The 144,179-nt window shown below is 44.4% G+C and overlaps 4 protein-coding genes across 7 annotated transcripts; 2 read left to right on the plus strand and 2 right to left on the minus strand.

Annotated features, from left to right (window-relative positions):
* Nucleotides 1-5,847: 5,847 nt before the first annotated feature.
* On the minus strand, nucleotides 5,848-23,082 carry radil2b (Ras association and DIL domains 2b). Its single transcript, XM_071907883.2, has 18 exons — nucleotides 22,955-23,082; nucleotides 20,903-21,114; nucleotides 20,575-20,749; nucleotides 19,359-19,591; nucleotides 18,005-18,474; nucleotides 16,849-17,145; nucleotides 16,336-16,749; nucleotides 15,661-15,698; nucleotides 15,333-15,559; nucleotides 14,885-14,997; nucleotides 10,680-10,944; nucleotides 10,328-10,506; nucleotides 9,500-9,644; nucleotides 9,135-9,319; nucleotides 8,295-8,688; nucleotides 7,987-8,201; nucleotides 6,309-6,448; nucleotides 5,848-6,111 (listed from the first exon to the last, which is right to left on the minus strand). Exons 1-18 carry the CDS (start codon nucleotides 23,080-23,082, stop codon nucleotides 6,018-6,020), a joined length of 3,924 nt encoding a protein of 1,307 aa, XP_071763984.2. The 3' UTR covers nucleotides 5,848-6,017.
* A 3,646-nt stretch (nucleotides 23,083-26,728) lies between these two features.
* Nucleotides 26,729-67,860, plus strand: abcc3 (ATP-binding cassette, sub-family C (CFTR/MRP), member 3). 4 transcript variants are annotated; one of them, XM_071907793.2, is made up of 31 exons: nucleotides 26,729-27,015; nucleotides 39,085-39,261; nucleotides 39,540-39,665; nucleotides 40,541-40,678; nucleotides 41,557-41,682; nucleotides 41,949-42,010; nucleotides 43,231-43,362; nucleotides 45,830-46,078; nucleotides 47,365-47,542; nucleotides 47,703-47,864; nucleotides 48,462-48,554; nucleotides 49,004-49,207; nucleotides 50,488-50,634; nucleotides 50,776-50,863; nucleotides 51,417-51,513; nucleotides 51,738-51,864; nucleotides 52,770-52,946; nucleotides 53,370-53,537; nucleotides 54,630-54,813; nucleotides 54,909-55,020; nucleotides 55,208-55,367; nucleotides 56,414-56,621; nucleotides 57,447-57,757; nucleotides 62,676-62,875; nucleotides 64,272-64,398; nucleotides 64,685-64,786; nucleotides 65,405-65,551; nucleotides 65,644-65,802; nucleotides 66,190-66,356; nucleotides 66,471-66,665; nucleotides 67,155-67,860. In XM_071907793.2, exons 1-31 carry the CDS (start codon nucleotides 26,980-26,982, stop codon nucleotides 67,264-67,266), a joined length of 4,671 nt encoding a protein of 1,556 aa, XP_071763894.1. In that variant the 5' UTR covers nucleotides 26,729-26,979; the 3' UTR covers nucleotides 67,267-67,860. The 4 variants fall into 4 exon arrangements, with proteins under 4 accessions (XP_071763894.1, XP_071763893.1, XP_071763896.1 ...); XM_071907792.2 differs by lacking the exon at nucleotides 57,447-57,757 and adding an exon at nucleotides 59,397-59,710; XM_071907795.2 differs by having other exon boundaries at nucleotides 51,447-51,513.
* Nucleotides 67,861-73,270: 5,410 nt separating this feature from the next.
* wfikkn2b (WAP, follistatin/kazal, immunoglobulin, kunitz and netrin domain containing 2b) lies at nucleotides 73,271-75,278 on the plus strand. The gene is made up of 2 exons (XM_071907916.2): nucleotides 73,271-73,456; nucleotides 73,734-75,278. Exons 1-2 carry the CDS (start codon nucleotides 73,271-73,273, stop codon nucleotides 75,276-75,278), a joined length of 1,731 nt encoding a protein of 576 aa, XP_071764017.1.
* A 39,564-nt stretch (nucleotides 75,279-114,842) lies between these two features.
* On the minus strand, nucleotides 114,843-118,302 carry tob1b (transducer of ERBB2, 1b). The gene is made up of 2 exons (XM_071907772.2): nucleotides 118,085-118,302; nucleotides 114,843-116,971 (listed from the first exon to the last, which is right to left on the minus strand). The coding sequence occupies exon 2, from the start codon at nucleotides 116,804-116,806 to the stop codon at nucleotides 115,799-115,801; it is 1,008 nt and encodes a 335-aa protein (XP_071763873.1). The 5' UTR covers nucleotides 116,807-116,971; nucleotides 118,085-118,302; the 3' UTR covers nucleotides 114,843-115,798.
* Between the last annotated feature and the right edge of the window lie 25,877 nt (nucleotides 118,303-144,179).

Raw genomic sequence — 144,179 nt, forward strand, 5'->3', positions numbered from 1 at the left:
CCTCCACATCATCTAGTCACTTGTGCACATCATAAAAGCAATTTCTCATTCTTTTGAACAAATTGCAAATGCTTTGGCACATTCATGCAAATGATTATGTACAATTGTCTGCTGTTTCCTACATTATCAATTGCTTATGTCATGTTGATCAAAATGTATTATACTGGTTCTCTGTTGAATAGTCTTACCCCCCAAAACATCTAGGCATTAGTTCATTGCATAAGTCATTACATGCAAAATGGTTGAACCAGTTATCATAATCTGTCAAGCATATTTTCTATACATTTCTATTAGACTTTTTTTGTAAATGTGTCCTGAATTGATGAATTGCTCTCAGGTGAATCTTGACTTTCACTAATGAAGGGGAATGTGTGAAGCGTTAGAGCAACCAATGATCAACCAGTTCTCTAAAATAGCAGACAGGCAGGAACGTCAGGAGGTGTAGAAAGACTGCACTAATTCCCCATACAGCGCTGCATGTACAGTTCTGCCTAAGGGGTGTTTCCTATGTTTACATTTCTAATTTTGTATTTTTTTCCTTTGTGCTATGCAGTGCTGTGAAACAGTCTTGTCTTTTTCTTTTCTGTATCGCAATGACATGGTCTGTCAACAAATTACAGTACAAACAGTAAAAGCGTAAATGTGAATCCTGTCCAATCTCTTGCAATCATTCTCCCACATACAGTAATGTGTAACTTTGTACTGTTGAAATTGATATATGCCATACAGAAAAAGTGCAGCCTTGTGCATTTTCAATCATTGTCATCAAAACCTTAGCCATAGTTTACATCAGAAAATACTTACAGAGTACACTGTTATATTGACAACATGGCTAAGCATTTTGACTATCTTGTTTGTAAACAATGACACAAGGACTTGTCATTCTGATGGCACTGACATGTTCATTGACATAAATATTTACTTTTGAGAGAGACTAAGGATTTTGAGCAAGTTACGGGCTTTTGCAGGTAATCCATTGTGTGGTGCTGTTTGTACGAATTGTTTCGAGAAATGCACTTACTGTTTTGCAAATGTTAAGGATGATTCAAGAAATGTACCAAAGTGACTGAGAAAAACTGTAATTGTCCTTGACCTCCCTCTTTGTTTTACTGTTTGTGTCTTGCTGTGCCTACGTTGCTTTTTGCTTTCAGTGTTGTTATCTTTTTGTGTTATTAGTAATGCCTTAAGTAAAGGCATGGCTCTGTCTACTAGGTGGAAGGATTTTCTTTCACTTGTGACAAGTCATGTCCCAGACCAGGATATGGCCATATATTTATGAAATGCCACTGCCTCGATGAATTGCTGATCTTGAATCAGTTTTTCTCTTTAAAGCCAATGGGCCTCATTCACGAAACTTTTCTTAAATTGTTCTTACTTTTGTTCTTAAGAAACATGCCTACGCAAAACCAACGTGGGATTCATGAAGCATGCGCAGAGTCTCTATTTTTGCGTATTCCAGGTGTATCTGATGATGAATGCCACTTGTTCTTTAATTGGATGCGCGTGCCTGTTGATGCTGATTAGCATAGGTAGACGCCCTGGCAACTCCATAAAAGGCCTGCTGTCTGAAGGGTCGTGCGCAAATGGAAAGCATTACTGGAGTGGTGGAGAATGGCAAACAGACCCAAGAAGAAAAATTCAAACTCTGAAATACAAGTGTTGTTGTCGGGAGTGAACTTTTTAAAAGTGTAAGCGGTGGACTGACAGCAACTGAGAAAAAAAAAACATGGCAAGAAATTACTGATGCTGTCAATGCTGCAACATCAGAAACACACACCTTGAATTAAATGAAAAAGAAACGAAAGGTTGAAAAAGAAAGGTTTGACTTAAGTCAGGTTCGGGTTAGTCTAATTCCAAATAGATTATTAGCTCCAGGCGGAGGGCAGGGCGCTGGGCTCTGTCAAAAGGATTGGGGGAATAATATGGAGACTGTGCTGTCAGGTGTCCAGTCATCAGTGGAGTTGGACACTGGTTTAATTCAAGCAGCATCTCCATCTGATGGTAAGCTCAGACTTTAGACTATATAATAATACTGTTGGTTTTGACTGTAGCTCTTGACAGGAGCTTTCTTCCTGCGGTGTCCAAGCACATCCAACAGCCTTCCAGGGCCCTGTTCCATAAAGCGAGTTTACCAAATAAGCCAGGCTTCTTTCGGTTAGTCTGACTCATTTGCAGTTGATTCGGTTCCATAAAGCAAGTTCAATATAGTTCAAGCTCAGTTACTATGGCAACTTATGCTGGGAAACTAACCTGGTCCGGGGCAGGCTAACTGTCAGGCTAAGCCTGAGTTGTTGCTTAACCAGAGTTCCTGTAACACTGACCCGACGGGAAAGCCATGATTTTACCACTGACTTTCGGGCATATTATTTTACTGTATTAACCACTACCAGTCGAAAAATTAAAGTTCATAGAAAATCAACTTAAATAATAAATTAAATAAATTATACAATGATAAGATATAGACCTATGTGTTTAATTATATGGTGATATCAAACGTTTAGGCTTATGTTACATAAAATATGTCTCAATCTAAATTACCCCAATAGAATGACAATAGCTACATAAATAGTTAACAGTACAATTGCAAAAAATTATCTTGACCAGAAATGTAGTATCTTAATCCATATGCCTCTATCCTCTATTTGCCCGATAGGAAACCATGTTTAAAAATGTATTGGTTAATGTATTGGTTAATACATTTAAAACAATGTCAAAAAGTAAACTTAGATGTGTTTAGTGGGTGTATGGTTTTTCAATCAATACAGTAAAGGTCTATAAATAAGGACCTCAACCCATGTGTCATTCTTTATCAGTCATGGCGTGTCCTTTCATTGATGAGTACTAGGTGGCATGGATTCAGACGCTGTTCCCCCCTCTATTCCCTCAATGACTGGCCTCCCCCTGTTCAGCTCCAAGGCCAGCTCCTCTGCAGGAGTTAAGTGTGCTGGTGGTGCCCCTCCCCCTCCCCCTCCCCCGGTGCCAGCAACATCACTCTTCTTTTTTGCAGCTGCAATTAATAAACATCATGAGATTGGACAGTTCTAGCATCAAGCTGATTATGCTTAAGTGCTTATATAGACTATAGGCATACTTACCATTCTGAACAATATCTGGGGGGGGGGGGGGGGGGGGTAGAATTGGTGTGGGGGTCAGAAAAAAATAGTAATTTAAAACAAATTTCCTGCATCACCTAACCTCTTGGATTAAGTCATACAGCAACCCTGTATAATGTTAACTAAAACCAAAAATGTAAAATTATGTTATATTACTAGATTTCAGCATTGAGGTGCTTACATTCATGATTTTGCATAGGCATACTAACCTAAAAACCTATTATTGGGAATCGCGAGAAAGTTTCAGAGCGACAGACACAGAGCGTCCCCGTAACCATAGTAACTCACTCTCACTCCTGCCTGCGTGCGCACGGCGCGAGAGGAGAGGGAGAGACGCAGAAGAGCCGCGGACTGAGATTACTCTGAGCACCATGCATGGGAATAAATTACAATATAATAGATTTGTGTATATTTCTCGCTATTCAGATGGTCTGAATAACTCTCTGCTGCACGGTGCTGCTCTGTCTCTCTTGTCTCGTGCGCTGTCAGTGTCAGTGTAATCGAAGGTGCCAGAACGCCGTTCCGGATCGTTCCGACCCACTTTAACCCCTGCGTATATATTAAACGAGTGAACATGTATACATTTGCAGCCTTGAGGTTTAATATCTATATATTCTTGTATAAGATATTTTAATAACCTACAGGCTTTCTGTTCTTACTAACTGTTTGAATGCATTGTGCCCAAGATTTAATTTGGTTGTATCAAAATATTTTATTACATTTTAACTTAGTTGCTACTTACGCATTCAATTGATCAGCAATTTCTTGCCAGGCTTTCTCTCTTGTTTTGTTTATGGCAGCTGTATTACCTTTTTTGGTTATTATATGTTTAATTTCTTCATATTTCTACTAATAAGCGCCGCTCGGTGGCCGTGAACATTGCCTCTCTCTCTTTACCGTTGCTTTTTGCCATGGTGTATCGATTTGATCCATGATCGACCTCTCGGACTGCTAAAGAATGGCGTGCACACGCAATTATCTTGACTACTTGAACCTGTCTTGAATTAGTCTGATTGTGTGAACTTGAATTGAGCTTTATGGAACCGCTTTAGTTCCGACTGATTTGTTAGGTTCATTCAAGTCAGGTTTTGGATTTTAATCCCCACTTTTCTTAGCGCGCTTTATGGAACGGGGCCCCGCTCAGTATGCTGCGCTCGCTCTGTGGCGGAGCGAGTGCACGTATGATAATTATATGATCGCTGCTGAGGGGTCTGAAGGTTTATCAGTTGTGGCTTTAGCAATGTGGTCAAGGCAGAACCTCTATCACCTAGAGAAAAACTAGTCTTGAGAGTCTGGTTAATTTAACTTCCATTCAGTCCAATATGCGCCGTGCGTCTCCAGCAGCACCTGCTCAAGACGCACGGCACCCTGCTGTTCTGCAGCACCAACGAGTCGTGGCTCCCTCATGGACAGCTGGAAACCACATGTAGTAGGTTTAGGTTGGCGTCACAAATTAATTGAATGTTTATGGTGTGTTATTGTTTGCGATTTAAATAGGGAAAGCGTTTGGAGACGGTGCTTTGATGTGCACAGTCTATTGCTCCTGTGGTAAGATAAGATAGAACTTTATTGATCAATACATAATATAATATGATAATATATATACGATACTAATTAATCACTCATGTTTCCAATTGAATAGAATTGCCTATGAATTTGTTCATATCGGCCTAGCTTTGTTAATATGGTTATTATCACCAGGCTTACAAATGGCCTGAAACACATTTTGTTGTTGATATGAGGTCTGGGACTGCTTTAATAGATTTCCCTTAAAGAATAAGGCATTTTAAGCAGAAACCACTTCATGCGTAATGCCCCACGCATGTTTCCAAACACACATAGATTTTGATCGTACCAAAGAACAAATTCAGGTAAGAAAAAAAATGATGAATGCCGAAATGTTCGTGGAAACGTTCGTAAGTACACTTTAAGATAAAATCTGATGTACGCACGTTTCGTGAATGAGGCCCAATGTGAATGAGGTGGACAAGACGATTTCCTCACTGGCAACAGATCAGCACTCCTACACTGAACATTTTGATGTGAGTCCTGGTCCGGTGTCTGTGACACAGCACAAGGAATCTAGAACCAGCATATGGCAGAGAAATACAGACATGACATATGACATGCAAATCCTTCCTATAGGAAAATGGCATTTTCTGCCCATTTTTCTTAATATCAAGCAATGTGAGTGCAAGAGCAAGGTGTGTATCTCTCTCCAAGATGTAGCACCTAGAATAAATGGTTGTCCAGAAGGTGCCTGAGACCTATTTGATTTACCACCAGTCAGCACTATTTGAATTGACAAATAGAAACACAAACACACAGGTCATCACTTCTGCTAAATTTCACATTTTCCACATGTATTTAATACATTTTTGTGTCGCTATTTACAATTTTGAACGGATGAGCTGTAATTAGAATTAGGACAAATAACTTTTTGTTGAAATCAGATGCAATACCCAAGGTGTGGGTGGTATGTGGTGCCAAGTTGCAGTCGTGCATAAATTGATTTATTTTGCTCTGGATTGACACCAATGGTATTTGAAACCCAGCCTTCAATGTGTACAGAACAATCCAAATTTTTTGACATAAAAATGCCTCATCCACTGGAACACAGCATCAAATATACTCATCAATGACTAAAACCATGCTATTATAAATCAAAAGGGCAAACTACTACAGTGAGCAACTGAAACCTCGGTCTGTATACACGATTCAACAAGGACATCAGCTCATTTCATATAGTGCATTTGTGTCTTCTCAAGATCCACATCCTTATTTCAAAGTCCACATCCTAAACTTCAATGTTCAATAGGCTTTCATGGTGACCTTTAAGTGCACTTTGGGTCAATGACTTTAGGTAATTGAGAGTCTCTTGGTGAACAACTGCAGTGAATACATTCAGCATTTGGTCTCTAAAGCCTTAGCCATCCAGTCAGATCTGGCCACCAGTAACCTCAGTCTGTCACCTGAAGACTGGATCAGTTCCTTACCGCTGAGAGAGAGAGAAAGGAAAAAAAAACAAAGAGATGCGAGAGATATAATGGAAGATATTATTAAATTTGGTGTTGTGTTTCATCATGAAACACCTACTGTATTATTTTCATATAAACTGCAACAAGTCTCTCCATGTCTGTTAGGTAAGGTTTTGAATACAAGTTTATCAGATGGTGGGGTTTTATCATTCCTCACCCAAGGTAGTCCAGCCCAAGCACACTGATCCCGTTAACAGCCAGGATCCTGTCTCCCGGTACGAGCTTCTCACACCGGGCCGCAGGAGAGTCCGGGACCACGGCCCGAATGAAGATACCGTTCATCCTCAGTGGCGTGTCCTGGAACATGGGTCGAAACATCAAGAGGATATGGCTTCACACAACACAACAAAGCCAAGCTTTCACTCATCCCTATTGCAAGTTTGAATCATGACTGTTTATGCTTATGCTGTCAAGAGACTGGCTCGCGGTCTGGAGATCTTAGTTAATGCTGCACTGCATGTTTGTGGCACCAAATGGCAGTGAGAGGTTAATTTGAACTTTAATACCCAGAAATCCTGTAACGTGAATGTAAAATTTCCATACTGACACCAAAGTTTAATTTGGGAAAATAGGGCAAATCCATTTAATTAGTGGGGATGGGACTCCCTTCTCTGTTGCAGCCCCACCTTGTGATTTAGGCTGATAAGACAGGTGTATTTTCACATGACAATCTGGTATAGTATAGCTTTAACATGAATTATAAAGGATCACATTTGCAACTTGATATTTTGACCAGCAGGAGGGAGTGTTATGCAGATAGTGACGGGGAGGGTAAACTGAATGGTTGTCCCAAGGCCTTTTACTGCTGGATGGAAAAGATTAAACATATGCTCCAGAACAAACACTGAGCATTTTCCTCTGCGTCTTTCAATAACACTCTGGACCACCGTGCTGAGGGCGCCACACTGAGGGAGGAGAGAGGTTTCAGAGCATTATGCAAAAAAAGATAACAACTGAATTCCAACCTTTGTAACTGAATTTCTTCTCTCCTTAATCTGCACTTCTCAGAATTGGCACTGAATATGGTAGTGTCGTCATTCTCAAGGACAATTTGTTGAAATCCAGTGTTGATGACAGTTAGTAGATAAAGTAGATGAAAGACAAAAGTCGAGCCTACTGGGATGCATCTCCAGAAATCTCAAGGCAGACAGTTCAGCAATCATTAGAGCTTTTCTGGATTTCACCTTTCACCTGGCAGTCTCTTAAACGCAATCGGAGTAACCTGGGAGGTCCAGCTGACTTAAGAGGAGACTGACATTGGGAGTTATTGCCCAGGGTTAGACCTATATATTGGTTTGCTAATATATCAGGCTGATATTGCCCTTTCATTAAATATCAAATATTGGCCAGTCATGTCATCCACCTCTGATATGATGGAGGTTACTCCCTGATCTCAGCTACATAAAAAACTCTCTGAAACCTGCAATGAATTTGCACATTTTATTCATTTATTCAATTGTTTATGTTTTTTTGGGGGGAAATTAATTATTTTTAAGGCAGTATCTTCTATCACTGAACAGGTTGGTAGGTCACCCTGCCTTAAGGAGCTGCCACCCCACATAAAATAATTTCATTATCCTGGGTTTCAGTGGAGAGTTTTAGTGTCCCATGATGGTCTAAATGTTGTTTCAGAGGCTTGAAAATGGTCAAATATAAAGATATTGAATATCGGCAGCTTCAATCCAAAAATATCAGTATCAGTACCGGCCTTCAAAAACCCATATTAATTGAACCATATTATTGTCTGTTTGGATGAAACCCCAGTCACGGCTAGCAGTAGCTAATTGCAGGTAATCAATCAATTAATTGTGATTCACAACGACTCTTTCACTCACCCTTGCGTCAACCAGAGCAAGGCCAAGACCTCGGTCACCCCGCTCCAGCTCCAGGCTAAAAACCTCTTCATCGTTATTGTCATCATCGTCGTCCTCCACCTCTTCCTCCTCCTCCTCCTCCTCCTCTTTGAGCTCCACAATTCTTCTCATATTGGTGCAGTCGGATTTCAAACAGTCTGCTGTCAATGCAGCCAGACATTCAGACACTAATCCACCTAAGAATAAAATAGAGGACGATCATCTGAATGTTCCTTCCGAGCAAGAAAAGTGAAGAGACCTGCAGGAGGAAAGAAAAGATCTCATTTTACCTTCCTCATGTGCGTCTACACCAGAGGACCAGGGATGTGTCTCACTGTCGGCCCCCATCCGTTTATCTTGGTCTTCCTTCTCCAGGTCGACAAGCTCCAGGTTGTGGGGGGTGTTGGGCGGGGTGAGGAGACAGGAGGGGTCCAGAGCCGACCTCCTAGGCCCGGTGGCCTCGGTCTCCCTGGTCTGCAGCTCCAGACTCCTCAGCTTCTGGGACAGAAGGAGGGCGCCACAGGCGCTGAACTCATCTAGGTAGTGGGTGGAGGAGGGAGAGGGGGGTGATGGGGGCGAGGCAGGAGAATGGGCTGAGGGGCTCTGGACAGCAGTCTGACGTAGGACCACCTCGACTGGTGATGAATCCAAGGATTCCAGACTGGCTTTTGGAAGGATATCCATCTTAATCAGTTTAGCCTCTATAGGAATGGCAGAACCCTGGAGGACAAATAGCATCAGAACAATGGAGGTGATTAATTGCAAAGGAAAGCGTTTGTGAAATGGCATATTTAAAGCTACACTAGGCAACTTTGAGCGTTGGCGCCCCCAAATGACAAGAAGAGGAAAGTGTTAGAATTTTGCAGACTTCAAAACCCAGAAATCCTGTAAAGTGATGTCAGTAAACTGCATACAGCATGCTCATGTTTTTACCAACCCAGCCAGTCTGTGATGCTTTATACCAAAAAATACCAAAGGGACGAGAGAGCCAAAAGCTTGTGTGTATCATAAAAATCTTGCCTAGTGCAGCAGTAATTGACACATTATTCACATTTTCCAGCATATTAACTGAAGCCTGATTCTACATATTTTCATGTATTTAGCCAATAGCATAATAAAGGTTTTTGTACCTGTGGCCTCCCAATAGCTGTGTCCCCATAGGAATGTGAGTGTGAGAGGGTGGAGATGAGCTCTTTGAGCCTGTCCAGCTGCTTCCTCAGGGCCGAGTCTGTTACTGCCCTTCTCAGCTGGAGCTGGTAACCCCCGCCTGGCAGCACTAGCGGGTGGTGGGTGTCAAAACTCTCCAGGATATCAGCTGAGGAAGGGAGGGGGACACATAAAAATTAAAAAGGAAAATCGTGCAAATGGCTGTATAAATAGACAAAAACAAAACAAAACAAAAAAAAAAAGAGAATCTCGCAGATTTCCACTTTAATAATTGGTATTGTAAACTGAGTCAGGAATATTATAGGCCCACAGCATGTTGACCTCTCACCGGTTTTGTGTGCTGCAGCGTGTTCCTGTGCAGATGGAGCCCAGGTATGTGGGCAAGAAGAGGCTGGGCTGTAAAGACTCAGCAGGTGGTTCAGCTGGGCTGGACTCAGGGCAGGGTAGTCAGAGCGCAGGGACACCCACGAAGTCTACACACACACACACGCAGGACCAGGGATTCATGGCAAGATAGAAAACAGTATATTAATCAACTCATGTTTGAATGAATGATGTTCCACTCACAAACGATCATTCATTCATTGTTTGCGGTATAATTACCACCCCCCCCACCCCCCACCCCCCCACCTCCCTGGTGTCGCTTCATGCATGTTTGTTTTCTCTTTGGCTTTATTGATGAGGATAAACATATTGTTAGTGATTTTTCCCACAGGCCTTTCACTCCTTCCACCATCTGCCATCACTAGAAACTCATAAAACAGCGCCCTCTTCCTGTTTTGTGCTGTAAAACAATATGACTTTTTGCAGTAAATCCAGCAGATTTCCTGTGAAATCCAACCCGGTGGTACACCATGTAAAATGCAGTATAGAGGTCAATAGAGAATGCCACTCTTCTTTGCAATGGTCTTGTTTGTTTACTGTAGTTATACTAATGTCACAAAATGAATGTGGTATTCATTGATGTTAAAATGCTACACATAGCACCATTAAAGCTAAAACACTTTAGAAGATGAATTCTAAACAGAGGGAAATCTCAAAAGAACAATCCATCTCTCACACAACATAAAGAAAATGCATGATGGGAAAACCTTTTTTGTCCACCATGTGTTGAGTAACTTTGTGTCCATTTGTGTGTGTGCTTGTGTGTGTTCACCTGCAGCAGGTTCTCCCTAGGCGTGGCCAGTAGATTGACAGCTGAGGATAGTGTATGTGTGTGCTCTAAGGCCAGTTCTCCCAATCCAGAACCAGCTCCATGGGCCCAGTCCAGGAGCAAATCAAGATTGGCCCGGATGCGCACGCCTCTGGACCACTGGTAGAAACCTGTCTCAGAGCCTTTATAGACATTGTGCGAAAATGATTCATGAAATCAAATATTCACTCAGGTTTTGATTCTACAGAAGTGTGTATGTTTTTGTCTTTTGAATGTGTACAGGGTGCTTGCTGTGTGGGTCTGTGTGTGTTTGTAGGCATGCATGAGTGTGTGCCTGCATTATTCTTGCGTGTACCTCTCTCCATGAGTGTGTTGAAGAGCGAGGCGTTGATGAAGTAGAAGAGGTAGGCGAGGAGCTGAGAGGAGAGCTCTGGGTGGAGCTGACAGTCCAGCAGCAGTCGCCTGGTCTCAGTCAGGACCTGCAGAACCTGCTTGGTCTCACCAGGGACACGCAGTGCACCGCTACCCAGGACCCAAGCACTCCGGCCAGGAATCTGCGGCTCAGCGCTCTCCCTGAAGGGGTTGCAGTCCAGAAGGCCTGGCAGGATGGGGTACAGGACCTGATAAGACAGAGGTAGGTGATTGTCACTGAAGTGTGAAAGGGAACTGTGCTGCACGGTTTAAAGGATACGTTTGTCAATTTTGGACCTACATATAATTTGTCTCTTAAATACCTGTAGAACTTGGACCCACAGAGAATATTGACTCCAGAGTCAGCTGTTGGTTGAAATGGCGAGATCCATTGCTAGGCCTCTTGCTGCTAACAATAAGTCCAAACAGGGTTTGTCAAAATATCTCCAAAAAAGCCAGTCTGTGAAAACGATATGGCGACCAACCGACATATTTCTATCCACAGCCTGGAAAGCAGCAGCACCGCACCATTTGCACTCATTGGATCATCTTCTACCAAACTCTAACCGGCTCCATGTGCAATTGTTTACAGTCTGACTTGACCATCAGCGAAACTAGATCACCCCGCCAGTAATGCACTTTTACCCCAGAGCAGTCTGTGCTGTGGCAGAGAAAAATAGTTCTGTGATTTCTTGATTAGTGAAAGTGTGCATGAAGGCGGAATTGTCATGTTTACTCTCAAATCTCCTGTTAAGCCAACAAACTGCTTTTTGGGGATATTTTGACAAACTTTATTTAGACTCATTGTCAACAGCAAGAGGCCTAGCAACGGAGTTTGCAACCAACAGCTGACTTGGGACAGCTGACTCGGGACAGCTGACTCGGAGTCAATATTCTCTGTGGGTCCAAGTACTACAGGTATGTAAGAGACAAATTAAATATAGGTCCAAAATCGCCAAACTTATCCTTTAAGAGTGATTTCCTCATCCATGTCGAACTGGAGATTTGTTGACAATTCATGTGGGATAATTTGAGGTCGGAAAAGTTAACGTTGTGCGGTGGATGTTCTGATCACTGGGATAAACCAAAGCATGTAACCCTCTAACCCAGATCGTTTCAGACCACCCATAATGTCTCTACATGTCTGGCTCTCTCTGGCTCTCTCACGATTACATACACATATCTGTTATAAGATTAGACTGACACAAGCAGCAACCCACTGCCACAGAAATCAGCAGAAAGAGAGAGAGAGTCTGTAGCATTTCCTCCATTTCAGCCAAAGCTCCTTGCTGTTCTTCAGAGCAAGGCCTGGACAACGATAGCTTTGTTCGGGCTAATTGTACACAGACATCCCCCTTCCCCTCCAATCCCACTCCTACACCCACCAAGCTTCCTTGGCCAGCGCCAGCCATAGATCCACATTCCTAAAAAGCTGAATATGGCTCATGTGGGCTTGGCATGGCCCAGCGACAGGACTGCTGAGTGAAGAGTTTTGAAGGAATCCACCCGAGCAGATCATTTTACATTTACTGTAAGGCCCTGCAGGGTGAGCCCGAACAGTAGAACATAGAGAGCCACGGCTCCCATCACATGAGACAATGGAAATGGGTGAGCATGAAGCCAAATAATGTTCCAGTGTTTCTGGTTGGAAAATGTCACTCAGTGGAACCGACCAAGACAGGACTCATTCAGACAACAACCCTCGCTCGTTCTGTTCCCTGGATCCAGAGATTGCCACATGTATCCATGGCACTTATTATCCCCTGGTGAAAAAACAGAGTGTGTGTGCGCTGTGTTTTCTATCTGCCCGCCTGCCGATGTGTGCATCCATTATGACGCACAAGTAAACACGCAGTCTGTCCGCAAGCCTGGATCAATGCGTCTGTATTCATCACGACACATCCTCTGGTGGGAATAGCCAGTCACCAATGGCGCCTTTTGTTTTCCATCCCACAGCAGTTACCCTCGCTCCAGATGGACAAGCATGAAATGCCCCAAAAAGCAAACACAGATTTAGCAAGATGGAATACTTACTTTGGGGGAGTCTCTTGGGCTTACTTCAGGTTGTGTTTGGATTTAGACTTGAATTTGCTCTGAATAAGGTGGGGTTAGCGTCACTTTCTGTGGGACCCCCTTGTTCGAGGGAAGGTAAAACAAGAAGGAGTATTGAGAGCTAGAGAAAAAAACGTATGTCTTGTTCGCTCTTTCTCTGGTCTGGCTTGTCTACACTGTCAAACTGAGATGTTAAAGTCCCCTTGCACAAACTGGATCCTCATTCAGACACGCTGCAGTAAACCCAGATATAAATCAATAGACTTAAGTGCATCTCTGCACTAGTGAAGGGAACGGAAAGATGCTAGAATAAATCATTAGCCCTTAGTCGGGTTATACATTAGCTTGACACTGGTGGCTTTAGTACATTCCTCACATTATTGGGTCCGGTTGGCCTGTCAGTCCTGGAGAGATGTGGATTAGAGCCTAGCGACTCCTGACAGGTATGATGGATGAGAAAGTCATGCCTGGAATAACTGGCATGACCACAGAAGTCCAAGGAAACAAGCACAAAAGAGCAAGAAGCCAGACAATGTCAATAAAACATCAAACTTGCATTACATACTGTAAGTCACAACTTTATGAGACCTATTATATTTCGGGATTATTTCTTCATTTACTGACACAAGACATCTGGAAGTCATTTGGTTCATCGGGCTGACCCGCATTCCACCATAAGAGAGATGGAGGCTGACTGATGGCAGGTAGTTCGATAACCACATCCTCCTGAATCGAGAAAAATATGCGAGGCACCAACTCTGCAGGACGGCTACTATTCAGGAATTTCTATAGTTTCCTCCTCAGAGACGCGGTACGCAGACTTTGTACCTCCAGCTTCCTTCCTGAAGGGGAAATCTTTATCGAGGATGCCTAGAACCTTTCTTTCTAGTGAGCACACAGTCCATCTCAGTTCCTGTTGGCAGAGCATGTGAGACCTTGGCTAATGCTATCTCTGACGTGGCTAAATGCGTGACATGACTTCCCTTCGCCCTGGCCCTGTTCTCTTGCATTAGGTGTTGCTGGCTAGGAGCATCCAGGTCACCGGTGGGGTATACGCTGAATCAGTTAAGAAGTCTAGTTATACTCTTAGGAGGGAGAAATGTTCCAAAAATGAACGTGTCAGATGACATCAGATGCACTTTAATAGGCTGATTTGTATTTTCTGGACGGTTTTTCGACCCACACCCACTCAGCTCAACTGGAAAGCTGTCTGAAACCTCCCTGGCAAGATTCCATGTAGAGGGTGTGGTGGAGGGCTTCACTGAATACTGAACACCACTGGCCACTATTGCTACAATGCAATGCCACTTTCTCTCTCTCTTAATTCTTTCTATTATTCTACGGTAGGTCTATTGTACATCTACAATATTTAAAGCTACACTAGGTAACTTCGCACTTTAGCGGTTCGCGCTGTTTCCGGTCAACCTGTGTCTCTGTTCTTTATAAACATAACACATTTCTTTGTATATCGATCTTATCGAAGTTAAATGTGTCTTGTACGATATTTGAATACCTGACTTCTGCTCACAGCCTTTCTAATCAACTGAAATATTGGAGGTCACAAAGTTCACCTGGCAGCACTTGGAGACCACAAGCTAATCACAACACACACACACACACACACACACACACACACACACACACACACACACATACACACACACAGAGACAAAGGCCCCTGGTGTCCTGTCTCTCCCCTGTCATAATGCCCCCAGTGTGGTAGGGCAATGTGGCTGGTTGGCCTATTAGAAAGCTGTCAGAGCAGGCTAACTAGGCTCTTTATTTTCAGTCTGTCTCTGATTATTTTCCTTTTCTTAAACTACACAGCATAGCCGTGAGAAGCCCAGGTGGAGCCGGCACAGAAGGACCATGTGTGATGGAGATGTAGTGGAGTGGCTCTGCCTCATCTCCTTTTGGCCAGGAAATGTTTGGCTTCCCATACGAGAGACTGAAGTACAAACACAGGCTTTGCTCAATAAAACATCACATAAGATTATTACTTTTTATTTTTTACTTTTTTTTACCTTGATTCTATAGTGTATTGATGTAATGATGATATTGTGTAAGCTGTACCTGGGCGCTTGGTCTACCTCTCACCTTGGTGATGTAGTACACACACTGCTGGAAGGTGAGCATGATGACCTCCTCCAGGACGGCCATTGTCTCCTCACTGGCTGAACGGACACATGACAGGCGTAGCTCCAACAGGGCTGAAAAACACACACACACACACACACACACACACACACATACATATAAATGATGGGTGTATTTGCTCTCTAAGGAAAACAGTCCTCATCACTAAATGTCTTCTTTTTAGTGCCTGGTGGAGTGGAGGTGGTGAAAAAACTCACTCACTGCTGTTTAGGAGACAGTTTTGTATTTCACTCAAATAAATCTACCATGTCTCTATTAAGGGGATGGGACGCTCTTCTCTGTTGCAGCCCTATTTCATGATTTGTGCTGATAAGATCGCTGTAATTTTACATAAAAATGTCACCTAGTGCAGCTTTAACTGTTTGTAGGAGCTCAGTAGGCTACTAACCCAAGTTCTCCTCCTCCCTGTTCTTCTCATCTTCCCTTTCTTCTTCATCCTCCTGTCCTTGCTCCCTCCTGGTTCTCCAGTCCAGAATAAGGGGCAGCTGGTGCTGGATGAAATACAGCAGCTCCAGGCTGTTGGACATCCATACCACCAGGGGGCGCAGACCTGAGATCACCTCTTCCAGACTAAGCGGCTGCAGCTCCTCTGGGTCTGAGCCTTCACCATTAAGACTGGAATTCATCAGAATAGATCTGGAGTCAGTCTGTGAGTGTGTGTGTCACATAGTGAACAATAGTGAAATCTGATTGCTTGAGAATTAGTATGCACTTACGCTTCGGGTTGAACCGCAGCTAGCTCTTTAGTGTGCTCCTGCATGTAACAATAAAAAGGCTTTGTGATCAGTGCATCAAAATATAGTAATAATAATATACTAATAACCGCTATTTATATAAAACTTTACAAAGGATTAAAAAAAAACCATACAATTGACAGCAAAACCAATGAAAGCAAGGTAAGAAATACAAAAGCAAGGCAAGAAACATACAAGTAGACCATAAAAGGTATGGTCACAAACAGTTAATAGAAGATCATTACATAAAAGCAAGTCTATAAAAGGTAGTTTCAAGAAGTGATTTAAAAGATTATACAGATTTAGCAGCCTAAAATCCTCAGGCAAGTCGTTCCAAAAATCTAGGAGCCCTGATGGAAAACAACGGATCACTTCTTGTTTTTCATCTAGACTTTGAAACAGCCAATAGGAACCTGCCCAAGATCCTCAGGCTGAAATCTGGTTCATATGGGGTTAAAAGGTTTTTGATATTCCTTGGTGCCAGACCCATCTGTATCTAAAAAGTGATCAGTAAAAACTTCAAACCAAGTCTAAAACTAACAGGTAATTAATTCAAAGATACTAAACAGTACATTATAGACTGTGTCAAATGTGATCAAAGAGATATTGAACTGCAACCAGACTGGAAGATGTCAAATCTTTTTTACCGCAACTCACCCACATGGCACTCTGAACTCCGCTGGCAATGAGCAGCAGGAGCCTGCGGAGGTCTGAGGTGTGGAGATGCGCAGCAGAATGCTGCACACACACACACAGCAAGAACGCAACGGTCAACGGTGGCGTCTCTTTGGCGCCGCTACTCCCTATGGCGACTATCTCCTTGACGACGCGGTCCTCCAACTCCACCTCGTAGTTCAAAGTCAAGCTGTGGCCCTCAGGGGCTTTTAGAAAGGGGGCGCCTCTTTTCAGGGACGGCTTGCTGTGCGGGCTCTGGAGGTCAGCGCAGGTTGAGATGCAGGTGTTGCAGAGTATTGGGTCTCTAGGATGACTTGGTGTAGCGGCAGAAGTGGCATGGCCCAGCAGCCAGGGAACAGCGGACAAGCTGGGGTCAGGAGCGGCGTCGTTCACCTCCTTCATTTCCAAGAAAGAAACACAAGATGTCAGATATGGGTCACTTTCAAAAATGAATGTTAACAGTCATAGCCCTGCATATTATGGAAATCTTCTTACCTTGTGCGTCACAGCTAAAGGATCCTTGAATAGAAACAGGTACCGCTGTCCCAGCCCGATGACATCACCGGGGCTCAGCGTCGCCTCTTTTCTCAGCGCCTCCCCGTTCCTCGATACCATGGCGTCCTGACAAGGGCGGAGCGTGGTGGGGCTGCCGTTGCCGTGGCGATGGAAACAGCAGTGCCTTGGAAGGATGTCGGGGGCGAAGAGGGGGACGTCGACCTTTGACCCCTCTCCATTCTCGCTGTGTCGGCCAATCGCAATGCTCGGCCCCGCGAGTAAGTAGATGACAAAGTCCTGAGGAGAGGAGGAAAGTAAAAAGTAGAAGTAGAAATTAGCTTTAATTAACCACCAGCTAGGGAGCAACAGTCAGCTTAACTACCTGATCATTCGGGGGCATTCGAATTATAGTCTTGGCCCAAGCTTGATTTAGCGAACAATGTTTAATTAATCACAGAGAGTGGCAAACACAGTGTGTGTGGGGCTCATTATGTTTGACACTCCCCTTGTGATGCCTGTCTTTTCCAACAGGACAGAATTAACCAGCTGAATTAATTCACAAATTCCCTAAACCCTGTTCATAAGAACAAATGAGTATTTCACGTGCTAGATGATTATTTTCTCATGCGCAGTGAAGGAAAACAAATCGACTCTTTGACGCAGAATCAAAATCACCACAGTGTGTGAGAATTGTGTGTGTGTGTGTGTGTGTGTGTGTGTGTGTGTGTGTGTGTGTGGCAGTTGTCCACTGGTTACCAACTGGTAATCAGTCAGGAAGCAGTGCCATGGTTGTCTCATTCTGTTTCCTGAACAGTGTTTTGACACTCCGTTTTTCTACGTACAGTACGCTGACCTTTCCCAGAATGATTCCCCCCCTCTGTCTCTCACTGTCTCTTTGTGATTCTTTCCAGTGAGAAAACTTCAACACTGACGTTATGTTTTACTGAGGGCTTTGGGCCGAAAACAGTGGGGATCTAGCAACCTCTCACTCCACTAATCTGTTTGTGTGACACTAGGCAGAGAGCGAATATAAGCATTTTGCAAAGAAGCAGAGAGGCGATGTGTTTGTACTTGCATGCGTGTGTGTGCAATTCATGTATGGGACTAATTGATGTGGGAGGTGGGGTTGAGGAGAGTGTGTGTTGGAGGGAGATACCTGTGCGAGGCTGCAGCCCTGCAGCAGCAGCAGGTAGGGACAGTCCTGAGGAGGGTGAATGGAGTACTGTGTGGTGTTATCGTCGCTGCTCTCCGTCTCCTCCCTCTCCGACTCCTCTCTGTCCCGCTCGGCTCTCTGCCTCGGCGGACAGAGGGTCTCTGTCTTGGCCCGCAGCCCGGCGTCCCCCTCGGAGGGAGCGGCGAGGTTGCGAACTCGACTCTGAATGCGGCTCTGTTTCGGGCTGGCGTTTCGATGATGTGCGGGTGCGTGTGTTAGATTCTGGTTCTGGCTTTGATTTGTGCGGCAGATATTCTGACGGGTGTCCTGCTGGGTCTCGATATCGGAGTCCAACAGGTCCATCTCGCTTTTGCTCCTCCACAGGTTCTGGCTCCGACCCGTAGTCCTTTCTATGAGAGTGGAGGTCACTCTGGAGCGGCTCTTCTGCAGTTTACGAGCCTGGGCGTTGATACCTGACACAGAGTTGTATAAATAAATAAGATAGTCAGGAATGAGAGTGAGCACTGTCGTTAAAACTACCTGCAAAGTGTACCGGCATTTAAAATATTATGCACAGGGGTAATGGAATGTGGTCACAGGGCAACACCCTTTTTTTTCTGATGAAGGGTGAGTGTGTATAGTCATTTGTACATGCGTGTGTTTATGCCAGAGTCAACACGGAGAAGCCGCGTGCAGGAAACAGACCTCGGTGGAAAGAGAGACAGCGCTCATGGAAACGAAAAAAAAAAGTTCGCCCACACAGCAGGCATCCACAAGCTGACACTGATAGGGCGCTATCGCAAGCTGTGCCATTCACAAAAGCAAAACACATAACAGGACGCGTTCTCTTACACCAGGACCGCAGCTGTATCAACCAACAACTGGGGCCTTCAGTAGCAATGACAGAAAGTGAATAAGCAACGTGTGAAAAGCGTGAACAAAAACATGCTTAGTACATGGCAGTGGGTCAGATCTTGAGTGAAGTTAAAATGGGGGAAGGTTAAAGAGAGGGTGTGTTGCTGGAAGAAGTGTGAAAAGATTAAATTACAGGCTGTCGGCAAGTTTCATCAAGTTATATTTAAACCTTGTAAGTTAGAATGAAATATAAGACCAATTTGAACAAGAAATGAAAACAACTGTAGGCCTATCAGAATATGGTTAGGTCTGCGTGACTTGGCTGATTTCTTACCGGAAAAATAGCAAGAAACCACAACATTTTTACTGGATTTAACACTGACAATGCTTCATGTAACTGTCTTCAAGACCTTTCAAAGACCTTATTCCAGCACCTGCAGACACCCTGAATCAGGCTGTGGGATGCTGTGAAATGATCGGTCCCTAAAGTCTGGCGCCGTACCCGCAGTGACGGTGTCCTTCTCCTTGGACCTCTTCTCCTCCACCGAGCTCCTCCGCTGGATTTCAAACCGCCGCGCCAGGCCCTCCCTGGGTTTCCATAGCGACTGCAGGAGGAGGGGCTTCTCGTTGTCGCCGACGACCCGGAAGCCCTCCGTCCTCCACTGGCGCTCACTGATGGTGCCGATGGCGTCGCAGAGGACGTAGGACTCCGCCTCCTCCTTGCCCAGACCATACCTAAGATGATGCGGGAACGTTTAAAAAAGAAGAAGAAGAAGAAGAAGAATTAGATGAAATAAAATCCCTTCTATCTCTCTCCCTAGCCCTTATTCTATTTCTTTTCCTAGCACTTCGCTGTGATCTAGGAATTGAAGCTTATTCTACTGTTGCACTGATTGTAAGTTGCTCTGGAGAAGAGTGTCAGCTAATTGTAAAACACTTTACTATGCAAACATTAGATTTGTTGACATAGAAAAACTACAGGCAGTACAGACTTGTTTAATCAAGGGTTGTAATGAATTTGCAGTGTGCCTAACTTATTTGCTAATCCATTACTAATCTCCGTCCTTGCTCTAGTATTGATGTAGCTAAATGTCACTGCCGTAATGAGTATACACTCTCATTGAGCGAAGAGGAAAATGTTTGACTTTGTACTCTACAAGCTGGATACCACTTCTATTAATCACTCCATTATGTTTTTGGCCGAAACATAAGCAAAGACTGACAGAAATGCACTCTCTGGAGAGGCGGCCTCGACGCGGCGGCCAACACTGGCCGTCTTTCACACAAGTCTGTGGTTTGCTCTAGAGCTTTTCAGAACTGCCATGTAAACCAGCAATTTGGCACACGTATACTGTGCACGCTATACCGCAGTTATAATAAACAGCTGCCCTTAAGAACAATGGGTCAAGTCGACTTTGTTCATCTCGATCCACGCTAATCGTAACAAGATGTACAGCTCTCTTTATCACCTGCCAAAGCTTCGTGCATCAAAGGCTGATCTGACAGCTCTTATATACAAATAATGTAGCACGAAGGTATATTACAGCACGGATGAGACTGGACATATAACTCATCCTGAGCAGACACAAGTACACACACGTACAAATGTAGACGCATATGCAGACACACGCCCGCAAAGTACACACACACACACACACACACACACACACACACACACACACACACACACACACACACAGAGATACATATGGTCTTACCTTTCAAGGGCCTCTTTCACTAGTTCCTTTGCACTGGAGTGTGTGGTGGCCAGGACGCTCTTGTAGTGAGCTCCTTCACAAATCTCACTCCCAAAGATCTTCAGGATTCCCGGAGCAGTGATCTGATTGGACAGCTCAGACGGGTCGTCTGGTATTGATACATCTGCAGGGATCACTAGAACAAGGAAATAAAGTTTAACTCTGGGTCATGGTGGTGTTTCATGAACAATTGTGCCAACTGACTTCATTTTCTGCTCTACTTTTAACTTGATGCTGCTTGTAGCATGGCTTCCAATGCAAAGAGCCAGGACAAAGTCATGTGACATACTGCTGCCCTTCCTGGCTTGGCTGTAGAGCGATGACCTGAGGCCTGCGGTCAGGGCCATGGGGCTGGAGCTGGAGGTGGAGCTGGAGGTGGGGCCGCGCTGGAAGACGCCCGATAGGCGGTTGGTATGGCGACGGATGCGGCTCTTGCTGGGCTGTCTGATGGCCACGCCCACACACTCTGCTGACCTGGTGGAGGAACTGGAGGAACCTGACCTGAGAGGGAATGGAGAAGGACGGTGCAGTGATTACAGAGGCAGTCCTTCAACTGGAGGATCCAGGTTCAAGCCCCGTCCTGCTGAAGAGTCCTTGTGCAAGACACTGAATCCCCACCAGCTCCAGAGGTACGGCTCTGTAGCTGACCTTTGACCTCTCTGTGGCGGGAGAGGGCCAAGAGGAAAGAGTTTCCCTACAGGGATCAATACAGTGTCACATCATTACATTAAGGAGAAACAGAAAGATGGGGGATGAGAAGGGAAACATGGTTAGAAATGGAGAGAAGGTAGAGATGGAGGTGAATGATTTAGAAGATGGAAAGAGTAGATGTGATGGGACAGTGAGGATGGGAAACAAATGTGGCAGAAACAGGACTTTGGTAGTGCGCAGAAATAAGGAACTAGAAAATGAGAACAGAGGTTGGTGTAACAGGGACAAAGAAAAGGAAAATTAAGGTCATAGCTGAACAAGAGAAAAAAGTATTAAAGATGAGGAAAGAAAGTATGTGAAGTGGAAGGGAAACAAGAAGGCTTAAATAAGTTAGTTCCTATTGCGGTGTAAAACAACCGGTTGGTTGGGTTATAAGTGTCGTGCAGTGTTATGTGTGTACATTGTGTGATGTGCAATTGTGATGATGTATAATGTAGGCTATTTTTTACATTTCTGTACATTTTATTAGCCTGCATAAGGCATTTTAGATAATTGTAGTCTATTTAAAAGTCCAGGGACTAGGGTTGGAAATTAGCAGTAGATACAAACTCCATGTGCACACATCTTTTATATTTCAGTTGTGAAGTGTCAACTGCACTGTCCCTATCAAATAAACTACTAAATTAAAAAAAAGAAGAAGCAGAGTAAAAAAAGAAATGACTGAGACAAACAGTGTTAACACAAAACATGCACAAAACATTCTTCAATATAAGCATTAATACAGTATATTATGACTAATCTCTCAAATCCCTGTCACAAAATTATATATTCCTTCATCCACCTACACTGCAATGCTAAAGTGAAGCTCATACAGTACATACGTGTCTATGCCCAGGACAGTGCTGCCCGCTCTCCTTCACCATCCCTCCCTCAGCTCCTTCAGCACATTAATGAAATAATGAAGTGGTGTTTACCTCTGACCAAACCCCTAAGCTACTTATTGCAGTGGGCCGTTCAAAGGTTCTCTGCTGTTGCGCCACCGTTTGGATAGAAAAGATTTTAGATTAATAATATTAGTGAAACTAATGCACTTCTGCTCTAATGATAGAAAATACCATGAGAGAGTGCAACATAAAACTGATTTTAGTGGCCAATAGTGTCAAGGAGCAGGTAGGCTAGTTGAAACATTTAGCAGTAGTTTGAATACATTATGGTTAATCACAACTTAATTTAGTGGTTAGTCAGAACTTAACAACTTCATGGTATCTAGTTTAAGTAGGTGGGCAGGCCTGTTGAAAAAAAAAAAGTTTGTTAAAAATAATGAGATTCTAATAATATAATCATTGCTATGAGTTGGTGTCTGAGTTCCACCTTTCCTCTTCATTCCTCCTAATCCTCATCACTTTCTTTTTTTTCTCTCCCTAAAAACAAATCCCTTGGCTCTGGTTAAGCTGTCTTTTGTTTTTTTTGGTAATGAATGAATAAACAAACGAATAGACAAGGGTACAACTAGTGGCAGTTTCTCAAAGAACATTTCAGAGTAATAAGAGAAGAACACTGACATGAGGACAGATGAGACCCTTGTCTACCCGGCACAAGTCAACTACAACACACTAAACACACAACACTATAAAACTTATTTGCAAGTATAAAAGCTGTGTTTTTTTAAGCCCCGGTCGTCCATACTTACTGCTGAGAGCCATCACTTGGCTTCCTTCCCAGCTTGACAAACCGTCTCTTGGGGGAGGCGGCAGGTAAACTCACTGGTCTGGGTGGGAGAGAACTCAGCTCGTCAGGGGAAATCTTCATCACATTCATTCCTGTCCGCTCCACTTGCGTACAATTTAAAAAAAAAAAAAAAAAAAAAACGTTAGCTCAATTTAACAGATCAACGCAAAAGTCCCATCATCTCCCATTAGATGGTCTTTTAGCTGTTTCATTCAGGACGAGCGGCACCAAACTATTCCGCAGCTGCTTCATTTTACGCAGACGCACTCCGGAACATGCGCTACAGATGTTTCCAGCTCGCATCCAGCTGTTGTAACTGTTGCACCCAGGCTGTTCGGTCCAACAACGCCGGTTCAAGTTACAGCTTCACTTCACGCTGTTTCTAGGACACTGTCAGAGCAGGAACTAATAAAAATCTGTTGCTATAGCGGTCTGAATCACCAATATCCGAAAAAGGACAAAATATTGTTGAATACCATCTCGCCAGAAACTGCCCCGTGGCTAGAATTGTGTAATAAAGTGATTCCATAAAAAAAGTTATTAATGTTATATAATCAAGTACATTCCCTGTCCTTGGAGCGTGCAATTTGTTTCAAATTCATGACGAACCCGCTTTCCAGATGTGCGTCCAGAGCGCAACTGCTTGGAGATGCCAAGCGCACACCCAGCACAGACAGCAGTGGAAAGCCAGCCAGCGTGAAGAAAAATACAACTTCCACGTCTAACTTTCAAAATAAAGCGCTCGCTGACGAACACGGGAGGGTGATGCTTTTATTTTGAAGGCGCAATCACCTTACTGTCGTCTTGTTCTGGCTTGAAGCTGACCTGCTGGATCAAATGTTCCACTGTCGGGATCACGGTGTGTATTCAGAGGAACATCGTGTGAAAACTCGGCAGTGCAGCGGCCCTCCCGTGCCTCTGAAGTCATACTCAACCAAATGGACCAAACAGACTGAACATTCCTGTGTAAATGACTCCATCTTCTGGCTGCGCCGAGCACAGATCAGTTTTGCACAGAAAAAGTAGGAACCTCATTAACTGTACAGGGAAGTAATATACTGTGATGTGATGTGATCTGACTCAGTGAGTGTGTGTGTACTAATACTAATATCCATCCTCCTCCTCCTCCACCTCCACTAATACTTAAATGACTACTACTGTGTGTGCGTGTGCCTGTGTGTGCGTGCGTGTGTGTGTGTGTGTGTGTGTGTGTCACAGTGATCCAGTCAACCACTAGATGGAGTGCTTTGCCCTGGAAACACACCTGAACCAGGTGTGACGCAGTGAATTTTCTGAGGATGCAGGCCCATGTGAAAGGAACCTTTTGGTCACTGCTACCTAGTGGACATTATGAGGGCAATTGCATTTTTTATTATATAAACTGTAAGTCCAAGACAATTAAATGTGGTGGATAGGTTTCAGATCTCCCCCACTACTCTGCAATAGAAAATACATCGATCGGCCAGATGATGGCGAATAACTCCTGAACACTAAGGTCTAGAATCAAAACTCCTGCAGGTTCCTTGGCTCAAGATGAATCCATTGCACGCTTTTCATTTCCGCCATGACAGTTTTTCAGCTATTTTGAATTATATGCAAATTGATATTTTTCACTATTTCTCCTGATCCAACCTAAAAAATACCCCACAGCATATATGGACTTCCTAGATTATGGCCATGGTGCACAAATTTGGCAAAGACGTGCAAATGGAAGTGAGGCATAATTCCTAAACGCTTAACGGTAGAACAACTAAACCTCAGACACATAGCTGGGATGGATCCCAAAGTGTGACAAATTACATTTGGTCATGCTGAACAGCACCACCATCGTGATAAATTGGCAGTTTTTCAACCATTTTAACTGTAGTTGCAGGACTTTCATCAAAATGTTCTATCTTTGAGATGTAGAACTTTTCCATAATGAAGAATCTATCTTATATTCTCACTGTCAAATAATTTGCCCCATGGGCTTGGACCCCACTAATATAAATACTAATATAAATACAGTATATATGTATAGGTCTACTGTATTTATATTAGTGAGGTCCAAGCCTATGGGGCAAATGATTTATTATATATTTAGTAGTAGTAGTAGTAGTAGTAGTAGTGTTTTTAAGACAGGAACAGCAAGTGCTCCCCAAGAATAATAAAATAGTGTTGAAAAAAGATTTTCAACACTGTATATATTTTGTCCTATTTGCCTAGATAGTGTTTACTATGAAATCAAGAGTGGTTTATCGTCCTTGTAGCATCCCACACCTTTATTGACTTCAGACTTTTCAATAAATACACCAGCAGCCAAGTGAAGATTTTTTAGACGAATAAATATGTGTATAAAGTGCCCATTTTCAGTTATATTCACTTGATTGTGAGACCTTGCCAATGGCTGCTCGTTTTAATTGCCATAAACCCAGTCTTGGGTCTCATAAGTAAACCAAGCAACAGCCAATGAGGAGAAGGGAAATCCCTCCTGGCTGTGAGAGATATGGTCTTACAGGGCCTCAGGCAGAGCTGCTCTACTTGAAGGAAGTGTTCTTGACTGAAACCTGCGGACGTGTGACACCTCCTGCAGTGTATACGCAAAACAGGTCTTTGCACACACACACACACACACACACACACACACACACACACACACACACACACACACACACACACAGTGGTCCCCTCTCAGGTAGTGGCAGTATCTGGGCTGCATCAGAAAGGATTCCCAGCTAATCGTTGGCCAGAAAAGTGGCTGCCTGTGAGCCAAGGTCAGCTCTTCTTGGAACACAGGAAGAGTACACAAGGGCTTAACGCCTGGTAATCAGATCCCCTGTTGGACAAGGAGGACTTACACCTGCAGCAGGAAGGCTGAATACTTAACACACTGTTTAGTGCCATAGAGCAGCGGCTCCCAAAGTGGGGGACCACATCACAGAATGACTATAGTGTCTTTTCTGATCACAGCGTTCCCTCTCTCTACGCCAAAAGACAGGCCTGCAATTCTGCTTTAAATAATAAACATCATTTCACACACAGGTTCCTGGCTCAGTGAAAATCTAATTGGAGGTTCCTGATGTTTAAAAGTTTAGAAACCCCTGTCCTAGAGGCTGGGAAACCCCAACACCCAGGGGCTAGATAGACTCAGCCATACTACAAAAGTATGCCTGGATCAGGTAGCCTCACTAAGTGGGAAGATCTCATCTGCCTAGAGGCTTTGTGTAGGTATAGCTTTCTCTATGGTAACCAGTGTGTGTGTGTGTGTGTGTGTGTATTGGAGCATGTCCTTGTTGGGGGCCGGGGTGGAAGTGTGTGTGGGGCGGCTTTGCATGAATGATATCTTTTTTTATTTCTTATCTTATTTATCCAGGGAAAGTCACACCATGCTCTTTTCCAACACACACACACACACACACACACACACACACACACACAGGTAAATGAAGGGTGTAGCCTACTGGTTGTTATAGGAAGAATACACCTATTTTACATAATGAGAAGGAAACGGATTCGAACCTGCAACCCTTCCAGTAACAAGGAGGCTCATCTAACCTTTCTGCCATATCCGCCCCCACTCCACTCAGTGAAGTCATAGTTTGTTGCCGAGTCATGTTGAGTGTGTTTATGTGTGTGTGTGTGTGAGTGTGAGAGAGAGAGAGAGAGCAGCAGGCGGGGCCTACTGGGCGGACGCCCTGCCTTGCCATCACGACAACCTCCGGATGACTTCTCTTCTTCTCACACAGCGGAAGGAGCGGAGTGTTTCCTGACGCGCGGCCAGGTCACTCACAGCCGAATCAGCTCGAGGCTCCGCGGGGCTCATCACGCGTCGGCGGGGGGGACACAGACACTGAAGAAGCGCCTCCGCAGCGTGTACATGCGTGTGTGGCATGTGAGAAGCGAGTGTTTTTTCACGGGCAGGACTAAGAAAGCTGGTCGGAAAGCAAGGGAGCGACCTGTAGAGCGGATTAAGGACTCTCCGGTTGTTCCCGATCCCCCGCGACGGAGATGGAGCGGCTGTGCGGACCGAAGCTCCCCTTCTGGGTAAGTCCGTCCGTCCGACAGGCTGCTGCTCCGGTGGTGGTGGTCATATCACAAGTTAACCCGACGGCTCTTATTCACGCCTCTGGCCTTTTGTATAGTTTCTGTGCTACCTGGCAACGTTACACGGTGTTTTGCCTTTGGCTGTTTTTCATTTCTTTCCAGGCAGCCATTGAGAAGTATTGGCTACTGACGAACTGTAGATCATATTCGGTGTAACTAGCATAACGCGCCGTAGCCTTCTCTGCTCAATCAAAGCTGCCCAATTAATGTTCTACTGTAAATTACTGTTCGCTTGGGCGTTACGTGGGAGAGATGGGCGACTGGCTATTCTTCACTTACGAAAAAGTGCTATAGTCTTCCTACAGTACATCTTAGAAGGACACTGCAAGTAACACTGTAAACTATACTAAATATTCTGTAGGAATACTAGTGTAATACTATAGTGATACAATAGGAGATACAAAATACCATAAAAGTACAATAAGATCCCTGTAAACTCAACTCAGAGACAATATAAGTCCCTGTAAAACTATTATAGGAATACCATAGGTGATAAAATCACCACACAATAGGATACAGTAGGGCCATACAGTACGATAAAGTCACTATAAACGTATTATTGAGTAGCGCAGACACATTGTAAGTCCGTATAGGAATACAATAGTGATACCCTAGGATAAAGTCACTATTAACTCACTATTGGATCTGCAGGCAAGCTATAAGTCCCTCTAGGAATGTTGCAGGGAGACCACAGGTCATAAAATCACCATACAGAAGATTAAGTCACCGCAAACTTATTGAGTACCGCAGAGACACTGTAAGTCCCTATAGAAATATTATAGGAATACCATAGGAGATAAAAAAATACCATAAAGTAGGGTAAAGTCACAATAAACTCACAATTTGGTAACACAGACCACAGGCACTATAAGTTCCCATATGAATAGGAGATTAAAGAAAATAGCATAAAGTAGGATAAGTAATTTCAAAGTAATTATTGAGTAGCACACATGCTACAAGTCTCTATAGGAATATTATAAAAGTACCACAGGAGATGAAAAATACTATTTAGTAGGATAAGGTTACTATAAACTCACTATTGTCTACAGACAAGTAGCCACTAAGTCCTTATAGGAATATAATAGGGAATTTTCTTAGTTTTCCTCAGAAATCCACTGTAGCCTTATCTACATCATGTGTCTATATGGATAATATGGGGTCTGTTACAGGTAATTGCGGTGATGCCCAGTGATCTTATAAATTGCCTTTGAAATACTTCTATGGGTGAGATTATGCATCAATGCATAAAGACATATAAAGACATGTCAAACTATTGTAATAGCTGTAGATCCAACTATATGAAGGTGTTATGATACATTCCTGCACCCATAGAATACACCAGGAGCTCCCAAAGTGAGGTCCGGGCCCCTCTAAGGGTCCTTGAAAGAGTCCCTATGCAATTCTCTGCTAAATCATGACTAATCAGAAAAACCTTGTCAGATATGAGGGTGCGTGGGACGAAATCTTACCAAATGGAGGTCCGTGGCGTGTTCCATATCTATTCTGGCGTGGTGTCCTTGACATGAGGAGGTTTGGGAAGCCCTCGACCCTGCACCGCCACGAACAGGCCCCTCTCTCTGAAGCAGACTCCAGAGCTTCGAGGTTAAGACCGAGCACCTGATTTTCCTCTGGCCGAGTATTCCACTAATGTCACGCTTGTTTACGAGGCCATCCGAGGTCACCTAGACCGGGTGCTGCCGTTCAAGTCCGCTTCAAACGGACTGAAGCCTGCTGTAATCCCCCGGGACTCAGCATCGCAAGTCTAGGTCAAGTACCCAGCTCTGGCCATGACTTTCTTCACTTGCCTCCTCTGTGTTTGTAAAAGGTGTCAGTAGCCGACAGCTCAGAGATGGTGTAGCACCAGAATGGTCATTTTTGTCAATAGATACATTTCTGCTATAAATAAGCTCTGAAGTCATAGCCAATAGAGAACCCCACTGAAAAATCACTGTAATATTCCTGCAGTATTACAGTAGGGACTTGTCTCTGTGGTACTCAATCTTGAGTTTATAGTGACCTTATCCTACTTTTATTGTATTTTTGTCCCTATGGTATCACTGAAATCTTCCTATGAAAAGACTTGATCTTTTCTCTCTGGACCTCTCTGCCCCAGGATCAGTACTTCACATCCTGAGGAAAACCCTGTGATGGATGTTAGTGTTGATATAGCAGCAGTTTAAAAATGAATGAGTTCACTTAATTCTGACCCATGTCATTTCTTACCCCGAAACATACCAATTCTGAGTCCTTCACCAAAGAAGACCTTTAAAGTCATTGAAAAGTTGTGATACCTTTTCTATTATCCCTCTAATATTCATATTACTATTCTTCTTTTTTTCGTAACATCCACACTGTCTTTTCATTCAAAGGTTTGCCCCAACAGAAGACATGGTGTTTTGAACACACTAGTATGTAATACACGTGTTATGTCACCGTCAACCTGATGTGTAAAGCTAAACCTTGAGCCCCTATCACATCTTTCAGGGCTGGACACACACAAATCCACACCCCAACAAGTGCAAACACACCTACACACACACACACACACACACACAATGTGCACTCTGACAAGCTAAAATATGAGGAATACATGTAGCCTAATAGAGGCAGTAGCAGAGGCTGACAGGATGTGCGGTCTATGGTACACACACACTATCAGGCAGATCCAAAGCCTATTTATCAGCAGCGTTATCTATCAACAGTTTTATCCATCAGCAGCAGCTTGTTCTACAGTTGTGTAGTTGATGGAAAGCACAGTTAGATAGGAGGAGCGAAGGAGCTGTGAATAGGTTTTCACTGACGAGGCAAACCCTGTGGTGTTGCCTAAGTCTGGAATCATTTCTTGTTTCCTTAGTCCAGATTTTGATGCTGTGGGGTGTAAATGCTGGTCGGGACTTTCACAGTGAACGGAAAATGAAAGTGAGGAAGTAATCAAAATCTGGGAAATTCACGATGACTCGCAATTAAGAGACATTTAGTGGTTAGTTACCAGTGTTTGGTGACGTTCATCATTTTAGTTCCCTGTTTGCCACTAGTTACTATGCATGAGTCAAGGTGTGTGTTCTTACCCTTACTGTGAGAAAGTGTAATGCTGAGAGACTGTTAATGGGGCATCTGCTATGGTATTGTGTGGGACCAAGAATGGCAATGTAGCTACTGATACTGAATGTACAATGTCATGTTCCTCAATAGGAAGTTAGGGGTTTTTTTAATACTCATTTACCATTTCTGTGCTCCCAAATTCTCTCTCCAAATAGAAAATCGTTCACAGCCACTGCTTCCGAAAACGTTCAATGCACCGCTTCCTTTATTACTCTGTTTATCTGAATACAACAATATTTCCAAGTATCAGTGCTGATTCCCACTTCAAATGACTTCCTATACTTTGCATATTATTTGTTTTTATGAGACAGAGCTTGTTTTTTATATAGGATTCCTAGTATATCCAGTGTTTTTTTTTTAGATAATAGATTAAACACATCAAAATGTATGCACAGTGTATTTTTAAAGACTCTTTATTTGGACATTCTTCCCACAGTGGAGTATCTATTTTCTGAACTGAGAGACTGCTACGCCAGCAAAACGTCAGGAAATGAGAGTTGTGAAACGCTCTTGATTCCATTTGAGAATGAGAAGGGATGTCACAGCTTTGTGAGAACATGCTGCTGGGAGAAGAGATATGAACAACATGATGTCAAAGAGACCATGCGGCAACGAGCATTTAAGCTGCAATAAAAAAGTCTTACATTTTTAGTACATCACAGACATAGAAATGGCCGCGTGAGTCATAAAGTATACACGGCATAGAATGATAGATCCAATTCAACCAGTCCAGCCAAAGCAGATGGAGACAAGAGAAAAGTAAATATGTGAACAAAAAAACAAAAAAACAGATAACCTTTTGAACCTTTTGTTAAGTGTATAGCTCTTCCCTCTTTTCCATGCCATACTGCAAGCTGGTCTGTGATCTATGAACCGTACTGTCTGCACGGCCCCAGGCATTTCCTCTCTTTAAAAAAAAAAAGTTTCATCGGGTGGCGGCTCCAAGTTTCCCCACCAATCCATATCTGTCAGATTCAGATTCAGACATTCATAAGGAGGAATGCGTTAAATCTAATTTGCATATTTGAGGAGTCCAACAGTGGCCATTAAAACACCAAGAACATAATGTTGGGATCTGAAATAATTTCCTGAACAAGATTGTATTTTCCATGTAGAATAGAAAGAGCTGTCTTCTTGAGTAACATCAGTCCAGGGCAACTTCATGCGTGTGCAGCTGCCAGGTCCAGATGAACAGGCAAACATGGCCAGCAGCAATTCCTGTCCTCCTGCAGTCTTTACTGTAGTCGGTCTCCCATTCATACCACTCGACAGCTCTCTGCCTAACGGAGACCAGATGGAGAGCCTGCTGTATTTTATTTTCTCAACCCCCCCGAATGCATGCTAACAAACCCACAGAGATGACCGCGTCACTCCCACCCCACCCGTACCACCTCTAGAAGTATGTTCATTAGTTTGACTGACTTTCACTGACACGCGAACACAACACTGCCATTTTGAGCATTTCCTTTTCCTTGCCGCTTTGTGCCTGAGTTTATTTACTGGGAAGAGGAACTAGAGCAGAGTAGTATAGCACCAGTTACAATCCCAATGCAAACAATGTGTTGTTTGCATTGTTTTGTCTGCTTGAAGTGCTTTGCTCAAAAGTAATCCACATGTGATTAATATGTTATGCTGTGAATGAAGTTAAAATTAAAGCAAATGGCCCTATGATAAACAAGTTTAGTCTGATAAAAGTCTTGCTACTTTGCCATGAAATATTGATAGTTTAGGAACTTTCTTACCCAATTGTAATCATTGCAATCATTTCTGATTATGGCCATAAATTAGCCCTATGTTATGAGTACTTGTGACTTGTTTGTATCACAAAATACTGACTGAGATTGCTCCTGCACTTTCTTTGGTCTTGGGACTGATATGTCTCTTAGCTAATTTTCATATCTTACATTATTTAATTTGCTTTCTGGTGGTTTAAGTCCTGAATCGTTGTACATTTCTTCTGTAATTGGGTCATTGAATTATGCCTACAAATTCATTTGTGTCAGAGCGATTTGCCAAATTGTTTTTGACCTGGCGCCAGCTTGCTGCCATTGCCATCGCCACTAATTCTGTCTCAGTCAATTATTCTCTAGTAATACCCACTTAAAGTATAGGCCTACATCATGTTGTGGCATCCACAGAATAGATTTGTAACTGATATTTTAAGTCACTGCTATGGGGTTTCCTATTTGCCAGACACTGTATACCACTTACCACAGTTTTAAAGACCTTACCTAGTCGAAATAATATTTTCTGGACTGTTACATCTAATGTGCTGAATGACATTTAAAAGTGCTCTCAACAAACTGTGAAAAAAGGAAAATATGAAAACATCTAGGTCTATCACTAGCGATGCTACCAGTCCTCTCTATGCCTGTTAGCATTACTTAAGCGAGAAGCCACAAAAGGCCTTGCTTTCCAGTGATTTTAAAAAAAGTTAAGAGGATTTTTAGGCACAAGCCTCTCAGCTAAAATCACAGCAGAACACTGCATCAATTGGCTTATTGGCTTTATAAAACAGCGATAGCACACCATTGTATTAAAACGAATGAATGCAAATGTTCATCTTTTATTTTAATTGCTAATAATTCTAATAGTAATCATTAAATGTTATTCTGTGTAGTTCTGGTATGAGTGTCGATTTAAGTTAGCGCATGAAGAGCACATTGCGTTAGTGTAAGATTTGAATTAGCTGTTATGGGTCACAGGTGTGTGTTCAGGTTTATTTTTACGGCTTCGAACATTTCTCAGCCAGTCAAAACAGAGATCCGGAACTATCCATTTTATAAATTGTTATTTCTTACCATTTGACAGTCCGGGGAAAGCAGACAGTCCGAAGGCAACCAAACGTTGACAGGGCTAACACGACAAGCTAGCAGAAACGCCAAACAGATGTTTAGGTTTGGTTCAGCAAAGTCCAAAAATACAGTATGTAATTTGGCTGGAAATCTACAAGTGGTGGGGTGAGTGTGTACCGGCTTAGTGCTTTTTTTTTTTTTCAGATTATTTTTTTCTGCTTAGCTTTGTTCTGTGTACATCTATAGTACTGGCTAGTAGGAGGCAGGGTCATTTCAAATCATACATTACACAATGTTTCTGACAGTATTTTTGGCGTTAATTTATGTCGAGAGAACGTTTACTGCTGAAATCAAGACGTTATGACATTGATTTGATTGGCTATGCAGCATCACTGTTGAAAGCTGAGTGACACAATTCAAATGACGCTGCATTATTTGTGCGCTCGTGCTGGTAGGAAGGTCCGACATCAGGGACTTCCGAGTCGGCTGCTAAACAGCGCTGCATTTGTGTGTTCTTTTCTACGCTTCCGACTTAGTCATGTGAGATTAAACGTGAGATTTCCAAGTAGTTAATTTGTTTTTCCTGTATATCCGCAGCACATGAAAGCACAAAATGTTACATGAGTGACTCAGACATTGCACATCAGCACTACCACACAAGAGACATGGCACACACTTTGTTTTTCTGCAGCTTTTAAATGCTAATATCTCATAGATGAATTGACTGACACTTGAAATGTTGTGCACATATAATATAACAATTGTTGATTGCCTTTTGAATAGCAACACTTTGCTGCTTTGATCTCAGTCTGACTTATATCTCATTTGTGTTGATCCTTGTCTAGGCAATGATTATGTTTACGAACTGATGTATCACTGACACTGTATTACCATCAGATCCCTATGGCTCTGAACCATCCTTGTTGATAACTAGGTGCTATGCAACAATCCCGCTGAGTGATGAGACTCATCAGGGAGAAAATTGCATGGACTCACCACCGTCTGGTTCATCTCAAAGTGGTTTCATGATGGCCTTGGGTCACATTCCATTGAATTCAATTTCATTGAAAGGTTTTTGCCTGGTTGATTGGCGTAATCTCCCTGTCAATGTTACTGCTGGCTGTTATTTACTGGCCGACCCTTTTCTTCTCACCTTTGTTTAAGTTTCAGGTCGTGTAGTGATACTGCTTTGTAAGTCTGTCAAACTGGATAGAGGCTGTAGAGATTCTGCGTTTAGTAAAGCCTGCACTGTTTGTTTGTTTGATTGCTTTTTACTGATAATTGTCAGGAAAAGTCCATACTGTTTGTGAAATGATGGCAATTTCTGCTGCCTTTATAAAACTGCTTCCCTGCTGTCTGCTTCCCATGATAAGTGGCCTCTGTAAGTTGTTTGCTGTCAAGTACCATGGGCTATAAAATCTGTTGTGTGCTTAAGCCGTTTTGTGAAGTGAGCCATAATATTGTGAGGTTCAAATATTTCTTCATTAACTTGAGTGTGAATGTATCTTTGTGTGTAGAAGCTAATATAAAAGCCTCTGTATCGTTACCACAATACTTACAAAACAGCACTTTTAGATTCCGATTGTATCGCGCAGCTCAAACATTTATCAACCCCCAACTTTGATAAATGCAAGTGTCGAAACCACAACCTCTTATCTCAGATGGACGTGATGTAAGAGCCACGTTCGTTCAAAGCAACAACATAAATTTAGGCTTGGCTGAGAGAGTGATCTGTAGCCTTACATTTCTCCTTTAGCCCAGAAAACAGGCATGAAAGTAATTTCCTTTTGAGGAGACTTGGAGTACCTTATTCTCTCCATTCTTCACATTACCTGCATATTTTGTGTAGCAGAACCTGAACGGATTCCAGTAGGCTTTTGGTTGCGGCATGTGACCATTTATCTTAAAAACATCTTTTTAGGCGATTGCCTGGGTAAATACACCTTTCTCTGTTGTCTGATCAGTCTACATGATTGTGTTGAAAAGACTTGTGAAACCACCGTAGGGGTTTAGCTCACACTAACTTCTTGCCGTCTTCTTTATACTACTCTGTCCCTCCTACTCAGTCTCCTTCCCTTATACCGGCCTGCCCACGCATTCGATTTACATAGCCTGAATACAATGCACTCCCAATACAATTTATCAACTGTGTTCGTGTCGCCTTTCTTGTTGACAGTCAGAGGGGTGTGGATGGTGTACACTTTCAACAGAGTAGTGGAAGACAAGAAGCCTCACCTCACACAAGCCACTGTTTTTTTATGACTGAATCTACTGTCCTCTGACTTGTTGATAATGTACACAATGTTCAGTATTTGATTTTATTTCCTTTTCTGGATTGAAATACACATCTTTGGTTTCAGACATTTCTACTACAGAGGGCTGAAGAGCAAAAGGAGGGAACCCACACACTAATAAACCAAACAAAACCATCAACTAAGGACTCTTAAAGTACATTCAGTCTCTTAGACACCAATATAAAAGCAAGCAAAATTCTTTGTACAGTACTATCAGTTATTAAATGTGGTATTTACTCACTAGCCTTTCCCTAGTGTGCAGGGGAGGGACCGGCAAGCTTTTAAAATTGGCATTTTCCTCTGAATACTCCAGATAAAAAAAAAAAAGTTTATTACATGACTTTTCACAGACGTGATTAATGCTAAACACGTGGTTTCGGCTGCTCTCACCCTGTTCTTTTTGACTGAAGGAGACAGGGGAATCAAGGACATTCCAGGTGTAGCGCAGCACATGTTTGACATTGCAAGACAAGCAAAGTAAACACTCTACTATACACACTACAACTTTCCCTCAGTCCACGTCAGTGCTTTTGTCATGTGTATAAGGAAGGCAAAGAGCAGGCTTTGACCGACATGCAGCGAAAAGACGGAGCATGAGAAATGGAGAATGCCTTCCTGCCTCCAGTATTGCGTCCGAGTGTGAAGTTTATACTGAATACTGAACGGCTATGTTTTGAAATAATGAAAGGACAAATCTTTTCTTTGCTATGTTGCTTCGTTTTCTTTGCCTGGAGCACCGTTCTTACTCAAGCTGTGCGTTTTTACTTGCCTTGAAAGCTTCTGTTTTCGATGAATGGTGAAAGGTGTTTTAGAGAGCGCTGTTACGGTCATCATTACCAAGCTTTTATTGTTTGCTGAATATGTATTCAGTAAGATGTACCACTTGTATGATTCTCTCCTCTCCATCACTCTGGTTAGCAGATGGATGAGATGTAAATTATATTCATAATAGCCACTAATGTACATACAGTATATTAGAGCCTTTTGTTCATTTGTACAGCTACATTATCTTGAATGGCAAGGCTTAACTTGGAGGAATGGAGAATCCAAGCTTGCTCCAATTCTGAAAGGGGGAAAAAACCCAAATAAATGTTTGGGTCAATTGTAAATGTTTATTAAATTTACTGCTGAGTCATTCGCAGAGCCTAAGTGCATCCATTCTTTTGGTGGAGACCACAGATACATGAACACACACACACACACACACACACACACACACACACACCATCCTTCTATCTGAGATATTGAGCATCAAAGATTTGACATACATCTGGCAATACTGTTATGGACTTTCTTTCTTTCTATCTTTTTAAATATTTAACCCCAAAAGTAACATTCAAGGACATCATGAATATGTGGGTCACTCTATTTTGATATTACAAAAGTCAGATAGAACCTTATAATTCCAAGCTCACGCCATATTAAAATCTTTGCTGTCAGTGTCAAGTAGAGCGAGACATTTTACAGCTGCCCCATACACCACAGGACACACAGGCCATAACACACACACACACACACACACACCAATACAGTATCCATGCAGGCTACTCCACACACATGAACCATTACCCGTCACCTCCTTACCACCTCCACACACTTAAACATACTTAGTCGTACGCACAGGACGCTCCGGCTGATGGGTGTGGTGATGTATGTAGCGAGGCTGGAGGCCGGCAGCTGTGTTTATCTTGGGTCTATCTGTGGGTGGGCCTTTAACTGTGTTTGTCCAGGGGAGCATGTTAACCACTGTGTCAGAGCCGCATCGCACTATGATTCATGTTGAGTTTATCTCTCTCCTGCGGGTGTATAAATGGAACGTATTGTCGTCACGCAATATAGTGGAAAAGTTTGCAACACAACAGGGGGAGTTGGTGGAGCTGGAGTCATCATCAACACAATATCACATATGCAGCTTATCTTTCAGTCCTGATCAACTCCTCCCTGATGTGATATTTGATCTCCTAGCAACGCAAGTGCCCCAAAGGGATTAAAGGTGCATAAGCCAATGCAGAAATGTATCGGTGCCGCACCGCTCTGTGTCCCTTCACTCTGTCTCTTTGGCTCAGTTTGAATCTGGCTAGCTAGAACGCCCTTGAGCAAGGCAACACCTAAAGTGCTACAAAGGCGCCGCAACCTCTCTGGGCGGGCATGGGTGTGTTTTTGGGTGTGTTTTTTTTTATCCAGGAGGGATTGGCGTGTCCCTCCTAGATACACACCCAGTTACTGTGTAAATTTACTATGAAGTGATTTCCTACCTCTCAGTCCAGATGAACACGTCTTTTCACATTCTCCAACATGCTACTTGATGGAAGTAATTTCTCCTGCTGGATCATTAAACTGGGGGTGTGAGATACTTCTGTGCAATTCCCCTTGCTTTGATGCAAGTTCCTATTACACCATTAGGGAATTGTACAGAGAAAGTATGCCTTAGATGTTTGAGAATATTATTGGAAATGAATGTATTGATGGCTTTTTTTTCCTCAGGGCTGCCATCTAAACCCCATCTTATGTTTCCATCTTCATTTCTTCCCAACTAGCTAGTAGCTTCAGTACCAAGCCAATCGTCTCATGAGAGGCGTAAAGGCATTGTGCAGCATCAGCTGACGTATTGCTGTCATGGAGGATTGTGACATGCAGGGATTTGCATCACGTTGAAGCTAAAGCAATTCAAACGGCTTCGGTTCAATATGAAATAAATGATGCTCATAGTATTGGAAAAAATGCGTTGTGCTTCCACTGTAAATTTCAATCTGATTTTATCTCCTCATCCTTGCTGTCTCTCGCTTTATTTATCTGGGTGATTAATGTGACTGCTGAACTTAAATTGAAACCAATTTATAGAACTGTCTCATCCCTGCATGGGTAGCTGTTCACACCTCTAAATAAAATGTATAGTAATTCTGCAAAACAGGCTTCTCTGAACCTCTTTAGCCAGCTGAAGTTTTGTCACACATAATTACAGTGGCTGCAACATGGCCTCAGCAGGGTCATGGAGAAGTAACCCCTGGCTGCTACACTGAGTAGCAAAACCAGAATACAAAACAGCACAAACTCGTGAATCATCATTTTTTCATGGCAGTCTTCAAAGTCAGTGCCACTGTATTGCTGCTGCAGCCTTTGAGTCTGATTTCAGCTTTAAAAAAAGTCTCAGTCTGATTTAAAAAAAAATCCCTTCTACCTCTCTGCTTTGCTCTTATTTTATTTATTTTCCTCACACTTACATGAGCTCCCTTCCATTATTCGTAAATCATCACAGGTTCACAGGAATGTTGTCAGGCCGCTGCGGCTCTGACCCTTGACCTCCATATTAATGGTTGTGTGAAACGCTGGTGATCTAGGAATTTGACCTTACTTTGCTCTAGGACATCAGCCAGATTCCTAAAATGTAAATGTAAAAGAACTGAAGATTTCCGTCTTTGCCAGAGCAGCGCAGTTGTTACATGCTGTCACACGACTGTTCTGAGGTAGTAAAAGAAACTTTTCAAGCTCCCTTCCAAGAGATAGGATGGAGTTTCTAGCAAGATAAGGATGTTCTGGTGTAAATGTAAGTTACGGCTAACTTTTTGAAAGTGTTTACAGCTCTGGGTTTAAGAAAAGCACCTGGTATGAAGTTTGTGTGTGTTTGTGTGGGTGGTAGAAGTGGGGTTTAGGAATGTGTGAAATGTGTGTGTTGCAACGCTGCTCTGGAGTTGGTCAGGCCTATCTCTACCGAACTGTAGAAATGGCACCTGCTTTGGGGTGCGGCGCATGAGAGACCCGGGTCCGGTCCTGCACAGCACGCTCACGCACTGTCCGCCGTCTCGTCTGTCCCCCCGCAGGTAGCCAATCAGACGCTGCACACGGACCGGCCCGACCTCCCTGAGTGCTTTCAGCTCTCGGTCCTGTCGTGGCTGCCATGCATCTACCTGTGGGCCGTCTGCCCCCTCTACCTCTTCTACCTCCAGAGGAACAACAGAGGCTACATCATGATGTCCATCATGAACCGATTCAAAACGGTGAGAGGGGAGAGCGTCCTTGAAATCCTTTAAATGCATCTGTTTATTACTATGCTGATAATGAATGCTGAGAACCGGACTGTCTAAAAGGCACTCTCCCACATTCCGATGTTTAGCTGGATTACCAGCCAGCGATGCATTCCAACGCTCCAGCAGGCAAAAAAGCGGACACTGCCTGCCTGATCATGCTGTATTCCTATGTCCTCCACTTTCCTCCACTTCTCTTTACACTCTTTTCTTTCCACCCTTTCTCCTTTTCACGCTTTCTCCCCGCTCAGGTGTTTGGCTTGGCGTTGTGGATTGTGTGTTGGACAGATCTCTTCTACACATTCCACGAGCTGCGGCAGGGCCACACGCAGCCGCCCATCTACTTTGTCACCCCGCTGGTGCTCGGCATGACCATGGTGAGCACACTGCAAACAACCGGAGGATGTGACCATGTAAACACAGTCGCACGAGCCTTCACGTCACTTCCTGAACAGGAGGCACTTTTAGATTTTCCAGGGATGTGCCGATAATTGAAAACACTAGATTTAAAATACTGGAGGTACTACTCCAGTTGTTTACTTTTAATGAACAATATAGACTTATACCATTTGTTTGGCGTCATTGAACAAAAACGGTTAAGATTTTATTATGTGTTTTTCTTCACCAGAGTGATCTACTGTCTGTGTATGCAGGAAAAAGGACAGAATCAAGTTGCTTTCCTTGGAATTCAAACATTCTACATGGTTATTACTTGGGAAATTCTCTGATAGCGGTAACATTATTTTATGCTCGTCTCGGCCTTTCACTGCAGTTCTGCAGTTTGGCACCAATGGTTCCCTAAATGTCGCTATAATTAACTGGTACTTTTAACCAATGCTGTCCACTGTTAAAGAAGAAACTATTGAAACTAATATTCACTTAAAGACAGTTCAAAACGATATTGAGGTGCTTATGTTTTCTCCAAAATTTCTGTTCCTTGCTGGGTAACTCGAGCGCTATAGTCAGCGTTGCTTTGTAGGTTTCAGTGTCACTGCTGTGCTGCTTGCACACAGCCTGATGCAGGGAAGGCACTGAAGAGGTGCCATCTGAGGACATGATGGTATCAGTAAGTCTTGTGTTTTGAAACTTAGCAACTGCACAAGACTGCTTAAGGCGCTCAACAGAGGAGCAGTCAACATAGCAGATTGACCTAGTCAGACTGAGGGTTACCTTACATGCCCTCAGTGGCTCTGTCTTGGCTAATCTAACTCAATCTCTCCCGTTTTAATACCCCTCCTCTCGCTTCTCTCAGCTGCTGGCCACGTTTCTGATCCAGTTTGAGAGGTTACGTGGGGTTCAGTCCTCGGGGGTCCTCTTCATCTTCTGGTTCCTGTCTGTGTTGTGTGCCATCGTGCCTTTCCGCTCCAAGATCCTCCAGGCATCCAGCCAGGTGAGAACGCAGCCGTAGCCCTCGAGTGCCTTTTGCATATTTATCATCGTCCTCTCCGTCTAGTGCCCTTTCATCCGTCTTCCCCCTCACCATCTTATACACTCGTCTCCTCCTACCTCATCTCTTCGCCATTTTCTGCTCTTCCCGCCCCTCATCCTCGCCGTGTCTGACTTGTAAGGGTTAGTTCAGCTCGATCAACCCCCCCCGCCCCCCTGCTGTCTCAGTAGCTGGGCTGGGAGCTTACAGTTGGCGGATGTTTTGTAGGGGTCAGCCCAGGACGCCGCTAAGCAGAGAGCAGAGAGGGAATAGTAGAGCTGTTGTTCCTCAGACCCTCAAGGCCAAGCATACTTATCTCACCTCCAGAGCTGCACGGCTCGCTAATAGAGCTGCAGCGCACAGCAGCCGGACCATGCAGGCTGCTGACGAGACGAGACAGGCGTGCAGAGAGGTAGACGCAGGAGCGCATGGGACAGTTCAATGGGCACAGTGTGCAAGATGCCAAGAGACATCAAGAAAATACAAAACATGCATATATCAAAAGCCTCTCCTGTTCTCCTGCAAAGATATTTCTTTTGATGTCTGGTTTTTGTCTGAGAAAGCAGCTTTGTCATTGGAAAAGGTTAAATTTGCTGTGCAAAATGTTAAACTCATTACAGACAGTTGTACAGGCAGGCAGGCAGGCAGGAACACAAAGAGGCAGAGAGGCAGAGACGACTGCATGCATTCCTATGTCGTAGTGTCATCAAGTAAACTAACATTCAGTGGATGGAGAACGTTGACCTTGACTGGAGATGCTTGCTCCGTCGTAACTCACCTCCAGCATGTGTGTCCTTGTGTGTCTGTGTGTGTGTGTGTGCGTCCTTGTTTTTGCTTTTCAGAGCGAAGTCCCTGACAAGCTGCGTTTCACCACGTTCTACTTCTACTTCAGCCTGGTGGTCTGCGAGCTGATTCTCTGCTGCTTCAATGAGAAACCCCCCCTCTTCTCCAACGTTGTCACGGACCCCGTGAGTCACTGTCACACATGCTGTATACACACGCAGAACGCATGGAGCGTGTGTGCGAATATCTTATCTTCCTGCCCGTATCGTATGTTGCGTGGTTGGGAGGCTGCGGACGTGCTCGCGGGCCGCTAGGTGCTCGTTAAAGCAGGTCACACACTCGCTCACACACAGAGAGCACAGTTGTTGCTGGCTGCTGAAAGAAGTATGTCCTTATCCTTGTGTAACCCTCTCTGGCCTATTTTTCTGCACCGTTTTCAATTTCTCCTCAGAATCCCTGCCCTGAATCCACAGCAGGTTTTCTTTCCACCATGACCTTTTGGTGGTTCACTAGGTAGGTTCTCCACTGCTCTGCAGCACCGTTCCACGGACACACACTTTGTTGCACTCATGGTGATCATACGCATGCATCCATAAATACATACAGACAAAGGAGTCAAGTCAAACTACAATGGTTATCACTGCTGAAAATGAAAGTGGATTTCTTGTGATTTTAATTGTGTTATGTGTAGCATTTTTAAGCATCAATATATTATTGTCAAATGATTTGCGATACCTAACCCTAACCCTTATAATTACCGTAAACAGATGAGACCATGGTGGATTGGTAGCCTCTATCTCATGGCAGTGGTATTGTTATTGCTAGTGTTTCTCAAAATTAAGACCACATTTCCCGTAAACCTTGTTGCTGCCTGTCACAAAGAGGATGTCACTCAGTTTGCACTGGAGAACAGCGCCCTCTTCCTGTTTGTAGTGTAAAGCGATCTCCCTTTGTGCCATAAAGCAATCCAGCACATTTCCCGTGAAATTCGACCGGGTGGTGCAAGAATGCAGGAACAGAGAACATATCCTTACAGTTTGAGATGGGCTGTGTGCTTGATGTTGTGTGATCAATAAAGACACACTTAAGATCATAAGATAAGATAAGATAGCACTTTATTGATCCCCTTGGGGAAATACAGGTAATTTTCCCAGCTGTTCCAGTTGGCTCTGTACTGTAGACCCACTGGTACGCTGTTTGGATGTGATGTGTCACTCTTGTGGTAAATCTTGGGCCTTCCTGTCTGTTTCTGTTGGCCATGTCACCATCCAATGCATCCTTGGTTGTTGAATACATTATGGGATCTTTATGTGTCCTTGGTTCTCAGTGTTCTTTTGTTTTGGAAGTGTACTTCCGCTGGTAGATCACGCGGTACATCAAATACATAATGGAGGACACCAGAACACACAAGCACGCATAATGACAAAGACCTAATGTAAAATGCAGTGTAGAGGCCGGGAAAGGCTTCCAATATTCTCGGCTATGGTCTCGTTTGTTTATGGCAATTATTCTAATGTGTCAGAATTAACGTGGTAATGATTTATTGATGTGAAAATGCCACACATAGCACCTTTAAGTTTACTTCATACTGAACACCTGACACAAATTGAATAGTATTTTTCGGAATGAGTCATATTCTTCCATAAAAGTGTTATGTTACCAGTTAATTGCTGCTCTCTCACTGTCTTGGTTGTTGCACTAACATGTATTGAACTGCTGTTTCTCTCTCTCAGTATGGCCATTAAAGGCTATAAAATGCCCCTGGAGGCCAAAGACCTGTGGTCCCTGAACAAGCGCGACAGCTCTGGGACGGTGGTGCCAAAACTCCTCAAAGAGTGGGAAAAGGAGCACGCCAAAGCCCAGAGGTACATGAGAGGAGGAGGAGGAGGAGGAAGGGATGAATGAAGGGAGAGAGGGTGGGAGGTACAGACGGAAGGGGGAATTCTGCGACTGAATGAACAGAAATCTGGATAGATGGATAGGTTCATTGGTGGTTCATTGGAGAGGAGTTGTGGTTTTTCACTGGACCCGACTTTCCTATAATTGTCCAAATCTTTCAAGAGAATCATTGTTTTATTCCACTGCCTGTGAAGATGGAAAATTGCAATCCCAAGCTGACAAGTTGGGGAAGGAACATATTTTATGTCTGTGTCATATAAAACCTTTCACTGATCTCGCAGTTTGTGAAGTAGAAGCAATGCAACTTCTTGGATTTGTGGTCTCAAGCTAATAAGTTCCAAAGAGGAATGTGTACTTTGATTCACAAATACCTACAGTGTGCACTTCCCTTCACTTTTGTGTAAAAAAAATAAATAAAAAAAATTACAAAGCCAAATCCTGTCATAGTCAGCAGTGGCCCCAGCTTCCACTCCTTTATCAGAACAGAGAGGAGAGAGGAAGTGTCAGAGTGTGTACGTGTGTGTGTGTGTGTGTGTGTGTACATACGTCTGTTCCCTTTGTACATGTGAGGGCATGCATGAGATTTTTAGTTCACCCTAGGAGAACAGCTATATCTTATTTATGGAACCGATATCACTGCATATTCTCTTTAGAGATCAGTGGGAAACTAATCAGAGAACAAAAACACACAGAAGCTGCAGCACAATGACAGAAAGAACACAAAGATCATCTGAGTCAATCTTTGCAGAGGTCGAAAAAAATGTAGAAAAGGCTTTGTGTGTGTGTTCTTTTGTAGTGTTGTTGCTCTGATGTCTTCTGTGTGTTTATGGAGTATTTTTGGCTTTGAAAAATCAATTCATGTCGGAGCCTTAAAGGGTGAAATCTGTCTCCCACTGTTCTTATGATGTGTTGCAGAATTCATTATTACGTTGCTCCCATCCTGCCTAATATATTGCATTCCACAGTTTATGTCAATTTGGCTTTCAAAGAAACTAGCTAGTGTGGTTCCCAATCCCTGCTCACTGAGAAGAGAGCTTCAGTTACACAACGCACCGGCCCAACGAACACTCTAGCACCGCAGGAAAGGGAATGTCTTGCACAAACACACTTAACACCGGCTTGGGAAGCCTGGTGAACTTTGACCCCCATCATTGTTTGGCGCACCGGCTGTTTCTTGCCTCTGCGACGACGCTGCAGTTCTCCTGCCAAAGTTTCGTTGTGCTTTCTCCCCCGATCGAGAGCAAGGACTTGTAAAACGATATGGAAAAGCTGGATTAGGCCTTTTTAATTGTGGTCCGGAAACCTGTTTGGTGTAGTGCTGGAATTCCATTCCAGTTGCCCCGTTGCACTTTAGTCACCGATTAATCCGCTGCTGGAATCCGACTCTTCCACTCTGGTTTGTACTGGTGTTCAGTTGTATGTAGAGTAGTTCAGAGTAGGTTCAGATAAGCGGGACATACTTTATTTGATAAATAAATAAAATCACTTTTTCAAGGAAAACCGCTTCAGTATCATGTTTCAGTGCATGAGCTCCTCATGAAGAAACTAAACTGCATCACAGCTTATCAGGTGTAACAGGACAGAAAACAAACTTTTCATGTCCTCAGGGCCAAATGAGGGACAGTCTGGGTTGCTTCATTTTTGCAACAGTACATTAATTTACATTATATTCTATTTTTCCAATTTCCCCACAGGGATTCTTCTTATTTAACTCATAAACTATAAAACAGGTATTTAAATTTCACTCATCCCCAGCAGTCTATCTCCAGGGATGTATGGAAGGTAAACCCACCTTAACTCTTTTTTTCCCACCTTGTTATTGGCAGAATAGAGATTACCTACCTTTCTAGGCGGCCATAAGTCTTTAGGACATAAATGTTATATAAATACTAAGTAGAATCAAACAAGTTATATGAAGATAGGGTCATCTAAGGGAGGAAAAAAAACCATAAATTGACGCTGTTCTGAAAATATAATTGTTTTTTGTTTATATTGGTGGTTGTCTGCCTTATAATAAACAGTGACTGGAGGTCATAGTTTACCCTTCTTTTATTTCCCACTACATCTCAGTTAGGAACCTGATCTCTTAAAATACACTGGGGCAACACCAGTGGGTTTCATTGGGAACACTATCAGGGGAGTGAGAATAAGATGTGCAAAAAGTCTGTCTGTAGAATAGCACTAGAATACCACAGGTATTCCAGCTATGTGTCATGGGTTTGATTCTCGCTCTCCTGCCTCTGTGACTCTGACTCTTCCTGACACTCTCCCCTCCCATCTCCCCTCCATTCCCCGGCAGTGAACTACTGCAGTTGCCTTATGACGATCACTGGCTGAAGGTCACAGTTCACCCACTTCACGCTTCTTTACTCCCTACATCACTGCCTGTCTCTCTCTCTCCTCTCCCGCCCTCCCACCTCCTCTGTCTTCCAGTGAGCAGAATCTCTCCAGCCAGGCCGTGTACGCCAAGCCGCCGCCAGAAACAACCAACCACATCGGAGGAGGAGGAGGAGAAAACAGCCCGGAGGAAGTGGAGGTGCTGCTGTCCAAACAGAAAGGCCCTCCGCGGCAGCCGTCCTTCCTGCGGGCCCTCGTCAAAGCCTTCGGACCCTACTTCCTGATCGGCTCCGCCTACAAGCTGCTGCAGGATATGATCACCTTTGTCAACCCCCAGCTCCTCAGGTGAACCCGGAGAAGCCAGTGTGCTTTCTTTGTTTGTTCATTATAAAACAACGTAATTGCGAGCACGGAACGCTGACAAGCCACCATTGTTCCACCGTTATCAAGCCCTGTTCCCGGGAGGTTGTTTTGCATGTTGTGTTTTTTTTGCATGTTGTTTTGCTTCGTCCATTGTATGGCAGCTGTCATTATGAGACATGGGTGCCGTCTGTGTTTAGGATGCAAAATCGCCATGTAAATGTTTCCTTTTTTAGCTGTTGATGACTGTGTACAGACTTAGTGATAGCAGCTGTTCTGTGAAACCCTTATCTCTGTGCTGGCTGTCATTTTCAATGAGATAAGCCATAAGATAGCAATTTTCCTGTATAGATTTTGGTATCGTCATGTTTTATAGTCAGCTTAGTTAAGACTGATATCTGACATACAGCCTTTTCACTGGTGCCATGTCTAAAAAATGTCAAATTTAGTGTTTCTTCTATATTCAAAAATGAATTCTCTGTTCTTTCTGATATGATTCCCATCAGTCAGATAACTTCCCTTCATATAACTCACATATAACAATTGCAGACTGCATACGAGCTTTTGGACTTTGACGCTATAGAGAAATGCACTGTGAAAGCTAATTTAGTGCTGATTCCTCACTATTCAAACTGTGGAATTGGCAGTTTGCTAAGCTACTTTGAGTCAATCTGTAACGAAGTGTTATCTGGAACCATTTCAAACACTTATGGATTTAGGCACATTTTGGCACAATAGAGTTGCCGAAATTGTCTCAAAAATGCAAACATCCACCACAATGACCATCCAGATCCAGATACCTCATTGTACCTGCACAGCACAGTACTTTGTGTACCATAACTCGCTACAAGTGCTTGTGAGATTACATTAGTTTTGCGTTTTAGCTAGCTTTATTGTCAGACTTTTTATCCTGCCATAGATTCAACTGTTTTGTACCTTTTTTATCATGTTCTGTCTGGACACATTCTCCACCCGATCGCTACTTTGACGGATTTCGTGGTTACATACCTGCATGCACAAGCCTGCTACACCAGCTAATGTAGCAGCTACATTATTGCAGCTATTATTGCGTACGTACATGTATGTTAATGCAGAGGAACGTATGTGTGTGTATGGAGAGACTGTATGTGAAGGGAAACAAGGGCTTGCATGAGAAGTTAGCCATGTGCCTTATCAATATGGAGATTAGCCCAGCGGCGTGTGGTTCGGCGCTGCGGTTTACACTTTGACTGAAGAACTCAAAATGACTTTCCCTCTCTTCGCTTCTCTAGCATGTTGATCTACTTCACGAAAGAGCCGGGTGTTCCCGATTGGTGGGGTTACGCGCTGGCCTTCCTCATGTTCTTTACAGCCTTCCTGCAGACTCTTATCCTCCACCAGCACTTTCAGTACTGCTTCGTCACCGGCATGAGGCTGCGGTCGGCTATTATAGGAGCTATCTACAGGAAGGTACACACACACGCACACACACCTCTGTATGGTATCATCGCATGTATACCTTCTATTAATACACAAACTGTAGCCTAGGTATTTGTGCCCCTGGATAAATAACTTTCTTTATTTGTACATTTTTAACTGTGCTCTTTTTTCCCCTGCCCTTGTCCTTCAGGCGCTGGTGATAACCAACTCGGCCAAGCGTTCGTCAACAGTGGGAGAGATTGTCAACCTGATGTCCGTGGACGCACAGAGGTTCATGGACCTCACCACCTTCCTCAACATGCTGTGGTCCGCCCCTCTGCAGATCGTACTGGCACTGTACTTCCTCTGGACGGTAGGAGTAGTACAATAAACCACAAACACACGCGCGCCGGTACGCACATAGTAGGAACTCTGTCACCCCTCTAAAGGTCATCACTGAGTGAAGCCAAGAAGACCATCTATTTCACCGTCTGTACCTTTTTCCTCCGTCACACCCCTCTGCTGCTCATGACACATATAAGCCAGCTTATTCTGCTTATCACTTCAAACAAGTCCAGGCTTCTTTCTAGACTAATTTTCACCGACATTCGGAAGAGATACCAGTTTCTCCGCCGGCAGTAGCCTCAGTAGACCAGAATGCAGTGCCAAAAGGGAAGTGTAATAGTATCTGAGGGTGTACTTTTCCTTTAATGACCCAGGAAACTTCACTACCTCTGAATCAAATTTGTGGGATCCTGAATCAGTGTGATTACAGACAACCAGAGCACAGGGAGGTTATGGCCGGGTTTGGCCCCCCTTGCACACACACACACACGTAATTTAACAGATGCTTTGATTTAATATTCTTTAATACTCTTTCTCTGTATTGATTTTGTATCATATTTGCATCGATGCCTATGCCCAGTGCATTGACAGGCTGTGTCTTTATGGTCTGCACTGTGTTTTGTAGAACCTCGGTCCATCTGTGCTGGCTGGCGTGGCTGTCATGATCCTGTTGATCCCTTTTAACGCCGCCATTGCCATGAAGACACGAGCCTACCAGGTACGTACGCTCATGCCATGTGTAGTCTGGCAGAGAATACCCACAGCAGCTGTAGCCTTTCTAAAGTGCAACCATAGATGAAAGCCACACAGGTTCAAACTGTCTCTCTCATTCCATTGTACCATGTAAGTTTCAATCCACTGATATGCCCATGGGAAATCCATGTAAGAATTCAAGCATGTGTAAGAAATCATGTGATTTTACATTATTCATGGGTTTTCGCGCTTCAAAGAAGTTACCTTTGTCCCTCTTCCTGTATTTTTCTGTGCAGAAAACACTCCACTTGGTGTGTGGGCTTTGATTTAGCTGTACTACTTTCAAGTCTATTCATTCATGGATGAAGATATTGTTTCTGACACCGGGAAAAAGAACAGTTTGCTTTCTGATTCCTCTCCCTTGCTTGAAATCTCTTTCTCTTTCAACCCCCTCCCTCTCTTCCTCCATGCCAGGTGGAACTAATGCAGTACAAGGATGCGCGTATCAAGCTGATGAACGAGATCCTGAACGGCATCAAAGTGCTGAAGCTGTACGCCTGGGAGAACTCCTTCAGGGACAAGGTCCTGGCCATTCGGCAGAAGGAGCTCAACGTGCTGCGCAAGACGGCCTACCTGGGCGCGCTCTCCACCATGGCCTGGACCAGCGCTCCTTTCCTGGTACGCTCGACCCGGACGTCTTTTTGTCATGGGGTGTTTGTTTTATGATCATGTGTATGTTCATGTTCAGCTGTAGCCAGGTTTGTTCCGTTCTCTAGTACGGAGAGAACGTCACACCAAAGTCCTTTCAAAAATCTAGCAATTTAAAAGGACCATAGCGGTGTTTTTGCATGTTTTAGCCCATTTACAACACTTCATGCATACTTCACATTACTACCGACCATTATCCAAAGCATACCATACTTTTTTAGATTTTTGAATATTCCACTTTGAATACATTTTCCTATATTTTTTAAATTGAAATGTTCAGGTGATGAACCTACCTTTCAACATTTGTGCCCGGGTTTAGAAGTCAATGAATTTAGTTTGTAAAACAATCTTTTCTCCAGGTACTACTTTCTGGCGGAGACATACATTCTGTTGTGTGGGTGTCTCTGCGGGGAGAGCATTTCCAAGAGGAATGGTGCATTCAAGTGCTATCGGATAAATCTGAAAAACTACTTGATTTGATTGGATGTCGGAGCTTCCCACCCGCATGTGAACACACCAGAAGACACGTAGACTTTTCAGATCAATACAGGCATTAAACTGGGTTCACTGAGTTCACTGAGATAACCTATCTGAGGTTTCAAGTCTCTGCAAGTTGATTTTCTTACCATAACAAAATGAAAACGATTGGCTGCCTGGAAGCTAGAAAAACACATTCAAACATCTAAAATAATACGGTATGCTTTGATTTTGTTCAGGTTTTTAAAATGGTCTTAAATTCAACTCCAGGTAGCATTAAAAAGGTCTTAAAAAAGTCTTAAATTTTGCTTTCTGCAACCTGCAGATACCCTGTCAGATGTATGTCGAATTTCCCAGTAGACCCTCTTCTTAAAAGGCCTTAAGTCATATTCTTCGAGGTGTGCGCTTTTGCCAATAAGCAAGGCTGCATTACAATGCCAAGCCATTTTTGAATGGAGTTTAGTACATGATCAGAACAAGAGCAGCATGTACTGTAATATTTGAGTAATTTCATAACCTAATCATATAATTCTTTCATTGCTGAGACCCTTAATCTAATAATTATGAGAGGGTTACTACAATGTAGCTAACAATACAGCAGTGTGGTGGATATTTTTAGCTGTGGACGGCCACGTCATTGCTCAGTCACTGGTTGAATGCAAGGTCACTGTGCCAGTCCGTGCAGAATATCACAGTGCTGACTGCTGTACATCTCTACAGTAGATTGATGGACCTTGGTGTCTGAGTGGCTTTTTTGTCTGATGTGTTTCCAGGTTGCCTTGACAACGTTCGCCGTGTATGTGACTGTGGATAAGAACAACGTCCTGGATGCAGGGAAGGCTTTTGTGTCGCTCTCGCTCTTCAACATCCTTAGGTTTCCTCTCAACATGCTGCCACAAGTCATCAGCAGTATCGTACAGGTGGGAATTCTTTTCTTTGCTTTTCTTGACTTTTCCTTTCTTTGCTTTGCTTTGTTTTGCCTTTCTTTGCTTTTCTTCTGCACGGGTGTGTTGGTTTAGTTCCTTTCATTCAGTGGCCTGTTTGTTTATTCTGCATCTCAGGCCAGTGTCTCCCTGAGGCGAATCCAAAACTTCCTGAGTCACGATGAGCTGGACCCACATTCAGTGGACAGAAAAAACACAGCCACAGGTAAAACAAACCACTGCTGTTTCTGTTCCTGTTCCTTCTTAGGGTTAGAGCAGTGAATTTATTTATTTATTTGTTTGTTTCCACCCTGACAAGAATAAAAGTCTGAGGGAAAAACTTGTACTTTTTTGGCATGCAAATGGTCAAATTTAAAGATAAATATCAACATCAATCTCGACATAACATATCAGCTATGGACAGCTTCAATCACACACTTTTCACATCGCTGTTCTTATTGCACACGCTCACAACTGACTAGGATGGTTGCCACAGCCCCGTCAGTCATTTCCTGTTTGAGAAATTATGCAATGTCATTTTTATTTGTGGTTCCACTGAGTAACCTGACTGGGCTGTCAAAATAGGTTTTTAGCGCACAGTCACTGCTTTCCCCTTTGTACCTGTCACCTTGTAACTGCCATCTGGCTGAGAGCCTGTTTATACAGAGCCTTTTGAGGGGTGTTGGGTGACTACTAACTCTGAAATGCTTTTCACAGTCGAGTCTTTTCAAACCGCGTGAGTGCTGTCACCCATGCAAAAGCACCGTTCTGCTGAAAAGACATTCTCATTACCTTTTGTTGCTCAACAGATTACTCAGTGACAGTTGTCAATGGGAAATTCACCTGGTCTAAAGAAGATCCTCCTGCTCTGCACAAGTACGTTCAACATTTCCAACAAATTAACTCCTGAAAATAGGTCCACATTTGTGTGTAATGACAATCTGTTATCTTAAAATACAATCCCCATGTATTTTATGTTTGTGTTGTCATGCCTGGGGCTATGGTTGAACAATACAACCATTATATCACACTAACCACATTTCACCTGGCTCGGACTTTGCCTAATTATCATGTGGTATAAATGCCTGCTGTGTTCACAGTATTAACGTGATGGTGCCCCAGGGCTCTCTGCTGGCCGTGGTGGGCCACGTGGGCTGCGGGAAGTCCTCCCTGATCTCTGCACTGCTGGGCGAAATGGAGAAACTAGAGGGAGAGGTTTCTATTCGGGTAAGAGTTTACATGTCAGAGCCTGAGGGAGTGTTGTGCTGCATGACTGACAAACAGGTAGCTGGCAATGCTTCAGATATTCTTCTCTCCTCAGTTTTGGTACGCAGTCAAACATTTCAAAAAACCTTTCTACATGGCATTAACATGCATGCTGGGTGATTAGATTGTAATCGGATGGAGCCAAAATGTATAAATGCAGTGTGTAAATGCAGCGAAGATCCATAGAAGATCAGATCACCCAAATGTGTCGCCGATCTAAATATAGCAGCTATGTAAACAGTATAAACTTAAAGGTGCTATGTGTCATATTAGAACATCAACAAATCATTACCACATTGATTTTGATATATAAGAATATATAGAATAATTAGCATAAACACACAAGACTTTCACCAAGAAGACTGGCAGCCTCTACCAGTCTCTACACTGCATTTTACATTGTGTTCCTTGTCGGATTTGGCAGGGAAATGAAATAGAATTTTTCGGGAAATGAATTGCAGCATCCTTTTGGCTACAGAAAGCAATGGGGATTTTTTTGTGGTCTTAGTTTTGAGAAACACTAGCATTAACAATACCAGTGGTTTGACATAGAAGTTACCAAACATCCACCATGCTCTCATTTTATGGTAATTATACCAAGCATTCGACAAGGTAGCGCACGCAAGTCAAAAACAGGAAGCTCAGATAGTAACATTCTTGACAAAAATGGATCGTCGGGACACTCATGGATGAGGACATAAGTCTGTTTAAAGGACATAAATATTAGGAGAGGAAGTGGCATTCTGCACATTGGCAAAGGAAAGAGAAATCCAAGAGTTGCATATTAATGCCAGGTGTAAATATAATCCAGCTAAATCATATCTAAATACAAAATACAAAACGCATCCTCTGGCCTCTCTCCCCAGGGTTCGGTGGCCTACGTACCCCAGCAGGCCTGGATCCAGAATAACACCCTGAGGGACAATATCCTGTTCGGGAAACCCTACAACGAGCAGAAGTACCGCTGCGTTCTGGAGGCCTGCGCCCTGACCCCTGACCTGGAAGTGCTGCCTGGGGGAGACATGACCGAGATAGGAGAGAAGGTACAGTAAAGAAGCGCCCGTTTAAACCTGAGGCTGTAAGCCTTTGCTTTCATTTTCCCTTCCTTAGTTGAAGCATAACTTCAGTGACGATCCACTTTTTGTTTCTGCTTTCAGGTATCAGCTTTGGTTTCCTTTCTTTCAGCAATTTTGTTTTGTCTCTGTCATCGGAAATCTGTCTGGACATAATTGAAGTGGTGTTTCATTAATTCAGGGTTTCCCAAACTTTTTTCAGATTAAGGATAGATGCACATTTGTACACAGATCCCCATTTGGCAAAGGTTTTGTCCTGAAGAACCCCATCTGAGAGGGTTTTGTGGTTATTGATGAGTTACTAAAGAATTGCATAACTGTCTGTATTGCAGATGAGGTGGGTGGGAACGTTTATCTGTCCACCCATTTCCCTTGTGTCTCTTAACCCTGCAGGGCATCAACCTCTCCGGTGGCCAGAGACAGAGGGTGAGCCTGGCCCGGGCGCTGTACAGCGAGGCTGATGTCTACCTGCTGGACGATCCGCTGTCCGCCGTGGACGCCCACGTGGCCAAACACATCTTTGACAACCTCATTGGCCCGGAGGGGGCGCTACAGGGCAAGGTGAGGAGAGGAGCCCGGTCGCCTAGCCAGACCTGCTGCAGCTGAACCAGGCTGAGACTGCCTGCTTACCGCTTATTTAGTTATGTGAACAGGAGCGATCTGGTCTAGTTCTGTGCTCTGTATGGATGCAGATCATTCCTGCTGTGATAAAGGGATCCTGTTGCGTGTCATATGCATTATGCAACTTCATTACAAGCATATTGAAATAACAGCAGTTTGTGCCTCAGTTGCTTGAGCAAAGAGCTCCAGTTTTATCTTATTCACTGAGAAATGTTTGCAAATCAAGTTGTGGTGCAAACAAGCCCTCTAACAGAGCACTGTGCAAGCAAATAGCTCCTTACACCAAGGTTGGCACCCTCACACCCTAAAGCACCTTTTATAATTGGAGCGTTCTCTGATCTGATTTGAGATTCTAGGATGGAAAACCCTCTGCTTTGCTTCCTGACTTGCTGGTGATGATGCTATATCAGGCAGAAATGCGAGCTCTGACTACCTGTCAGAGGATCTTATATGGGATTCAATAATTTGGGGGAGTTGGTGTTGCTAAGTGTTAGCGAATAATCTCGATTTGCATGGCCTTGCTCCAAATAACTATTATTAATAACTATTTTCCATATAATTTACATATGCATGACCATGACAGGCACAAAGAGGCTTTATTTTTTGACCAGCTTTCCACTGTGCACAGTTAGTGCACTTTCCTTTTGTGCACAGTGAATGAATAGCATGGCTTTCTGATGTGGTCCTTTTGGTGATACACCAAAAGTCTCTGAGCAAGCATCAGAGTTTCAGGCTCAACTTTTTTTTTTTTTTACTACAGAGGAAGTTGTATCTCTTGTCTTTGGTTTATTACTTTGCATCCTCTTTACTCCTTGTTGGATTTTCATATTTATGACACCAAGCTCTGATAAGAGCTGTATGCCTTTGACGCTGTCGTCTGGTGGTAAAGTGTGTAGATTGTAGCTCTGGACATGTCATGGCAGTGATAAAATGTTTGGCATGTGTGTGTGTCTGTGGGTGTGTGATGACGTTGTTATGTGCGTATAGTAACAATAGCTAATAATAGAGGTTCCTCTTGTTGTTTGGCTCCAGACGCGCATCCTGGTGACACACGGCATCAGCTTCCTGCCTCAGGTGGACAACATCATGGTGATGGTGGAGGGCCGGGTGTCGGAGATGGGCTCCTACCAGGAGCTGCTCAACCAGAACGGAGCCTTTGCCGAGTTCCTCAGGAACTACGCTCTGGAGGACATTGTAGAGGAGGATGAGGCAACCGGTACAGCCCCCCCCCCTTATATCACCTTAAATTTACATAGATATATGTTGGAACAAAATGAGTTGTATAATATACTGACAATGACGCCTTTCCAGAGGAGTTAATAGAAGATGAGGATGAGTTATTCCCTGACGACACCCTTAGCAACCACACAGACATGGTGGACAATGAGCCGGTGGTCAACGAAGCCAAGAGAAAGTTCATAAGGTACTGGAAACATTTTGTTTTAATGAGGAATGTTGAGTGTCTTTTTAACTTTTTCACTACCTAGAAGGTTAAGTATTATAGGTTGCTTTCAGTCTCTGCCACCACACATAAGATTCTTGGATTCATTCATTCAGGAGTTGTCAATTCACTAAACCCTAAGCTACTGATTTCCCTTCTCCCTTCACAGGCAGATCAGCATCATTTCAGCGGATGGAGAGAACCCCAAGACCAGGTCGGTGAGGAAGCACGCCTGCAGCCAGAGGAAGCACTCAGATGCCCAACCAGAGAAGAAGAAGCAGACCGGGGCGGAGAAGCTCATCCAGGCAGAGACCACCGAGAGAGGCAGGGTCGGTCCTCCCTTCTCTACATTCCTTCCTTTCTCTCTCTCTCTTTTTCGTCTTCTAATCACCCTTCAACCCAGGAAATTCCAGCTCATGATTTCATCTCCACAATGAGCTTTCACTACAGATCTTGACAAAAGAGGCGGTGAAAGGATAGAAATATATGAGTAACGGTAAGGATTATGGCTATGCCGAGATACCTCAGTTTGATTGAGGTTTCCCTTGTGAAGGGAGATAACTGATTGTACTGGAAGCAGCCAAAAAAAACACTTTACTGCTGTTATGAATTCTACCGCACATCTGCCTCCTGTTGGTGAGAACTTGGGATTATGTCAGGCATTAGGCTGCATGATTACGGCAAAAATGATCATCCCCATTAAAATATTATGATCACAATTATTTGGCTCGGTTTCCGAAACAAACTTTTTTTTATTGCACTTTTGCACCATAAATCTTATTGTGGTCCTTATTTTCAAAATTCCAACACAATTTTAATTTAAATATATTACCACTTCATTACTTTTGGGCGCGGCTACAACCCTGAGGGAAACACAGAATCTGTACTTGTTTGTCGTCATCTGGTTTAAAACCAAAGTGTCTCCAAATGACAGATGCTGATCAACATTCAGGAACTAAAACTATATACGATATACCATTAATTCTGCAGCCCTATTAGGCATGTTTTTTTATACCTTTATTTACCCAGGGGAAGTGCATGCATGCTCTTCTCCAGCAGTGCTCTGCTTCACATTTACAGCTGCACACATTCACACTGGGAGCTGCCCAGTACAACCACAGTCTTCTACTGTTGCCACTAAGCAGCGCCACAGGAGCAGTTTGGGGTTCAGTGCCTTGCTCATGGGCTCCTCTAAGAGTTGTTAAGGGAGGGGACAGCACCGCCCGTTTACTTTCCCCAACCACACCGTCCCATTTGAATCAGCGACCCTCCAGTCACAAGCCCGCCTCTCCAACCTCTTGGCTACCGCCGTCTGTGCTGACCGGGACCGAACTTGATCTAGTAATCGCACTCCGTTGCTCTCCCCCACTACCAGGTGAAAATGAAGGTGTACCTGGAGTACGCCAAGGCGGTGGGACCCCTGCTGTCGGTGTTCATCTGCTTCCTGTACGGCTGCCAGAACGCCGCGGCCATCGGAGCGAACATCTGGCTCAGCGCATGGACCAATGACGCCGCGCAAAATCGGACTCAGGAGAATGTTAATATGAGGGTGGGGGTGTACGCAGCGCTGGGCATTGCACAAGGTAAGAGACCTGCTGTCTGTTGCTAGCTAGACCTGATGTAGTTTTAGGTAGTTTTGAAAATGAACACTATTTATTTTTCTGCAGTTATATATGAAATATTTGTAAGAATTTATAGAAACAGCCCTTTTGGAAAAGAGGTGCAAAAGTCATTTCTTGTGGTTAAATATGCTGCCACGCAATAGTATCATGCTATAATTCTATTTTACTCGACTGGCTACCTTGACCTCCCTGGCGCTGCCTGTAACCTGCACCCACACAGCTTGGCGCTGCTGAGTTTCATTGAAATGAACTGACTTGTAGTTGCTCTGCAGCCTTAGGTGTGAACAGTTAAAATGCTTGCTTTTTCACAGCAGAGATATTGTGGGTGAGAGGGCATTCAACAATAATAGCTTCAATGTTCTTAGGATGATTGCACCTATGTTGGTGATAATAGCTGCGTGTATTCATAGAGAACTGAAGGACCAGCAGTACACTAGTTACTATGTATTGTGTTCCACAGTGCCATATTGCTGCTGCATATGATTTATTCATTATGCGTTATGTCAAGGGGTTTTGTTCTGTTGAATGCATAGAAGCTGTGTGTGGAATACATAACATATGGTTGACTTAACTGCTTCTATTCCTCTTTCAGTGAAAGCCTCTTAACACTGTGAGCAAGACCAAGCATCCTGCTCACTATTAGCATTGCATCTTTGCCTTCAGGAGAGATGCTGCCTGTGTCTACTAGCAATCCCACTGCCTTCTCATCCACACTCACACCTTCCTCTCCGTCACCCTTCCCTCCCCCGCTCTGGTTCACCCCCCCCACCCCCCACCCCACCCCAGGTATCCTGGTCATGATCTCTTCATTCACCCTAGCCATGGGCAACATCGGCGCCGCCAGGAAGCTGCACCACAATCTGCTTGACAACAAGTTTCACACACCCCAGTCTTTCTTTGACACCACGCCTATAGGACGCGTGATCAACCGCTTCTCCAAGGACATCTACGTGATCGACGAGGCGCTGCCCTCCACCGTGCTCATGTTCCTCGGCACCCTGTTCGTCTCCGTCTCCACCATGATAGTTATCGTTTGCAGCACGCCCATCTTTGCCGTCGTCATAGCGCCGCTGGCTTTCATATACATCTTTGTTCAGGTACTGGTTCTGTCGTGACGCTCCGGGAACCGCTAGGGCAAAACAGCCTCCACTTAGCGGATAATGCTTTCTGTTCTTCCCCTCTTCTTTTCAAAAAGTTTGGGATTCCCCCTGTTCCTGGAATGGCATGCCTCGTGCTTGCTGATGTAGTAGCTTTTTTAACACTCAACTTGGGCTTTTGTTTCAGCTTTCGATGTTCCTGATGCTGATTTGCTGATATTCTGTCAGATCTCACATTCACTTTCCCCTCTCCGCAGCTCACACATTTCCTGTCGTGCCTGCTTACACACACACACACACACACACAGTATACAGCTATACAGCCTGGCCCCTATATGCACACACTGTAGTGAAGTAGACTTCAGTTCAGAGCCTGAGCTGAGAGCACTGTATATATTTTAGGAACCAAATCCTCTCTTGGTCACAGGCAGTGTCTGCTGCTGACACTGGATGAGCAAGCCTTATGTGTTCCTCCCAAAAACAGGAATAATGCTCCAGGAGAAGAAGGTCTTTAGTGATCCATAACTCCCCTCTAGTGGCCAACCAGTAGGAATACAGCTGGGAGTCCGCTGGCCTTATCTAACCACAGGGTGTCTGGATTTGTTTCAGGGATTACACAAGCGGCGTCTGTGGCGCTTGTTAACGTTAGAGGCAATTTATACCTAAGACATTGTGCCAAAGAAACAACTTATTCACTAGTGTGTGAAATGTGTACACATGTGAGTGAATGATTTCTTCTTGTGGTGTTGTAGAAGTAGAGCGGGTATGAATCAACCTCATTGAGTTCTCAGTTGGAAAATACAGGCTGAAGACTCGTTGGCGCTCACTGCAGGGTATCTGCAGGTTCTGACAAAGTCTTAGAAAGTCCTTAAATTTTTCACTATGTAATGAGTAGATTAGATAGTGACAGCTTCAGAGTCAGAGATGGAAAGTAAAAGTTTAAGTAAGTAGTTTAAGAACTTTCATAAGCTATGTTCAATCGGAAGTAAGCTGTTTTTTTACCAGCTTTTTGTTTCTTTATTTTGGTTAAATAACTATCAGTTTTGCTACTCTATATTGCCAATTCATATAAAACAATAGTGATTCAACCTATATCCAGTTCATGAAAGCTTTTACATTTGCTCTTCTAAACACCCGGTGTCGGAAGTGATGCGTTTTATGTTTCCAGTTTGTTTGGAATAAATAGAAGAAGAACTGGGTAGTTAGCATGAGCAGCGATAGCCACCATGGCTGGACAGACAAAGAAAAGAGCTGTAGCCACCTACAGAAACTCAAACTGCATCAACAGAAAATCCAAGCTCCACCCACACTGTTTGATTGACAGGTGATCTCTGGGAAGTACAGTGCAGAAACACCACAGCAATGAATGCTTAGCACCAAAGATGGAGACCAAAAAAAAAGACGATTACCACTTTAAATTAGTCTTAAATTCAATTGCAGGAAGCATAAAAAAGAAACATCTTACAAAGTGTTAAATTTGACTTTGTGAAACCTGCAGATACCCGGCTCTGAGAGTGGAATCTGCCAGCAGCACCTTGCATTTGTGATAGAAGAAGAAACAAGGACAAGGTCGCAGTCCAATTAACACGGGTGCTGTGTTGTCACACTTGCCCCCCCCCCAACTCTCTCCGTCTCCCAGGTGTGCTGTTGTTGGGTAACTGCCTGCTGTGCCGGGCCTACAGTATGCTGCGGGCGGCCAAGCTTACACACCGCAACATGCTTCAGAGGGTCCTGCGAGCGCCGCAGGCCTTCTTCGAGAGCAACCCCTCTGGGCGGGTCCTAAACCGCTTCAGCAAAGACGTGGACACTATAGACTCCCACATCCCAGACAATATTGACATATGGATGCGCACTTTCTGGTACACACTGAATGTGCTGCTCGTATGCTCTGCCCTCACCCCAATGTTCCTCATAGTCATAGCCCCGTTAATGGTGTTCTATTGGTGGGTTCAGGTAAATAGGAAACGAGTCTGCTAACTCATTAATACAGCATGCATGTCTGAGAGTGTTGTTGTTGAGTGTGTGTACCGGTAGATCGTTGCTTGTCGTGGAAGCGATGGTCACTGCCGTCCTAGTGTTGTAGTGGCAGCGTGGTTTGGCCTCTGCTAGTCCGGTAGTCGTAGCCCGCTGTAGCAGTAGTGGGTCAGTGGTCCGCTCACAACGGTTGCTCTGCTCAACAGCACCACTCAGGACACAGCCGACACTGTTTTAAGGAATTGATTTGAAAGAAACACTTCATAAAATATTTAAACTCAGATTCTGCTGTGATTGGCAGAATGGAGTTTTAGCTATAAAAACATTTGTCAGAGGCAGAGCTCAGATCTCATTGGTTGAGTTAAACCTCAATGGGCGGAGACAAAGAACCACAGTTTTTCTGGCTAACTAAAGCCCAGTGAAAAAGACTAGAGGTAAGAGAGGAGGAGGCTAATATTAGGAAGCCTAGTGCCCTTACTACTAAATGGAAAAAAATGCAATCTAGCCATACTAAGTTATCTAGGTTAGCTAGTTAGCCTAGCTAACCCTACAAGTTCACACTAGCCATGCTAGATAGATACTAGGTAAGCTGGCTAACCAGCCTGCTGTCCTTGGAAGTTCATAAATACCATGGTCATGAATGAATGAAAAAAAATCATTGAAATTTATGTCTTTTATTTATATTTTGACCAGACTTCCCTCATCGCCATTCAAGTTTGCCAGTTAGCCAAGTCGTGCTCCAAAACACTGTGGTACTTTGGCTCCGCCCATTGAGGTTTGACTCAAGCAGTAAGATTATTTCTGTCTCCAGAGCAGCTCTGCCTCTGAAAAATGTTTGTATAACTAAAACTACAATCCATCTGTCATTGGCTGATGTTACTTTGTGGTAGCTGGAGAGCAGCCGTTCAGCAGCAGTTGCTAGTGGTGGTGTGTGTAGTGGCCATAACTGCTTCACCCTGGTAGAGATGAGATATCTGTTCATTCTTTTATAAAGTTTTTTTTTTTCATGACTCATAATGATAAGACAAATTTCAAATCATCCAACACTAATTTTTGCAAAATAACACCTTGAGCAATGACTAATTTCCCTGGTAGCTTTGGTTCTGGCTTTTTAAACCAATTTAATTTAAAACAACTATTTTGATGAGGCTTTGAGCTTATGAGTTTAGGTGGTGCAAGATCTAAAAGTGACTAGTTGCTTGTTTGGGGTGTCAAACATAAGGTTTGCTTTTAGGGTGTCATCCATAAGCTCTGCATTTTGAATGCCATTTCTGATTTATGTTGTTTAAAAATACTCTGTCTCCCTATTGATCCCTATTGATCACAACATTTTATGAAATCACGTTGGAATAACCAGGTCATAGTAGGCTACCATTGATTACTTAAAATATATTCCTGTACCTGGCCTCAAGATGGCATAGTTCGCATGATGTATAACTTCCATTTGGCACGGGATTTGCCATCCATCAGGTTAACGCCACTGGGTAGATCTGATACAGATGCTAGCAGTTTGATAAAACAAACTAGTTTTATTCCAGACACTGGGGTTTTAGGGTGTGTGTGTGTGTTCACATGTGCTTCTAACATATACTAACTGGACCGTCAAATTCCTAACAAACAGGTCGCCACTGCCAGCTATACTAATACAAGCTCATGATGAATCTTCATATGATTCTTTTGGCTTTGTCATGGCGTTCTCCCTGCATGGCCTGTCTCTTTGCTGCATCATTTGTCTTTTGATTTCACTATCAGAGAGGCTGTAACTGGAGCTTCTGTTTGCTTTGTACATCAAATTCTGCCTTAATGATTATTACACACTATGGTGGTAGATTGTTAAAGTACTGCAAATGAAAGCCAAACCACTCACTACAACAATATGATGGTATATGGATACTAATGGAAACTGAAAATGTTCAAGCTTGTAGTTTATATATGTAATCGAACATATAAAGTTAACAATGTTAAATGCTAAATGTTATTTAGGTTGTGTATTTAGAAAAAAAAACACCTGCAGTTTTAAATCCCACCAGTGATTTTTAAGATTGTCCATGTGCAGCATATGAAAAGAACTGGGCTGTACACTCTTCTTTTGGATAACATCAATTTTATTTATTGCTCAAATATTGACAAAGTTTACATGCAACAAATTCTTGCCCTGACTAATTTGAATACGCTGTTTACATGCAGCATATTGGAATAAGACTATCCCACAAGATTCCTATTTCCAAGCAATCTTAATATACTTATTGTTCGAAAAGATTAATTACCTCTAGGATACAAATGAGCTGTCATGTCCAATCAGTCACTTTCTTCCTGTAATTAAATGCAGTCACATTGCTCTCAGAGTAAATTAGTGGCTCCCATGAAACTTTCTCACAAGTCATTTAATCCTGCTACTGCAGATGTGAGAAGGTCGGCTGTAAATTAAAGGTAGCTGTTAAAATTAATAACATGGACAATGAGAAATATTGAGAAAAAGGGGAAGAAACAACTCATGAATTCCAATGTACAGACTTAATTAGCTTATCTTGTATACATGTTCAAACAACCCTCCGATAGTCTGCCAAGTATCTCAGTACTGCACTTTCTAATTGCAGAATGACTTTGCAGACTTCAAGCAACCCAATTAAATGAATTAAATTATGCGTTAAATTAAGTCTGTATGACCCGTAACCATTTAGCTTTAATGACTCATGGTTGTGGGACAGTTGGTTTGCATGTAGGCCTTGTCACTATCTCTGAAGAGCATTAGCTGGCATCATATCAACAGTTTGGAATTGGATATGAAATGAGCACTGCAGGTGTTTTGGCAACACTGGCTTTATTACTCATGTGTGTGTGGGCGTGCGTGCGTGTGCATCCTAACTGTTGAATATCTCAGTATGTGTAATGTGATGTTCAGTTGTAATGCTCTGTCTGTTTCTCTCCCCCTCAACACCTTTAGAGATTTTATGTCGCCACGTCTCGGCAGCTAAAGCGCCTGGAGTCGGTCAGCCGCTCTCCCATATACTCCCATTTCTCGGAGTCCGTCACTGGCTGTAGTGTAATCCGAGCCTATGGCAGACACACTGCCTTTGTTCTGATGAGTGATATGAAAGTGGATGAGAACCAAAAGAGTTACTACCCTGGTATAGTGTCCAACAGGTACGTGTCCCTCTGTGTCCAAAGCTGAGGAGAACAGCGGCTTTGTTCCAATATTCTCCACGGGACGCTGTCTCTTCTTTTAATGTTCCCTTTCTTACACAGCCACTGGTGTGAGGAGACTATCACATGGCCTATTGGATACTGTTTCAAGCAGGGTTTGACCGATATGGGTTTTTCAAGGCCGATACCAGTATTTTTGAATTGAAGCTGCAGAAAGCTGATTGTCGGTGCCAATATCTTTAAATGTGAACATTTTCATGCCAAAATATTAGTGTTCAGTGTTTCCCACAGAATTGTATTCTTGGCACGGTGTAAAAGCCTCCGAAACAGCATTTATACCATGGGACACTAATAATATTCATTGCTACATGTGTGGAATCTGCTCAAAATGTCACATCAGAACCGATTTAGGTTAAAGCCGCATTAGGCAACTTTGGCTCCAAATGGCAGTGAGAGGTAACTGTTTGAACTTCAGTTACCCAGAAATCATGTGACATAACATCAGTAAACTGCACACAACACATGGCACATCTACAGCATCTCAATTCGAGGGGATTGGGTGCTCTTCTCTGTTGCAGCTCCACTTTGTGATTTAGGCTGCATTCACACATAGCGTTTTTTTTTGTGTGGAAAAAGCACTGCCAGGAGCACTTTTTTCTTGTGAGGACAGTGTTGAGCAACAAGCAAAGGCTTACCAGATATTCCCGATACACATCCAGTACAATCCCACACTGCCTCTTTATGTCCGGTGACAGCGTAGTATTGATCAATTATACAATAAATATGCAAACTGCATCATATCTATCATATTGGATGTGGATGACATTGACTGGCTAATAAATTAGTTTTGATAAAGGGCCAACATCGGCCCCATGTATCGACAAACTGATAAATCGGGCTAACCCTAGTTTCAAGTTTCAGGGTAAATCAGACTGCCAGTCCTTTCACACCAGTGGCTCAGTAAAGAAGGAGACAGAAGCTAAACAAAAGGAAGACGTTTTGGAGATTGGAACACAGCCGCTGACAGATGTCTCGCTCAACACACACCCAGCAGCCGCTCAAACACTCCGTCCCTTCACTCAGCTATACAACAGATAGCATATAATCTCACACAGCTAAACAGCATGACGTTCACTTGGTATAGTTCCCACAATACTTCACTTAATTATAACTGATAAGCAACATACTAATCATTCATTGTTCTAGGTATGAGACAAAAATCTCAACTCTAACTCATTTAATATAATATATTTGCAATCTCCTCATATTTGCATCATAAGCTGAGTTCCCCAATTTTCCGTTAGCTCTGACTTCTGCTATTTGCCCGTCTGATGACGGGGCCTCGCCCTTGTGTAACCTGACGACGTGTCTGCTGCTGTAACGCTCTGTTGCATAGGTGGCTCGGGGTGCGCATCGAGTTCATTGGGAACTGCATCGTACTGTTCGCCGCTCTGTTTGCTGTGATCGGGAAGGAGAAGCTCAACCCGGGGCTGGTGGGACTGTCGGTGTCCTACGCTCTACAGGTACTATGATCTAGCATGTGTCTGTCTACATGGATGAGTGACCATAGGTATTAGGCTTAGATCAATAAATCAGTTCGCTGATATATTGGGCTGATATTGGCCTTTTATTAGAAATTGGATAGTGGCCTCAATCCTCAATCGTTATCAGGTTTCAAAAACTGCTCAAACCACAGTAGATATAGTATATGCTTAGTGCCATGGCTATAAAATACACTATATGGGAATATGTGAACACTTTCTCCTGTCTGTTAATGCTGTTGCCCTAAAACATGTATTGTTTATGTAGGTGACCATGTCTCTGAACTGGATGGTGCGGATGACTTCAGATCTGGAGAGCAACATTGTAGCAGTGGAGAGAGTCAAGGAGTACTCAGAGACCAAGACAGAGGTATGTTGTGTGTGTGTGTGTGTGTGTGTGTGTGTGTGTGTGGGTGCACGTACACATGTGCACACCTCTGCGCTTTGATAAGTATTCCACAGCACATAAAGTTGGTACTGTGTTCTGTTCGCATTCAAAATTAAACTCGTGTTGTGTTTGTGCTGGCCAGGAGCGCATGCTGTTAAAAGGCAGGAATTTACACACATTCCAAAAAACTGTCTTGCTGCCAAGTCATGTTCTCAAACAATACACAATACAAGACCAATAAACCATAACTAGATCCATAAAGGTTATATTGCCTTGTGCCCACAAGGGCCCCTCTATTATATAAGATAAACAGGGCGTTTGTACTGTACACAGCGTTCTTTTTTATCGGCAATCACCGAAAATACATTATGTCCCCATTCTATATAGCTGGTATAGTTCTTAGTGAAAACCTTTGTTCTGAGCATCTAATATTTCCCTGGGGTGAAATAAATGTTTGTTTGGCAGCGCCGCCTGATTCTGTATGCAGAGAGTTCCAGCTCTCAAAGTTTTTAGAGCGGTAAACAAACCAGTTCTCCTCGATGCCAAGGAGGCTAATGAGTTGTTCAGAAAGTTTTCTTAGTCTTGTGTTTGCGTCCGCAGGCCCCCTGGGAGGTGGAGGACAAGAAGCCCTCTTCCGATTGGCCCGCGGAGGGGAACGTGGAGTTCCGCGACTACAGCGTCCGCTACCGAGAGGGCCTGGACCTGGTCCTGAAGAACCTCACCCTGAGCGTCAAAGGAGGAGAGAAGGTGGGGAGTGTGTGATGAGACGATATCCAACAATATGGAGTGACTTCGCTGATCGCTGTGCTTATCAGAGCGCTGTGTGCATTTCTGTGCAGATCGGTATTGTGGGTCGTACGGGGGCCGGGAAGTCCTCCATGACGCTCTGCCTGTTCCGACTGCTGGAAGCTGCAGGGGGAGAGATCACCATTGACGAGGTCAAGATATCTGATATAGGCCTTCATGACCTGAGGTCCAAACTCACCATCATTCCACAGGTACAGTTATATACTTTATCTCAATATTTCACCATTTTCATGCCAAAAACTTCGAAAGGTTCCAGTGTTATCCACATAATTGTATTCTTGGCAGGGTGGAAAAGCCTCTGAACCAGCATTTACTGTATACCAGTGGTTGTCAATCATGTGCCATCTAGGTGCAAGAGTAAGCAGGTTTAAATTCCATGTCAGCTGCTGTAGTGTTTGTTTGGAATGAAAACTTGCATACTCTTGGGCCTCGATGGCACATCGTTAAAAACCACTGATTTAGACCATCAGGTGACATTACATCTCTGCAAGTAGAATATCATCCCAATATATTGGTCTAACCCTAATAGACACAATCTTGCATTTCAAGGAACTCAAAGTCTTTTTTTCCCTCGACAGGAACCTGTGCTGTTCTCGGGGTCACTGAGGATGAACCTCGACCCCTTTGAGAAGTACAGCGATGAAGAGGTGTGGAAGGCTCTGCAGCATTCTCACCTCCACAAGTTTGTCAGCAACCAGCCAGCAAAACTGGAGCTGGAGTGCTCCGAAGGAGGAGAGAACCTCAGGTAAACTGCAAAAAAACCAATGCAATGAAACGGTTGGTGTCACTCAACAGAACTCTGTTGTAAAGCTTCCACCTAGAAGCGTGTTTGATGGTGTGCGTACTGCTGTGTGTTTAGCGTAGGCCAGAGGCAGCTGGTGTGTTTGGCACGCGCTCTGCTGAGGAAGACAAGGATCCTCATCCTGGACGAAGCCACGGCCGCTATCGACCTGGAGACAGATGACCTCATCCAGTCTACGATAAGGACTCAGTTTGAAGACTGCACCGTCTTCACCATCGCACACAGACTCAACACCATCATGGACTACACAAGGTACATCAGACATTTACATTAAAGGAAAAATCCACCCTAAAACACTTCAACACCGTTAAAAATCAGCTACTGGCGATGTACCTTTGCATTCCTGGGAAGGAATGGGAAAGGGAAAAACTCTTGCTCACTATTTCTCTCTCCACCTTCATGTATAACCCCATAAGCAGAAAGCAACAAGTTCATGCCCCTTCTCTGGGGGTTGTCGAAAGGCATTCTGGGAAATGTAGGAAATCACTAACTGAAGTAGAAGTAGATGAGGCAGGTTGAGAGAAAGTGGGTACAACAAAAAAGTAAATTACAACACTTCATCACAAAAAATTCTAGAATGTATTGAATATCACAGCTTGGTGATACATAACAGTGTAGGAGTATGAGGTTGGATTTTTCCTTCAGTACATACATGGCTGCTTCTTGCCATTTCAGCATTGTTTATAAAGATGTACAGAGTTACTGTTTGTGAATGAATCGTTCTCCCTCCTCTCCTTGCAGAGTGCTGGTGTTGGACAAGGGACAGATCGCTGAATTTGACACTCCGACAAACCTCATATCAAAGCGAGGAATATTCTACGGCATGGCAAAAGACGCGGGACTGGTACAATAGCATCGCCTCTTTGCCCCCAATGTTCTGAAATACAGCAGGGTTTAGGATCAACTCATTTCAACTCAGTCGAACTAGGAGGTTTTTTAAAATCTGGCACTGGAACTGAAGAGTACCGTTTATGTGCACTTAGTGTTTTTCAGTTGTAATAACAAGTTCAGGGCACTTACTGACTGTTTTGAATTAGGGCTGAGCCCAAGCCTTGACTCCTTCGCAGACTCGCATCAAGTAGTTGCAAACAATTCTTAGTCTTTGTCTCAACCAACATCAGGGCGGTTCAGATAGTTAACTTGCCAGTCACAGGAAAGTGTTCCAATTTGATGTTCACATACTTTCCTGTAATTGTCTCAAGTTGCTGGCACTGGCTGTATTGTTCTATGCGGCAAACACCACCCACCTGGCATGTAAATAGGATAAAACAAGCCATAAAACCTATTTGCAAATACTAGTTGACCGAAGTCTGCTCTTTAGTGCCTTCTGGCAGCGGGAGGAAGAGAGCCAGTGAATGTATCATTTTCTAATCAGCTGTCTGCTGCAAAAAAAAAAAAAACACAGGAGGAACTCTTTTTTTATTTTGTTACTTTTTCTACAAACAAAGACATACTGTGCCACTGTACTTTCCTCCAAAAGAAAAAAAACCAGAAAGTTTTTGCGATAAACCCACCTATTTTTGTACTGTATCATTATTTAAGCTACTTTTTAAAAGAGTTGTCTCATCTAGGGAAGTTTTGCTGAGCTAAATGTGTGATTCCTTTGTGAACCAAATCTGTAAAAACTTGAATTCTGTACTACCAAAATATGAAATATGCCTTTATTAAAAAAAAACAAAAAAAAAACAATGAGTGCTCTGGTGTTGTTTTGAAATGATGCGGCGTAAGCGGTGATGGATGCGTGACCAAGGACAATCAAAGTCCAATAAGCTCCAGGTTATCAAGTCTAGTACATTACTGATGAGCTCAGAAATAGCTTTTAAAATGATGCTACATGGCAGAAAGTGCGGCATAAGTGAAAGTAGTGATTTGGGCAGGAGGTATTTTTATACTCATGTTGGTAATTATTTGGGGGATGAAACAAGCGTCCTAGAAATAATCAGTGAAATAATAATAATAAGCTTTACATGAAAATTGTCTTCTTCCAGTCATCCACTAGAGTGGGCTCTGTGCTCACAGTCAGAGCCTGAACTGCTTCTCATAGATCAGACAAGCGGAGGTGTACAGTGTGATCTATCCTTCTTTAAACTTGTCTAAGGATCTCTATTACTTTATCTAAAATGAGTGAACACTTGGATGAAGAAGTGGGAGCCAGCTTATGTCTGATTTTTAAGGCCTTTCATGTAGATTGACACCAGAACATGAAGTGGCCCTAAACGGCAGCAAAAGTTATAGCATTCTATCACGGGAGTATCAATGGTAAACCTCCACGCTGACACCCTCTAACATATGACATTGCATTTTCTCTCATCTGAACACCAAGTAAGTATAAACATTAATTTTAGATGTCAAACACTTCATTAATTTGACGGTGTAGTACATGTCGTCCCCGCAAAACATCCTGACCGTGTTTCTGGAACTTTAGCGGGACTGTTAATAATCAGGCTGAGTCACGACTGCTCCAGCATGATGGATGTGTGGGATGTGGTTCATCACTTAGTGGCGAGGAACTGGATGCTGTCCCACCTCGGTGCTGATTTAGGATTAAGGAGAATCTAGGATTAAGAGAAAGTAAGACGGTCCAAGATCAACACACACACACACACACACACACACACACGGCAGAGCAGGACTAAGGAGAGGAGTTTACCTCAGATACCTCACAGCAAGATGTCTCTCGCCCCACACCGCAGTCTGATGCATTAAGGAGAAGCTGCGGTCTGCGTTTCTCAGCAATGTTTTCCCCCCAATAACTGATGATCTATTCATCACTGCCACCAGATTCCTTCCCCCTCCCTCCCCCCCAACCTGCCCGCACTGACAGACGCCGATGGCCCAGGGTGGATGAGCGCCGGGCTGCCAGCGCGCTTAGTAACGTCCCTGCCTACGGGCAAAGCCACATGAAACGGCGGCGAGGTTTGCCTCTGCCAGTCTGCTGACTTTCCCCGTCAGTTTGAGGCCGCCGGCGCAAGGAATCAGCAGTGAGAGGAAAGATTGAAAACAACTTCAGCAAAGTGGTGACAAAGCGAGAAGTTTCCTCTGGCAGCCAACAGATCCAACCTTGTTTTTCCTTAGGCTCGGTATCGGTGCTTTGGGTATTGCTCAATGTGATGTCTGGTGTCCTCAATGTTGGACCACATGCACGGATTCTCAAAGCTGGTTATCTGGGTAAATGGGTCTATGGGTATACAACAGCTGAATCTGCCACATCTGTTTCATATCGAACATATAATTACAAAATTATTAAAAGTAGACATTCTTTACAGATGTACTCGTCTTTTGCCCTCTTGGCCTGCAGGAATTTCCTTTTTCCATCTTTTAAAAAGAAATCGGTGAGTAATGTCTCATGGGATTGCAACCAACCATCAGAGTGATGTTTCGGTGGCCGATGTGAAAACCTGTCAGCTCACTTACAGCTCATTTCCTCAGGTGAAGTGCAGATTGGTCCCGCTGTACCGTACAGTCGTACTCCAGATGTACTCTACATGGTACAGTAAGCTCATTATCTGGCGCTTAAAAGCCCAGTGTCAGCCAGTGGAGCCTCTGGAGCCGTTCGGTTTGACATTGGACTTACAAACCTGGTGACCAAGCTCCAGAAACTGGCACTTGCACAGTGATTTTACATCCTGGTGTGGATCAATGAAATGGATTGTTGATGCAGAAAACACAGAGGAATCCAATCCAGCGAAGTTTACATGTAGCTGCTGCTTTTATGGCAACTCGAATCCTCAAATAACCCCTCGCCACAGGGCGTATCATCGACTGATTCTGTGCTATTCACGGTTGCCTTCATTCCATTTAAAGCCCTGTGTGTGTTTACCTTTCCGTGCCTTAAAAAGAATCAGCCTATTATTATCTACGTGTTCGTAGCCCCGAGATCTATCCATCCTCGACGGGCTTGACAGGAGTTTATTAATTTCGCCTCCACATGAAACTGTTCATTTATCACTGACAGGTCGTGTTCAGAATGTGTAGCGGGGCATGTAAGGTGAGCCGGCTTGTTTCCTGTCTTGGGGAAGTGACAGGATGTGAAGGAAGGGTGATGATATCCATCTATCACGCGCACACACACACACAAAATCACTTATCACTTCAACTCGCATGAGCTCTTCAAATGTGTCTCATGACTAGTATGTGACCAGATAAGAAAACTAGAAGGATATTGTGTGTGAGGTCAGTTATCAGTATAAACTACTGTTAATCATACATGTATTATACAGGCAAATGCAATCCTGCTTATAGGATTGAGAACTGCAGCCTTGGAAGCACTGAGACAAACAGGGTTTACTTATTTGCATACACACACACACACACACACACACACAAAACATGTGCATCAAGAACAAACAATCTCACACACACACTTCACACAGCATGGGTCCGCTGTTATTGCAGTGGAAGGCGGTCTAATAGCTTCCCTGTCCTCAGTTGAACTGCGCAGGAAACCAATTGAAATCGTTTACACAGCGCAGGAATGAGCAGAGTGATTTACAATAACACATAACACCTTCATTCATTCAATCCTTTGCCCTCTCATAGCCGCTATTGGGCAATAAGGGCAAACTTTATCCATCACCTGATATTGTCTTTATTGTCTTGCTAATCATTGGGTTTTTTTATTATACTGTTCTCCTCTCCCTTTTTCTGGCCCAGAAAAGGGTTATTATCAAAGCTCTTTGATATATTTTAAGGCCTGGTTAATGCAAAATACATAAAGGGAAAGCTGTGTTTGGGGTGATAACTTGTTATTATGCTGCAACTAATATTCTGTTCTGACAATATTCTATCCTACTGACTGTGTTTGCACATCCAGACATCATGGCAAGCTACTTTTTCCTCCTCTCATTGCAGTTTGTGCGTCTTGAGAACGTCTATGAATTTCCATAAATCCACAGAATGGGGTTGTATTGAGTCTAATCCACTATACAAAGGCAGGCTTTGTAAAAAAAAAAATGTAGAGCATGTATACTGTTAAGTATAAGACGGGGCTAAATGTTGCTGGAATTGAAATGCTTATGCAGCAGCAGGCACGTATCACCTGTCACATGGAGTTACTGCATACTGTTGAGACTGGAATAATCTAATATGTCAACACACTGTATGGTAACTGTACAAATATCAATATTACATGCATTACATTAAATGCAAGATATAAAGATGTACAGCCATGATGTTGCATCTCTTTTTATTAGTATAATTTTACCTAATCAAATTGATTCATTTATTAAATCAGTAATACCCAGTATATCCCTACAAGTTAATATTGTGAGTTGGTATTAGATGACATATTTTAGGCATTAACTGATTCTCTAATCCAGAGCAATTTGCAAAGAATTCAACAGTAGAAGAAGCATAAAGAAGCAGCATATCCTTGATTTCCAACATTAAGGATGCAATGCTTAATGTTGCATGCAATATCAATAAGGCAAAGTTTTGGACTTGGAGCCCAGATTGTTGTTAAAAAAGCAGTTGGATTCCGTCATATTTTATTGGGATAAATTAATTTAGACACCAAACTGTCTATATTTCTGCAATAAATTGTAGAAAGTAAATGTGTCTGTATTTAATTCAGAATAGTTTACTTGATATTTTAGTTTAACATTTAACTGGTAAAACCCACTATGAAAAGTTTTATTAACTATGTTGACTGTGCATTTATTATTGCTGATCACAATGTAGCTATACTCAAAAGGCTGTGGGAAGCATTTTCACTTTCCTCGCATTATGACTAATCATGTATTGATAATGTGTGAGTTTTGCTTAACATCCATAACTTGTGGAAAAGTAGTATTTTTTTTTAATATGTTTGTTGTTGAGCATATTTCTACAGATGGGACACAGCAGATTGTGCATCCATCAAAACAATATTATGATATTTGCCAAGAGACTTATCAATTTCATTAAAAAACTAGAATTTAAATTCAAATTTTAAACTTAGTAAGCTCTTGTAAATGTAAGAAGATCATGGGAAATATGACTTTTCATGTGTTTATATAGTGTATATAAAATGTGTTTTGTTGCTGCAAAAAGAATATGTGCTGAAATTAGTAGTATTAAACTTTATATTGTTAAATGTATATTATTATTCTGAGGAGTTGCCATCCTTTCAACAGGTAGCCTAACTAGAAATAAAATACAAACATTTTTACAACAGTCGCATAATTAATTCAAAGAAAACTATTAATATCGTGCACATACAGCATAAATAAATTGTAATCATTTCAAGTACCCTAAAATATGAACATACAACATATACTGTATGTAGTCGAAGAAATCCAAACATACATGATCTGGGTGAACTCAACCAATGTGTTTAAATTGACTGACATTTTGAAACAATGGCATTGCTTCGTCTTTTTTTTTAAAGCATCGAATTGCCTTGGACTCGTCTGCGGTCTGTGCGTCTGTGCGCACCGCGCGCTCTGGCGCTGCTGGAGCCCGCAAAGGGTTAAACGGGGATACCAGCAATCCTTTTAACAGGCAGGTGCCCCGCCAGTCCCAGCCCAAAGCTCACTGCTGACTTTTTTAAAACTTCTTTCAACATCTCAGAAGCAATCCATAACTGTCATGTTGCGAGTTACTTGGCGAGTTATGTTCACGCTGGTGGTTGCAGATTATTAGTATAAATACAGCATCCTCGTTGCAGGACTGAGATAACGCACTGGACTTCGGCACTTCATCAATTGACGCACACCGTTTTGAATCGCAGCCTTCCTCTAAGCGGACACACGTGTGATGCGCTCTTGATTTGGTTCAACGTTTTACTTCATCCTCAAGAATTGACATTAATTTACCGCTGGATCACAGAAATTTTTTCACAACTTTTTTTTTTCTTTTACCACTTGTTGAGTCTGGCGATGTGGTGGATGCTGTTTCCCCGGTGGATCTGGTTCCTGGCGTGCCTGTCCGTGTGGATGGAGCACCGGGTCTTAGCCGTGCCCCGGGTTGCTTATTCACACGCGGGTATCTGCCCCAATGACATGAACCCCAACCTGTGGGTGGATGCCATGAGTACCTGTACACGAGAGTGCGAATCTGATCAGGTGAGTTACTAATGACAGTGAACCTTTTAGATTTGGGTTTTTATCCACTTGACACACTGTAACTATAAAGTTATTTCTCATGCAAATGCTGTATTATGGTCAAGTTATATTCGTTTTTAATCACAGGAATTTCTCAAAATTTCTGCCCTATCTCTATTCTAATTTAGGGTATTAGTTTAAGCATTGTGGACAATATTCAGAAAGTGTTCTCCACATGTATGCAGCATAGTTCTGTACGCTCCCATTCTGAATCTTGAGTTTCTCTCTCCTCTTACAGGAGTGTGAGACCTTCGAGAAATGTTGCTCCAACGTGTGTGGGAACCGGAGCTGTGTGGCGGCCCGCTACGTGGACGGGAAAAAAGGCCCGGTGGGAATGCCCAAGGAGGCCACCTGCGCCAGCTTCATGTGCACCCAGCAGGGGTCAGAGTGCGACATCTGGGACGGCCAGCCGGTGTGCAAATGCCGGGACCGCTGCGAGAGAGAGCCCCACTTCACCTGCGCCTCCGACGGCATGACCTACTACAACATGTGCTACATGGACGCCGAGGCGTGCTCCAAGGGCATCGCCCTCACCGTGGTCACCTGCCGCTTCCACCTGACCTGGCCCAACACCAGCCCCTCGCTGCCCCAGGCCACCACCCTTCGCCCCACCACCGCTCCCCTTCAAGCCACTATCCCGCCTCCTACCGAGCCTCAGCCGCCCGTTGTGGTCGGCAGCCCCTCCCTCCAGTCGGTGAACATGGGCGACACGGCCAGCTTCCTGTGCGACGTGACGGGTCGCCCGCGGCCAGAGATCACCTGGGAGAAGCAGCAGCAGGACGGGGCGGAGAGGGTGGTCATGAGGCCCAATCATGTGCGAGGGAACGTGGTGGTCACTAACATCGGCCAGCTGGTCATCTACAACGTCCAGCCCCACGACGCCGGCGTCTACACCTGCACGGCCCAGAACCCGTCCGGCTCGGCCCAGGCCCACCACCCGCTCACTGTCCTGCCAACGGAGCCGCCCAAGAACCCCGAGCCCAAGAACGTGACCCGCTGTCTGCCCGAGGAGTGCGTGAAACCCCCCGATAACAGTGAGGACTGCGGGAGCGAGCAGGAGAAAGTCAGCTGGTACTACGAGCCCAAGACCAACAACTGCTTCTCCTTTACCCACTGCCACAGCAGCAGCCTGCAGCACAGGAAAGTGTTCGAGACGTACGAGGAGTGCATGCAGTGCTGCGGTCCGGAGCTGTCGGGCCCCTGCGGACTCCCCAGCCTGCAGGGCCCCTGCAAGGCCTACGAGCCCCGCTGGGCCTATAGCGGCACCCTGCGCCAGTGCCAGTCCTTCATCTACGGAGGCTGCGATGGCAACGACAACAACTTCGAGTCCAAAGGCGCGTGCGAAGAGATGTGCCCCTATCCGAAGAACCACCACTGCAAGGCCTGCAAGCCGAGGGGCAAGATGGTGACCAGCTTCTGCAAGAGCGACTTCGTGATCCTGGGCCGCATGACGGAGCTGACGGAGGAGAGGGACTCGGGCCACGCCCTCGTGACCGTGGAGGAGATCCTGAAGGACGAGAAGATGGGCCTCCGTTTCTTCGGCCAGGAGCCCCTCGAAGTCACCTTCCTCAACATGGACTGGAACTGCCCCTGCCCGAACATCACCGGAGCGGCCGCCGAGGGCCAGGTCATCGTCATGGGCGACGTGAACGACGGCATGGCGGTGCTTCAGCCAGAGAGCTACGTGGGCGCCTCCAGCCCTCGCCGTGTACGGAAGCTCCGAGAGGTCATCTCCAAGAACACCTGTGACATTCTCAAAGCCATCACTAACAGCCCTCAGTAGTGTTCAAGCTATAATCCGTACATGATGCTTAGCCTTATGAAACATACCCCGACTCCACTGTGACTGCAATGGTCTGTTACCTTCAGAACGTGCGTCGCAGTTATGCTTTAGTTTATAGAGACCATTCCAGCTAAGTTTAATGGATGGAGTTAAACATTTTGATGGTAAATTTCTGTTTATTTTTCACTGTTTTTGAAAGATTTCAGGCGCTCCTAATCGGGAACTCTGCCATTTAACATTATATTGTATGTACAGAAGTGTCTTTTCATGTGGTCTGTTCACAGCGGAGCTTTTCTGTTATGGTTCGGTCATTGGTGTTGTTGATTGAAATACCATGTATGTGAACACGGGAGACATTCATCACAATCCTCTTGTTACCTTTAATCCCCAGACTCCTGTCTTTCCTCATGCCCTCTCCTGCCTCCACCGGAAATGGAGGTTGCAGACTTGCATTGAAGCACAAAACAGACGCGATAATGTTTGATTTTTATGTATATAACTTCACTCTCGCAGTTCTAGCAATTCTTTTATTTGCCAGCTGTCTGAACACCTGGCGCTTTCAATTTCTGAGCATAACTTCATACATTTCAAAATGCATATTTCTCTCCCTAATAACAGTTTTCATGTTGCAGAAATACATCCATAAGTGGCACCTATACAGGCTAACACTGTGTACAATGGAGGTAGATTTGGTTCATGCACATGGATAAGTTGTAATATATTTTATGTACCACCATATTCTCTCCGATTCAGTCATCATTTCGGCTATTGTGTACTTTATTTTTGTCATTGGCTTTTATGTACTTGCTCTTATATTTTGGCTATTTATTACGATGTAACCTCTTCTTTCTTCTTTGGTCTTGTTTTTGTACTTCACGCACTTCTCACTATACAGGAGTTTCCAATTACTTGTTTTCCAGGATTTTTTTGGTTGCAGCAATTCTTGATATTAGATGATATTTTGGATAATTTTGTGTAATGTTCTAAGAAAATAAAGATTTGGGATTTTCCTTCAGTCTCATTTTATTGATCTACATTCATATCTATCCTATATTCAACTATATCTAAATACTATGGTGGGCGGAACATTTTTAACTTAACATACTGCCTCTGTGTGACCAAATCAATGCATGGCTTAATGGGGAGGGGGAAAGTCATGCTATAGCCTACCTGAGTTCATTGTGAAGGTTAACTGAGGCTATGAGAGGCTATCACATTCTAATTAATTAGCTTTTAGCTTGGCTTCAGTACTTCCAAATCCTCTGTACCTGCAGTGGCTGTGCTGTATACCTAGGTGGTTCCTCTGACAGGCCGTGATGAAAGAGAGAAGGGAATAGCGTCTCCCCAGCCCACCCCGGTCGCCCCCCCACCACCCCCAACCCCCCTTACCTTGCTCCTCAGCCAAGCAACTCCCCCCCCCCCCCCCCCCCCCCCCCAAAAGAACCCTACCAGCCCCCAAGCCCCCTGTGGCATTGTAAAAACTTCACCCTGTTTCGCTCTGCCTCTCCGATCCAGTCTAATTGGGTAAAGAGCCCAAGCCGTAAACCTCAGATCCACTCCTATACAAGAGTTATGTGTTTCATGCCGTGCCAGCGGGCGTCTCAGGGTTGCTAAGAACAGGCCTGGGTCTGGGCTTCGACCAGGGTGTTCTTCTTCCCAGATGAGGCTTTCTGTTTCTCCCATCCAGAGGCAGGGAGGGAAGCGGGAGATTAGCTCGTGTACGATGTTCCTTCGCTGGCCAAACCACCAGGGAGCACAGGCCAACACTTCAGCAGCTGTTGAGGCTCTGGAACAGACGACTAATACTGCAGCAGCTTGCATCATATCATCAGGCGATCTAAACTAATTTACCTCATTTCAAATCGTTACCATCAACCCACAAATTCTTTGATTTGCCATTCTTCACCAGGGACTTTAAATATCTGAACACAGTTTATACATTTCAGAATCATACTCTTTATTTCTACCTTGTAACAGTTTTCATGTTGCATAAATACATCCACAAATGGCTCAGATAAAGGTTAACACACATTCTGTGTACAAAGGGGGTAGATTTGGTGCATGCACATGAATAACTTGTGGGCTTAATAGTGTTAAAATAATATTTGCATCTACTGCTGAGTTTAGTGAAAATCAATCAAATCTTTATTTATATAGCACATTTCGTACAATATGAATGAATGTGCAATGCAATGCAATGCACTTCACATTAGAGACAAAAATGAAATGCAGAAAAAATGGAAAAGGGGAAATTAAACAGGAAATGAAAAAGATAGAATAAGAAGGAAAAATAGAGATTAAGAACAAAATAGCAGTTCCTATGAAAAGATAAAGGTAGGTCTTGAGCTTGCATTTAAAAATATCTATCATTTCAGATGCCTGCAGATCTAGAGGGAAACTATATATTTTCATAAATTATTGCAAGCCAGGCTACATAAAATTATGAATCTTGAACATTTAGAATAACCCAGTGTGATCCTGTCTGAGTACATGTAAATAGACTCTAAAAAACACTCTTCAGAGGTTTATTGTGGGCAAAATGGTATTTAATAGAATCATCATACGTTTAAGGGAAACTTTTAAATGATTCTTTGATGCTATTTAGAGGCTAGGGCTTCTTTAAACCACAAACTGTTTCTTCAGGGGTTATGTGGTTCAGAAGTGGTTCATCTGGGACTCTGATGGATTTGCATGAAATTCAGTACAGCATGTATGGTGGAAATATACTCTAGGTCCCGATGTAGATATTAAGTTTCAGAGTAATTGTGTGAAACATTTTGACTCATAAGCCATTGACTGATCCATGGTCCATGAGTAAATGTCCCAAATTTCATGATGATTTTCTTTGGACCAGATTTTGAAAAATCCTTGTTATCAGATCCAGATATATATTTCTGCATTTGTAGTTCCTGATACATACATGTTCCTACAACAAGCAGACATACTGTAGCTTGGATTGTGTCCAGCTGGTGAATTTTACAGCATTCACAGGAGCAGCCTACAGTTCAGCTTGGGGAACTAGTTCAGCGATCGAGCTAAAACATTTACAAATGCCACCAATCATGTTTGTATCCCTACGACTTTCCAGACTATGTCCATTAAAACAACACCTTTAACCACTACAATGCATAGTTTTGGGTCTACAAAAGCGCAATTTATTCTCAATTAAAACGCAGCATATGCGAAACATGTGTGAGCCTTATTTTTCAAGCACTCAGACAGATCTTTTTTTTTTCTCTTTTATGTCTTTCTAATTTGAGTTGGACCAACCGAGAGGCTACAAGAGTTATGCTTTTATATGTTTTGCAGAATTTTCTCTCACATAACAAGTTTTTTTTCTTCCTCTTCTTCTTCACAGGATTTGAGGGGGTCATTGCGTTCACGAGCTCAGTTCACACAAGGCATAGGCTCAGAACGCAAAAACCTAGACCTGCATCAGATAGAAGCTGCACCTTTCCCCCCCCCTTAGCCACGCGGAGCGGCCACCCAGGCTCGGCCGTGGCTCGGGTTCGGACGCGTATTTCTATGTTGTGCCTCCATGTTGTGTATCCAGAGGAGATTGTACAGTAGCACCTGTGGAACACATCAGCTAGCCGGGTGGTTTAGGACCCTCTGATTCATGACCTGCATCTGTTATGGCCATATCATTTGGAACGTCTATTGAAAAGATACAGTAGCCACTCACACGCACTGACCTGAGATGAACAGGCTCCCAAGGCAATATATCATCCTGGGTCAGAGGCAGCCTGCAGGTTTGAAGCTGGTAGGTAGAAGCTGGTTTGACACTGGAGGGTTGATGGTTCAAATCCCCTGGAGCAGGTTAGGAAAGTGAATGAGGAAGCCTCTCCCTTCCCTAAATCACTATTAAGGTGTCCTTGACCAAGGCACTTAAGTCAGTGTCCAACAGTAGAAGACTCTCTCATGCTCTAAGGGTCTTTTCTGAAAAGGCAATCAGAGCATCACTGAATGAAAGCCACGGCAACATGAATTCACATGAAAATATTCATCTTAACTAGTCATAAATTCTAATATGGAGCCTTAAAAATCTTATTTTTCTTAAAACAAGTGAAAAAATCTGAGATAACTACTTATTTCCAATGCAAAACAACTTTTTCTTGAGTCAAGTGATGTTATCTACTACTACTTCTACTGTCTTATTTCAAGATAATGTCACTCATCCCTTGGCAGATTTTTTCACTTGTTTTAAGGGAAATAAGATTTTAAGACTCAATACTAGGCTAATGACTTAAGGGACTTTATATGGGCCGTGTTTAAATTGTGGGGCTGTTTGGGGTGATTCCAGATCAACAGATAAATGAAAATTGGAAGAAGAAAAAAAGATCTTGAAAATGAAGTAACATACTGTAAATTTTCACTTCTGAAATCTGACTAATTTTGCTGTAGTGTTTCAGAATTGTGCATAATTAAAATTCTATTAACCAGGTAACTTATTCGCCTTTCCCATTTAACCCCTTACATGGAATATAAAGCCTGGATTGACTAAAACTAATCTCATCGGCGGTGACCAGTGTATTGGTCTCTGCTACTGTAGTGCAGGTAATGTGATTCTGTCTTTGAGCAGATTGTCTGAACCACAGCATCCTCTGCTGTTGGCTCCAGGAAGGAGAGAGTGATCTGAATAAAATCTGCTGTCCACATACAGCTGTTAACACACCAGACTAGATATTAATAAGAAATGTCAGGGTTGGAAATAATTAGTTGAGATGTTTTGTAAACCTAAGTGTAGCTGCACTGTTGTGTAGTGTGGTGCAGCTGTACTTTTAGATTAGGGCTGATGCTGCCTTCAAGTGCTGTCGGAAATATCAATATTACAACGTGAATGCACATGAACAGCCCAACAGTTGTAAATACGACTGGGAAAGTGGGAATTTTCTGCTATATCCAAGTTGCCTGATGTGATATTTAGGGGATGGAAATGGAAGCCACATAAACAACTGATGGTAAAAATTACGTTTTTCATTATTTTCACTCTTTATTTAACATTTAGCTGTCATGCATTCTTGTTTATAACAAATTGATTACAATATCAATTATATGGCTGATATGCATATTTCTCCTCTTCATTCTGCCACTGCAGCTCATTGTAGCTCTGCTTGATTAAAAAAAATAAATAAATAAATGCTACCACAGAACTTCTTTTGTTCCAGGGTCCATTTTGTTATTATTTCTGACCAAAAGCACTTGAATAAATGAGCAATAATGCGTATTCATAACTTCTGATCTGGGAAGTAGGAGCTTACGAGCAGCACTTGAAGGCAGCATGAGAGCAGGTGAAGAAGGGATGCCAGAACCTTCCTATTGATCCTTCTGGATGTGTTGTGGTCCTAATTCCAATGTAAATCTGTAATGAGAGGTAACTGCCCCCCCCCCCCCCCCACACACCTCCCTCCCTTTTCCCTTTTCTCTAATATCCAAGCCAGATTTCTATATGTGTGTGCAGTTTCCATGTTCTCCTGGGTTTCCCCCCATATTACAAAGACATACAAGAGACTGGAGGCTCTAAATTGGTAAGAACAGGTATGCATGTGAGTGTAAGTGATTGCCTGTCTATCTGTGTGTAGCCCTGCGATGGACTGGGGTTTCCCAGTGCATGCTGGGATAGGCTCCAGCCCCCTATGACCCTGAATAGGAACAAGTGGATAAAGGAAATAAATGAATGATATTTCTATATTGCTCACTCTACATAGCACAGGGATTGTGTGATCATCAGATCCTGAAAAATAATCTATAACTTGAGCTGATTAGCCTGAGCACATACTGTATACACCCTATGGAGAATAAATGACAAGGCTGCAATAAGGCCTCAGCTCCACTAGAGGCCAGTACAGGATTACACAGCCTCTTACATTGCAACATCCACACTGTAGCTGGGTGGTACAGCACTGTCAGCACTGTGGGCTTGCTTCATCATTTCATATCATCCATTTGCTCATAGACTCAAGAGGCATTTAAACAACTTCCAAAGTCCAGTGGACCATTTTCGGAGCCTTATTACCTGCAATGCAGAGGGATTTTAAGTAAAAAGAAGTCCCGGTGCTTCATGAGTTTTATTGTCCTCTGGTGGGAAAACGGCTCTCAGATAATTGACCATGTAATGAAGACACTGAGGAGAGCTATTCTCTCTCTGATCCAGTGGGTAGATTACGCTATTACAACCTCACACTGTAAACCCGTTACTGAGCCTGCGGTCACTTCCGTTCCACTGCTGCTGTCCTTATGTAATGAAATGGCTGGGACACAACAAACGCACGCACACACACACACACACACACACACACACAAAATGCACATTCAGCAACTTCTACCACTAGGAGCGAAACAATGACTGGAGGAAAGTGAGGGAAGAGAGCGTGTATCCTCACCTCATTTATTTTCATATCATGTGGAGGAGAGATAACTGAATGACACTTTCAGATGCAGTTTACTGTCCCTGATTGACTGCTTCTGAATATTTCATTACTGTCGGAGGGATTGTTTTTTTGTTTTTTTTACATAATGTAATGGGATCTTTGATACAGGCCTTTTGCGTGTACATCAATCCCCAGAACAGTAAACATCAGCGAAGATTACATAACAGCCGGAGTGCATTTCACGTAAAACATTCAAATCAGGCTGAACTGTAATGTGCTTGATTACTGTACATAAGTTATAAGGAGATGTATGTGTGTGTGTGGGAGTGTGTGTGTTTACCTGTGTGTGTGTGTGAGTGTGTGTGTGGATGTTTGCTGAAGATTTCACAAGTGGTGATGGATTATTTGTTATGGGTGAAGTAATGATGTGAAGTAGTGCTTTAACAGTAGAAAAGCCATTGGATTTTTTTTTTTTTTTTGTCACTTTTGCACCTTATGTAAATAAAGGCCATTTTTGCATCAGTTGGATTTATTACTTTAATATCAGTGTGCGAATTCTCGTTCTGTTCTTTTTGTCGATGATTTTTGAACCCACACACCTGAGACAAACTACCGTAATCATAGGCTGTATGTGTGTGTGTGTTGGGGGGGGGGGGGGGGGGGGGGGGGGGGGGGCTTGCTGCATATGTAAGTACTCTCCCACTCCTTTATGGTGTTTTATTTCTGGAACAGCACACTGGGCGGTCAGGAATAGAACAGCAGTCAAGTGGAATGGGTTGACAGCCTCGAAGGCTAGGCCCAAGGCAAGTCAATGCTCTCTCTCTCTCTCTCTCTCTCTCTCTCTCTCTCTCCTTTACTTCCCTCCATCCCTCCTCCCCCAGACAGCGAGCTAGAGTTGCCTGAGTGTGTCTGGTCTAATCACTCACACAGGCTCCCAGAGCCGCCACGACCTGAATCCATCCCTTCTCCTTTCTTATGCAATCCCTTCATCAGACAGAGAGGGGGAGAGGGGGAAAGAGAGAGAGAGATAGAAGGAGAGAGAGAGAGATAGAGAGGGGGGGGGAGAGGGAGAGAGGGGCTGCTGCTGTTCTAAATCTCCACTGCCCCGGTTCTGTTGCATACATTATGCAATCTGCTTTAGAAGTTCAATCAGGGTGTTGGCAGACCAGATGAAGGGATAGAGTGAGAGAGAGAGAGAGAGAGAGAGATCAATATGGAATCTATCAGGCACGTTACACATTCACCCTTGCCAACAGAGAGAAGCTGCACTGTAAACATAAAGTCATGAGGAAGCCTCCTCAGCTGATCAGGGATGAGCAGAGTTTATCCAGCTGTAGCCTGATATAAATCTGCACGACATAAACTCTGATGTAAGTTACTCCTTACATGAGGATAGGGTCTTTTAAGGAGAAAAAGGCGTAAAGTCCAAAACTAGAATGGATTTTTGTTCTTATTGATAGTTGTTACTGCAGGTTATAGATTACCCAACCTGTTTATTTACCACTTCATCACTGCTTATGATTAGTACACATCAGAGGTGTGACCAAGTCAACTTTGCTCGAGTCCCAAGTCAGTCTCAAGTCTTGAGGCACAAGTCTTAAGTCAAGTCTCAAGTCTAAATGTAGAACACCAAGTCAAGTCAGAACAAATCAAGAGTCCAGTATCAATTTAACATCTTAAAGACAACTAAATATCTAGGACTTCATTCCATACAAATTCAGAAAACAGAATTTAAATTCAGTCCTCTGCTGGAACAAATCTCATCACTTTCAATCTAAGTCATTTATACAAACACAAGATCTTTCATCAAGACTTTAGAAACCTTTTCAAGTCCTCAAAGTACAAGTCAAAGTCAAGTCCCAAGTCACCAGGACCCAAGTCAAGTCAAGTCTCAAGTCTTCTCCTCATGCATCAAGTCAAGTCTCAAGCAATTCAAACTGTGACTGGAGTCCCCACCTCTGGCACCCATACTGGCACAGGTGTCTCAGTAAAGTCTACATCCTTAGAAGAAACAATAACAATACTAATTCAATACAAATTGAAACAAATGGGGTCTCTGCGAGCAAAAGTTCTCGCTCAACTTTTTGTTAATTGCATGACAAATAGCCAAAACAGGCAAAATCGTTTGTCTTAATCAGTGCGGCAATTATAATTGGAAAATGAAGTACGAGACATTTCTATTTTATCAAAACACAATTAGAAGTGTCTCCAGCCTCCAGACTGTAAAATCCCTCTCCTCTGTATTGGCGGAGAACTTCATTAATTCCTACATGGTGTTGATCTCAGCTGAGTCCTCTTCCTCTCTTGGCTCCATTGTTTGCAGGCTCTGAATAATTTGCTCGTTTAAAGCGGAGCAAAGCTCTTAAACCCAGATTTCCCTCGCTCATCCGATCGTTTCCCTCGTTCCCTCGCTCATCTCCCGCTCGCTCCCTCCATCCCGACCCCTCTTTCCGTATCAGCGTTTCGCTATCTTGTCGGACTTGCCTCCCTCCCTCCCTGATCGCTGTGTGCAGGGATCCGGCGGGAGGCGGCAGAGCGTCTCCCATGAAGCTTTCAAACAAAAAAAGAAGTCATTTAATCTCATATTGAGGCTTCAAATCTTCTGCCAATGGGGTTTTCACTTGTTTCCAGTGCAAACCATCTTTCTACCATCTTGATACTAGAATTTTCTGTCATTTTCTAGACACGAGTGAAGCGATCAGCCTTAATCTGCCTTGTTTCAGGGTATTGACACTTGTTTCTACTGTCATCACAGTGAAATCAAGTCAGATTTCACTTGCTTTAAGAAAAATACGGTTTTAAGGCTGAAAATGAAAGAAAAAATGAGTTGAGATGGACATGTTTTGCAGGAATCACATCCAAGGCCACATCTGAACAGGTGAAAAGATTCTGAGGTCACGCAGAGGTCAGGTAGGGTGACCAGATGCCGACAGACCAAATGTGGGACAAATAGTAAGTTAATGTGGGACAATGTGGGACACATTACCAGTGCTAAGAGGTAGCCTAAACTTTGGATATACTGTCTATGTAAGTTAAAAAAGAAACATTTCTCTTCTGCCTCTCGGCCTGTAAACATCTCTGCAGCCCACAATAACGGTCTGTATCTACAAGTTGCAGACTAGGCTTTGCTAGGTTAGAAAGATGAAAATGAGTTGAGAAAACAATGAGAGCACAGTGCTGTTTGTAATTCCAGAAGGACACTAATTGCAGCATAACAAATCTATATTGACATCCATGCAACATGTCGTATTCGCCTCTGTGCGAAATTGAAAAAGAACTCTATTGCCTCCAATTCGATTGTCTGTGTTGATTTGTTCCCCTGTCCCCAGCAAAGACGGTAGGTCTACGCTTGACCCACATGTGCCCAGGTTGATTGACAACCAGCACAGCCCCTTGAAAGACAGCCGGCACTGATCACTTCACAACCATTGGATGAACGCCAGGATTTTAAAAGTTTGTGCTCTGCAGTGTTTTCACTTTTGAAAACTGAAGGGCCAATCATAACATCATTTCAATATGTGTTCTGTTCTGTTCGAAACACCTGGTGTCTGGTAGGTCTTTCCCGGGAAAAACCCTCTGGCGCACAGGAAGTGATGCGTTTTACGTTTCCTGTTTGTTTGGAATAAATAGAACCGGGTAGTTAGCATGAGCAGTGATAGCCACCATGAACAGACAAAGAAAAGAGCGCCACCTACAGAAACTCAAACTTCATCGACAGAAAATCCAAGCTCCGCCCACACTGTTTGATTGACAGGTGATCTCTGGGAAGTGCAGTGCAGAAACACCACAGCAATGAGTGCTTAGCTGCAAAGATGTCGCCAAAACCATAAAAAAAACAAGGCTCTCGAGGATTAGCGCTTAAAATCTCGGCTCACGTGTTTGTGTAGGTGCTTGTGTGTGTGTGTGTGTGTGTGTGTGTGTGTGTTCTGTTTTGGGGTATTGTCTTTATGCCACCGGCACCAGCCTGCAGGCTTGGCACTGCAGACAGCATTCACCTCACATGACCAAACCCTCTACTCCACTAAGCTTTCCAGAGGACAAGTGAAAAGGAGCGAGGGAGGGAGGGGGTGAGAGAAAAAGAGAGAGATAGAGCCTGTATAGGGGGGGGGGTATAGTATAGTATAGAAGCCATTAGGAGGCTGTTGAAAACCACTCTGGTGTCCGGCCAGTTTTAGAGTAAAGGTGCAGGAGCAGGAGAGGAAGGAGTGGATACTGGAACGAGGGAGGAAGCCAAGGGCAGTGGAGGGGGTCGAAATGAGTGTGGGGGGTGTGCGGGGTAAGGCCACGGGGCAGATCAGGTTTGAGTGGAGGATAGAGGACAGGAGGGGAGGGGGGGAAGAGGAGAGGAGGAGGGGGGGTAGAGGACTTGATAGGAAGCGTCCCCAAAGTACATAGCTGCAAGCAGACTCCTAACAGTTGGACGCGGCCCAGGAAAACTGTGCCTGGGTACATCGTGTTCACTCTCTCTCTCTCTCTCTCTCTCTTTCTCTCTCTCTCACTCTCTCTCTCTCTCTCTCACACACACACACACACACGGGCAGGCACACCAACACTCCCACGCTGAAATTTGTTCGCAATTGCCGACACATATTGACACAAACAAAAGCCTACACACAGAAAACAGACTGTTAAGCCACACACATACATATGCGCTCACACACACACACACACACACACACACACACACACACACACACACACACACACACACACACACACACACACACACACTCAAAGTTGTTCTCCCTGCCCCCTACTTACTGCCATGAGCAAAATCCAGCATGCTTCCACCACATTTACTTTACATTTTAGTCATTTAGCAGATGCTCTTATCTACAGTGGCTGGGTAGGTTATTTTAACACTGTATTCCATTATAGTTACTAGTTTCCATATCAAAGCTGTTGTTATATTTATATCAAAACATTGTTATATATCATCAATCTGTGATGTTCAATGCATTCAAGGAGTTATTTTGTGTTGTAATTTACTTTTTTGGTTAACCCACTTTCCCTCAACCTGCCTTGTCTACTTCTACAACATTTAGCAAAGTATTCCGTAATTTCAATCAGGAAGACTGCTTATCATTCACTCATGCTTTCTCTTTACCCAATCAGAGTTGGTGAACACTTTCCCTCTTTTCCAGAGAACCAATCAGAGTTAACCGTCACTTCCCTCTCTTTTTCAAAGAGCCAATCATCTAAGTGACGGGAGTATATACACATCACCTTCTATGCTATTGCCCTTCTCTCAGATCTATGCCGTATGCTGCTGTCATTCCAGTCGCTGTGCTCACCTTCGTCCCTCCACCACCCCATCACCACCAATGTCCAGGCTCCAGAGGAACTCCCCGGGGGGCATTCTAATTCCTACGTCTATCCCGGATGTACTCCTAACTTCACTAATGGGAGGAGTTCCTCCATGGAGCTTACGCCAAAGTTTACATCTTGTTTTATGTCATGAATAAACTTTTCATTCGAGCATTCATCCTAGTCTCTCCTGATTGAACTACAGTTTGTGATTTCCTGCATTTCCCAGAATGCCTTTCAACAACCCCCAGAGAACGGGCGTGAACTTGTTGCATTCAGCTGCTGGTGAGGTATGTAGGAGGAGGGAGCAGTTGTGATTGTAAGAGCAAGAGAGCAAGAGAGCGAGAGTTTTTCCAGTTCAGAAAAAAGCAGGAGTCGCGCCCCTTATTCAAAACACAACATATCTTGTGGCTGCATTGCATTCTGGTCTATTGAGGCTACTGTGGGTGGAGAACTTGGTCTCTCTGCCTCTTCTACGATGGATTTCTCACCGTATGATCGTTGAACGTCGGTGCAAAATTGTGTGCGTAGAAAGAATCCCTTGATCTTTGATTCTGAGGGACTGACACCTAAAACCTGATGCTTACAGTTTATGTTTTAGAAGCCGAAGGAGAATGTGAGTGGGAGCGTAACCTCTCTACGCTCTGGTGCTGAAGGGACGAAGCAAAGCGTAGAGGGACGGGAGAAGAAGAGACGCTCCATTCTGTGAGACTTGGTCCTCAGCCATGGCCTCCTCTCCTCTCCTCTCTTCCCCGCTCCCCGACGAAACTTAAATGAGGCGGTCTGACAGAACGCCCCGCTCCATTAGAGGCTGGCGGTGACGCAGCACTTCCACTCGACTCGGGGGGGGGGGGGGGGGGGGGGGGGGGAGCCTCAGCGCCGGTGCTTTGCCGTTTGAACTCGCCGAGGAGCGCATGGCGTCGTGGATCCACCGACCGGCTCCAGGACCGTCGCCATGCATGAATACTGATGGGAAACCCAGTTAGATGAGTCACTACTTTTCATCCCGGAGGATTCCCCCCGGGGAAGCGACCAGTATGAATCTATTCTGTTTTTCCTTTTGTTCTGGTTCTTCAAGCTCAGGCCAAACTTTCAAGTCCACTGACCCTGTATGCAGTTCTATGGTGCGTTCCTTCTAGTTGCATTACAGCTGATGCTAGTCATTTCTATAGAGGTACAGTGTTCAAATTATTACCCTAGTGTAAGAATCAGACAATAAAGAAGACAAAATCAACTCTGAATGTTGATCCAAATGTTCAAATTCAATAGATTCAGCATCATACAGCAGCACAGAAACTGAACACATTGATCTTTTGTCAAATTTCTAAAGAAAATGTGTGCAAATTTGAATGGAAAGGTGTCCTAGTACACCTATGTTGCAAATCTAACAAGGACACACACGCGTCCGTTCAGTTGATCTAGATGACTCACTCACACACACACCCCCCCCTCTCTCCCTCTCCTGCTATATTTGGACTTATAGCTCTAGGCTTTAGCTAAACATTAAAAAGAAAAAAGAGACAAGCGGAGGAGGATACACATGGAGGTGGGATTGGGGGGGTTTGGGTCAGTGGGGACTCGACTGCTCACACAACTTTGCTCGGGCGGAGAAAAAAAAAAGGCCAACGAATCTCACCGTATGGAGTAAACGACACAACTGCGTGACGTCAATCCGCGCGCGTACGTCACACGGAGGGAGACACCGGTTAAATATATCCTGCTCTCCTTTTGCTCTTCTTCTTCTTGTGTGTGCAAATGAGGCGTGCGCCGTTTGGTTGCTGTTGTGTGTGTGTGTGCGTCTTTTTTGTCTCGGGGCCACGGGGCGTATATATCCCTCGCGGAGCAGGAGTGAAGTATTTACGCAATCCATCACGACGCTTTAAGTTTTTGGCCCGCGACTGCAGCGTGACAGTGGTGCCGGGGGCCCGGATATGGGCCTGCTTGTCTGGCTTGATTGGAAGCAATAAAAAGGATTATGCTGATTGCACCACGAGGGGGGGAGGGGGGGGGATTTGATCATATAACAGCAGCACCAAAATAAATCATTTGTTTTAACCGCTGGCTGTCAGAGAATATGAAACAGGAAAACGGGGATCTGAAGAGAACTTAAGGTATAGAGGTACGGAGAGAGAGAAAAATCCATTATAACGCGGTTACATTTCTTTCATTCTAGAGAATATCCTTCTCCAACTAAATCAGACTCTCCAAAGCATTGAACAATCGAGGCCCAGGCTTCTACTCCCCCCCACCCCCCCGCTGTGTTTTGGCGCTTCAAGTACACTCATTATTTCTCCTTTCCTACGCAGTAATTAGATGGCTATTTCTCAGAAGCAGCATGGCTGCTTCCTTTAAATGTGACAAAAATACATTTATGTTGCCACCCTTGATCTCTCACACAGTGCGGTGATTGTATGAGGGCTTAGAGGAACCACAGGCGGGATTACACTGTGTGAATGCATGCATGTCTGTGTGTGTGTGTGTGTGTGTGTGTGTGTGTGTTTTGCTTAAAAACCCTGTTTATCAGGCTGTTTTTTAGGTCCAAACCTGTTGACAAGCAAATTGAAGCTGCCTTGAGAGCCAATTACTGTACTATATGAAAACATTGTGATCCACGCCGCCTTGTGACTTTTACTGTGGCGTAGAGATCGCATTTGCTGTACTTTTGACTCCATAAGTCAACCTCCAACACGGTGAGATAAAGTTGCATTGGATTCACATTGTTTTAATGAAACCTTGATATTTTGCGGGGACACCGAGGGAGTCGGTCGAGAAAATTCTAATAAACTTTTCAATATCAATGGCCTTGTAATACTCATATCCTTTGTAAACAGTCAGTAGGTAGCCGTGTTCGTCAGTTGGCAAAAACAGAGGCTTTTGCATGCGTGGGAGTCAGCCTTTATTAGTGTATGTGGCTGTTTGTGAAAGAGTGGTTTTAGGTTTACAAGGATCAAATTGATGTATTTCTCCTTGTGTGGTGGTAAATTAAAAAATGTATACTGTGGCATAAACTTTCTCCTTTTCTATTTAGATACAACAACTTTTAGAACAAGCATGTTTGGCCTTGTAAATGAACAGTGAAACAGCAAAGCAAATAAGTCAACTTATCACACACAGATATACTAGCTGTGTTTTCCATCCAACTGTCAAGTGAATTTTGTGCCAAATGTTTGAAATGCTGCAAAGTGAAATGCAAATGAGGTGTGTTTCTATCGGCTGAGTTGAAGTGAATAATAGGCTTCCTGAATGTGAAAAGCAAAACACATCCAGCGGAAAAATGGAAAGAATCTTTCAGGAATGTCTGTCTGAAGATGAAGCAAAGAAATACACTTGGCGATATTCTCATGCAGCAACTATTGGCCATACAATTGCCTTATAAATGGAAGAGACAGCAGGTATGAGGTCAAAGTGGACAGATACTGTACAGACAACATTTCAGAAAGTCCAAAGCCACTTTTAAACTGTTGCGCAATGACTGAGCCATTCATCAGGCCATTATTTGTTCATCAAAAGCCTTTCCATCGCTATTCATTGCATACTTTCTCTATCAACAAAAACATTCTCTGCTTAAAATGAGTGTAAAAACAAATTGGATATATAGGGAAATTTAATTTTGCCAATTCCATTTGGCTTTTCTAATTTGATACATCATAATCTTGCAAAAAAATACTTGGATGGAAACCTATCTATAGACTTTAGACATGATATGTACTCCTTTCTGCAAACTAAATGTCATTATCCTGGATGAACGCGTGAACTTGCATTATATGGCAGCTAATGCCTTACAAGGGCTTTAGGTCACGAAATCCATAACTGCCTTGTGACCTTCATCAGTGGGACAAGCCTCTTATTCATACAATCCTCTGCTGAGACAGATCCTCACTGGGCCAATTGTGAGCGAGGAACACCGCAGTAGATATGGAGAAAGGAGAGAAGAGGAAGAAGACTGATAAATGTAGAAGATTCAGCCCTACAAGCTCGCTACTTACGATGTTAAGCATGTCTTTGTTTCTTTTTAGGGCAGTGTTATGGCAACTGCTCACAAGCCCAAGTATGCAGACACACACACTCACGTTCCCTGGTAACAGAGGAGAGGGGGGGGAGATGAGAAGCAGAGCAGGAGGACATGTGTTTATGAACAGAGGCGCACTGGGCTGTCGAGATACCGAGCGAGTAACCCGTTTGAGATTAATGAGCTCGGATGAGCTCGGCTAGGCGCGGGCACTACGGCTCCATCGCGGCGCTCGCCGGCCGCGAACGAAACCCACGAGGGCAGAAATTGAACACTATCGTTCAGCTGTGAGCGCGGTGCAACCCGCCGTGCTCAACCGACACCGTGAAAGTCACCGAGTCTGTGGCTTGACATAGTCATCTCCGCCCGTCCGCTCTTCTCTGCGCGAGGCGACTCGGCACGCTGGCGGCCCCAAATGGCAGCAAGAGGTAACTGTTTGACAAATGTGAACTTCAATACCTAGAAATCATGTAATATGACATCAGTAAGCTGCACACAGCACGCTCATGTTTACCAACCTGCTGCTTTATACCAGAGGACACCAAAGGGACGAGAAAGGAAAAGATCTAACGTTTAGGAGACACTTTCACTCTTAACTTTTGATTTGTTGCTTCCTGTAGGAGGAGAAATGTCCATATCCGACACCAGAATTTAATTTGTGCCAATAGGGCGAATCGACATCGTCTCAATTAGTGGGGATGGGAGGCTTTTCTCTGCTGCTACCACTTTGTGATCCAGACTGATAAGACAAGTTTATTTTTACATCAAAATCTCACCGAGCGCAGCTTTAACTTCCTCTCCCTCTATGTTCCTCCTCTCTCTCTCTCTCTCTCTCTCGCCCCTTCTTTCTCCTCCACTTCCACTTCCATCATCCCCCCCCTCCCCCCCCTCCCCCCTCTCCGCTGCCCGTCAGCGTCACTTGTTACCGTGGGAAGAACAATGCTGACATCACGCTCATTATGCAATTCCATCAACTCCGAGCGGGGAGCTGCTTTTTATAGCCGCCGCTCAGGAAGAACGGGTCATTCGAGGCTGCACATCTGCCCTGAGAGGGTGTGTGTGTGTGTGTGTGTGTGTGTGTGCTATGGTGCATGCTATGGCGTGCACATATGCAAGTCCGCACGTCGGCATGTTTATGTCTGATACAATTACCCAGAAGACTATCTGGAGAGAGAGGGAGAGAGAGAGGGAGAGTGGAAAAAGAGGCACAAAGAGCGAGTGAGAGAGAGAAATACTGCAGTAACCCCAAGGGCAGCTTGCTGTACAGAGTCTATTCAAGCGGAGGGGATGGTGTACATACCCCCCCCCCCCCTCCTCCCTCCCACACACACACACACACCCCCCACCAAACCCCCCACACACCCAGTAGATGGCCCAATGCAAAGAGCTCCTGACTCACCAAGGTTAGCCGCTGCGCATTGAAACATATGTTTCTCATAAGGGAGCGCTACATTCCCCCCCCTGCCCCCCCGCTATACAACGCTAAAGTCAGACACTGTGTCACTTTGCAATACCGCAGCTCCCAATGTTGACTCTCGTGTCCTGCGGGGATGGAGGTGCGGCGCGCGCCGGTAATGGCACGGCAAAAAGCTAATATCAGTTCTTCTATCAGGGGCTGTGCACATACAGCCGAGCGCAGCTTCCCTCGGAACTGTTGGTATAACTTCTGTGTGTCTGCCTGCCACGAAGCCCCTGGAGTGCTGATACAGAGAACAGTCTATCTCCCCTTCTCTCTCTCTCTCTCCCTCTCCCTCACACAGACAGAATAGAAAATAGAGGAGGAGGACTGGAGCTGAATCCCAATATTCCTCCTGAGCCCGCTCCCCTCCTGTGCTCAGATACTGGCCCTCCAGTGTTCCAGGCCAAAAAATAAAAAAGCAGAATTTCTACTTTCTTCGCATTCTCTTTCTTTCTCCCTCATTTGGTCTTGCTGCCTTCCTCGATTCGTCTTTCATTCTCTTCCCTCTGTATCTTTGTTGCTTTTTCCCTCGGACACATCTTGTGCTCCACTGAAAGTCATGGTACAGACTTGGAGGACAGAGAGACCAGCGGATACTCCAGGTCTATTCAGCAAAAGTCGACCTGGACTTTAATAATATTGCCCCAATTCTGCCGCGCTGGTCTCAATCGATGCGCTGGACACCGAACAGTTCCGCTTTCACATATTCAGTGGAGACAAGGCACACACGGAGTCCTTGGGGTAAAGTGACTCGTAGAGGAGACCGGTCTGTTTTGCAGCCCCTGCTAATGAAGGCTATAATTATCACACAGCAAAATCAATACTTTCAGTTCCTTGGGGGGGGGGGTTCGTCTTGTTTGAGGTAAGACCGGAATGAGCCGTGGGACTCTGAGCGGCACAGCCTGAAAATAAGATTTATGGAAAGGCTGTGTTCATAGCTGATTGGCTGTAATTGTCTCCCAGCTAAGCAAGAATCCCATTCCGCTAAATGAGCCAGCGATCAAATTCAAATTCATTTATTGGCTGGCAAGCGCAGAGAATCTCCTCACTGTTTGGCAGAGATAGTTACTGGCATTTTTTGTGTGTGTTTTTGTAGGGGAAAAGAACAGGAACATTATAACAGCTGTGTGCCTGAAGATTAGGGAAGAGCAATTAACCAATACCTGGTCATGGCTTCTGCCAGAAAACTATTCCAAGATACACCCTAAGGACTTGAAATAGGACTACATCGACTTTTTGGGAGTTTGTCCGATTGGTCACCTTACCCAATATGTGATGAGAGGATTGGTTCCAAAATCACCTCTGTGTCTCTGGTAGTTAGCTCTGTCTGCATTAACGCTTTAGCATACAGTATGTTCAGTTATCGTAGGTGATTGGTGATTAGCATTAGCATTAGCACCGAAGTATGAAGATAAACCTTTCAGTAATGGTTTTTATTCGATGGCCTGTAGATCTTCGTAACTTCTGAAAACAAAATCTCAGTCTTCATCATTAGTGAAGTCACATTACAAATCCACAGCAACAACTTTAGCAGTCTGGCTAACTTTGCTAACGTATGAATTGACGTAATGAATTTCATGTCTATTTTAATGACGCGCATCGTTAGAATTTACTAACCGCCCAGCCTTACAGCTGCTACAAGTTCTCATTTTCTCACTTTTAGGATAATGCTAATCTCCTACAATTACGTAAGCATGCTAAAGCGTTAGCATGCGCAGCAGACAGAGCTATCTACTGGAGACACAGAGATGGTTTTGGTGCCAATCCTCTCGCCACATACTGGGAAAGGTGAGCAACTGGAAAAACTGCCAAAAAGTCTGTGTTGTCCTTTAACGCTGTGTGTGTGTGTGTGTGCTTTATGCTTTGCTATTTTGTCCCTGTTATAATAGAAAACCCAACAAAGTGTTGCATGCATCGGTGCGTGATGTATTGAGTGTAAAGGAAATGACATAAGGTTGGGCAATCCCACTAATGTAGTACATTACTAGAGGTTAACAGGGAATGAGGGGAAATATAGCCTTACTGGGCAGTCTGTGTGTGTGTATTTGTTTGTGTGCGTGTGTGTGTATCGTGTATGAGTGCCCTCTGCCAGTGTGAGAAAGCACTTAAGATTTATGACCTTTACGGTTGCTGTGTGTGGAGATAAAGCCGACTGAACGCTAGACTGGAGAGCCAGGCAGGGGCCGCGATGTAATATTGGCTATTAGAAGACAGTGCATGGTATATGGGGTGAACATTTTTCCACTCTCTTTCTTATGCTGTTGATAAGCTCATAGCCCTGAACTCTGGAAATTTACTACTTCTACCTCTTAGTGCGAAAGCTAAATCGCTGTGCTGGGAAATTCGCTCGGATTCGAAGATGTCGGCGTCTGATATTAGAGAGTTTTTCTTATAAACAAAGCTTAATTAAAATGGGACCGAATGTGTATTTTTATGGGGCATCTGAGCATTCGTAATCTCCCTGCGTAACCCCTGAATAGTCATAAATTCTGCTCATATAATCATCCGTACCTATAGAAAGGCTCTCCCTCGGGTGCGGGTGTCGGTGTTACGTTGTGACCGAATATGAGCTTGAGAGGACACATTTACATTTAGATAACTCCTCGCACATTCGCATGTCTCTGTCCTGTTGATGTGTGGAATATCCGGGGTTATATTCCTGTCGTTACCGCCCACCCAGGGGAGACAAAATTAGCTCCTGTGTCTGAGACATGCATCAGTAGCGTCATCCTCCCGCATGCCAACTCTACATGCCACACACATGCAGTAATAGCGTAATTGTGGCCCGTATCTCAAAATGGGTGGGTAGTGTGTGTGTGTCTGTGTGTGTATTAAAGGTGCTATGTGTGACATTTTACTGGGTAATAAACCATTACCACATTCATTTTGAGACATTAGTATAATTACCATGAACAAAATCAGACCTTGGCCAAAAAGACTGGCAGCCTCTACGCTGCTTTTTACATTGTGTGCCGCTGGGTCGGATTTGGAGGGAAGTCTGCTGGATCGAGGGCTCGCTGTTCTTCCAGTGCAAACGAAACTAAAGCTTTTATAGTTTCTCGCAGTGGCAGATGGTTTAAGGAGTGAAAGGCCTGTGGAAAAACACTTCCAACATGTTTATCCTCTCCGGTGAAGCCAAAGAGAAAACCTTTGACCGAAGTAGCAGACATCCTCTTTGCTAAAAATATGGTCTTATCATTTTTAGAAACACAGGCACTAACAATACCACTGGTGTGAGATAGAGGCTTCCAATCGTCTCAACGATGGTTTCATTTGTTTACTTTTAATTATATATATCACAATTCACTTGACAATGATATATTGATTAAAAATGCTACTCGTAGCACCTTTAATGTGTGTTTCTTAAGCCCTAATCGCACGGGACTAGTATTACCTCATGATTGACAGGGCCTTCTGTAATTAATAATGAATTACCCCCCAACCTCTGTGTTTCATGAAACGCATTAGCACAGGATAATGAAATTTGCTAATATCCCTGGTGCCCTGGAAACAATTGTATAAGGTCAAGATTTTACAATTTATCAATTTAGCAAAGCAAAAACTTAAGATGCGTTCAAAACCTTCCTCTATACATTCCACTACTGCCTCTATTTTTCATGACAGGAGGAAGATAAAAATCACATATTTAGAAGAAGAAGAGGACAAAGACTTTGCGTACTGACAACAAATTACAGCTGAAAGTACCAAGAGATTGATTCACATGGGATTAGTGTGATCAGGGGATCTGTGTCTTCACCTAAATCTGGTAGGGAATTTCACCAATGATCTCTGCAATCGCTACAAGTCACTGGATATCCTCAAGTAATATTAGGGAGACAGAGCTTGTATGTTGGCATCACACACATTTCTATTTGTTTCCCTTCATACTCTCCAGCCTTTGCCTCCATACTTTTAACCCCCGCCCGTGCCAGAACATCTCCTTCCCTGGCTGCCGGCGTCTCATCTCGGCGTACATCCTAGTTATTTTTCCAGTGCGTCAGGTGATTGGGGGGAACTGGAATGCTGGCTATTTTCCCTCGTCATGTGATAGGTTAGTGGTGTCATGGGTGCTGTTTTCAAGGCGCAGTGTTACTGACAAGTGGATTGGAGTGACGTTAGCGAGCTGGTGGATGTAGCCAGGCCTATAAATAGGTGAGTGCTTGAATTGAGTGTATGCGTGCGTATGTGTGTGTGCGTGTGTAGGGGACCCTAGTCTTTTAAAAGCTAAGGAAATGAGTTGAGATAGGCAGACAGACAGCGACCGAAGGAGAGGATGGAAAATTCATTTGCAGCCACATCCTGCAAATCAAGGTGTATTTCCGTGAGAGAACACGGGATTCAATCGTATTTCACAGCAGTAACAGTGACAGCAGTATTTGGGGAAAATCTATAAATGCTAAAACCAAGGCGACCCATTTGAAATCATCATAATTTTATTCATTGTCAGCAGCAGTTTTTACAGCTGCAGAGGAAGGAGGGCATCAGCTGATAAAGAGAGAGGGAGGTGAGGTTCATGAGCAGATCCGGTAAACAACAAAGTCTATTATTGTACACTTTTCTCACATTAACACACAGGCACACACACACACACACACACACACACACACACACACACACGTACCTGTGCACACCTTCATGCCAATTAGTTACACTTTTCAAAGCACGTTAGTGATACAAGGTAAATACAGGTAACTTCCATCAGAAACCATTGTGTCCTTCTCTTGTCTCTTTCCCTGCCCTCTTTCTGTTTCTTATACATGCCTGAATGCACACACACACACACACACGCACACTGGACACTGGTGTTATAAAAGACCAGACACTCTCACTCACCGCTTCCCCACTCCACACTCTCTGTCCACACTTTCACGTGTGACTACAACGTGAGATCCCCCTCCAGAGGAGAGCCGGTGTGTGTGTGTGTTGTGTCTATGGGAGCAGGAGGGGGGATCTTAAAATACTCACCAAGAAAATGAAACTGAGCGGTCCCCCGTCCATCAGGCCATATCTAAGCCCCCTTCTGCTAAAATCACACTGAAACTGATCAAATTCTTCCAAAGATAAAGCCGATTTCAACAACCACACATGCTTTGAATGGACATGAATATAAATACTGGTGTTTTTGTTTTTGATAAGTACTACTCCAACCAAATGACAGCATTGATGAGAACATAGACACCAAAATCATCCATGTGTCCCCAGGAGATCATTCGCTCCAGTGCTCCATGCTAACACTTTAGCATTCACTATGTTGAGTGATAGTAGGCGACTAGCATTATCCTAAGTGAGTTGACTGAATTTTTAGTAACAGTATACATTTTAAAAATAAATTCTCATTAATCAGTACATCTGTTGTAGCCAGCAGGTTTATATATTTATATATATTATATTTTAGCTGTACATAGTCTCCCATCGCCCACCACCTTCACTTACTATGGAAACGGTGAAAGTTGTCCCTAAGAGTTCAAAACAATGTTATTTTTTGTCATATTTTATGTAGATTTACCCATCTACTACATAAAAGTGCCAGACATGGCTGCATATCATTTAAGATCACTCACCATTTCACTTTAGAACTGCTACTTTTCATTTTCTCACTTTTGACATAATGCTAGTCGCCTACTATCACTCAACACAGTGTATGCTAAAGAGTTAGCATGGAGCGCTGCAGCTAATGATATACTGGGGACACATGGATGATTTTGGTGTGTACGTTCTCATGACTATTCCTTTAATGTACAGCAGTTACTGCAGAGTGACCCGTTCTTCTGTCATGACCGGAGCATTTGGCGGCTTGCTGACGGACAGCGGCTTGCTGACGGACAGCGGCTTGCTGACGGACAGCGGCTTGTGCCGGCGTGAATTGCTCAACTCTGAAAGGCGATACCTCTCTCTGCTCTTACTGTAGTCATGAGACGGGACAGACTGGTACTGTACATTCAGGGTCGTGACTCAGGAACAACAACTTGGGCCTTCTGGACACTGGATACGTGATAACAGCCAGGAATGGACGAGAATACATTAATGGGCATCGGGTGTTTAGCTTATAGTCTCACTGCTTCTAGTCTGTCAGTGGGCGCACACACACACACGCACAATTGTATTTGTGTTAACCCTGGGCTTTCTAGCACCTGCTGTGTTTTGTGTTCAGCGTGTATTCTGATCAGCTGCGTGGTCTCTTAACCCGGGAAAACAACCATGAGAATAGAACATCTATTTACAACCCGAGCCCCGCCGTCCAATTAATCACCAGGCAGCCAACAGGCCCACTAAAATTAAAAAGAGCAACTACAGCTGCCACAGCAAATATGGAGCGAGCGACATGGACACTCAGAGAGAGAAACACAGAGAGAGAGAGAGATAAGAGAGAGGAAATGTAATATGGAGACTGGAGAGGGAACAGAGTATTATAGGTGAAGAGAGTGTGAAGGATAGATAGAAGGAGGTGGGGAAGCGATGAGGAAAGGATGAGAGAAGAGGAGGAGGAGATTAAGATAGATACACATTCATGACTTTTACCCTTTGATTAATTCATCAACAAGAGGTCAACACAAGTGCCGGTTTATTTTTGGACGCTGGCAGAGGCACACGGGGTCGTATGTGATGTCCTCTACCACCAATAAACTTAGACACACTCACTGCTTCTTTTACATGCTTAGCTATGCACTAAAAGACACACACACACACACTCACAACCCCTGAGGCTGGCATCGACTTCGCCCTCAGGGCCCGAACTAATTTGCTCACAATCTAACACACACACCCCTGCAACCTCCTCGGGACAACTGTCTAAATACTCAGCCTCCTGCAGGGCACAACTGAGATATAATGAGATACTGTTTGTTTCTGTGTGTGTGTGTGTGTGTGTGTGTGTGTGTGTGCGCCCCCTCGAGCGCGCTCACATGCATGCATATGTATATTTGCTTATGCTCTTGCTCACAAATTGCCTGTTTGCCTGGGAGCCCTGAACTTTTTAAATTAACAAGTGCGAAAGGAGTCTTGACTGCCTCTCACCCTCGTCCCATGGTGTGAAATGTTTCCGTCGTGAGTTATGAATAACTCGTGCGACTCTAAATAGTGTAACGTATAATAATATAAAATATATCATCAGAAGGAAACTGCCTGCAAATGACCTCGCCGAGAGTGTGGAGCTTAGGCGAAAGAATAGGTGAGAATGAGTAAGAACGGGGGAAGGGATGGATGAGAAGAGAAGAGAGGAGAAGAGAAGAGAAGAGGGGAAACAGAGCAGTGAGTGGTGACAGATATGACCTGTGGGCGTCTCTCAGTGTGTCTAACTGTCACGTCTCAGTTTGTTTACTGTTGCTGCCCTGGGCTTTGTGTCCCAGCTAAAGTAACTTCCTCCCCGGGATCCTGTATCCTCATCCTCAGCGAAGAGACATTTGCATAATCCCGGTGACGGCGTTCCTGCGCGGACCTCTCGCAGCCGTTACAGCCACGTAAGGATCAGTTTCTATATGTATTCTTTCAGCGAGGGTGCAGCGGGAGGGAAAAGAAACCAAGAGGTAAACAAACCCTCTGTGCAGCGGCAGCCTATAGCCTGCCTGCCCTCTACACTGCACAAAATGTTGATTTTAAAGGATAAGTTTGGCGGTTTTGAACCTATATATAATTTGTCTCTTACATACCTGTAGTACTCGGACCCACAGACAATATTGACTCCAGAGTCAGCTGTTGGTTGAAACAGCGAGCTCCGTTGCCTCTTGCTGCTAACAATGAGTCCAAATGGGGTTTATATCAAAATATCTCCCAAAAAAGCCAGTCTGTAAAAACAATATGGCGACCAATCGATGTATCTATATTCACAGCCTGCAAAGCAACAGCACCGCACCATTTCCACTCAGTGGATCGTCTTCTACCAAACTCTACTCCACAAAACTAGATCACTCAAGTAACGCACTTTCACCCCACAGCAGTCTGTACTGCGGCAGAGAAAAATAGTTCTGTGATTTCCTGATAAGTGAAAGTGGAGAAAGAGAAATGGAGAAACTGTGTCATGTTTACTCTCAACTCTCCTGTGGAGCCAACAAATGGCTTTTTGGAGATATTTTGACTCAAGAGGCCTAGCAATGGATCTTGCCGTTTCAACCAACAGCTGACTCTGGAGTCAATATTCTCTGGGTCCAAGTCCTACAGGTATGTAAGAGACAAATTATATATAGGTCCAAAATTGATAATTCCACTTGTTTCCCATGTTTTGGAGAAAAAGGCGTCACTATCAAGGCAGAATAAGACAGATCAGGTAGTGACACTTGATTTTTACTTCACTTATCTCATCCTATTGGCAGATTTTTTCACCTGTCCAAAGAAAATAATATTTAAGAGCCAATGCTAGGTTAAATGACTTGTTAAGGTGGATATTTCTTGCAGCGTGGTCTGTCGAGGGACAGCAAGGCGTGAGTGGAAACATTGACCCAATCAACCTGAGCCAGTGAGCCCAGTGTCTGTTGACCTCCTCGTCTCTGGTTTCCCTCCTGTTCACTTGAAACCTGCTGTCAGTCACTGCATAACGAGGGCACACACACACACACACACACAGTGAGTAGGCTGCTCTCATTCATTCCACATGGACTGTAACCTCTTCCTCCGTCACATCCTCCTTCCTCCAAAACAAGAGATCATCTTACTGTTGTTTTGTCTGCCCTATATTTTCTTCTTTATCGCATCTTTATGCGACCTCTATGGGCTGCATAGCGGGGAGAGAAATTGAAATATGTGCTCATGGAAATAGTAACAAAACTGAACTGTGCCACATTTACATTTTAGGCATTGAGCGGACAATCTTCTCGAGAGCGGCTTGCGATGAATGAGCAGGTCGGGCGCCAGGCCTGCGCTCAAGGACTCTTTGACAGGATACATGGCTGTTGATGGACGCTCTGGCTTTTACAGGGACTGAGCCTGTGACCTTTCACTACAGAATAGTCTCTTTGACAACGAGCCCGTTTCATTTACTTTTTATGCATTTGACACTCTTATCCACGAAAGAGTGAGCAGGTAGTGGTTCAGTGTCTTGCTCAAGGACACTTTGACAAGATACATTGCTGTTGATGGACTCATGTTGGCAATGGCAGAATTTGAAACTGCAACCTTCTAGTTATGGAAGTGTCTCTCTAACCACTGTGCCACTCTGCAAAAACTGATGAGTTGATATTCACTTTGAATGTACAGAATTTGCTAGATGTTATGTTAAAGGTGCTATGTGTCGCATTTTAACACCAATAAATCAGTACCACATTAATTTTAAGACAATAGTATAATTACCGTAAATGAACGAGACCATCACTGAAAAGATTGGCAGCCTCTACTCTGCATTTTACATTGTGTGCCACCAGTTTGGATTTGGCGGGAAATCTGCTGGATTGCTTTATGGCACAAAAAGAAAGAGGGCGCTGTTCTTCCAGCGCAAAGGAAGCTAAAGATTGAAGAGTTTCTGGTAACGGCAGGTGGTGGAAGAAGAAGTGAAAGGCCGATGAAAAAATCACTTCCAACATGTTTATCCTCTTCAGTAAAGCCAAAGAGAAATAGCAATATCCTCTGTGACGGGAAGCAATGGGGTTTATGGGAAATGTGGTCTTTTTAGAAAGACTAACACAAAGAGATGGAGGCTACCATTAGTTTACAGTAATTCTACCAAGATATCACAATTATTTTTGACATATATTGATGTTTAAAAATGCTACATGTACCACATTTAATACTATGTGTGTATGCCTCACTATGGGTTAACAGTAGTGTGTGAGTAGTTTACTGCAGGCTGAGCTCAGCAGAAGGATTGAATTAGGAGCGGTGAGAGGCTGAGTGGGGCTAATTGGAAGCGACAGGGCCTGGTCAGTGTCTTAAGACCCAGCTCACTGCAGTAGCACAGGTCAGCCACACACACAACCGGCCTGTACAGCGGACACTGCCCACGGCCTGCTGTTGACGTTCTTGCTGTTTAGGAGTTCTGCTGGCGTTGCAGAGCTTTCTGTAATGGAAACGAACGCTGCCAATGATTGCACTATGACACGCGGCTAAAAACAAAAATCTATGTACAGTAGAAAGGATGATCAGCATGGCATTGAGGCAAAAAAAAAAAGAAGACTATTGATCGTTAGGACTCAAAAAGCTTTTTTGGCCTTAGGCAATTATGAATCATAGCTTGCTATTCTGTGTGTTCTCGCGCGGGGCGTTTTGTCCATTAACTGAGTCATGCATTCATCCAGGGTCAGGCGAGAACTGAACACAACTGAGCTAACCTGACCTTATCAGACTTTGCTAGCACAAACTTTATCTGTTAATAACTAAATGTCTATGGAGCTCGCAATAAAAGCAGGTAAAGAGAACGATATAAGTGTACACTTTGCACCGTAACACCTTGTTTATGGTACCTTCACATCGCTTATGATTATTGCTGGAGTCTACATCCTACTGTGGGCCCACTGGCTACATGTTAGGCCAGAATGCTAATGTGCTGTTGTCGGTGTGAGAAAAGCGGAAGTGGAGCTGAATGCGATCATTAATTGCGCGCTACAATAGCGTCCATATGGAGACGGCATGGCCGTGCATCGAGAAGCGGAGGAGGCCACAATGGGCACAATCAAACCCCGTCAGGCCAGGCCCTCTCTACTGTAACGTGCCGCATGACAAATTAGGCAACAAATCACACATTAACAAAATGGCATTGTGTGGAAATAAGAGAGAAAGGAAGAGAGGGAGGGGAGATGTTTTGACCTGACTCATGGTGATGCCAAAGAGGAGAGAAGGGAAGGGAAGGGAAGGGGGGGGGGGGATAGTGCTGCTGCTCGGTGTGTAAATCATCCACGTTGAATGGCTGCCAGGTAGTGAGCCAGCTTCTCACACATTCAGAGAGAGACAGAGAGAGACAGAGAGAGAGAGAGAAAGACAGAGAGAGAGAGAGAAAGACAGATAGGGGAAGGAGCTTAAGATTCTCAGGCTAGAAGGGGAAGGTGATGCAAGCACGCCAGTTTCTAACCACAGACAGGATTGAAACACTGACCCTAACCATTAGCCAACGCACTCAGCCTTCGTCCCATGCGCTCCAGGAGAGCTCAGCCCCTCGGAGGATCAGAGCGGAGCGAGTCGGGGCAGAAACACATCATTCCCTGGCTAACGGGTAGAAGTTCAATTAGATGCACCGCCTCGAACGGACTAGAATTCAATTATGTAAAGAACGAGTTACGGTTGAAGGATGGAAATAAACAAGGTGCTCTGATGTTTTATTCATCCCACACACCAAAATACCTCCTGCATTAAACAGCGGCAGCCGGCAGCTTCCACCGAGTTTTGCAGCCTATTGAAGTGTTGTTTGCCTTAAAGTCACAGATTTAGAGGGGGAGCAATTATCGTAATTGCAGATGTGTTTTTTTTAGGATTTCGTTTTCCTGCGGGCAGCTAACAGAGCTGTACAGTGGATTTAATGACTGCTAAGGTAGCTTTGACAAATGAACATGGAAAAAATGATAAAGATTAACCCACAAAATTTCCAAAACATGAACCGACATGAATGACAACATTGTATAAATCATGTGCGTATCAGTTCTAGATCTTAGTGGATCGTCGGACAGATTGACCCGACTGAATGAAACATATGACACATGTGATCTAGATGTAAATGCGTGTCTTTGGAGTGCTGTTGTCGGCCAGAAGACAATAATCCAGCTTCTCCGTCCAAGTGTCCTTTCCCTCCGCTCGGTGCACGCCGGCCCCTCACAGCCTGTGGCGTCAGTTTAGCATGCAGAGCAGCAGCTCTCCGAACGCCCACCACCAATGAATCATGCACACTCTCACACAAGCGCACTCACACACACACACACACACACACAGACACACACATAACATTTAATCTCACATACGTATAGCCGACAGCTCGTTAATTTTACACTCCATAAAGGCGTGAAGAGCATTGCATCAATATCTAGCACAATCGCTTTGCTGAGACCAGCAGATAAAAAAACACACGTACAGAAGTAAATACAATAGTTAATCATCATAAATGGTGTGTGCTGGGCGTTAAATCCGCACATAGTGTGCTGTAGTAAGGGCATCTGTAGGCACATACAGGATATGTACACTAGTGGTGTTGCAGGCTTGAAATGTAGAGAAGGCAAATAGAACATTGCAATGCAGCATCCCAGCAAATATCCCACCGAGCCATAATGACAGGATGTCTGCCCTTTCCTCTCAAAGCGATGCAGTTGATGTGATCCTGCAGAACAACAGGAGGAAACAAAGTAATACCTTTGGCAAACAGTTCCCGCTCAGGAGCTCGGCAGGTTGATCAGGTCCTGAGAGAGACTGCAACCTGCAAAAAACATGAAGGCACTCTTTGTTTCTAGGAGGAAATGAAAAGATATGAGGAAACAAATCATCGTGCTTTTTGGTTCCGTATCGCTCTGTAGATAAGGAATCGTTAACGAGGAATTTTGGAACGCGGCAGTGGGGCCTTGGGTCTTGATTGAAAACGTGCGGCTGACAGAATCATGAGAGAATTGACCTTCTCTCCTCTTCCTGCTCTCTCCACCTCAAAGGCAGCCGTCACCACAAGTGATTCATTGGCACACCAAGTGAGAGCAATACACACACACACACACACACACACACACACGGACGGAGGGCCAAGCCAAGCCGAACGTGTCACCTCAGAAGGTCACTGTATGGAAAGATGGAAGGTGACACCTCCTGACGCCGGAAGCCCCGCCCCCCTCACCATTCTGCGCCCCCCTTCACAAAGGACCAGCGAGGAAGATGGCAAGGTTGGGATTCAACACACACACACACACACACACATCTCAATATGAGTCCCAGTCATTGACACACATCTCAACATCCTCTGAGGTTGAGAGTTGAAATCCCATCCACACGTCAGTAAACCTGCAGGCAGCAGCTCCACACTGTACACAGAGACTCTTTCTCGCCCCGATAGCCACGCCAGCAGAATGTGGCTCTATTGATTTGCTATAGCAGGAACTGTAGGCTATTAAAAAGAGAAAATATCCCCCCAGCCCTGAGAAAAGGCCAGTACACAGGGGAGACAGCGAGGAGGAGAGAAAATAACAACACCAATATGATGAAAACACTTCATATGCAACGTGATCCCACCGAGCGGCTGATGAAAAGCCCACTAGTGAGGCAGAGAGGGAGAGAGAGAGAGGGAGAGAGAGAGGGGTTGGAGTGCAAGAGAGCAGGCGCAAATGGTTTTCCATCACCGTGTTGAGTAATAAAGTCAGATTGCGTTGTATTTCAAAATGCCTCTCAGTTGACTCTGTTCTTCACCGGTCGACGACAATCTCTCACTTACCAATCTGTGAGGCGGCATATGCACCCATGCAGACCCTGGCACCCGTCCCGCCAGCGCAGTCACAGTTACATAATGCCCGAGTTTTCACCTCTCGCTGCCCCCTCCTCTACTTCCTCTTTCACCCCACCTGATACCTCCACAGGGTTTCCCCCCCTTTTTTTTTCCTCCTCCTCACCTCCGCATCCACTCCACTCCACCTCCCCACACACCCATCTCTCCTTCCACTGTTATGTGTCCCTCCGCTCCCCTCTGATCCCCTGCTCCTCTCCTCCTCTCCCTTCCATCAAATGGCAGTATATATATCGGCTCGCCCCGCTGCCGCCGGCTAGGGCGGCGCTTTGAACCCGAGGATGAAAGAGCTGATCCCGTAATGAGAATCTTAATGCCGAGAAACTGTTTGGCTCGATCACGCGCACACACACACACACACACACACACACACACACACACACACACACCACGAGCTTCTGAAAAAAAGTGAATTTACAGTGCCGCTCCGCTCACAGCTCTGTTGCATGTCTAATGCGAGCTATTTTGAAATTCTGCTGCTGCATGAAAGTTGAGCTAAAGTGGTTATGCAATTTCAAAGTATCGGTCTCTCTTGTTGCGGATGGATTGCATGCATATGCTCAGAGCGCAGATCTGCCCCTTTTACAGGAGTAAACAACTGATACGGGTGTTAGTGGGGCTTGTAAACTAGTAAACACTGACTCCACGCTCATTAAGCATGACTGAGTTCCACTCCCATCGCAGATTCTATTAAAGCTGCATCTGTACATGCAGAACAGAGGGTGAGAGGTGAGCAAGACTTATTATAACTGTATCATTCCAACATGTTTTGCTAACAAGAAGGCCTCTAAGCTTTCCAGGTCATAACTGGCATACACTTCATATTTATAGTCCATTCTCATAAAATCTCAATGTGAGGATCCTGTGGGAAGCAGTCATTCCTGAGGTTTGCTTGTTACACATGACATGGCTTCACATTTCTAGACAGTAGCACTGTTGCCATCCTACTGTGCTCCTGTATACATGTCCCTTGTGGTTTGTGATGGCAGTCAAATGTTGTGTTGTTACACAAGGTTCTAATCTAAAACAGAAGGAGTAGTCGATGTGGGCCTTGACTGTGTGTCATGCTTTGAGCGTCTCAAACAATTGCCTCGAAGGAATCAGAAGAATGCAGAGAGTGCTAAATAGGGATGTCAGGGAAGTATAACCACTGTACCGAGAGTCAAGGAGTTCACCGCATTGTCAGGCCAACAAAGGATAAGCAAGGTGGGGAATACATTCTTTGAATTTCAGCGTGTGTACGGCTGCGCTCCCTCTCAGATAAGGAGCGGCTAAGATAAATACTGAGGTAATACATACTGAAGGTCCTTTATAGGGCTTTCTGAGCTCATACCCACTCACTGTTGGGTATTAGCAAAAGTATAGCAGTGAGATACAGTGGAGAATTGACTCAATGTAATATGTTGAATATGTGAAGTCACATTACAAAGGTAAAAACAGAATGGCAGGATTGTTTTGTACATCCTGAGGGCCACACATCAAAGAAGACATCAGACGGGTCGATAGCACAGAAAGGTTTGGAGCTGGTGTTGTGGAATGAAAGCCGTATCGACCCGCGGAGCAATGATCTGAAGCTGATGTTACTTCAGCCGACAGATTTCCCCGCAGCACTCGCTCTTGACGAGTCCTAAAAACGGCACAGATGTGGATCTTTTCCATTCCACCTTGACCTTTTTACTGAATATCGCGCAGTGCATCAGAATGCCATTTACTCTCTCGGCTAGTGAAATATTTAAACCGCGGGGAGGAGGCTGCTCCGAGTGCAGCGCTGATTTCTCGCCCCTCTCCTCTCTCAGCAGCGATGTGACATGAGGCAGAGCGGCGAGGCTGAGGCTGACTGTGCAGCCGTCTCTATTTTGATAGGATCCATAAATGAAACATGGCTGTGGGGTGATGCGGCCTCGACGCGGACCAACAAAGAGCGTTTAGCCAAAGCTTTCATATTCACCGTTTACTGCTGCAATCGAAACTCAGACAACCTTACACCTGCCCTAACCCAAACCTTAGAGGCAGGGGAGCAAAAGTTGACTTTTTCCTCCTCTCACTTCCCATTCCATCAGCCATTAAAAACATAAGGAGGAGCAGGAAGAATAGTGATGGATGGTTTTCCTAATATTCCTCGGAGCGACTGGCTGACCGCACTCTCACCGGCGAGAGAGGAATTCTCCGGCGGTGACTCAACTCAGGGTGGTTCCGTCTATACGTCCTCAAGTCACATAACACATGGCAACCAGCACACAATACAATACACAATACAAACACATCCACTCCCCTTCCAGCTGACCAAGAGTGTATACAAGAGATATATCGTCCTTATCTGACTGCAATAAATTAGCAGGATAGGGAATAAAATCGTCCTAAATCCAGATGTGTAAAGATACTTTCATCATAGCTTGCTCCAAAAGAGCCAGATGCTTCTGGGTAGCTCATCATGAATAATCTTTATTTATCTGCAGGGATATGAAAAGAAAAAAAAACATGGCCACGGCCTTCTGGGTTACCTGTTTCCACTTGTTCGATTCTCTCAGTTCGGTGTGGATTACAAAAAAATAGAGCATGAGGAAACCTCTTTAGGAAGACCTGGTTCAACTATGGAGATTTTCCCCCAAATAGGTCACTGCTGAGTGTGGGAAGTAGGTTGCCCCAGACCCATATGACAGGGTTTTGAAAGCAAATAGCCAACGCTAAACTATTTAATCAGCTGAATTCCTGCCTCATGTCTTAATGCTGCTGAGTGCTTGAACAGGCAGTGTGTATGTGACTCGGCCTGCTGATAGGGCGCACAATAGAAAATCTGCACAGTAACACCAAAGTAACACTAAACCTAAATGGTTTTAGGGTCTGGGCTTCCTTATATCATCACCCCACCCCACCCCCCCACCCCCACCCCCCTCCCTCAACTCTGTATCACCATTACAATTAGTGAGTGAAAGTTAGCCTGGTCTCAGAGTGGCCAAAACAAACGCAGCCTTATCTCTATGGTGCAGAAGCAAGAGCAGTTACACACAAACACACACACACACACACGGACACGGACACGGACACACACACACACACACGCAGAGGCAGTTGCAGAGATTAGAGAGGAGACTGCGCCTGGGCTTCCTATTATTAGAGCAGAGGTTTATGGTCGGAGAGAGCTGCAGGGAATCACTGAGATTAAATTACACAGACGGGGAACATCAAATACAGGAGAAACTTCCAGGGCTCCGGAGAGAATGATGGGCTTTGGATGAGTCGGGAATAGAGTGGGAGAGATACCAGAGGGAGAGAGGGAGAGGGAGACGTATTACACCCGAGCCGTCTCCATCACCCCCCGTTACGCTCGGCGTCCTCGGCCACACCGGGTCCTGTGGCTGGAGCGCCACAGGTTCTATCTCTAAAACCAGACACTACAATGGTTGACCCGGTGTAAAATGGCGGACACGTGCATACAAAGAGAGACAACAGTGTTTTCTGCATCATTCAAGATCACTGATGTATTTAAAGTGGTAATCCATGAGAGATTTTGTTGACGTCTTTGGTGCTCAGCGCTCATTGCTGTGGTGTTTCTGCACTGCACTTCGCAGAAATCACCTGTCAATCAACTTGTAGGCGGTGCTGTGTCATATTTTTCCTTGGATTTTCTGTTCATGCAGTTTGAGTTTCTCTTTTCTTTGTCTGTCCAGCCATGGTGGCTATCACTGCTCATGCTAACTACCCAGTTCTTCTTCTATTTATTCCAAACAAGCCGGAAACATAAAATGCATCACTTCCTCTATGCCAGGAAAGACCTACCAGACACTTTAGAGCAGCAAATGCAAAAGCTTTCATGAACTGGCTATAGGTTGAATCACTATTGTGCTATATCAGAGAGTAACAAAACTGACATTTATTTATGCGAAAATGTCATAGATCATTACTGTAATGGACGCGCAGCAGCTGAAAGTGCGTTATGACGCAACGCTTTCAGCATCATCACTGGACTTCAGCCTCGCTTTGACTTCTCCAACAGGAGCGGAGATAAAGACGTTCCATTTGCATATCGGTGTTTGATGTCTGACTTGTGCGAAGGTAGTATTTAATACCATGTGACAGGCAAATCAAATCCCCTTTTTTCACATTAACGGCAATGGCGGAGATAAAACAAAATACGATCGCTCGCAGTAGGGGAGAGCATGCCCCCATTATCCCCCGGTATACCGCTGTGGAAACTCCTGACACTGCCATTTTCAGACTGATTATCTGTATAGGGGCCAATACCTGGGGGACTCAAGTGTTTTCTCAACCTCCCACATCATAATAAACTGGGTTGTACCTGTGAAAAGAAAGAAATTTCCAGCGCATGTGTTTGTCCTGGGTGATTTGTCTGGCCTAATTCGACAGCACATCCGCTTCTGCTTCAGTCCAGCCATTATCAGCGTGAAAAGGTGAAGGAAACGTGTTGTCATGGCTACATGGCTTTCGCCGGCGTCAGTTTGCGTCGGAAAAAGCGTCTTTGTATCTCTCTCCTTTTGCCTCTCGTTCCTTTTCTTGCCCTCCCCTGTCGACCTGCCTGCTTTTCCAGCTCCTCTTCATGCCTCTGACTTGGGAGACCCCACCCTTGGCTCTCTTCTCATTGCTTTTCAGGGCGTTACGTCAATACAGGTTATGATGATGCAGGTGTGTGAGGAATTTTTCTTTTTTTTTTTTAAGCGTAGGACTACTCCCCTGCTGTGAAGTCAGGCATGGAGTGGGGTGTGTGGGGGTGGAGGTGGAGGTGGGGGGGGGGGGGGGGGGGGGGCAGAGCGAGAGGCGAGGATTCTCCTACGGTGACGCAGAAAACCCTGCAAGGTTCTATTTTTAAACCTATTGAAGTGTGCGGGCGACACCCTTTCGTCACTGTAACCTTCAGCCGGGGCCTGAAAACCACAACAAACGGAGAGAGAGAGATAGAGAGAGAGAGAGAGTGAGAAAGAGAGAGTGAAGGGAAGGAGAAAGCACGATAGCAGCAGTACATTAAGCGTTCGGCTCTTCCTTTCCTCGCAGCGCTTTATGGAGTCACAATGAAATATGGATTATGCCTCCGTATTGCTGAGATGCGGGTGCTTTTAGGCTGAATGATTGTCTGGCTCGGAATAAGAATAGGGTCGACTGGATGAGCCCCACTAAAATGACTTGGCAACACTTGAAAGCAGCGACTGACTGAGGTTCCATCCCGGCCAAACACAACACAGCCCGCATTCATTAAAGTCTCAGCTACGGGGTTTATCGGCGAATAACACCGACTGTTTGTTTTCCTCTCATCCTCTTTATCCCCCCCCCCCCCCTCTCTTTTTTTCAATAAAGCGAAATGTTGACTTAGATGTTCTGGAAAGCATTGCAGATGTTGCCTCCCCGCTCGCGTGGCGGTATCTCCCGAGCCCCGCGCCTCCTGAAATGTCACTGTCATACTGTACATGCCAAACCCGATAACCAGGAACAGGTGCTGCCTCGCTTCTCTCATTCATGGAGGCAACGGTGGTCGCAGCTATAAGAGGGCCTGGGCTCTGATCATGCACTTATATAGTGTTCTGCGTGTTGATCAAGGTCATGTCTAGCGATGGGACGATATATTGAAATTCAATATATCGCGATACAAAAATGTGACAATAGTATCGTGGGGCAGAAAAATGAATCACGATATTAGCTCCATTTTATTCTGCTGTAATCACAAATGAGACACTTGACCATCACAATTTCACAATCTCTCCATCCAAATTATATTATTTGCACTTTGTAATGACATTTTGAAATTGTTGTTTACATTCTAGAGAGCCAATGCCATTGCTAGAACGGTCTGTGGCTCAGAAATAAACATAATTCTGCAGTCATACTTTGTTGACTGTGAAACCTTTATTTATTACATCGTATCGTGGTTGTATTGAATCGTGAATGCCATATCGCATATCAAAAACATATCATCCCATCCCTACTAACATCTCTAAACAATTACAGGATGAAAAATGTGTATATACTCAAAAAGTTCAGAGAAGTCTGAGCAGAAAGCTGTGTTTACAAAACTACATGAAAGACTAATCAGAAGTGGACCAGAACCAGGACAAGAACTAGTCTAATAGACAACAGAGACAACTAAAATCAAGATTAAAATGTGTTATTGCTGTGTTCAAAATAATTCTCCACTGTTTTCCCCCAGCTCATCCACATGGAAAGTTCTTCACCTCTGGCCTACTGATCTAAAAGCCTCATCTGGTATCAGCTACAGCCCCCTGGTAGCAGTGAAAATATACACTGGAATTCCCTCCCAACCCTTTCCCCTGTTCCCTGGCACCGCTCTGAAATACTTGGATGCGTGTGTCTCTTCCTTGCTGGAAGCCTCCGGGATAAGTAGCGCACACCATTGTGTGAAGACGGGGCCGAAACGTATCCTTTGCACTCTGGAATGAGTCACTCTGGCTTGCCCTTTGCCTCGTAAACAATGAGTTTACACTGCAAGGAGAGAACTCCACGCCGTTTAGCCTCATGTCCGGGCTTTAAAACCTACAACAACATTCTGACGTTGCGTGCGGTGAGATAATCCCTCTTGTTTCCAGTGCAGTTTCACTAGAATTTTCTAGAAACAAGTGTCATTATCTTGGAACAATTAGAATAAGGCAGATCATTCTAGTTTGAAGGAGATTCAAATGAAAACCCTTGAAACTAGTTGATTTGCAGTGGAAACAAGTGACATTATCTCCCCCCATTAGCAGATAGCAGAAAAATATGTTTTTGAGACTCAATATGAAATGAAAACACTTGTTAAAATGGGTATTCTTTGCAGTGTACAGGTCACATTGCCAGTCTCCTTGGCTTAGAAACACCCACTAGAATAAACACAAGTCCTAAATGTTGAGTGGAAGACATTGCTGGGCGTGAGAGAGATATGATAAGAGCCTGCGTGTAATATGTGCAGCTCATGTTAGGAATGGATCTGTGGAGTGAGTGAGAGCACACTCCGGCCCAGACAAGATGGAGTCACAGCAAGGCAACACCCCGGACCCTGGGAGTCTCCCAGCTGGTGTGACTCCAGACCATCTGTGGGCCTGTTTACCCCAATGAGCCGAGGAGGTGGTCGCGTGGAACTGTGTGTGTTTAAGTATGTGTGTGTGTGTGTGTGTGTGTGTGTGTGTGTGTGTGTGTGTTCGACATTGTTTTCCACTCGGACTGTGAGGCTTGAAAGACTTCAATGCCCATTGAAAAGGAACAATTTGAACTAAAGACTAAAATAGTTTCCCCCGGTACAGGCCGACCCAATTAATTACAGCAGTGCACACAATGCAAAAAAAAAGGACTTTGCCTTGGATAGTTAAGAGCACTGGCAATAGCAGTGACTGGATATATGGCTTAGGGGCACAAGCAGTAATCACTGATCACTGCAATCTGACACAGCAGCATAGCACACTAAGGACATACATCCTTATGAAATCAGCCCTCTTGGAAATCCACAGTCAGGCTGCTTCGGATGTCGACGATCAACTAGTGTGGTTACCTGGTTACTCTGTAATCTGACAAGGAACCAGTTGCGAAAACAAACAGCAGTATCCAGGTAGACAAAGGCATTAACATTACTCATAAGCTCCACCAAGAATGTTTTGAATGTGGCAGTGTCTTGGGAGGGTATGAGCACAACTCGCAGAAATAGCTTTTCCTTCTGATCCTCCACGAGTTTCCTCCCTCGAGCGCTTGAGGAATTAATTTGCAACACCAATCTAGACTGAGATTTAAATTTCATTAACACAAACCTCAGAAATGGGAACCTATTTGTCTCAATTTTGAGATGTACTTCTAATCCGCATCAATTCTGGTAAACAGTGCTTCAGGTACATGTTTAGGTAGATGTTATTGTAAGAAGGCTTTCCATGTGCCTCATCACACGCCACTGAGGCATTATGGGTAGCTATGATTGCCATACCAGTCACCTGCTCCATGATCACACAGAAATGTATGAAAAACTGCCACTGAATGGCAGGCTGTGTTTTCTCTTCAAGGATGCCAATATGAAGCAGTCACATGGCCAGTCTAATATAATCCAAAATAAGAGCATCACAGAACATACAGTACGAAACAAGGAATTACATAACCGTGCTATAGAGGGCATTTACACTGTAATTGTCCCCGGGTCAGGCACTTAAAAAAATATAAACACTCATGTAATGTAGTCTCAATCATTTAACAGCATCTAAACAGGACTTAGGATCTAACAGCATAATTAACTGTGTTTAGGCAGCTGAGTTTGCTGAGCCATAATGGCACGTCCACATACATAACAAGTCCTTCACAAGGGAAGCAGTAGGCGTCATCTGAAGCATAAAAACACAAGCTATTTCCCTCCTCAGACCTTTGCCTCATATAGAATTGCAAATGTGATTATCTCGTTGGTGAGTTAAGCTGTTGAAAGTCTAAACCTTGGTGAATGTTTGGCTTGTTCTTGCGTTACATGGCTGTTTCCTTCACATGACAGTCATCCTGGCCCTAATGATATGGCCGACCAATATGACAACTGTGGTCCTACAAGCTGCCATTCTTATCTCCAAGCCTGTAAACAACATGCACACTGTACAAACAACAACAAAACACAGCCACTTTAAACAAAGAGGGACTGGATGAGGCTTACATGAAACCTTGTGATGGTCATGGTTCATACTGGTACAATGATTTGACACATCACAAATAGCCTTCCACCTGTCTTCACAGCCATGTCACATGACTTCCCTCCATGGGCCAACTCCTGACTAGTGAGACATTAACCTCTTCCCTCAAACCCTGAGCAGATCCAAAGTTTATAGTACACAAGCTACATGCGTTGTGTTGCCACAGGGGCAAACTGCACAGTCACTCAGCCTCCAAGCAGTGCCGTTTTTTAACCTCAAGTTGCCCTTGTGACGTATAGTGGCAAATCCTGACACGTGGCTATCACTACTGCTATATCTGTCCAGGCTGAGGATTGCCCAACAGCCACGGCTGCTATTGGTCAATTATTAAGTCAGAAGTCACTACTGTATTTACCCAACCAATAAATAAGTCCACTGTCCACAGATCATGTTCAACTGTAGTTTATTTTATTAAAAAGACCAGGGTGCAAATATGAAATTAAAAAAAATAAAGACAAGCATATAATTTTTAAGCATTTAATACAAACTTAACAATATAAACTATTTCAGTCCCTCTTGACATGTAAGACACTGACTCAAAATACTTTGTTATACCGTATTTTTATCAAGTATTGCACAATGTAGGTACAAAATTAATATTCATACGATTACATTTTGTCCATAGTATAGCAAAATCTTTTAACCTCTTAACAGAAAATACAATTCTTCTTTCAGAAAAAGCAAATATTCCTACACTTGAATTCCACCACTAAGGAATACTCTGTACACAATCTTTAGAATATTTGATGTATTTTAAAGATGGATTTCTTTAACAATTATCTTTAAAAAAAGAAAAATAAGGAAAAGCTGCTGCAGCCATCACAGATCACTGGAGTAGTAAAAAGATATAAATGCAACACCATGTCATAGAAACAATATATACTCTGATATCTTACAAACTCTGTACTAAATTAAATTATACAATTAGAAAAAGACCAAGTAACCCCACTTAGTAGTGCCAATTCATAAAAATCAGCCTTGTCTTACCACCTGTAAAATACTGTAAGAGGCCAAAACTTGAAGCTTGTATTTTTATTATTTTTTTTCCTCTTTTTGGAGTATTTTTTTTCAACATAGTAAAAAATTATTTTGTGCTTGGTTGGCAAAAAGGAAAAAGAAAAACAATGATGCATGTTGAATTGAAGTAACCAAGCTTGGACATGTTTGTACAACAAGCTTTTTAGTAGAAACAAACTCAAGGGGGCACAGTAAAAACACCCTTGGGCACATGCGCTTGACTGACTAGACACTATTTCCTTGAAAGTCCAGTTTCTAAATGTGCGTTTTGTTTTTCCTTCTCTTTGAGCCACCATCATTCATAAATAAAATCTTGACGATGAGTTTAGTTAGCCATGACTGGCTGGAATTGCTGGTTAGAATACTGCATGTTGCTCAGACTGAAGTTGAGGCCATCCATTAGGGACTTGTCGTTGAGGCTTCCATAGGCCGCAAACATGTCAAAGGCATTGTTGTACTGCAGCGGACCGAGCCCCAGGGAGCCCTCCCCGGGGAACACGGCTCCGGGGCTGGCCTGGCCCTGCAGGCTGGGGAACACAAACTCCTTGGCGTTGGGGGAGAGAGCAGAGGCCTTCTGCTGCTGCTGCTGCTGGCCCAGGCCCAGCCCGTACAGTGAGTGCATGGAGGTGGAGATGGCTTTCTGCTTCAGTAGGGTGTTCACATTCAGGCCCAGGTTATTGGTGGGGGAGGTGCGAGCCGCCTTGTTGCTACTACCGCTGTTGCCGTTGTTGTTGCCGCGGCCGCTGCTCTTCATCTTAGTGGAGCCGAACTTGGTGGCGGCAAAGGTGGCAGTGGTGAAGGTTAAGGGCTGGGTGGAGCGTGGCATGAAGGAGGGGCTGACGGCAGCGGACTGCCCGAAAGGAGGGGAGGGGGAGCTGGACTCGGAGGAAGCCCCGACAGGGTCGCTGATTGGCATGAAGACCTGGGCCTCGGGGTTAAAGCTGTTCTTGATCTCCTTGTCCAGCTCTGAACCATTCTCATTGTTATCATCCACATACAGCACCTTGACCGGTCCCTTCTCCCCAATCTGGTAGGACACCTCAAACGGGTCAATCCACACGCTAAGGTCCTGAGGGAGATTATTCCGGACGTCTTCGATGTCCAGCCCGCTCTCTTTGGCTGCCTGCTCCACCACAGGGTCCACCTTCTCCCCTACATGGATGCACCTGAATCCTGAACCTTTGTATGGCTTATCCGGGTACCAGTGGCCTTCATATTTTTTCTTCAGCTGCCTCTCAAGCTCTTCGCCGAAGATATTCACGCGTCGTCGAGGGAGTTTGTTGTACAAATAGGAAATAATAAAGTTGAGTGCTACTTGGATTTCAAGCTGCATAGCTGCTTCAGTGGTGAGGGTGATTCTTTTTCTGTCACAGAGTTGCTTTTTCTGAGCGTTGCAAAAACCTCCAAGGCAGCAGTGATCAGCGTAATGAAGAAACTCTGATTAAGTGCTTGTTGCTGAAATGGATATCCTTCCTTCAACAGGGTCAGGTTCTGGATCCTGAAACAGAAAGGAAAAGGACGTGGTTATGACACTGAGCCTGACCATAGTGGGGAAAAAAAACAAAAAAACATACAAGTTTTCAAAAGACAACAATATCAAATTAGATATCATTATGGTTCATGTTGTAATCTTGATTGGCTTCAGATCCGAGCACTCTGCATTCACCATCCACTCCCCCCTCCACACAGCAGTGCTGGATCTCAGCTGTACAATATCAACAGCTATAAATAAACATAGGCCACTGACTCAGAGACAGTGTCAGCAGTGTGTGTTCCCTAGCGGTCTAGTGTGACAGATAAACGCAACCATAGTTGACCTCTGCGGAGGGCGGTGGGTCTGATGGTCGGTGTCAATAGTCAAAAAGGATTTTCGATTGCTTCATTCTGACAGACAGACATGTCCAGGCACAAGTCTTTAAGCTTCTGCCTTGTGCTTCGCCAGGCAGGCTTATTCGAAACTAACCAACCTAACGTTAGCGTTATTCCATTGGTTTCCTGTTGGTTTAGTACTGCTAGGTAGCTAGAAGATTCACGGACAAGATTGCGACGAGGATTGCTGTTACATAATCATCATTGAATTTCTGACCACGGCCATAAAACCCTTTCTACGACACAGCAAGAGATAGGCTACTCGCTTTAATCACATTGTGATACGGCCCACATATCAAATGCTCTTTGACAACGAGCCTCTTTGCTCCCTTCTTATCACGGTCGGCTATGATACAGCTAACCAGCTGGCCAACTTAATCGAGGGTGTGAACAGAAATGTACCTAGACACCAGCTACTGCTAATGTTAGCTCGACCAGCTGGCTATCAGTGCTAGCTTGCTCGGTGACATCGTCTGAATCAAGCAAAAGAAAGGAGCACAGGCAGCAAACGAATACATTTAATTTAAGCAGAGAAAATAATTCGCTTTAATTTGGTTCGGCGACCATTCAAAGGTAACATTCTAGCGTAAGTAAAACTCGAATATTCGTCTATTTGACGACCATTTCACCAGACATTTAAGCTCCATGGTTGAAGAATGGATACAGGTGACGCCAGGAACATAATACACGACAATTAAAATGTCCGTTAAAAGGAATGTCTTAGTAACGTTACGTTACTTACATTGAAATTCACAGCAGGTCCTTCTTGCACTACTGTCCGCTTCAGCAAACGTTAATACACTTGCACAGCTCCGGCTAACTAAACTAGCTTGCTAAAGGAGATATAAAATGATGTTGCCGTCGTTGTGTCTCTGCAGTGCTCCAGGCGAATTTGTTGATGTGGGGTGTATTTGAATTCCGGCTAAACAGGCTATCAAGCTAACTCCCCACTGCCTGGGAGTTTTTACAACTCTGTCCTTTAAAACTTGGGCTGATTTGTTTATATAGTAGTCCTCCGCCACGGACATGAAGGAGGCGGTGATGCGGCTCGCAGAGGTCAACACCCAGTAAAGCATTTCTATTGGCCAAGCACGGCTTCGTCATTTAAAGCCACCCAGATTCCCTTTGTGATTGGAGAAATGTATGCTCAATCAACTGCAGGGGTTCTATTTACGGTAGTGGTTCGCCTTTCATGTGCTTTGGACTAGTTTAATAGAGTAGGTTGTTGCTAAAAGCCTTTGGAAGACCTATTTTGGTGCAAAATATGATCCCACTACCCAAATTTTAAAATCGCCAACACCAACATGGCTAAAAGGTTAAAAGATAACCAGACTAAGTTGTCTGCACTGATAATGCATGTCTATTTCATGTGATGCAAAGCCTTCTTAAAGGTCCTCTATGCTAAGATGTGCTATGTTGTGCATGAAACCTATGGCTGAACAAGGAGACTATTGTAGTGATAATGCTGAGTAGTCTGTATCATTATTGCCTCTAGCCAGAGGTCAACAGTGAAATCGAGGCACATTAACAACAGCTCTATTCTGCTTGCCCCACTACAGGGTTAAACAGAGCTAGATAGTCTGTGGCGGAGGGACACACCTGTCACTGGTTGTGTTCCTTGCTCTTCACCAATGACATTTTGATGTTCCTTGAGCCCAGAGCGGTGGCTGTGTATCCAAAACTAACGGCCTGCCATTACCGAGGGTGGTGTTGTGCTATGATACAGCACAATTTCCAGCACTGTACAAAAACAGATGGAATCTCATAATTGCCATCTGTGTAAATATCCACTTTCTGTTTTTCCCCGCACCGTACCTGCGATGAAATTCTCTTCATTATGAAGTGCGTGGACTGTGGAAATGAACGGTTACACAATGCATCCAGGCTGCTCTTTAGTGCCTGTGTGCTGGCTGCTTGTTTTCGGCAGCTGTGCAGGGCTTAAGCTCTCGCTGCCAGGCCTAAGGTGTTTGACGTCACAGCCTGTTCTTACCTAACATGGGCTCTTGCACTCTGTGTTTGCACAATAAATACAATGCCACATGAATTATACAGCTGGGAAGGAGGTGGCAGGAGGGGTGGGGTGGGGGGGAGGCAGGAGAGAAAGCAGTCTGTGTTTTGTAAAGGGAAAGGGAGGGAGGGTGCGGAGGGTAACAAGCTGAGAACCAAAAATATTTCCTGACTCAAAAACCCACTGAAATTTAAAAAAAAAAATGAGGTATGTCATGTCTGAGAATGTGAAATTTGTTCCATAATCTGAGAGCCGGCTGATTTAGAGGACAGCTGCTAGCTACTTACAGGCTCTCTGGAGGGAGCAGCAGAGGAGTGGAGTCAATACAATTTCAGAGGCGAGCATGATTGGCGCGAATCAATAATAATTAATTTAGACAGTCTGTTGTAGAAGTCTGTGTAGCTATGTTCCTCACTAAATTACGCTACCAGAAATGTACACCGTCTTCCTCTCCTGTCTCTCTCTCTCTGCTCAGCCAGAAGAATCATATGCGCCGCACAGTACAACATGACAGCCCAACACAGCGTAGAGGCGGCCCGGTGTGTATTTATTATGGCAAACATCCGAGTGGCCTTGGTTGGACAGCCTGCCTCGATATCCTCGGTGAGCTAATTTGCTTAAAGAGGATGTATGGAGCTCAAAGGGCAGAGGGAGGCGGAGAGGCAGCGCTTGCTGGCAGCCATCAGTGTTTCACAGCAACAACTGTAGCTCTTGCCTCTAGATTGATTGACTGCACACTGCAAAAAAACATCATTTAGTCTCATATTCAGCTTTCAAATCTTACTTTTCTTATATCAAGAGACAAATTCTCCACTTGTTTCCAATGCAGCTTCACTTGTTTCAGGAATTGAAATGAGTGCAAGTCAGAATAAGGCAGATCACTGCACTACTATCAAGAAAATGACACTTGATTCTACAAAATTCTTGAAACAGATTGATTTGCATTGTAAATAAGTGAAATTATCTAATCCCATTGGCAGATTTTTTCACTTGTTTAAAGAAAACTATGATTGTAGGACTCAGAAATAGACTAAATGACTTGTTAAGATGGAGACTTTTTGCATTGTATATGTGCCTTGTTTGTATTCAGTGGTTTGCTGCCTCTGTCACTCATCCCTTGTCCTGTAGATCTCTGCAAAAACAATAGTCCTTGCAATTCTACATCAACATACATGACTTGTTTTCAGACTCATTTGTCATCACAGCATGTGTCAGTGTTGTTTATTACGATGCCCCGGCCGCCGTTCAGCCCGGTGCTGCAGAGCGCAGTCAGATCGTAGCCGGAGGGCTGCAGGATGCTGCAGGCACAAAGGAGAGTTCCAGCCTCCAGATTGAGTCTCGGCAGGGGTGAGAGATGAGTCCCCCACCGCCGAGGATCTTGTGTGATGGACGACCCGAACACAAACTAAACACACCGCAGGGGCCTTGGAGACGCACCAAGGCCACCGGAGCAGGGCGGGCTTGTGTTTTTTTTTTCTTTTCTCACAGCGCAGGAAATGTGTGACTACGACCAAATGTTCAGACATGTTTCAATTTGCACTTGCGTGACCAGGTTGACTCGCTATTTAACACAAAAATATGAAGGGTTTTTTTCCGGCGTTGTAAGAAATACCATGAGCAGGTCCAGATTCCCTTTTTGTTCATTCTCCCACTGTGTATACTGGACACATACGCACACATAAGTGTTAGTTTTGGCTATGGACAGGTTGAATAAGAGCCCCGCACCATGCCTAACAATGACTTATTTGTTATTCTCAGCCAGAGTATGGTTCCAGTGCATGGCTAAGGTTTCCTCCTGTTGTTGCGAATCTGTCTGGCCAGGACCTGGAGGTAAACACAACTAATGAAGTGAGATGTTTTAGCATGACTCATGCAAATTTTTCAGTGAAGTCAGTCCACATAGACATTTTTCTGTTCTTTTCACAAGGCCGTGAAATCCTTTTCTCATCTCCCTCTCTTTGTAGCTACAGTCCATACAAGCCACCATCAGTTCCATTAAATGACAAGCTGGTTGATTTTAAGCCTTTTAATGCTTGTAACATGCTCAGTGTTGGGGTGGGACAAATGAAATGCAAGATTGGACAGTTTGGTTAATATATGCCAAACAAGGAAATGTAGGAAAAAATGCTCCAAAGACAGCAGTGTTTTAGATGGGAAGTAATTGGGTTCTGGCATACTGAACTGATAGAACGGGCTTAAAAGCGTTGCTCCATGTAAACAACTGTATAATCCCTTAAATAAAAGCAGTGACAGAGTGCATTCATTTTTTTTTGTTGCTTATTTGCCTAACAGAAAGCTTGGATAGATGTATTGGATCTTTCGCTTTCCAGTGGACTTCAAAGCTCAACCAGTTTGGAAAGATGGCCTTACTGACTTTCATATGTCAAATGGCTTCACCTATCTTTGTTTTAACCTTATATCCAAGTGCAGCCCCATACATTTTTATGCACATTCTATACAGCCCCCTGACACCCCATCTAGGATTGTAATCTGTGACATTTTTCAGCCTTTAAATGCAGCCGGTACTCAAAATCTCTGAAAGTGTATCTTTCTGCCCCAAATATCTAAATAAAATCTCAAAAGATGAAATAAGTTTTCTTGACGGTGTTTAGGATAGCGATCAATGATATGAGGAAAAAGCGTGACAGCCCATCATATCAGGATGTGAGGATGATATTGACTTGTCCGGTCGCTATTTGATCAAATTCTGTCTGCCCTGAAATTAAGTTATCTGCTGCACACAGGCTGGCAGTTTTCATATCAACCTTTCATGATCTCCCAAAAATGATAACACATAGACAACCAAAAAGCCTTCATCTTATATTCTTAAACTGCGTTCATTTCCAAGATGATTTTGTTTCATTCTGGTGTTGTTTTGACAGAACTGTCCAGTGTATCATCTGCAGTTTCATCTGAAAAGAATGGATACACCAAGTCATATTCTTCATGCATGTAAGGTACTTAGTGAATAAAGGCCATCCTGAAGTTTTACTGCCGCTCAACTACTTTGCATTCAGAGAGGATCTTTGGCGATAGCGATCTACGATTACGCAGCTCACTGGAATTTACAGCGTCTCACACATGCGCAAACACCTGCTTCATCGTTCCCTTGGATTTTTATAGGGATTCTGGTCTTTTAATGTGTAGACACCTCACCTGTGATACTATTAAAGCAGGGAAAAATCATTTAGAAAGGTTAGAAAATTAGGTAAATCTGGTTTGTGCGGGGTTTGGGTCCTGCATGCTGCTTCCAGTTGTTTACAAATGCCGTGGCGGGCCGAGGGGAGGGGGAGGGCCGGGGAGCTCTTTCACACACCGGTGCCAGGAATGTCATTAATATAAGCAGCGGTAATATCTGCCCCTGCCCCCCCCCCTCCCCTCCTCGCTCTCACACATGCACGGGCAAACACAGACATCGCCTTGTAAGCGTAGGCCCGAGGTGAACACCCATCCATAACATCTGAGGGAGGAGACGGAGTGGAACAACGAGCCGTATTCACGCCACGCAGCGCCCAGCGGTTTCATATTTGAGCCAGGTTACAGTGCTTTGACCCCTGGATGGATTTATATCAAGCCATCTGGAGGAGGAGGCGGGTTACACAATAGGGGATCAGCTGTGCTCCTCCCATTTAAATACCATTCTGCTTGACGATTTGGTTTCATGTAGGGGATTATGTTTAGCATGCCGGGTGCTGTGTCATGAATCAGCCGGCAGAACAGAACAGAGTCACATTAAGCTTAATGACATGGGCATGGCACGGAGACACGATCGCTCGGCGTCCCCCCGCCCGCCCCCGCCCCCCTCCCCCCCAGCCTCAGACGGCGGACTACATGGCAAAGCCGTGCCCTTGCAGTCGGATCGACTTTTTGAGAAATTCAATTACGCTCCGAAATGAACAGCCAGTGCTTGTGGATGGAATGGCTTTTGGAGTGAGAGCCATCCATTGCGGCGGGAATGTGTCACATTTCCATGAATACTGAATGGAGTCGGCTACAGTAGGCAGGCTCTCCCTGTCATTGTGATTTGTATTTTTATCCCCCCCCCCCCCCCCCCTTGCTCTTCTTCCATCTGGGCTCTGACCTTCTCTACCACCCCCTCCTCACCCCCCCTCACCCCCCACCCCGCGCTGCACGGTCCTTTAAACAGATTTCTGTCTTCTCCCCTCCTCCATGTGGGTGAGATCCATCCCTGGGCAGGGAAGGGATGGCAGCCAGCCCTCAGGCGGCATCTTGAATACAGAGCGTCGCGATGGATGATGTCACATTACGAGGACGGAGCACATCATCGCAAGATATTAACAGAAACATAAGCCCCGCATGCTTGATGCATGAAAGCCGCGACAACCTCAAAAACCTGGCTTTTTCACGAGGTATCACATCGAGCCCCATCAAAGTGTATGCACAGCCAGACTGTGCACAGACCCTCTATTGAGAAGCCTTCAATCCTGTTTGCCAGAAATGATGTCAGTGTAGTCATGGCAACTATTCTTACACATTACCCCTTGCTCTTCCACAGTTAGAGTAGCACTCAAGTGCTATTTTTCCCCCAGACAAATGTCAGATCTCATCTCTTTAATGGCAATGAGTTTTTTTCTACAGTTGGTTCGAAAAAAAAAAGAAAAAGGCAATTGAAAACGCAGGGAAGGGAGTGTGTTGTACGGGCCAGAGACCAACGTGACTGGGAGGAGAGAGAGAGAGAGAGAGAGAGCAGCTCTGTTAAGGTTAATCTTCTGCCTCGTTCTGCCTTCATAAACAGCTGACCAGAATGGTAAAGGGGGAAGAGGAGGAGGAGGAATAATGAGCTAAAAGTCATGATCGTTCATCTGTGGAGAGGGTAATGATGAGCGCCGCTTGCTAATTCAGCCCAAATATCTATTGTAAACGTCTTAATAGGAGCTCAGCAGACGTGCGAGTTCTCGGCTTTTATCTGGAACATCCGGTTAATCAGTAAAGAAAAGATGACATATAGTTCTGAGGGAGATAAATGGGAGAGAAATGCAGTGTTTGAGTGTGTTTTCTGTGCCATCCGCCATCCCCCATCCAGTGTGTTTCTGTGCTATAGAGGGCTGACACAGTGCTGTTGGGGTAACCAGAGAAGGTGGAGCCATATTTCGCTGATGGATGTCCTTTGATAGCTGTGGAGAAAGGCGATAGGCTGGGCGAAAGAGCGTGAGAACACAAAAAAAGAGCCGTGATGCAGAAAAACGAGTGTTTCAAGGGCCACTGTATGTAACTGCATCAGCAACTCAATGCTGTAATCTCCCGGGAGGGGAGAGGGAGAGTAATTGTGACATTGCTCTTTGGCTGGGAATTGCTACTCAGTGCAATTCAGCCCAGTAATCAGAAAGCGTAGTGGTGAATAGTCAATGCGGTCAATTGAATCAGTTCAGGTGATTAATGGAAATGGTAACACCTGACTGCAGTACACCTGAATGGAAAGGGAGAGGATTTCCTCATCGCTTTCCGCCTTGCAGAAGTCTCAGTCGGAATCAAATAAGACTTTTCTCGCACTACATCTCTATTTGGACGCTCTACCGATCTCTGAGTAATACAGCATCTGGACTAGCTGTGCGTTCACACTGCGAGCAACTTGCTTGATGGATCTCCGTTCTGACAGCTTGTGGGCGGCGCGAGAGGCTTCCACTGCATCTGTGCGGCGGTCTGCAGCTACAAAGTTTCGAACAGTCGAATCATGCGCTTTCCACTGCTTTGGTATTGCCTTTCACAGCGTTATATTGCTTTGATGAGTGAATACGGTGGCATTGATCGAAAATAAATAGAACAACCTCAGAGTTTACCGTTGACCCCCAACGACAGATGCAACCATTCTCCATCCATTTACTCCCATAGTCTTACAAATAAAAGTTATATTGAACTGGGAAGATTTGAATGGCTGTAATCCACTTCTCACCCATTTTGCACTGGGGCTGAACTATGGTTCATGAAACCAAATCACATCAGTAGGGAAACAAGGAAGCACTCATATCTGATTGGCTCATGACAGCCAATGAGTGTGAAAAGTTCAGCCAACTTTTCTCTGCTGACAAGCTTGTTGACCATTCACACACCAGTTTCCCTGGTCGCTCGGCTCTACAGCTCTATATATATTCACAATAAACCCACCATGGAGCAATACTTCAGTGTGCAGACTCTATTTCCAACCGTCCTGCACCTGAAAAAAAAACACCTTGATCAGTGTGGAAGCATGATGAGCCTTTAGACGAGTTGAAGTTTGACCTTCTTCAATAAGTCAGCCAGTCGGTCAGCTCCCCTCCTCCACTCTCCCATCCGTCCAAAACTCAACGTCATGCGTCCCTTTGTTACGCCACCTCCTGTGAGCGCGACACAAAAGGCCACACAAGGCCGCACCAGCGCTCGCCACAATGCAGCTGAGCTGTGTCAATCCCACAAAGCTGCTGGTGTTGGGAAACTCAGTCTCCACACTAACAGCTTAGCTTACAGTGAGCGATAGGGAAATTCCTACATCCTGGTTATTGATGTAATATGATTTGTAGCAAATACTACTGTATTGGACACAATACAGTAACAGTGTTGAAGCCATAATTCCCACTGTGTTTGTTGCATAAATAAGCGCAGGGTTTACATGAATCCTCTCATTCATTACCTCCGATGGTAAGCAGGAATTGTAATTCCTTCAGTTTTCCGTGTTCTTCCTATAAAAACCTATTTGGCTGCATGTCGGCATCCGAATCCCAGCCGCTCAGGTGTGTTTGTTTTGTGATTTTAGTTATATGAGCACTTAGTGACGTCTAACAGAGTAGATTTGTCCATGTCAGTTCACCCTGACCTACATCTCGAGCCCCCAAAGAAACTGGCACCAGTGAGGTCACAGTGGTTTGGATGGGATCTCGTTCCTCTTCGGCTGCCAAAACATCTTGTCAGTGAATCATTATTGTGGTGGGCACTGCATGCGCGTAATAAGCGTTTACTGGTTGCATCCAGATAAATACAGTACAGTTTACTTAGCCCAGTGTTTACTCTCTGCCGTGATCTGCGGTGTGGGTGGAGAGACACCCACAGAACCTGAACTGGGATCAGGCCTGGGCACAGCAACAAGATCGGGAAGAATGTCGCAGGGAAGTGGAGATTGATTCCATGTCAGTGTGAAAAGCCATTAATCACCGATTGGCCCTGATTGAAGCGGGAGGTCAAAGAGTGAGAGAAAAACATGCTTCTTCTTCTTCCATGCTTTCCTCTTTTTTTCCTTCTTTTGTATTTAGCTCTGTGATTTTTGTCCCTGTTTTTTTTCCCATGCTCTTCTTATCTGCGCCGTTTTTTCCCTAAAATGTTCTAGATGCTTTTTCCTCTTTGCACTCGCTCGCAGTGTGACTGGCCGTCGTCTGGAGCGCCGCCAGTACAAACAGCTTGGGCAAACCTGCTTTCCAGTGCAGGGTCCATAAGAGCATGTCTCCCCTGCTGGCTCACATGAGTGTGTGTGTGTGTGTGTAGGTGTGTGTGTGTGCATGTCACATGACTAAGTCCAGGACACTGTGCCATAAGGTCAGCGCATGTACATCCTCCGTTTGATTTGAATAGGGCAGGGCTCTACTGGCCACACACACACATACACACACACACACACACATTTCCCCTTCTCATTAGCCTTTCAACATGATGACAAAAACCAAAAATTACTGGTTTAATATTTCACCCAGCGGGGATTTAATACTAACTCATTCACGCTGTAACTCAAGTTTGCATTTAGAGGGCGAGAACGAGTTCTATTTCTTCTTCTTCTGCAAAACAAAAAGAAACAAAAGAAATTAACAGCCTTGTCTGACGATGCAGCCAAGCCCTGCTTTTATTGTTTCTCTCCACTGTACACAGAGTACTGAATACTAAATCACTCCCAGGCTGCTATTTCTGAAATCATCATTCTCATGTTGTTGCATGCCTTTCCTACCCGCAGGATGTATCGCACTCAGATATTTATCAATCGCATTATTGATACCTGCTCTAATACATGCTCATGGCCTACCAAGATGGTGGCTGTGCGGTGTTTTAAGGGGATAGGACACGCGGCAATAAGTCAATCTACCTGAGGGGAGACACGTTTCGCTCAAATGTCGCTGATCCCTCACCTTTTCCCCGCCAATAGCCCCCCCCCCCCCCCCCCCCCCCCCCCCCCTCCATCAAGCCGCTCTGTCTGTTGTCGAAAAATAATGAAATAAACACACCAACGAGGCTTTGGAGAATACTAATCGCGTGGAGCAATCTGCAGCGCGGGCCTGCATCTGTGTTCCCGAGCAAGACAGATTGCTGCCGTTAATGCGAAGTGCAAAAAAAAATAAATGGATGCACAAATGTCACTCAAGCTGCTTAAAAAACCACCTCCGACAGTGAGTCATCACTCCAAACTCTCTGGAAGGAAGAGAGAGAGGGAGAGAGGAAGGGAGAGGGATTGTCTCATGATCATCCACACCCTTTTTTACGCCACCCTCCCAGCTCCCAGCAGCAGATTTTTGATTATTATTACTAATAACACACTCAAGGCCACTGAAGAATCCGTCTTCATTTTCTGTTTCCCGCTTTGGAAGTTCGAGCTCCTGGAGTTTTTGAATTCTAGGCAGCCGCTTTCTGACAGTAAGCCCTTCTGACACGCTAACCCAGAGGCAAACACAAGAAAAAAAAAGACGTTTTATTTCTCTCTGGGTAAAAGAAAACAATGGGAACCTTCGCTGGAGCTGCAGCCAGCAGTCACCGTGTTTTCAGCATCCATTTGGGGGGGGGGGGGAACAGTGGACGGCTTACGCAAGCTGGAGCCTCACTTTCATGCTAATTCACAATCCCATCTTGTGTTTGTGTATCCATGTATTCATTATTGGCCCAGGCTAGGCTGAACGCTGGATCATAATTGTGCACTGTGACCGATTTCGGGCCGCCACAATGCGGTATCGTCGCGCCGATATGTGCTTTCCTGTTCTCCGTTTTCACCTTAGCGATTAAAAAAAGAAAAAGAAGAAGAAATACGAAGGGGGTTGCGGGGGAAGGAGATCGATAATGTGCGTTTCTGGTGGGAATCTGGGAGGCTGCGATGAGATGGGTTTGGATTTCAGCGGGCCAGACCGGGGTGAAACTCCAGCCCAGGCCCAGTCTCTGTGGGAATGAGGCAGAGGCAGAGGCTGAATACTCCCTATTCATGGATGCCCTCTCTCTCTCTCTCTCTCTCTCTCTCTCTCTCTCTCTTTCTCTCTCTCTCTCTCTCTCTCTCTCCCTCTAACATGTTAACTGTCTGCTGCCCAGGCCAAAGCCAGGCAAGAGAGGTGGAAATTGTTGGGGATTTGAGGGCCAAATTGACCACGCATGGAAGTGAAGTCTGGGAAAACAACTGAAAAATTCTGCTTCTGCCACTTTCCCAAATACAGTTTCACTCGTTTCTGGACTTCTCTGAAACAAAGCAGAATAAGGCAGATCACTCCACTAGTATAAAGTAAAACGAACGCCCTTGAAACTAGTTGATTTGCATTGGAAAGAAGTGGAATTATCTCGCCCCTTTGGCAGACCTTTTTCTCACTTCAGTTCTAAGAAAAATCAGATTTGAAGCCTCGACACGAGATGAAATGACTTGTTCAGATGGATATTTGTGCAGCGCAAGGGCAGATTGTCACCAAAAGTAGATGAGAAAAACACAATAATACATAATGTCTGCATGTTTGTATTTGTGTGTGTGTGTGTGTGTGTGTGTGTATGCGGCCTACTGTATGAGAGAGTGGCTACCTGCTGAGTCCCTCTCTAGTTTCCAGTCTGCGCTCAGTTTCGCTCTATTTCAGAGTCGGCTAATTAATCATGCATTATTGAGAGACAGAACCAGGGAGTGTAATAGCCTTCACTGCAGTCCCAGCACAATACAGACCCAGGCCTTAATGACTGCTGTGTGCGTGTGTGCGTGTGTGTGTGTGTGTGTGTGTGTGTGTGTGTGTGTGTGTGTGTGTGTGTGTCTGAAGGATGCTCAAGGTCAGGCAGACAGTAACTTTTTTAGTGTCTTTGTTTTTCCTGGCTGTGTTGGTTTGTTTAAAGATGAGGCTGCATCTCCATTTAGATTTGGCAACATCTGAAACTGACCTGAGATCAGCCAGCATCCATCACATCACTGTGCCACTCTGTCTGGCTCTGTTCTATTCTATTCTATTCTATTCTATTATATGCTATTCCAGTGTAGTCTAGTGTAGTCTAGTTGAGTCTAGCCAGTTCTATGCTATTCAATTCTAGTTGTCTATTCTAGTCTACTCAGTTCTATTCGATTCTATTCTATTCTAGTATAGTCCATTCTATTCTGTCACATCACATCACTGTACCACTCTGCCTGGCAATGGCTACTCTGTTCTATTCTATGCTATTCTATTCTAGTCTAGTCTAGTTGAGTCTAGTCAGTTCTATGCTATTCAATTCTAGTTGTCTATTCCAGTCTACTCAATTCTATTCTATTCTATTCTATTCTATTCTATTCTAGTATAGTCCATTCTATTCTGTCACATCACATCACTACACCACTCTGCCTGGCAATGGCTACTCTATTCTATTCACTTCTATTCTGTTCTTCTCTATTCTATTCTATTAAATTCTATTATATTCTATTGTAGTCACTTCTATTCTTCTGTATTTGTCTCTATTCTATTCTATTCTAGTCAGTTCTATTCTTCACTATTCTATTATAGTATAGTCTGAGTTGAGTCAAGTCGAGTCAATTCTCTTCTCTATTCTATTCTATTCTATTCTAGTCAGTTCTATTCTTCTGTATTCTTCTCTATTCTATTCTGTTCTAGTCTAATTGAGTTGAGCTGAGTCGAGTCAATTCATTTCTATTCTATTCTATTCTTGCCAATCAATTTCATTTATTGTCTATTCTATTCTATTCCATTCTTTTCTGGTCTAGTCTAGTCTAGTCAGTTGTATTCTATTCTATTCTATTCTACTCTATTCTATTCTACTCACTTCTACTCACTTTTACTCAGTTGTATTCTTCTCTTCTATAGCTGCCTCTGTGTCTGAGGTGGTGAAGCCCTGTGTTGTGATGACTCTCCTCCCTCCCCCAGCCTCCAGAGAGAGGCTGGTTAGCAGCCGTTAGCACCGGTTAGCCGGTCAGCCGTCCGTGACGAGCAGCTTGGCAGCACCACAGCTCACCTGCACCTCCCATTTTATGCCTCCTTCACTCTCTCTCTCTTTCTCTCTCTATCAGTCTGTCTCTCTCCTCCCTCCAAGCCTCACCAGACACCATGACGGACTGACAGACTGCCAGTGTCCTGTCGTGCCCCCCCCACCCCCCTCCTCCCCCCTCCTCCTCCTCCTCCTCCTCCTCCTCCCTCTTCTTCTCCCGGTAGATAACGTGGACCGGTGTGCACGTGCAGGCAGAGCTGCACCACCGCCGCCTCCTCTCCCCTCCCTCTCTCCTTCAGACACACACAGACATGCTCTCTCTCTCTCCTTCCACACACACACAAGCACACATCAGGTCTAGCAGGATGGAGACCTTGCTTCGAGGGTTTCATCAGAGGCAAAGGGACTCTTGTCCGCTCGGAGTAAAAAAAAAAAAAAAAACGGCGGTGACGTGCGGCGGCCCACTTTGCAATCAGACAACATTTGGAATACCAATCAAACACGAGGCGGAACATTTAGAGTTTAGCTGAAGTGAGGCTGAGGAGCCATCTGCCCATTGATTAGCAGGACACCGCAGAGATCACTCCCCACTCGGATGGCCAACATGACATGCATATTTGAAACATTATTGATTCCACAGCCAGACCATTAGCCTTGAAGGTAACAATAGCAACATCCGTGGGAAGAAAGTGGCCTGAAACATTACTCCTTGTATAAAGCTCTTATTATACTGTGCAACAAATGGTGGACAGTCTTCTATTTCTTTTACAGTTACCAAGAATACATGCTGAATACTAAGCAATGCCACATGGATCATGTTATTATTGTCAGAAATGTTCCACTCATACAGCATCTATACTGCAAACAGTCATTAAAGAAACAAACAGATCCTCCATAACCTTACCAGTATTGCATTTAGCACTTTTATCGTTTCAGAATGCAAGAGTTTTGACCTTTGACCCCTCAGTCATATGATCCACCACAGCTACGGCCAAGCTCCAAGCAAGTTTTAAACTCCAACTCACCTCCCTGGCTGTTTTCATTTATTTATTTATTTTTTCACATGCATGCTGCTCAGAGTCTTAGGTCAGGATAGTGCTCAGTGTTCAGCCTCACCTGACCTCACACTGAGCTGAAGCCGAGGCATTCCCAGCCCCGCACAATCTGCCAAAAGGAACAAAGACAAGTCCACGGAGAGCGGGAAGCAGCTCCGTCTGTATGTCAGTGTGCAGTCACATGAGAGGGTGAGCTCACTTAACAGTATTTCTGGCTCGCCGCTCATCAACAGAGGAAGTGGTCGAACAGATCACTGACAGAGTGACCCAGAAAACGTGACTAGCTGATAAACACCCTGGAGTCTAAGGTGCAGCGATAACTCAAGTGTTAGGCGTTGCATGCTCTTGTTTTTCAGTGATTAATTGTAACCTCTGTTCCTGAGGCGAATTTCCCCTCTCTCTCCCCTGCCGCACTTGGGGTAAATCCATCATTTGAAGAGAGAGACGGAGCAACAGGCGGTTTCAGAGGGCGACAGAGGTGTTTTTCCGATCCCTCCTTGCCGTCTTTTAATAGCGCAGAATGGAAAGGGGAATCCTGACGATCAAGCAGAAGACTATTCTCGGGTTACAGCGCGAGACCGGGCCTGCTGACACCCAAACATCAGGCGGCATCGCCCTTCAGCTTCTCGGTTCCGTTCCTAATTGTAACACCGGGCAGACAAAAAAAAAACGCGGAAGACGCCAGCGCAGCCCCTCGTTATTTTCACAAGGCTCTTGAGCAATAAAGCTGCTCGAGTCGGGAGCCCGACACGTAATCGGCCCGTACAGCTGTGAGAAATGCCTCCGACGTTAATGAGAATATGATTGATCACATCGGGGGTAATTGAAATTGATTAATCATTTGAGCGTTGGAACTTAATCCCCCCCAGTCTCCAGGAGTTATAGAGGTTATGAGCAGACAGGAGTAATATTCGGCATTATCACGCGGGCCCCAGGCAGACCGACAGGCCAACAGAGCAGACCTTGATCAATACGAGTAGAGACAGACCTGAGAGAGGCCCGGCCCTGACAGCTGATTACCATTCCCCAGAGGGCTAAAAAAAGAAGTAGGTTGTGCTAAGTTATTTGTCTACATCCTTGAATCGTACCTCCGGGTGACACTTGATTTGACGGATAACGTGCTCAGCGTGGACAGTGTGCGAGCTGTTATTAAAAGTTAAACGTTGTATAATTCGACGTGGTGTGCCAAAACTTTGCGCTAAAGGATTGGAGCGATAAACACACACACAGGCACACACACACCCACCACATCTGGCTCATCTGGCTCAGGCTACGCACTCTGACAGGGAGTGGATTAGAGGGTTGGTCGGCCTGATGAGGACAGGCCCGTGGAGAGTATCTATAATCTGCACATCCACAGATCTAATGGAGATTGTGGCAGCGGCCTCCAGTCGCACCAAGAGGTCTAAATGAGGTAGCCAGCTGTTGTCAAGATACGGCCAGATAGTGTAAGTTTATTTAGCGTGTGGGTTCGGGGTGAAAGACGGGGCCTCGGATGCACTCAGCGTCTCTCCTCGTATCAGATCCTCACAGCAATTAGCTCTGGTTTCATAACATGATGTGATAGCGCAGTATGCCACCATATGTCGCCCCTCCGCACACCGTAACGGCAGCGGCCGCGATGTGAAATGTCCACTCGGGTTGTTTGAGCATCCATTTGCGTTTCGGAGTTGCTGTGTTCCCTCAGTCATAGATTCCTGGCACATGATCGCATCCAAGGCTAAAATAAACCATCTGAAAGCTGCGGGGCTTATAGCCCTGCTGTCGCTCCCCTCGGCTCGCATATTAGGTGAGCAGAGAAAGCTTTACTTTTAAAGATAATTCCTTTCCAATTTGGCTGCAGGAAAACCTTTTACCTAAATGAGAAATATTTTTGAGCGAGAACGAGATAGTGAGAGGAAGTGGGGGAACATGCAGAGGGAGAGAGAGAGAGAGAGAGAGGGGTTATGCAATCTCATTTGGTGATTAGCAGGGTTGATGTACCGTGTTGAGTGTTTTTCATTTGCATTTGTCTGAAAGCTCGCTCTCTGCGGCCCTTTAAGGCTCGCCGTCCCTGCGGTGTCAAAGTCCAGACGGTCCCCGGGAGCCGTCTTGATCCGACGTGGTCCAGTCAGATCGCAGAACCCCCCCCCAAAAAAGACCAGCGGCGCTTGACAGGCGGCGGTCTTGCATCCGCTCACACATATTTGCATAACCGCTGCGGTGTCTGAGTTTCCAAAGTCCTCAGCCGCCTCTGTCACTTCCTGTAAAAGGTCACAGTGACACTCCTTTTTGTCATTCCCCTACAGCATGTTCCTCCGAAAAGGGTCCCCCCACCCCCCACCCCACCTCGCGCCCCTCCGCCTGGCAAACCAATTTGAACTTTGTCTTGTCTGCTGCATTTCAGCCCCAAACCCTCAGCCTCGCACCCCACTAATGTGATTAGCTATACCTACAGTGTTGCTAATTAAAGCAGGTCGGTCGATCAGTGCCACCCCCAAATATCAGGAAAACATATCTGCTGGGATATTGTTTGATAAGCGAAACAACACAAGGCTTCCTGGAGGCTGTGAGTGAAGTACTAGCTCGTCCTGAAGGTTGGCAAACGGTCTGATTCAGGCTGACAGCCTTCTGTGAAAGTGGTCGGATAAAAAAAGAGTGTGCAGAAACAAGGTGAATCACAAATGTGACAGGGCCCTGTAAGGATAAGTAAATGATGAAATGGCAATATTCCCTCTTCCCCAGCCTGTCCGCGAAGGCCACGCTGTAATTGGATGAGCCGGACGCATTTGAAGAAATTCCCCCCCCCCCCCCCCCCCCCTGAAAGAAATGTTGAGGATGACTTCAAAGAGATGTAGCCTAATTTAAACTGTATGTCGGCGACAGACGTAAAACAAAGGCTGCTTATTTTACGCTCGAGTAATTTTTGTGACAGTTTCTCTTTCCACCTGTCAAAAGTAATGAAACCGGCTTCTCTGAGGGCTTTGAGTTTTATTCTGCCACATACATAACACAGTGTCAGTCCCTCGTGGGCACACTGATTCTGACCCATAAATAAGGCCTTTGTGATCAGCGTTGGGTGGTAACAGGAAAATATAATTTTCCCCCTTAACGATTAGCATCACAAATCACTCCTTCATTTTTAGTTACAATGTCATAGTTACAAAAATAAATAAGTTGTTCCGTTTGTTATCACCCCTCTATTAGATTTAAGTTTAATTATCCATCCCACCACTGTCCAAATTAGTTGAAATCATGGGCACACACTAAACTAGATGAGAAGTGACAGAAAAGTTTGCTTTCTCTGGGTGGAAGTATTCCCACGACTTTGATTTCATCGAGTCAAAGGATGACAAGAACATCATACATCAACACTGGTTTCATGTTCATTCGTAGAGGAGGGAACTGATTTATCCTGAGTTTGAAGGTAAGAGACGATGCAATTATATGGGGTGCAAAGTGTAGCAGAAATGTCATTTAACAAGTGAAACTAGCTTAGTGCTAGTTACATGATTACTAGCTGTGAGCGTCTTGGCTAGCAAGACAGCTAATAATGGCGTCCGGCAACAGCTGACGCTAACCAAGCTGAACAAAACTGACACCTGAATATACAAGGTGAAAAATCAAATAAAACCACTAACAGCTCATTACTACAACTTAACAACGAACATAACTGCTAACTTACACTTAGCAAGGCAAGCCCTATGGTTCCATCCTCAACAAAGGATTAAGCCCACTTACAACAGAGAAGTCCAACAAACAAAATGCAAAACCTAAATGACACAATTCGATGTTGTAAAATGACACAACTTTCCTTTTCAGGAAATTAGGGAAACTGAAAGGAATCCTCTACCAGCTAGCCAAACGCTTCCACAAACAATTTGAATTGTAGAGAAATGGAAAATGGAAAAAGCAGTCTTCAATGCAATTGGGAGTGAAAACTAGTGGCAACAGAAGCAGAAATGTATCGGCCATCAGCTGGTTATGAGGTCACTACCATGGCAGTTCAGCAAGGACCTAATGAAAATCCTACAGTCTCTTAGAAACATCAGTATATGTAGATGATTGCCCTTCTGTCAAGCAGTGATGAAGGATTGTAACAGATTACTGCTCCCCAACAAGTAATAAGTAATGAATAAAATATTCATTTTTCGAATAACAAGCCCAACACTGTCCAGTTTGCCCAGTGTGGAAGGACTGACCCAACTGCCTCCCACCTTGCTGACACAGTGAATTGGAAGAAGAAGATCTCCGGAAGTGGGTCATGGTCATTTTTAGAGTCACAGATGTTCTCTTGACCTCTGACTTCGGGGTGCATGTCTCCGACACGCGGGTCCTCACCGAGCCATAACTCACGTGGCCAGTTTGAAACCGAAAACGCCGGTCGCTCAGCGGGCGTGCGAGGGAGCGTGTGTGTGTGTGTGTGTGCGTGTGTGTGCACGTGTGCGAACACGGATATACGCGACCCACTCTTGTCTGCGTGTCAGCTCCTACAACATGCAAAACAGGCCACTTGAGCGAGCCGGGACTGAAACAAGCATATTGTGGAAAGTAATGACAACACCCTTCCATCCAATTCACAGAACATGGACTCCTGCGCAAACAAGCACGGCTCTAAATAGCCAGCCAACCAACAATTTCCCTTCCCTCTCTCTCTCTCTCTCTTTCTCTCTCTCACACCCTCACACACACATCCTGTTTGTGTAAACACCGCGCGGCTCATCAGCGCAGCATTATACCCATAAAAGTCAGCATTAGCACATGAATGAGCATCAAAACAGGTGAATTAAAGCCCCGCCGTGCTTTCAACAAGGTGTCCTCTCTTCCCCCGCTATCTCTTCTATCCATAAACTCGAGGCCCTCCCCCCGGCTCCCCCCCTTCTCTCTTTCTTTGCGAGATGAAGGGATGAAAGGGACCGGGATGAAGGGGAAGAGCGAGCGCTATTCCTGTCAGACTAGAGGAGGGCGCAAACTCGCCGTGCGTCACAGGTGTCGCTTCGGCGTTTTTTTTTTTTTTGCTTTCTTGCTCTCGTTCTTAACAATGGCGGGAGCGTTTATTGCCTTGGCCTTGCAGCGTTCGGAGGAGAAGGAAAAAAAAACAGCAAGGGAGAGCTACAGAGGAGAGGAGGAGGGGGAAAAAAGGGTTTTCGGGGAGGCAAGGGAGCGTGGTAAATGAGAACATAAATCATCTGAATGAGACATATGAGTCAGTAAGCAGAATTATGCTCCGAATCTTACCATCAGCAACTTAGTGCGCGGTCATTGGTCGCGGAAGCGCTACATGATAGGGAGTGTATCATCAGAATCGAGAGTGGTTTTTTTTTCCTTCTACAATAACAGGCCAGGCCGAGTCTGACCTCTGCGGGAAGATTGGGGATCTCAAAGCCTGACAGAAAGAGAGAGAGAGAGAGAGAGAGAGAGAGAGAGAGGGAGGGAGAGAGAGAGAGGGGTGGTGAGGCCAGAAAGATAAAGACATAAGAAGAGGGATCAGTGAAATGGAGGGCAGAACGAGGCAGCAGAGGGAGAATGGGGGAGAGATGGAAGCGTGTGTGTGTGTGTGTGTGTGTGTGTGTAAGGGTAATTCTGTCAACCATATCTGACCCTTAGCGACTGTCCCCACCAGAGACAAGTGCCCTCCCCGTCAGCCGGCGTAATCCTCAGCCAGTGGGAAGAGTAGCATGCTGCGCTCCAGCATCATAACTTTGTGACCTGGAACTTTTTGATTGACCTCCAGGGGGATTTGGGATTAAAGTGTGTGTGTGTTGTGGGGGGGAGGGGGGGATAATGTGTGCGAGAGGCCGGGGGAGGGGTGTGTGTGTGTGTGTGTGTGTGTGTGGGGGGGGGGGGGGGTTAAGGTAATCCCGCTGGAATCTGTATTTAGATACACACTGACGGCCAACCAGAGCCAGAGAGAGAGAGATGATTCTGTCCATGTGGAAATATTAAGTCAGAGGTTACGTAAGAGATAAATGGAGATACACACAATCCCACTATTACACAATCACACACACGCATGCACAGAGTGTGTGGGACCTGCAGCGCAGAGAAAGGTCAGGTATATTGTGACCTATCACAAACTTTTTTTTTCTGCAACACAGAACCTTGAAGAGATTCACAGTTCAACAGTTTAATATCCAAATTCAACATCAGAAACAGAAAAATTGAAACGTTAATGCAAATTTCTAAAATCTCCATTTGTTGCCCCTTGGATAAATGCAAAATTGTATTTTTTTTTCTTTTGGTATCAACTTAGGTATTTTTACTTTTTTTGTTTGAATAAATAAAAACTGAAATATTGTTCCTTGACACAAAAATGGCCTATTTTTTGTTTCAGCAGCGACAGGTTGATTGGCATGGGGGAGACCTAAGACATAGCTGGACTTGATTGCTATTGGTCGGTGGGGCCCCTTGTCCCACCCACTGTCCCACTTCACTTTTGGTGCAAAATGCCCCAGCTAAGAGACCAATATTTCAATTTTCATTTATTCAAACAGAATATATGTATATATATATATATATATATATATATATATATATATATATATATATATATATTAGAAAACTGAGATAAAAAAATGGATACCCATTATATAGTCATTTAACTTCCTTGACCAGAAAATGACGCTACAATTAGCCGTCACTTGGCTCCTGTAGCTCCTTCATTCTCTCTCTCTCTCTCTCTACCTCTGTCTCTCTCTACCTCTCTTTCCTATCTTTCCTCCACACCCTTTCTACCCTGGACCCTGTATGTCTGGAGGGGGGGGTTGTTATATGCTGCTTAACACGGCAGACTATAGTGACGCTCTGAGCCTCTTACACAAGTCCGTTAGGGCACACACACACACACACACACACACACACACAGATTAGGTGTCGTCACAGCAAAAGGCAGCCGTCATGGATGCTGGAATGTGGACAGGGTTTCCTGATATGAGGCGGCTCGGATGGAGGCAGCGAGCGGGGAAGTCAGGTGGAGGCAGCGGCTTAAAGGTCAATGGTACGAGAGAAGCCCCCAACCACAGGACACCCCCCAACCACTTATTTCCCATAATCCCCCTCTTCCCCCACTCACCCCTCAACAGCTGCGGGGTCATAAACAAGCACCTGATCTTCTACTGAGCTGACCTCGTCCTACTGGTGACACACACACACACACACACACACATACACACACACAGATGATCTTATCACGCTGCTTATCACCATGTGTTAATAAACTTAGAGTAGAGAATAGGCCTTGTCTAAGGTGATAGGAGATTGATTACAGCTTTTGTTCTCCGGGTCTTTACAATGCTTGATATCTGCTTGTGTATTCAGCACCAGTTCCTACCCAGAACCACCCTCTTTTCCCTCTGTCTTTGACCAAAGTGAGACATGAAGAGACGACCTGATTAGATTTGATTTCCATGTGTGTTGGTCCGAGCCTGGCTTGTTGTTTGCTTGCTTACTTGTACGGTCAGCTGACTCCTGGCCGGCGTACATGTGACGCTCTGTGGATGAAGAGCCACTCTCAGAATCGCACCTCAAACTCGACGATGAAGTAAAATCTACTCTGCACTTTCCACACCGCCGTCTCCGTGATTTACTGCGTTCACCTTTGCTTGCTACAGTCATTCTGTCACACACTGGAAACCCGTCTCCTCCAGAAATCCTTCACGTCGCCCTCTCTCTTCTCTCTCTCTGCTCACTTGACTTGCTCTCTCAAAATTCTTTTAAAAATCTCTCTCCTTAGGTCTTATTCTACTTTTCTGTCCTAGCACTTCACAACATAGTGGTTGCTTGTAATGTTGGTGATCTAGGAACTGAAGCTTATTCTATTGTAAGTCACTGTGGATAACAACAGCATCAGCTAAATGCCCTAAAATGTAAATGTAAATCATCATATTTGCTCCATGGTTTATCAAAGAAAGCAAAGAAAATGAGGACAGTGTAAACGTGACAATGGATTGGCTGTGAATGATATGAACTCTGCTGGAGTTTGAAGGAAAACATGCGGACAATGCAGTGAAAAAAGCAAAAGAAGGTCGCAGAGTGGGACTTGCGGTGAGGCCGGTACAGCCAGTTTGTTTTGCCATGTTTCCCTGACCGCTTATATCAACAGAGTGGCTGTCGGAGGCGAGGCGGGTCCCTCATGCCGGAGGGCGAGTCGGGACGCCGCAGCAGCAGCAACAGCGCGCCGAGTCCTGGAGGACGGCGAGAGTCCATCTCATCTCTTAATTACTGTCGTCCCTCAGACCCGGCCGGCTAATAACTGCCCTCCCACTGCAGCGGGGCTGGAAACTCCGCCGAGCGCGAGCAGATGGAGAGAGAGAGAGGAGAGAGAGAGAGAGAGAACCACTCAGCTTCACAGCCAGCCAGAACAGACAGGGCTCAACTAGGCCTTTCTTGACCATCTGGACTCGTATACAAACCGAGGCTCTCTCTCTCTCTCACACACACACACACACACACTTTATTTTTGTAATAACACCGGCCATGCTACACCCCGTTCCCAGTCACAGCTGATTTGTAAGGACATTTGTCATCGTCATCACCCCATACACCTCCACTAAAGATGCCCTTGTTATTAAGTACAGTACATACACTGCCGTAAGCTTGACGCAACAAGGCCCACTATCAGTATTAGGCCTATTACTGGACCGTAGCGTACGTGAGTTGCTGGATAAAGCAGTCTACACTGGAAATAGCCCTGTGCTGCTGTAAATACACACGGCCTTAACCTGGTCAGCGTACATAACCGCTGCGCCGGCCCGCTTCCCTTTCTGGGAACATATGGGCTGATGAGGATCAATGGCAGATATGGGCCAGTATTAGCACAGACACTAACGCGGCTAATCGCCCTAACTTTCTAAGATGTTCTCCTCCCCGCTGTGGACATGTACACACACACACACACACACACACACACACACAAGCAGCCGGCTTAGCTGACCTCAATCCTCCTTCGCTGGGCCTGTGGATCCAAGGGCGCAGGTTTCACTTCAGCACGGTCTGGATCAAACTCTGGGGCAGCAAGTCACACTGACACACTGTGGGCAAAACTATGGAAGCCCATTCCCGCCACTCAATAAAATAAAAAATGACAAAATTCTGACTTTATATCTCACAATTCTGGCTTTATATCTCACAATTCTGACTTTTTTCTTTTAGCGCGAGAAAAAAAAAGTCATAATTCCGAGATATAAACTTACAATCATGAAAAAAAAGTCATAATTCCGAGATATACACTTAGAATCATAAAAAAAAGTCAGAATCCCGAGATATAATCTCAGAATCATGAATTCAGAATTCTGAGACATTAAGTCAGAATTCTTCCATACAAAACAGTAGCATAATGCAAGTCTGTTTTCCCTCACTTAAGCAAGATAGACACAAAACATCTAAATTTATATGAGAAAAGTATGCAGGTAGGAGAGAGAGAGGAGAAGTATTGATCAGTGTGAAATGCAGTAAGACGCTGCTGAGCCGAATCCTGGATGTGAAGTATTTTTTCTTTGACAAATAGATTTTCCGGAATATTTACAATATGTGAGCAAACTTTCTTAAAGGGGAAGGGCTCCATTTTTTTTTTTAAAGGGGAAGTTGTGTTTGTGCAATTCCAAAATGTACTTCGGTAAATGCACAGCGAGTAAAAATACAGTATATTATTAATAAATAATATATATGTACGCCTATGTGTGGATCAATCAGTGTACAGTCTCCCAGCAGGGGTGTGTTTCTGTGTGTGTGTGTGTGTGTGTGTGCACTTAATTACAGCATTTACACCGCTGCATCGCTGTTAATACAGCAGCCGATCATCCCTTCAAAGCCGCGACAAGCCGCCAAATCCGTCTCCCGCTTTATTTCCGGCGGCCGGTCTCGCCATTCTCGAAAAGGGGGAAAAAAAAAAAAAGCGACTGCAGACGCACCGGTTTCTTCGGCGCTAATGCGGGTTTCATCTGCTCGTTATGCGTAACCTTGATAAATCAATCCAAATAATTTATAAGGCTCGGGCTATCAAAGGCTGGATTCACACAGAGAGAGAGAAAGAGAGAGAGAGAGAGAGAGAGAAAGACAGATCTATTTTCCATTCCAGTGTCAATCACACTTTCGGAGGAATTCTTTGCATTCTTTCTACTGCCATCCCGCCCTCCAATTGGAACCAATTGCAATGTGTTTTTCTGCTCTAAAGCCTATATAGCCTCTATGGAAATCGCTACCGCTCATTTATATGCGCATAGTAATGCTTTCTGACTCGACAAACAAAACAACCAGAATTACAGGTGTTCTTAAGTGGATTCCGGTTTGATGTTTCCTTTAATGTGCAGCATTTTCACTTGTGCACTTCACAGTAACGTCTGCCGGTGAAAGCATGAGTAATACACTATACACAGTAAGGTGGCCGGTATCTCTCGGTTATATTGAGTCGAGCAGCTGCTGCAGACTGGGACAGAACAGAGGCATCACTGATGAGAGAAACTCAATTGCAGCTCACCTCAAACCCCACCTCACACACACAAACAAAAGGCCCATAAAAGCAACAACAGCTCCCAGTTAATGTAGATAAGTCCCATTAACCTTTGTGAGCTTACTCTCTCTCTCTCTCTCTCCCTCCCTCTCTCTGTATCCCTGGGTCCACATTGTCCTTCATAGTCTTTCCGTCTCTCTCATGAATGTTTGATGGTGCTGCCAGCTGCTCTCTAAGTCTGAGGGCGGCACGTGTTCTCGCTCAGAAACACAGGCCCGGCATTGTTTTTTTTTTGTGCCCTCACTGGACTTCAAAACACAACAGCATGCGTGTGTTTTGCATGTGTCACACGCTAAAAAAACACACTTTCGGGAGGAGGGTTTTGACGAGCCGGAATAGCAGGGAGGGGCGGGCCGTCCTCAACGTATAGAAAGGTCATTGTTTCGCCTGCAAGCGCAGCGAACGCCGCCTCAGTCATTTCAAGAATCTTTTGCACAAATGAAGTGTGGGCAACTTTTCCCCTCCCACACAAATCACCCTGACTGTGTTGTTGTGCGGAGACATTTCGTTTTTTTTTTTTTCGTTTTTTTTCTTTTCTGCAGCCTTCCTTTGCTATTGTTCGGGATTTTTTTTTTTCACAGAGTAGCATCCTTGATCATAAATTCGTAGGCGGCTGTTTGCTCATACAGATAGGGGGGAGGGAGGGATGGGGGGGGGGGGGGGGGGCACTGTTGACAAAAACACAAACATTTCTAATGTGCGTCAGGAAGCCACATAAAAAGAGCAAGACACTTCTCTCTTTCTTTTCTGTTTTTTCTTGCTTTTTTCCCTCCCAGCACAGACAGGAGACACACACACACACACACACACACACACTCACACACACACGCGCGCGCGCACACAGCGAGAGCTTCCACCTCTCCTGACACCCTGAGGATCCTCTGAAAGAGCCATATGTCTCCTCTGCGTCGTCACAGCAACAATCTCAGGCCCATCATGCACTTCTCTCTTATCATGCAAATGAATGAGGGATCCAGACCAACGGCCTGCAGACAGAGAGTTAACCCAGGACAGACCAGCTGCCTAATGGGCTCAATGATATGGGTCACATTTTGGCAACAACTGAGCCAGGTGCAATGTTGACAAGTGCAACTGAAATTTTCTATATGTATTATTTCAAATGCATTTATTTCTTAATATTTAGAATGGATTCTATACCCAAACAAGGCCACAGAATGAAATTGTGTTCATTTTAATGTAGGTTTCTATGTAAGGATGCACTGTTAAAACTGTATCAGCTGCAGAAATAAGCCTCATCATAACCTCAGTAATCTTAAGTAATAACATTAAATGTACCACATTAAAAATAATAAGTCAATACTTTTATCACCCCCTCTAAATATCAGAATATGATTATCTCCATCCCCCGATTCATTTTGCTCATAATTAGTCGTTGCTCTGTCACACTAAGCTGGTTTAGATGAGAAATGACAGAAAGTTTAGATTCTCTGGGTGGAAGTATTCCCTCTGCTTTGATTTTAGTGAGGAAAAAGATGACAAGAACATTGGACGTCAACACTGCTCAGCTTCTCTGATGATTTGCAGGAGAGGAAACTGAGTTATCCTGATTTCTGAAGGTAAGAGAGGATGCTGTTGCCAATTTTGGGGGCATAATGGAAAAGTGATATCATGAGTAGTGGAACGAATACTAATAATGGTAATACTGCTTTTGAAATAAGCAGCAAGTAAAGAGTAAAATATTACTATTTGTCTCTCCCTGCACCATCCATCTATTCCTCACTTCCTTAATTCTTTCTTTTGTTCTGTAGTTCACAACATGGTTTACATTCTTTACAAAGGTGTGCTGCGGCAACAGGGATGGGCGACTCTGACGAATCAACTCTCCTCTGCTTCTCTTATGTCACCCCTCCATCTCCTCCATCTCTCCCACAGCAGCGTCCGGGAGTGTCGGAGGGGTGAGGAGCAGACAGAACTGGGTCAGGGCGAACCTGAGGCCGGCGGCTCCCGTTACTACGGCACCCGGGTCAGCGCCCTGAGGCCTTGAATGGGATTCGTACGTCAGGCGGGGGTTCGGCTCGGACCGCCGTCTATCGCCGTCAGCGGCGCCCGCTCCTAACGAGCGTCCTCCTCTCTGAGCAGGCTCTGCTAAACGATGAGCTCGGACCCACTGATGGGTCAATAACACAGTAGTGATTGGGCTATTCCGGCTAGA

Source organism: Centroberyx gerrardi, chromosome 20 (genome assembly GCF_048128805.1).
Source record: "Centroberyx gerrardi isolate f3 chromosome 20, fCenGer3.hap1.cur.20231027, whole genome shotgun sequence".
Lineage (NCBI taxonomy): Eukaryota > Metazoa > Chordata > Actinopteri > Beryciformes > Berycidae > Centroberyx > Centroberyx gerrardi.

What these genes read in the sequence shown, in the direction of transcription:
- radil2b (XM_071907883.2), bottom strand. Translation starts at nt 23,082, where the DNA reads ATGAATGTGATGAAGATTTCCCCTGACGAGCTGAGTTCTCTCCCACCC. An exon ending in GCTGCGGTTCAACCCGAAGC is followed by an intron (nt 15,560 to 15,660) that starts GTAAGTGCATAC and finishes GATGAATTCCAG; the next exon opens with TCTTAATGGTGAAGGCTCAG. An exon ending in CTAGGGAGAACCTGCTGCAG is followed by an intron (nt 9,645 to 10,327) that starts GTGAACACACAC and finishes GTGTGTGTGTAG; the next exon opens with ACTTCGTGGGTGTCCCTGCG.
- wfikkn2b (XM_071907916.2), top strand. Translation starts at nt 73,271, where the DNA reads ATGTGGTGGATGCTGTTTCCCCGGTGGATCTGGTTCCTGGCGTGCCTG. An exon ending in GAGAGTGCGAATCTGATCAG is followed by an intron (nt 73,457 to 73,733) that starts GTGAGTTACTAA and finishes CTCCTCTTACAG; the next exon opens with GAGTGTGAGACCTTCGAGAA.
- abcc3 (XM_071907792.2), top strand. Translation starts at nt 26,980, where the DNA reads ATGGAGCGGCTGTGCGGACCGAAGCTCCCCTTCTGG. An exon ending in TCATCAGCAGTATCGTACAG is followed by an intron (nt 50,635 to 50,775) that starts GTGGGAATTCTT and finishes TCTGCATCTCAG; the next exon opens with GCCAGTGTCTCCCTGAGGCG. An exon ending in GCGTCAAAGGAGGAGAGAAG is followed by an intron (nt 65,552 to 65,643) that starts GTGGGGAGTGTG and finishes ATTTCTGTGCAG; the next exon opens with ATCGGTATTGTGGGTCGTAC.
- tob1b (XM_071907772.2), bottom strand. Translation starts at nt 116,806, where the DNA reads ATGCAGCTTGAAATCCAAGTAGCACTCAACTTTATTATTTCCTATTTG.